The 129042-nt window shown below is 37.1% G+C and overlaps 1 protein-coding gene and 1 long non-coding RNA gene across 6 annotated transcripts; both read left to right on the top strand.

The window, feature by feature from the left end:
• The first annotated feature begins 8326 nt into the window (after positions 1 to 8326).
• On the top strand, positions 8327 to 9737 carry LOC149270691 (uncharacterized). Its single transcript, XR_016271257.1, has 3 exons — positions 8327 to 8980; positions 9517 to 9625; positions 9702 to 9737. It is a non-coding gene; the product is annotated as an uncharacterized LOC149270691 (long non-coding RNA).
• A 1443-nt stretch (positions 9738 to 11180) lies between these two features.
• Nlg3 (Neuroligin 3) lies at positions 11181 to 107830 on the top strand. 5 transcript variants are annotated; one of them, XM_089463153.1, is made up of 14 exons: positions 11181 to 11833; positions 33722 to 33755; positions 59047 to 59394; positions 61226 to 62180; positions 72027 to 72190; positions 94060 to 94320; positions 95394 to 95591; positions 95654 to 96046; positions 97007 to 97043; positions 100024 to 100236; positions 102279 to 102417; positions 102497 to 102648; positions 102782 to 102894; positions 104602 to 107830. In XM_089463153.1, exons 4-14 carry the CDS (start codon positions 61441 to 61443, stop codon positions 105747 to 105749), a joined length of 3558 nt encoding a protein of 1185 aa, XP_089319279.1. In that variant the 5' UTR covers positions 11181 to 11833; positions 33722 to 33755; positions 59047 to 59394; positions 61226 to 61440; the 3' UTR covers positions 105750 to 107830. The 5 variants fall into 5 exon arrangements, with proteins under 5 accessions (XP_089319279.1, XP_089319278.1, XP_089319281.1 ...); XM_089463152.1 differs by lacking the exon at positions 33722 to 33755; XM_089463154.1 differs by lacking the exons at positions 11181 to 11833; positions 33722 to 33755 and adding an exon at positions 33762 to 34294.
• Positions 107831 to 129042: the final 21212 nt, after the last annotated feature.

Here is a 129042-nt window from a genome sequence, read left to right on the forward strand (position 1 = left end):
CACAGCCGGAGCAGCCGCAGCAACACCCAACCGCAAGTGAAACAATTTTGCCAGAAGGGGAACTTGCGTAATGATGATGATAAATATTTTGTTAGGTGAGTCTGTGGCCATAACGGAACGAAAATACAAACTAAATGGCAGCCCTGAGCTCCCTCTTCCATATAAATTTTACGTATTCACAGAGACTGAATGACTTAACCAGCTCTGTACCCAGCTAATGGCCATAAAGGGGCGAGCATATATTGCAAAGCCATTTTTGCCAACACTGAATTGAATGTATTAGAACAGGTAACTTGCTGCTCGAAGAGATGCGTATGTGCTACCCTAATGGCCTCGGGCCATTTACAAATCTACTCTGCTTCCACATCATGTCAATTAGCTGATGAGTTCACTCACTCGCCCGTATTTATGTTTATTCAATATATTCATTGCTGGCACTAGGAAACCGCGCTAGCCAACACTACATGGAAATCAATTAATTCAGCAGCCGAAACGGTTTCGCATGAAATGTGATATTAATTGCATTTCCTCTTGGCTTGCGGCGTGGCCAGGATACTCAGCACCGCAATACCAAACAGATGCATTCCGTTACGTATCGCAAACGACAAATTAACAATAACTAATTGGAGGCTAATGACCAATAGAAGCTGTCGCCAACAGCTAGCCAAAATATGTATATGACTGAAACATACCCACATACATATATACATACATATATAGGCACGCCTATACAGACACACATTTGCATGCATAAAGCAGCACATAATATGTGATGGTAGAGCAGCAGCAGCAGCAAGCGCAAAGAAACTGTTGGCAGGGCGCCCAAGAGGCGGTCATTTGCCTTGCCAAATTTTGGCCAAATATGGATTTAACACATACTCGCACACATACATATTTCGGCGTAATTAGCAGCACAGCTGTAGGCGCCTAAGTGCAAACAAGTCAAAGCTTAAACCGAAAAGAAAACAAACTTCAATTGAGTGACTTTCGAATACCCTGTCTTGGAAAGTTTATACACTATTTCTAAGGCTTCGTATAAGGCATTATGTGTGCAATTTAATTTTAAAATATATAAAATAATATTCAGCTTATGTCAAATGATCTGAATTTCGAAGTTTAAAGTATTTAAATTGAATATCCATATGTCATGTATGTAAAAAAAAAAAAAAAAAAAAAAAAAAAAAGAACTTAGCAGAAAAGGACTATGTATTAGCCTAAACTCTTCAAACATTGTAAAATACCATTCACAACATCATGTAGTAATAACATAGAGTGAAATAAATTGAAATTGAAAAAAAATAAATAAATTGAATATCCGTTGACTAAAGCTTCTCTTTGGATGGCCTAAAAGGGCGGAAATTAAATGATGTACGGCTCTAAGTAATTTGGGTGGAATCTAGCAGGAGTAAAGGCCTAAGGAATTGGGTTCAATATAAAAGCTCTATGTCATTTCAGCCTAAGCTAAATGCGTAGAATAAATATTTTTTAATTTAAAACATTTCATTTGACTTATGTTGATTAAGAACTTCTTCAAATAGCATAAACGTTTTTGTAGAAAGCTTTGAGGTATTTGAATACAATACAAAATCTCTCTATGCATTATTAATTATTATTTAAAAATAAATAAAATAAAATAAAAAAAAAAATAAAAAACATTTTTTTTTTTATAATATATATAATTATAATTTAATTTAATTGTGTAATATAGTAAATTCTTTTCTACTTTCATTTATTTATTATTTTAAATGTATATAAAAATAATAATAAATATAAATAAATTAAAAAAAAATTTTTATTAATATATTTATTTTTATTTTTTTATATTTATTATAATTTTTATATATATATTTTTTTTTTTTTTTTCGTTAATGTCAAAAGTCCTCAATTTCGCATAATACAAGTTTCATATTTTCTACAAAAAAGGCCCTAATTTCATAGCCGTATGACAAGCTGTATGCTATAACAACGATACCCCCGCTCTCTCTCTATCTCTCTCTCTCTCACTCACTCTCTCGGTCTGATAGGTCATGAAATGTACTCCGCATCTGTCTTGGCATATTGATGTGAACAGTGTGCGGATGTGTCTGCTGTGCAGACGAGTTCCGGCCGGCATAGAGATTCGGCGACACGTCCTCAGGCAGCCGTAAACATGCTCGGCGCAAATGTGCGAACTCATTTAAGAGCAAAGGATGTCTCGCAGCGCGTGCTGAGGTGACAATTAGAAAATGATTTAGCGCAATTTGCGTGTGATTAAAAATGTTGTTTAGTTGACAGCCCAGCGCCAAAATGCTCGCATAATTGTCACTGCCAAGCAGCTGGCAAATTAATAATCATATGTAAATAATGAGTGAATGCCAGGCAGACAAATCTATTGCCTACTCTGTGGCACAGACTCGCTCCGCACCACTTAAGACTCGTCGCATAACTCAAGAGGCGGCGGCAGTCGCTGATGCACAGCGCAGTTTGCATACAGTTAGTTACACAAGGCGCTCAGCCTTTTTACTGTTATGCTGACATGCACATAGATATGTCTGTGTGTCTGTGTGTGCGTGTGAGTGTCGTCTGTGTCTGTGAGTCTCAGTGTGCGCGCCATTTTGTCGAGTGACAGCCATTGGCGTTGCCATCGCATCAGTCGTCGTTGCCTAATGGCTGCTTTGCGGCTTCAGAGGGGGCGCCCCAGCCAGACAGCCCTGAGGTATTTAGGGAGCTGCTGCAAATTTTCCTTGCAAATATTTTATGCAGTCTCGACAGTAAATGCTGGTCAATATTTAAAGATGACACTGCGGCTGGCCTGCTGTAAGCCTCAAATACTCTTTAGTTCCACTTCAATTTAAGTTTTTATCTACTGATAGTTGGCTTTGCATAGCGCAAATATGTTTCTAGCAACTAGCACGAACGTGTAACATCGATGCATCTACGTTTTCCTTCTCAATAATTCACGCCGGTTGACATGTTTTGATTTGCAACAGCAATCAGCATAAATATAGCAAGCTATTTGTGTGTTCCCTCGAAACATTGAGCTCATGGGGTAGGCTCTTCTCTATGGTGAACTTAAATAAGTTGACTTGAATTCATAGAAAAAATAATAAAGACAGATTTGGAATGGAATACTTACTTTTGATACTTCTTTTTCGATTTATTATTATAAAAATACTTAATTTCTAAAAAATGCATACGAATAAATCACTTTATAGCTTACAGAGTAAAACAATTTATTTTAATTTTAACGTATGAAATGCATGAATTTAATACGTTAAAATTCATAATAAAATTTATGTAATTAAGTATAAAATTAAAAAAATTAGTAATATTTTTTAAAGTTTAGATAAAAATAATATAACAGAATAAAAATGTAATAAAATAATATTATTAAAATTTTTATTAACAAATAATTCATAAAAATATAAAATGTTTTTATATAATAAGCAACAAGTTCATAAAATTAAAAATTATAATCATATTAAAGCATTTAATTTTATTCATATTTTAATTTATTTTGTATAATAATAACTATGTTCTTTCATTTCAATATACCAAGCCTGATTTTTTTTGGTATAAAATATTTATATTAATAACTATATTAATTCATTCCCTTCAATGTAATTTATTTTGCATAAAATAAACTTTTTAATAATTATATTAATTCATTTGCTTTTGCAAACTTGAATGTGTTTGGTATCAAAAAATGTAATTAATAATTATATTAATTAATTTCCCTGAACGTAATTTCTGTTGTATAAAATAAATTTATTAATAATTATATTAATGCATTTCCTTTTAAATTTCATTTACATAGATATTCATTTATTAAAAGGCACAACTCAAACTGTAAATACAGATGAATTAAATAAGCTTTATATATATATATATATATGGATAATGCTCAAATAGAGACATCAAATATGAGATATCGACTCGTCAACCACTCCCTGCTGCTATGCGTGACTCCTATTTGGTTGCTTTATATGTTGATTGCTCAAACAGGGCAAACGCAGCGCATCCTGTGTGGCATTTACTCCGGCAACGGCACCGCGAGCCCAGCACCCCAGAACGTTTACATATGCATTTGGCATGAATGCTCTGGCAGAACAATAAACAGAAATCAAATTGAATCGCTCGCGGCACTGTGGAGGCAACGCTCGACTTTGAATTTATGGCCATTGTTGCATTTTGGCCAACAAATTGAGTTGTTAATAAATTTTCGCACCGCATTCGCGGCTGCTTTTTGGGGGGCAGAAGCGCTCCGATTGTTGACTCAACTCTTGTAGCTTTTGCCGAAATCAATTTAAGTTGCACGCCCGCCCATGTGGTGGGGCGTGGCCTTGATGCAGTTCTAAATCAATCACTTAACTTTTTTCCAATGCAACTCAAGCATAAAACTCACCAAAAATTGAAACAACATTCAACTGGATTAAAACAAAACATTCGAAAATAAATGCAACAACTAAAAGGCGAAATGGAAACTCACATAAAGTTTTCATCCAGAGATTCAGCACGTTTTACGCCCCCGCCCCCGCACCCGCACTCGGCTTGCCCCGCCCCACCTCCAGCGGCTGTTTTGAGTGGTTTCTGCTCCCATTGCCAGCAATTTATTCTTTATTCCGCACGTTTTGTTATTGTTGCCAAATTTATTTTTTATGCAATTTTTCCTGTTTGTTTCGGCCACCGTTTTCCTTATATTTCCCTTTATTTTGCAGCTAGATTTTGTTAAGCTTTAAAATGAACACCAAACATTTTGTTAACAATAACGACGACGGGTCAGCCAAAACTGTTTGCCCAGCGACTTAGTCTGGCTGACAGATGCTCTTTGTCCAAGGTCTTTGAATACCAAACATATTGTATACATCTGAATGTGTGTTTTTAAATTGTTTTACATACTGCTCTGTTGTGCTATGCATTTGGAATTATGTTTAAACTCGCACACAAATAGCTATTAAATATTTATTTTGAATGCTGCATCGATTATAATACATATTTAAAAGTCAATAAAAAAAAGACTTACTGGAAAGTATTTCTATTGAATCAGCATACGCATATGCATATTTGGCTTTCACTCTGAGTAATTGCTTCAGGCATGCATTTTTAATTTAATTCCAGTTTAACATTCTTTTGAATATAATATTACAACTGCTTCATATATGAGCTATTACTATACAATATACAAAAACGAATATCCGCTTCTTGTGTGTAATATATTATTATTAATTATTAATATAAATATGATAATTTACTGCGTGATTTACAGCTTATTAATTTTGAAAGTTTTGCTCTAAGCCAGAGGTTTTTTTTGTGTTTTCTAGATTTCTTTCAGGTATTAATAGGTGTTTTTAATGTTATTTCCAAATAAAAATAGCTAACTTTTGCCTTATAGTCTGAAATGTCTAACCTGCACTAATCAGTCTCAACCAATCAATCAGAGTGTCTATTCCCTAAGTCAGTCTATCAGTCAGTCGATCAGTTTTGGTTAGCTTAGCATTTTGTTATTGATTGTATTATCAACCTTGCAGTAAATCACTGTCTAATTGGTTAAATATTTGGAGTTGGTTTAATTAGTTTGATTAGCCCAACATATAGATTCTCAATCAATCTGTCGATTACATAAACCAACTGACTGTCAGTTACTCTACTGCTTGTTTACTACACGCTATCAGCTTTCAATCATTCCGTCAAGCAAGAATGATAAGTCAGTCAGTCTAAGTCTTCATTAAGTTTTCAATTGGCCCAACGATTAACCATGCAATTAGAGAATTCTACAATCAATAATGAAGCGCTCATAGCCCGTTTAGTCTCACTGTCAATCAATCAGCTTATCTATAATTACACATACTTACTTATAATCTCTCAGTTCCTAGTTAGACTTAATGAACTAACTCTCAATCCATTTTATCAATCATAATTCAGTCAGTCAACCTCACACTTTCTCAATTAGTCATTCGGATAGTCTACATGATTGTCAGTCAAGTACATATATAATTTCTATAATTAGCCTTCAAGCTGTTTTCCTAAACTAACAGTCGAATAAATATGTTTCCAATTTTCTACGATTCCATTTGCTTCTGGCTTTTACCATAAAATTTGCAATGTTAAATTGCACACATTTCAAATGTTCGACTTTATGCGCGGAAATAATGCTAATTTCTATCGTTCGATTCGTTATTGCAGCTCAAAATTTGTATTCGACGCGCAATTTTCGCGAATTTTGCAATTATTAAAAATCATTGGGAATTCATTAGGAATAAATTGCAAGCTAAAAATAATGAAGCAAAAGCCAAAAGGGGTGAAAATCCACAAATTAAAATGTATGCGAATTAGCTACACCCTAACCAAGCAGCAAAATGTTAATAAACTATGAGCAGAGTAAAGACTTTACTTTGTGCATGAGATTATGTTAATAGAAAAGCAGAGACGTGAGAGAGGGACAGAGAGAGAGAGAGGGAGATAGGGTGACTGTGTGTAGGCAAGCTGCATGCCTAAGTGCTGATGCCACAGGCAAGAAAAAGAGAGAAAAGGAACAGAAACTGTAAGGGAAAATATATGAAACGAAGGGAGGAGATATAAAAAAAGGAAAAAAAAAAAAAAATGTTGTTTACCTTTTAGCGGCATTCGCGGCGACAAAATGAAATCAAAACACGAGCTGTTCGCCTAGTTCAAACACCTCGGGCCAGAGCCCAGCACCCCAAGTTCTTGTTATGACCTTATAGCATAGACTGCCAGCCTGCCACGCCCCCGAGGCTGGCTCATTGCCTGGTGTTATGCTAAATTTAAAGCATGTTGCGGCTTAGATTAGAATAAAGATGCGGCGCGTGTTGCGACTGGCAGTGCGACATGTTCGCAGTTGCGACCGAGCAGTGGGCCCCTTGCTACACGCACACACACACACACACACACATTGGCATATATACGTATATCTATATGTAGGGCCAACATCTGGCGTGGCACATCACACGCGTGCGCGCTTTAATTAGCTACTAGGAGCAGGCCGTGCGAGAGAGGGGATTTTGCTTAGACGCTGTTGCATGCTGATGTCAAATGCATTTCGTGGACAAGTAATGTGCCAACTACACACACACGCACACACTCAAACATACTGCATATAGAGAGAGAGAGAGGGAGAAAGAGAGAGCGAGTGTGTTTACTTAAGTTGTCCGCCCAGAAAATCTGTTGTTGTTGTTGTTTCTGTTGTGGCACTGTTTAGATTGCGCCATTTGAAATTGTCGAGATGCTAAACCAAATGTTGATAATCCCAAATTGCAGATACGCATGCAAATCGAATGACCGCACGAACCTCACGAACCACTCGGACCACACCACAAATCAAACACAATTGCCCAAAATGACAAGTTCAAAATTAAGCAAACACTCGCCTCGATTTAAGCAACTGCCGAGCTTGAGTAACTAGCTGCAGTTGTTTACCCAATAAATCTTGAGTTTTACTTCTATAATCAATACACTCTCTGCATATTTTTGGATAGACGGAAATCTTAGGCCAAACAGCAAAATCAGTAATAATTATGTCAATGTTAGTTTACTTAATAATATGTTTTTAGCAAAAATCAATAAGTTTAACATTTAAAATTGTATTCATTTTCAATTTCTAACTTACTTAAATGAGATGTAGAATTTGTTCTCATTTAAGTTAGTTTAATTTTTTTTTTTTATAGGTAAACAGCTTTTGCATCGTAATGCAAACTAATATTGTAACAAATGGTATTTAAATATATTTTAGGCATAAAACCCTTCACATTAAATACTTATCGAATCAAGAGGGTAAATGTTTAAATAACAGATTTCACAAAATATATTTTTAAAATGTATAAGTTAAACACAAAAGAACATTTTCTTTTATTTTATTTATTTATTTACTTTTTATTATGTTCTTATATGTTTTAATATCAGCAACAAAAAAATAATATTTTAAGAAATTAACGTAAAATGAAAATGATGGTAAATCAAATAAAAAATAAAATAAAATAAAAATTAAAAATAAACAAATAAATAAATCAAAAATAAAATTAAATAAATAAATGAATATAAATACGTTTTATAATTTATAAAACATGCCTTAATTTCTATTTTATTATATGTATTTGCTCTAACTTGTTAATAAATAAATAAATAAGTATATGTGGTATATATTTATTTATCTATCAAATTAGGCAAGTATAATCAAATATAGGCTGAGCTCGAAGCTGTGCTTATATAAGTTGTATATGTAGTTCAACCAGTATCATATCATATCTATTCTATATTTCCACCTATTGCTTTTCAACTCAACTAATCAACTAGATGTCTTTCTTACAGCACTCATAGTTAAGTCAAATAATGAAACTAAGGGTTAAATTTGATTGCTTTCCTAAAAGCGAAAATACCCATCAGAACAGTTTCGCACACAGAATTTTCCAATTGAAACCCAATTAAGCTTTATATGATGTCCCAATAAATCACTCGCACTTTCAACCCGGACTATCGATTACTACCAGTCTGCCAGCTCTGCTCTGGATGGCATCGATATCTGCTCATCAGATTGTCACAATGATGGAAGATTCAGCCGCAAATGAAATTTTTGTTGGGCCAAGAGCTGCAGCACAGAATGCTTGGACCACACACTCAAACTCAACTTGGTTCAACGAAATAGAAGCAAGACTTAGCCTGGTCAGGAGGTGGTTAACTGCATTTCACTTTTTGGACTGAGGGAAATTGCAATGAGCTGCCACCCAAAAAGCGAATGCATTAATCAAACTCACAAGAGGTGTGGCACGTGCATATATGCTCAAGCATTGATTGGCATCAAATTAATAACCATTTCATTATCATCAAAACTTGCCGTTGAGTGGCCAACACTTCATCTATTGTAGACAAATGGAAACCAGGCTCGCTTGCAGCTTTGCTAATGCATTTCAATCATTGTTGGGCCAAGAGAAATTTCAGTCCCTCAATGCTAGTGCATTAATCAAAATATCCTTTCAATGCAGCCAAAAAGGTGTGGAATATGCATATCTCATGCCTTGATTGGTATAAAATTAATATAATTTCAAATGCTTGGTTCATGCAGACAATCAGCTGGCTCACACACACACAGACACACACACTCACACAGTGCCAAGTGCCATTCCAGCATCCTTTTTTTTAATGGCATTGCGTCCTTGGCAGACAGCGAACAATAAAAATGGAGGCCAGGCTTATTGTAAAGCAGCCAAAATCAGAAACAGAATAGGAATCAGAAACAGAATTAGGATTGCAGCCGGATTCGAGTTGCGACTGTTGCAATTTTGACTTCGCCACAGCCTAGGTTTAATTGTCCGTGAAGGATTTATTTGCTGGAAATTATGATTTATAAGTTCAGCAGCCAGTTGCACTTACAGCTAAAACACACACACACACACCCAACGTATCAGTTGATTCCCAGTTTGTCTATGCCCATCTCTCTCACTATCTCCCTCTCTCTCTCTCTCTTTTTGGCTTTGCCTGTGGGCCAATTCCTTTTATTGTTTCTGGGCATTGACCTCGTTTCAACAGTGGGTCATAGGTTAGTGCGGCTGCTCTTCCTGTTCGCCTGAATGGCTCAAGAAAAATGACTGGCATAAAACAAAAATTGAATTGAATTACGTTATGCTTTTAGCCACAGGTGAGGATAGTTCCATTGCAGATTCGAATAGTGAACACTAAGCAAAAACTAACTAGTTACCCATTTGCAGCTGCAGCTTCATCTGGCACCGTCATAAATACCAAACACAAATAACTTTGCGGCAGAGGAAAAGTGCTGCTAACGAGTATTCTGAAATTTATGTTGTGGAAATGGGGAAGTAAACTTCTTTAGGTGATATATTTTCACAATTATTTTAGGGTAAGTCTCAAAATCGCATTGAAGAAACTAAAAACCTACAATGCATAGAATATTAACCATAATTAAATTTAAATTCAATGTTGCCATCTGTTGTTAAACAATGGAACTATTGACTATTCAAAGCTTTTTTCTTAACTTGAAACCAAAGGGATTTTTTTGTAGCTTTTGTGTAATACTTATTAAATATTTAGAAATTGCCTTAGTCAGCATTCAGTTATAGTCAGTTCCAAAAATTCTGTTCATGAACCTTGGATAGCTTTTAAAAGACTTTCATTAAAACTTTTTTATGCAAATTTATCCGCAATTTTTAATAGAAACTTTTATCCAACTTTAGATTCTATCAAGCTTAAGAGATATTCAAGTTTCTGGTTTGTGTCACGGATTCTGACAAGCTGTCCTTAAATTATTAAAGCAATCAGTTGTGTAAGTTAGCCACTTAGCAAATACTCGAACCTTTTTTTTTTAGTGGTTCACAAAGTGAAATAATACATTTTTGGACTATTATTCTTAATGTCCCTCGGCATGTACTTCTCTCCGTACGAAAGCAAGCCATTGCGTTGTGAATACTCTAGTCTGATAAAATAATACTACTAATCTAGGGCTGTACATGACCTGGTACAACATTTTGTTCCGCTGCTATCATGCAAAAAACCTCAAAGAATTGGATAGCTAAATTTTCGTAGAATTTTCCTATTGGTTTGGAAAAATAGATTCTAGAGACCAAAGGTATTATGAAGATTTACTGTAACTCTAACTTATTTTTAAATTACATTAGGAATATTAGAAATACATTTTCCCTAACTTTTTTTACGTTTCGTTTATTTATTTATTGACTAATTAGAGCTAATATGAAATGAAAGCAAACTTCTTATTATTGTTATTATTATTATTATTATTATTATTATTATTATTATTATTATTATTATTATTATTATTAATATTATTATTTTTATTCTATATTTAAATTATAATCAATATTTGTTGCTATTGCTTCACAATTTTCCCAACGTCATAAAAGAATTTCGAAAATTGTCAGTTGGGGAAATCAAAGCTGCAAATATCCCAGTTTTCAAGCATACAAAAGTACCTTGCCCACACACATTTCCCCTGCAACAGCAACCGGCAGGGAATTTCTCTCGCTCCCTCTCAACCGCCCAGTTGGTGCTCTTCACAATAGACAGTGCGCTCTCAGGCAACGCAATGCTGTAGTTCGGGAAACGGCCGTTTGGCGCTGCTGTGTGCCTATTTCGAAATTGACAGCTTCGTGTGCAATTCGTAGCTAACGGTACATGTCCGAAACGGGCTGCAACGAAGCGCTCAATTGTGGCAGCGCCCGTTTTAGGCGAATTTTCGTGTCAGTTCACGTTCGATATTTGTGTTGTTTGGTCGCGGCTAACGGGGCGCACGAAAACAAAACCGAATCGAAGCAGCGCAACGGAACGGAACGAGCGACGCGTCGCGCTTTCTCCATTAATGAAACATCCGCAACAATGACTCCGCGCGTATGTGAGTGTGCCAGTGTGTGAGTGTGCACATATAGATGAGGCGTAGGCACTTCCAGTTGTTGCACTAAACATAAACAGCAGCAACAATTCAAATTTGACCACAGCAAAAACAACAACAATAACAACAACGGCGAACGGAAGTCAACGGCAGCCGCAGCCAAGTTTAAGTGTTTGCCAAGATTGCGATTTGCGTGTGTGTCTGTGTATGAGTGTGAGTGTATGCGTGTGTGTTCGCGTGTGTTTTTTTGTGTAGCATACGTCACGGGCGCCATCAAGTCGCAACTTGCTAAGAGACGCTGCCTACGGCCAGGCAGCCGCCAATAAATAAATAAAAAGAAGTTAAAGGCAAAAATATATAAAAAGAAATTTGAGCTAAATACAAAAAGCCTGCCGAAAGTTTTCAAGTTTCAAGTGCGCTAGATTCCATGTGTTGTGCAAGCGAAATACAGAACTAGCTAAAAAGCCGGGATTCTTCTCCGAAACGGTAATTGAGTCATAAATCATATATAATTAAATTAAGAAACACTTCAATTTCTGGGAATGATTTGGCAGAGACTAACAATTGGATTCTTGCCTTGAATTCTGGATAGAAATTATGACCAGCCTATGGGTCACACTGATTGACACCTGCTGCGGCGCGAGACCCTTTAATACATTTGCCAAATTGGCAAGTTCTAGCTAGCTGGTTGGCTGTCATGTTTTGGGCCATTTGCCACATTGTTGACAGCAGCAACAGCACAATTAGCCCACAAGTCGCCCTTTGACCCCATCTGACTGCGGGCTCTGCCAATCTGTGCTTGGCCTCAAGTGTTTTGTGTGCGTGCTTTTTGGGAGCTGCATTGTTCTCTGGCCTCCATGATGCGGCTTGACATGATAAACATTTTTCGAGCTGTATTTGGGCTATTTCCAACCACAAAATTGGCATCTGTTTTGAAAATCAACATTCTTCTCAGAACGGTTATGAATTGAACCAGAAAAGTAAATGGAAATACAAGTAAATAAATACAGCTGGAGGAAGGTATATCCAATATCAAAAACTGTGACCTCGCTCGCCACTCGAGACTAGGAACTCATGTTTTGCATAAATGCCTTAAAATTTATGTTGTGTGTGGTAAAAAAAAAAACAAACGAAATTTTCCAGGAATTCGAAAAGCAAATTGCTGTCATGATGCCGATATTACTGAGCAGCCATTGTAAATAAAGATAAGCTTAGCTCTCTGCACTTTTTTTTTTTTTTATTTATTTATTTTTTTTATTTTTGAATCAGTTTGTTGTAGTTATTTAATGATGAATATTTCTCAAAATTACTGAGTAGAAATTTCTGTAAAGTTAAAGAGTGTGGAACCATTTTTTATGCCAACTAAGCTTAAAAATAATATCAATATAAACACACAAATATAATTCATATATGTCGTATAAATAAATAAATATTTGTTTTATTTATTTTACTTCACATATGTTTTATATATATATATATATATATATATATATTTTTTTTTTTTTTTTTTAAATAACAAACATAATAATATTAGGAATATAAATTTATACAGAGCAGTATTTTGAATGGAATTGTGCCGTTTACCTTATTAATTATGCCTGATTTTATTCTATTCATTTCATAGAGAACAAAAATGCATTTATATAAAATGTAAATATATTATAATATTACAATTATATATATTTTTTTTTAGTTAGGGAGTAAGTGATTAATTGTTTCGTTCGCTTGACAAAGAATTTTAATTCATTTTTTTTTTACAAATTTATATAAATTCTAAATTAAAAAATATATATATATTTTTAGCCACACACCATATCAATCATATTGCATGTAACTTGATGTTGAGGGGGAAAACTGTATATGAAAACACCAATATTTCAAAAATTTAAATATATATAAACTCTTTTTTTTTTTTTTTTTTTTGCTAAAATTTAACCACTTTTAGCCTTCTTTTATCCACAAATACGTAGATTTGTTTTCAAAATGACTCTCTATACACAAGAAATGACAAAATGATATTGAACTTACTATATTTAAGTCTACATGGAAATACAACAATGAAGCTTATAAATGCGCAAATTATGAAACATTGTTAGCTGCTCTGCATTTGTTTACATGCCAAATATTGTGAATTGTTTACTATTTACTATTTCCAATTAATTTTCGGGCCACCCTCTTACACGCATATCAACCGAGAGCATCAATTGAGTGCTCTTAATTTTCTTGTAGGCTCGTCCCATCAGTCGACGTGACGCACTCGACTTTTAATTAAATATTTATTTTTATGTGGAGACATTAGCAGGTCGAGCAGGGCTGCCGCAGGGCAGGTGCTGGCATCGAGGGCAGGGGGAGAGGAACCCCCGGGCGATGACTATTGTAATTACTTGCCAGGACGGAAGTGCTCAGCTCGTGGGCGAGAGCGAGAGGGAGAGACTGCTGCCCGCCTGTTTAGTCGCTGTGATTAATAATGCTTAATTACATGTATTTGCGCCGTGGACCAAGAAGCGGGCAAGCGGAATTCACAGAGGGGCTTTACTGTACGGGCTGCCCCGAGTGCCGAGTGCCCGATGCCTGGAGCTGTGCGCTGTACGTTTGATTGATTACAACATTTTGTCGCACTAATGCCGAACGCAACAAGAGTCTTCCACTAAGCCTCTTGATAAGTTTTGCGTATACTTAAGTTAACACTAAAGATTAGTAGCGCTTAACGATTGACGGGGCAAGGGGTGACAGGGCAGGTGGGGGCAGGGGCGGGGCGAGTGCGCTGAGTGCTGAGATTGGCACTCAGCGTGCCTTTTTCAAGCCGCCTTCCCCTACTTGAGGGCTAATCAACAATTAATGAGCAATTAATATGCAATTTAGGGGCGTTGCTTTGTTGCCCAGTGTGTGTGTGTGTGTGAGTGTAATCAAGCGTGCCTTCAATGCATAAACGAGTACACGCACACAACGGTGTGCTGCCCTACGTGCGCTTGTCACGCATTACGTATACGCCGCGGAAGCGTTCAATAGAGGAAAAAAAACCTGTTAGCGAATTAAGCATCGATCATTCGATCAGCGCTATACATTGAATAACACTTTTAATTACTATTTATCCAAGCGCATCGCCACAAATGCAATGAAAACAAATGCCTGTAATTGAATTACGACAATTCGAGACTGAAAATTCTATGAATTAATATAAACATATAAATTGTAAAAATTAAGTTGTATCAATTTAAACTGTTTATTGGTTTATTTTGCATTTGCATAAATACAATTTAGGTATAAATATATAAAAAATATATAATATATATATTTATATATATGTGCTTTTCATTTAAATAAATATAAATTATTTGTTGGCCCTCGGAAAATTACAAAATGAACGAAATGAATATATATTTTAATGTTTTATTCTCAAAAATAAATTCTGTCATCTCTCAAAAAAAAAAAAAAAAAAAATTAATTTGAAGCGAACGCAAACACCAAATTAACCTTTCCGCTCTTTGGTCAACTTGCAAACAAATTAAAACAACATTTGCAGCTGCTATTTTCTTTTTTCGTTCTTTTTTTCAAATAATTATTATTTCAGCTGTGGTTAAGTTAAGTTTTGTGTGCGCCGCCTCCATGATAGATTAAGGCAGCAAAGCACGTGCCTCTAAGCTCTAAATAATGGCAATCATAAATCACGGCAATTGGCCTTGTCAAAAGCCGAATATAATAGCTAATGCTAAAGCCACACGCAGCACTTGTCGTTCAGCCCGAGAAGCTTCATATTACCTTTAAAAAAGACGGTAGAAAAAAATTGGGAGCAATATTTTCTACTTGTTGTGGCCCACATCATAAAGTCCTTAGAAAAAATGTCACGAAGAAAATATATATTCGCTAAAAAATATAGTATATACATACAGCAGAAACTGATTTTATGATGTAACAGATAAAACACATATAGTTTTTGTTGTTTTTATTATATATCTATATATAGTAAGATGTATTTATTGTTTTTACTTTCACGAACTGAGCCAACAATCTCAATCAAATATGAAAAACATGAGAATTAATCTGCTTAAACATAATACATAATCCAGATATCTCTGCACAAAGAGAAAAGCCGAGATTAGAGTGAACTAAATTGAATGCATATGCATGTCCGAAAAACAGAATAGCTTTGAAGGATTATTGTCCAAGAGTTTTTCATACAGAAATAAATACTTTTTTACGAAGGAAGTCAAACTTAATGAATGGAAATAGAGATAAACTTTAATTTCATTTGTAGGAAAAGTGCGATTAAAATATTCCGAGTGTATCTATATATAATATTTAAATACACTTTGAAATGTTTTCTAGTCAAATTCATAAATACAATATAAACTTTTTCTCATTAGCCAAATTTGGTTTAGAAATAGAAATGAAAACAAAATTTGTGCTCAAACGTGGCTTATTCTGGAGCAACTTTCTTGCTCGCATTCGCATCCAGAACAATTTAAAGTCCTTCATAAGCTGATCAAATAGTTAACTGAATACTCACACACATTCGTGCAACACTTCGATGCAATTTTTGCAGTTGAATAAAATCAAACCAAAGCACGTAGACCCATTAAGCCACTCTCTCTCTCTCTCTCTCACTCAGTTGGCTCCATCCAGAGCCAACAAAGCCAACAGTTGTGCATAATTAAATGAAAAGAAAAATGCATATTTGTGGCTCGCTACTGCAGGCTGTGCATTAATTCGATTGTTTTCTTTTTGCTTCTTCTTGTATTTCTGTTTTTGTTTATGGGGCAATTAGCAAAGTTTTCTGGCTGGCTGCATGAGAAGCATAAAAAGTGTTGCCAGCCCAACTCTGCATGTGTGTGTGTGTGTGTGTGTGTAGGGTGTGCATGGACGGGTGTGTAAAGTGCATGCTGCTTGTGCCATGTAATTGAATATTAATCATACGCCAGTGACGACCATAACTCATACGACACGTTGGCCCCGGCAGGTAACGAGACTCGTTCAATGCCATAAAAAAGGGGAATTGCTGCTCAATACTTGTGTGGCTTTGTCTGTGTGTATGTGGGTGTGTGCAGTATTTATGTATGCAACAGCAAACGCTTAAAAAATATGCAACACCAACAACAACAACAACAACAACAATAAAGACAACTGCTCGTGTCACTGTAAGGCACGGAGCGAGAGCCATAAATAAATTTGCTCATATTTCAGCACATGAACAATAATTAAATTCGTTCATATATCGCGCACATGGGAGATGCTAACCATGCCCCTGCTCCCTGCCCCTTGCTCGCCTCCATTTAACTCCTTCAAATTCCTTTTTTCACGCTGTTGACATTCATAATGGAAATGAATGCTGATGCTGCAGCTGCAGCTGCCACGCCCACCAACACCACCCACGCACCCAATTAATTGTAGTTTTTATTTTCTTATTTCAAAAAAGCGTTTTGCAGTTAAGGCAAAAATTATTGCCACAGAGCCGCGAGCTGAGATTGTCAAGTTTATGGCATCAGCTCGAATATTTTTTATATTTACCATTTTACAGTATTGGAAATTAATTGAGGTTCCATTTGCTGTTGTGCACAAACAAATGCAACTATAAATAAATATAAATGTGGCAGATAAATTTAATGAGTGTGCGGCAAACTTCATTGAGAATCCGCTTTAACGAACTGCATTCAATTTATGTAGATAGATACTTACACACATACATACATACATACATATATTATTGAGTTTGTGCGAAATACAAAATATTTGCCTTGGCTCTGGATATATTTGATCATTTACATATAAATAACAGTATTTCAAGTTCACATAAATATAATTTTGAATAAATATTTATTTTACTTTTTCGTTTCAATTTAATTAAATTTTTTTTTTTTTTTTGTATTGTTTGTTCATTTATTTGATAAAATTTTTGTATATATGATTTTATATTATTTGTGTCCTCGTCAATTTAATTAAAGTCAAATTGGATCGATAAACTTTGAGTCATTTTATTGTATTTGCTTTTTAAATTAAACTTTTATTCCTTTAATTTATTTTCACTTCTTCTTTTGCAAGTATATCCTCGCTGATTAATGGTTTGAATTTGGCAGCTGAAATCAGTGAAGCCAACTTTACAGCACTGCATTAAGGACGCATTGAATGGCTTGTAATGGAGTCTTTGGCCCGCAGCAGAGCCGGCCAGGACATGTGGTCATAAATTTCATTGCGGCTGCCATTAAATGAGCAGCGCTTCTTCTTCTGCTGCTCGTTTGATTAAATTAAAAAACCGCGCAAACACATGATAAATGTTTGATTGTAAATTGTAAATATTAAACCGACTGCGAGCTGGGTGTGGCAATTATCATCCTTTTCTTTTCTCTCCTTTTTTCTGCACATTTTCAATTATAATATAACAAACAAAGTGACATCTGCATATTGATTTAAATGCAGCTGCAAATTTAATGTACATGCGAAACGCATACGCCACATGTGCCGCTTCAAGGCGATATTACGCATACGTCGCGGCTGCCTCCTCGTCAGAATTTAACATTTTTCCATTTTGCTTTGCTGTTTGACAAACGGCGCTTAGCGACAAAAAGCCGCCAGGCTCTCTACAGCCAGGCTAAAGTCACCAAGGAATCATAAAATATCAATGCCAAAGCTTTGTCAGCTTCAATTCATGGCGTACCACCATACAGCATGTTAAATATTCTTGACAACTGTAAATAATAAGGGTGACAGCTCCCCAAGCAGTAAAAGCTTTGAAGCCTATTTCTAGCAATAGAAGCTTCAAATTAAAGACAGAAATTTTGAAAAATAATGAATGAATAAAATGTATGAGTGCAAATTGATAGGAACTCACATAAATTGATTAAGCAAATCGCACAAAGATTTCCTTGGCAATGGTTATATCTAATTGAATCAAACCACTTTGCATTCCATCTACAATTTTCGTCGCCTATCAATGGAAAGTCCATGCTAAATTTAAACATGTATTATTTAAATACAAAACCCACATTGTTCAGCTTTCGAAAGTACTTACCTTTGCCTTTTTCAATTGTAATCAGATGTGGGCGAATCCTTCATTTGTTCTTCAACTTTATTTTCTTTGCTCGCTTTCAAATATATGTATTTGCTCTGCTTGACTGTAACAATTTCTTAAGACGTAACATTTGGTTTTACATGCTCTTAGCTGATTTGATACACACCCACACACACGCTCACGCACATATATACTAGTAGCTTGTCGCGTCCTTTGACACTCATAAAGCCTTTAACCGTGCAACACTTGTCGCCACGCCAAAGGAACAAACAGTATAGCACGCTTGTGTGCCCGCCAAGTATTTTACTTTTCCTAGCCCCTCACCCCTTCAGCACTCCATCCGCAGGTCTGTTTAGGAATTTTAATTTTAGAAATGTCTTCAAGTGCTTAAGCCCCTTCGCGCCATCGAAAGTCTAGCATCTCCGCACGACTCTAGGTGATTTTGGGACGAGTTAATATAAGAATATACAAAATCCGCCGGAGTAAAAGACTGCTTCGGGAGTTGCTCTGATTATGCAAGCTCTTGCTGATGAACTGTTTTTCTTGCAAACAAATTAGTTAATTAAGTTGAACTTTGCTGAAGATTCTAAAAATTCAATTTGATTGAGAGAATAATGAGACCTATATATAAGATGAGTGTACGCCACTGACTTTCCCATTATATTCAATAAGCCAAATGTGTATAAAATATTTTCTCTTCGTGCAAGAAAGACAAATATTTAGTCAATAGAAGTTTGCAAAAAGAAATTAAATGACTTCAGACTTGTTTTTACTTGAGTAAAGCCCAACATTTGCTGACCCGCTCATGCAAGGCTCAGGGACTGTGACTAAAATAGGAAGCACCCTTGATGTGAGGCCACGCCCATGGCGCCCATCAAGTGGCGCGTCAAGTCGAACAGGAAGAGCTTTCTCTCGGCTTATTTATGGGCCAAGTCAAGTAGGAGACAGTGCCGCATTTTCGCTTTCTGCTGCCAGCAGCAACAGAAGCAGCAACAGCAACAATAAAGGCGATGACGACTGATGATATGCAGCCAGGCGATTGCTCAAGATAAATAGCCAAAGGATGGCGGATAGTGCGAGGGGAGCTCTGCTCAATAGCCCTGGCATAAATGGGCAGCACAATGGAAACACTTGATTTATGTTTATTATGCTGGCCTGTCAATATTACGGGGCCCAGCTCGAGCCGGGCTGTATTATAAGACAATGGCGTTGACAGCAAAGAAATATATGGCCATGCTGTGGCAATTAAAACCAAGTCCAAAGTGTGCTTCAGCTATTTAAGCTAGTGAGCCTTTATCCGGCATTCATTTGTGCATGCATTCACTCATTCATTCATTCATTCGCTTTGCATATTCGAGAACTGTGCGACAACCTTGAAACGAGCCTCGCCTTGACTGTGATTAATTGAAAATATACTCAGTCGGCAACAATAAGCAAATAACTCGTCGTCATCATCGTGATCATTTACTGAAAAATGTAACAAAAACTGTTGCCAACTATTAATATCCATTTGCGTAATGCCAAACAATGCGACTGCACACAGGAAATAAAACTTTGCTGTCGCATGCAGCAGGCAGCAGAGACAGAGAGCTCATGTGTGTGGCAATGATTTTCAGTTTGAATGGTTTCGCTTGCATTGTTGCATTGTTGCAATACGAATTTCCATAATTACTAAAAAAAAAAAAAAAAAATAAAAATAAAAAAAACAGAAAAATGGACTGAAAGCAAAGGCAAACAAAGAAATTTTTTGAACAGACTCTCAAATATAAGTTGAACCTTGAATAGAAACTCGAGGACCACAAATTTAAAGCCGTCAACACGGCGTATGTGGAATTTTTATGCAAATACGCAAACAATACGTACACAAACGCACGGAGAACGGCTCACCGAACAAAACCAAACCATATCCGTATTCCGATGTGCTTTTTTTTTTTTTTTTGTACAATGCCCGTGATTTTTCTTATTTTTTACATTTTTTGTGTGGGCTTTCGCTTCATTGTCGACGGCGTCAGAGTGTGAAAATGCGAGCTTTAAATAAATTAAATGTTCTACGTACGGCAAAGGGGGCAAATTTCGACAAAAGCTGGGCGAAAGGCGTGATTTTTCGCCTATCCGGGGAGTGAATCAAATCAGATTTCAGCGCAAAATATGTGCGAATTTCAGTGGAGCAGTTCGCAAGGCTCTCAATAAACATCTTCCTTTAGGCAGTTTCAATTTACAATAATTAATTTGAAATTAATAGCAAATATATGTTATATATATAAAGATATACATATAAATATATCTATTATTGTCACTTTAAGGTGCAGATAAATATAAATAAATAGTTGTATAAATATTTCATTAAACTAAAAATACTCTTTTTTGCCAAACATTTAACCTAAATCAAATTGAAATCTACAATAATTTTCATTCCCGATGTTTGTTAATTTTTTTTGAATAAAAAATAACATATTTCAGCTAAAAAAATTTTAAAAATTTTAATTAAAAATTATAAAAACTACAAATTTGAGTATAGCATGTTTCTCAAAATATTCATACCCAAAAAAAAAAAAAAAAAAAAAAAAAAAACTGTTAACGCTTTGAAAGTGCAGGCTTTGCGTCCGAGATGAACAGAAGAAAGCATACACATTCCCTCTCTGAGCAAGAGCATTCGTACTTTATCCGATTTTGTCTTCGTGCTAGTAATTTACGTTGAGCTGTGTTCGTAAAGCTCTAAAAGAGAGTCGTTTCTTGAGTGATATGATTTACTATGCACTTGCACACATACACACACACGCGGTTTATGTGCTTGCAATCACAACTGTCGCAGTCATGGAACAAGGGAAAATCGAAGTATTTGTGTCAGCATAATTTGCCTGCACATATTTTGAATATATTCGAAAAATGTATAAATTAAAAGAAAAAACCATTAAGGCATAGCAATACGAACAACAAATATGAAATAAACTCAGCACGTTTCTTAAATTACGCTTGTTTATTGTGAGAGTTATGTGCGAGTTGCTGCGCATCAGAGGCAGCCAACTGACAGCCAGCTGATGTTCATTGTCAAAAACGCATCAACAGCCAAAGGATTAAAGAGTCGCAGAGAGAGAGAAAGAGGGAGAGAGGGGCAGAGACAGAGAGGGGCTAATTTGTTTTTGCACTTGTTGTCCTTTGTGCTTGTATGTGTATGTGTGTGTGTGTGTGTGTCACGGTCAGCAGAAGCAAACAGCAAAGGACATGCGAGCCTGCAGGAGCCACAGAAAGCAGACGGCATGTCAATCAAGCTAACGCTATGCCCAAAAAGAAACACTCGCAAAAACCATCAAAAAACAACGAGTAAATAGGAAAGGCAGCAAAAAACTGTGCAGCTGAATGTCTTCATTTGACACACACACAAAGAGCGTGGCAGAGAGAGAGAAACGAAAGAGAAAACGACAAAGAGACAGACATATGTGAAAGAGGTTGCAGAACAAGAATTGTCAGGCGCGCGCTATGAAAACAAAATTAATGTCAGCTGGCGACCCGCAGCCCACTGCTTCGCCCGCCCTCCTCCTAGCAGCCCATGCACTGCTGCCACTTGACAGGCAGCGTGTAACAGCTTTCTTTCATCAAAGCGAGTTTAGTATTTTTTGTTGGTATTTTTCCTTATTTTTTTTCTCTGCCCGACCTTGTTAATGACAAACAATATGCATAGTTTTTGCAGCTGCCGCTGTTTCATCTGCCATTTTGTCTCACAAAATGGCCGCGCCGTGGGGCACAGCAGCAGCAGCAGCCGCACCCGCCACTCCACAGCCTCTGCCCATTTAATGGTGCGCAATAAAAAAAAAAATGAAGCCAAGTGCTGCACAGGCGGCGGCAACTCTAGCGACGGCTACGGCAACGACAACTCTGGCAACAGCAGCTACATAAATGGGAAAACATTATAAACAAAATACGTCCGAGTGCGAGTCCGAGCAAGTTAGGCGCTCTGCTGCTGCTCGTAACCCCATTGCCTAGTTTGCCTACCCGAAACGGAAATGTCAACAAAGGCATGAAGAAGCACCAGGAGAAGAGAGCAAGAAAAGAGAGGAGCAAGAGTAAGAGCTGGCATCGGGCTCTTGCTTTCAGTTCTTTTTATTTTATGTTTTGAGTCCATTCAAGCAATGTAAATGGGGTATAACAGGATTTTATTGAAGCGTATTGAGAAATATTTACATGTATATACAAATATACAAAATATATATAAATTTTTATATAACTTTTGAGACCTATATAAATAATTTTAGCTGTCCTTGGATATAGTTGAATGAATTTTATTTATATATAATACAATATTTATACATAACTGAGGTAAAGTCTTTCACTAATTAAAATGTTGCAAATATTTATTTTGTATATAAGATTATTTAATTCGCAGTAAAGGGTATTTCGCAGTCGTGTAGGCTCTTTCATTTTTTTCCATAGCACACATTATGCAAAATTTGCGTTGTGAGTTTTTATTGGCGTAACAAAAATGTTTTTAATACGCAATGGTCTGGAACCGTCGTGATAAGCTTGAATAATATATAAGCCTCTCGCTCACATACTCCCTCTCTCTCTCTCTCTTTCTCTCCGTCTCTGCCTTTCTCTTGTTGGCTCGGTGTCTGTTTCTGTTTTATAGGCTGATGCTGTGCACTATTTGATGTCGGCAAATTTATCGTTAAATGTGGGTCAGCCCGAGCTGTTGATTGAGTTCTGCCTGTCCACTTCAGACGGGGGGAATTAAGTTGTTGGCAGGGTGCAAAGCTGTGGAAAGAAGAAGAGAATACAAGTAAAAATTGTAAACAAGCCGAAGCATACACCGTGTGCACATGCCTGTGTGTGTGTGTGAGTGTGTATGAGTGAGTGTGTAGCATGTGTTTGCCCCCAGTTGTTTTCATTTGTGCTGCAAAGCAAAAGGAAATAAAATACGCAAATGTGCGGAACATTTTGGTAAAATAGAAAAACAAGCACAGCACAAGCTTGTTGACTGGCAAATGCTGTAAAATGAAGTGTGCAGCAAATGCCTATAAGCGAGAGAATACGACAAAAGGTCAGCATCAGCTGCTTATAATATCTATCACAATTTAGTTGGGGTACAACACATAAAAAAATATTGAATTTCATTGACGAAAGCGAAACAGAAAAAATGTCTACTCAATATTTAAAGCAAACATTGTTCAATACGTATATCTTGGAATCTTAACGAGCCTTCAGCCAATATAATGAAATATTATTTCCATTTCAAAAATGAATTGAAAACGTTTTGAAAACAACGCCATAAATAAATAGTTTTATGAATAGTTTCATTCGAATAGTTTCATTCAAGCAGTGTCTCACAGAGATAAGCAAGAGTTTGCCTCGAATACCTTTGCAGTCCAACAGCAATTCCAATTCCAGGCACAGGACACACACACACACACAATACACGCAATTAAATGCGGCACAGAAACGTAGTCGTTCTGCTGCTCCGGCTTCGGTTGTTAGTGCGTTGTGCCTTAGCCGTAATTTCATTGCATTCAATTACATTTTGTGCAACAATAGAATCCTTGAACCTTCGCTTTGCCACTGCTGCCGCTCTGTGGGCTCGTGCTGACCCACTTGAGAAATTGTTCCAAACGGCCCAGCACTTGAAAATGAGTCTCCAAGGAGCGCGAATGGCGTCACGAGTCCTTGCCAGCTGCGCGTCCTTGCTCAGCGCCATTTTATAATAATTGCAAGCGAAACCACCGAAAAAAGCGAAATACATATTTATATATACATATACCCACACACATACATACTCATACATACATATAATATAAATGCGACCCTTAACAACAATATTTAAGGCCAACACAACTTTTTGCCTTTTGTATCTTTGAGCGCAGCGGGTGGCAACTTGATAAACGTGGGCGTACCCCAGAGAGGCGTGCTTATGCCACATAGTAATTATGTAAGTGGTAAATTGAATGGAGGCAAGACTTTCGCCATTTGCTTCCTTTCAAAATGTGCTCAGAGCCTTTGCAGCTGGGTCAAGCATGAGCATTAAAAATGTAACTTTAATAAAATAAAATACCATTCTTTGTGCGAATAATTACTTGAAAGTATTTATAAATATGAAAATATGTATTTTTGTAAAATAAAAATATAAGGAAAATATGATTGAAAATTAAATAATGTATATTTAATATTCACATATTTATAAAAAAAATATATAAATATTATTTATACATATATTATATACTAAACAATAATAATAATAATATTAATAAAAAAAATATATATATATTACAGATACTAAAAAATGCTCTAAAATATATTTATTTCAAAAATAAAATATTCACTGATAAATTAGTAATTATTATATATATCTATTAAGTATATTTCTTTTAATTATATATATTTATTATAAAAAAAAAAAAACACTAATATATTAAACTTTAAAAAATAAATAAACAGTTTTTTATAAACATTAATTTTCAGCAAATATAAAAAAGAAAAAAATTATATTAATCAATGTTTTGGATCAATGTAATTTAAATAGGAATTTTTGATCCTATATAAATATCGAAAATAAATCATTTCATCGCCTTTGCTCACATCGTAGGCCTCGTTGTCTATTAATCTTTAATATATATTGAAATTCTATTTGGCTTTAAAGTCTCTGCATAATGAACCAGAAATAAGATAAATATCCCATAAGTCCTTTAGGATATCAATGTGTATTAAAAGCACAGCTCTGGCCCCCTGCCTAGTCCAGGCTTCATTAATTCTGAATGTGTTTGCGGTCAGTGCGTGCAGGCATCTGCCGATAGCAAGTACCAGCTAAAACATGCCAGGGCATGTGTAGGTGTGCGAGTGAGTGGATGTGGGTTTGAGTGTGGGTGGTGTTACGAATGCCCTAGGGATAACAGCAGGATATAGAGCAGAGACTCACCGACCGCAAAAGCAGCACTACGGACGTTCTTTGGTTAGCACATGTAAAATGCCAAAAACTTTGAAAAGGAGCCCAAAGTGCGATAGAAATCAGCTGGAAAAAAAATGGAAGCGAGCAAAGCGTACAAAGCAAACAATGAGCGGTAGCCAAACACAACACACACCCACACACACCCCCATAGACAAGCCCACATCCATCCACGCCCACACTTTGTGGCGCACGGGACGAATACTTGATGTTAGTTTTGCACGAGCTCCAACATTTTACAGCATAAATTTTGACAGGCCGTCAGACATGGCAATTGCTTTGGGCCAACAACAGGAAACAGGTAATAAAAGGCAAAAGAAAAGCAGTTGAGACATAGAGCGATAGATCGTGAGCCATAACAAATGTTGGGCCATGCGTCACTCATACGCCGTGTGGCACCCGCTGTGCGGCATGTCATGTCTGCACTCGAAACGAATGTCCCCTGTTCGCATTGACAATATGCTGGTGCGAATGAGTGTTGTTCGTTCGCAAGCAGAAAATTTCAATAAAAACAAATTGATTGCTCCGTAGGATCTGCGCTGGCTAAAAAGGTAAACAGCAGCAGCCGGAGCCGAAAGATTCGTCGTGGATAACCGCAGACGGAAAGGACACGCACGTAGTAGCTGAGCTCTGGCTGCCTGGAGTTTGGCAAATGGGCAGGACGCGTCGGTTTGTTAGTAGCCATGATAAATGCCAGCTCATTTGACTGTGCCCTTGACAGCTAGATATCGACATGCAATGAAAAGATGGTAGATGGTGGAAGGTGGAAGGTGGAAGGTGGATGGGGGACGGAAAATGGCAAGATGTTCGCAGTCAGCTGCCTTTCACTTAGCCAGCCCACGCACTTCCTGCCCACATTTGCTGGCCACTCACGCATATTTCCGGTTTGGCCGAGCGCTACTTTTGGCTTTTTGCGTGGATTTATGTTTCCATTCGCTTGGGGGCATGGGGACTTGTGGTCAAGCGTGCGGCTGGCTTGTTGACTTTGGCGCTGAGCATAAAACGCATTAAAATCCTTTTTATAGCCAACATAAAAGTCAATGCCGCTTCTATTCCGGTTGACCCAAAAGGTGAACGCAACACGAGCACAAATTATTTTTCGCCAGCCCATTAAAAAATCATGTGCAGAGCATTTCTGCTTTTACAGCGCACATTTCCAATCACTTTCGGCTGTTGCGACGGCCTTAAAAATGAATTTTTAACAACGATTGAGGGCAGCCAAGAGACTGGGAAGTCTATAAAGAGCGTGTGATTTAAGTTTAACAAGATTTTATAAGAGATTTTTCAAGCAACTAGCATGTTAACTCTATATTATAAACAGATATATCTTCACAAACAACTTTTCAAGTCTAAGCCCGAAATCTACCAGCCAAGCCAGACGTGTTTTCTTCTCCACGAATCCTGCTTACTTTATATATTCAAATATACGCATCCCATCTATACCTTCTTTATGTATACGCATATCTTTTACATAATCTCCCAATCGTGAGCCTATATATATTTATTTTTTATTTTTCTATTCTCTTCTCCCATTTTTTTTTCGTGATGCTGCCAGCTCAACGCTTCAGGGCTTTTCTAGCCTATTTTCGACATTCGTTGTGGCGATAAGTATGCTAAGAGCTTTTACTCGTCCTTGGCACGCTTCCAAAATCCCTCGCAAAGCATTGCCCAGGCCACACAATTAGAAATCCCGGCGACACTTTAACCCAAAAATAAACCCAATTCACACACAGATACACACACTCATGCACACAGTAACAAATACAGCCAAAGGCAGCCATAAAAATCCAAGCAAACATTATTTAAATGCGCCCAAAAATATGCTGCAAAAATGAAAAACAAAAAGTCGAGAAAAGAAACAAGAAGCGAACAACAAAAATCAAATAAATGGCAATTTAATATACTCAACATGCCGTTTTATTGTGCTTGTATCTGTGTGCAATTGTTGTTGTTGCTGTTGCTGTTGCTGATGTTGTTGCTCTCTGTTGTTGTTTCAGTTGTTATTCAGCTCAAATTGTTATTGAAACAACATAAATTTGCTGCTCGACGTGTGCTCGTCGTTACTTATTTGAATACAGCATGAACACAGACCCACACACACGCATAAGCACACATGCACACTCCCACACATTTAATACATAAACAAAATAAAAAAACACACACACATACATACACATAAAAAAAAACAATTGCTCTGGATTTGGTAGCTCATACCAAAGGGTTTTGCTCAAATATCAGAAAATTAAATAAAATGAAATACAAATACGCAAAAATTTGTAGCCCCTTGTGCGCACACTGTGTGCGTGTATGTGTGAGCATGTGTATGTGGGTGTTAGGGGTGTTAGGCTTTGCATCGGATGTACTCTATTCGCAATTGAAAGAAGGCATATATTGGTTTAAGCCAATGTGTCGTTTGAGTGGGACTATAGAAAAATAAATTAATATATATATATATCAGATTATTGTGAATAAGGTCCTCCCTAGCTAACCACCCCAAGCCGAGATTTTCAATGTGTTTCAAAATCTCAGTTAATATATTGTCTTCCAAAACTTAGAGAATAACATGTCAAGTCCAGGCTTTCATAAATATTTTTATGTGACATTGCCTTGATGTCTTATCTATAGTTTCAAAAGCACAATCTAATATTATTATTTTCTTGTTTATTTTTTGATGAATTGATTAGTTTTTGTCTGGCTTTTAGACAACTCAATCTAAAAGTAAAATAATTAAATTATTTGCTAAGTCATACAAAATTACGAGCACACAAAACATATAGCATAGGCTAAGTAAAATACAGTAGAATCCGGTTATAACGACTCCGCTTATAGCGTCCTGACGGATTTTGAGTCGAAAAATCTGCTCCCTAATCAAATAATTTATGAGATAACTTATATGGCTATAGCGTCTTCCGGGTATAACGACAGACCCTTGTGAGTCATTATAATCGGACTCTACTTTATTTGATGAACTTAAAATCCTATCTTGTTGTTTACTAGAAGTCAGCTATAAGGTACAGAGCAACAAGGATCTATTGATCCCAAAAGAAGTCACCAAATTCAATAAAAAATATATTTTATAATTATATAAGTTAATTGACAATGATTTCCCATCTTTAATGTGTTCAAGGTATTAAAATAATAATTTAAGAGTCTACCGATATTCTTTGCAATAAATATAGAATACAATTCTCACCTCACAAAAAGAACTAGACTCAATACTGCATTAATTAAAAAGTCTAAAAAATTAGTTTTCAAAATATTTTGGCTTAAAACTTTTAAAATTTCTGCTTCCAATAAAACAACTAAGAAATTCTAGACGAGAGCCACGTTTCCGACCTACATATCACAGAGCATTGGTCAGTCAGTATGGCCCGACCATTATTGTGCATGTGCTCTGTGTGCGTGTAAAATGTTTTCGTGGAAAATGAAATACAAAAAAAAATGTGAATCTGAATAGCAGCAGCGTAAATCCGATAAGAGCGCTCAACAAAACCAACAGTCACACCCAGGCTCGGCTTCATTTTGTGCAGCATAATTCGGAGCGCTGCTTCAGCGAGCAACCAATTAGGTTTATTTAATTTTGGTCAGTCGTAAATCTGAACAATCAGCGCAGGACGAGCATGCAGAAATGGCACGCACACGCCCGCACACCTGTGCCCGCCGTACACCTGCCTCGTGCCCGGTGCCGCACACAAACAATTAACATCAATTAAGAAACGCAATGATGCGTTTGAAGCACTTCCACTTGCAGCTGCGGGCAGCAGCAGCAGCAACTAGTTGACCCGCACCTTGTATCTGTTGCCACACAAGCAAACAAACACACACACACAGTCAGACACTCGCACACAGTCACACTTGTGCAGTTATGAGTGTGGCGCGTGGAAGTTGCAATTCCGTTATGTCAAAGTTGGCTGCCAACTTGTCAGCTGCGCGTTGGCCTGCCTGAGACCAAGTTTATGGCTGTCAAGTGGTAATGCAAATGATGTCTAATTAATTGCAAATTAGCAAATGTTGTGTGTGCCACTGTATATCTGTCTCTCTCTCTCTCTCTCTCTCTCGCTCTCCCTCTCTGCATTTCTCAACAGCTAGCACAGTCGTAGGCAAAAGTTGCCGAGGCGTTGTGTCAAGTTTTTGCACAGTTAATGAGTTAAGCGAAACTAATTAGTTTCGTCTGCGAACTGTTGCTGATTTTAGTTATCAAACTACATATGAATTTCCCTGATTTAAATATTAAAGCTAATTAAAGCGAGCAGCAAGACGAATGCGTGCCTTTGCCTTCAGAGAATGTCGTTTCAGACATCAACTTTGATTTTAATTGGGAAAATTTGTTGTCAACTATGCGAGTATTTCGCTGTGCATTCAGCTCTGTTTTCAGTTCAAATGAGAAATGAACATTACATCAATTTATTATTTATGAGTATGAGCTTTGCAACTTTTAAAAGTATCCTTCCTATACACAATTTTAATTTTAATTCGATTGCCACATCAGTTGAAATTTAAGTTATGCCCCTTCAGTTTCCATACAAATTTAACGGCAAAACAATAACAGTAATATACTGAGAAACTTATGATTATTATGATACGGGAAAAATATATAAATTAATGGAAATTTACATACAGATGTAGTTAAAGCTAAAGAAATGGAATAATTAGACTGTAACTCATATAAAGCTCGTTATTAGCCCTCTTCTCCTTTCTCGCTTCAGCAACTGTCATAAATCTATGAAATAATAAAAAACATATATATGTGTATATATACTTTCTAGTTTCCGTTTATACGTCGTACGTCGTGCTGCAGCCCGGCTGCCCGTAATAAAACATTGAAGCGCAGCTGTCAGGGCTGCTGCCAAAACAAATATGGCTCAATGCGAGCTTAGTCTCAACCAGCATAAAGTCATAAAAACAACAATAACTAACAACAAAGGATATACAAAAGGATATGTATGTGTATGGTACATTGGGCAACGCGCCTAAAATTGCGACATGCGTGCAGCTAAGCGGGCCATGGCCATGGCACACACGCACACACTCGCACTCGCACACACACTCGGCCATCGATATCGACATAAAATATTTGCGCTTCAATGTGAACAATAATTTTGGAAATTTATTGCACAACTTGTGCATATCGCAATGAAATTTTACGCACTACTTGCTGCAGAAACGGAAACTTTCGCAATAAGCCCCTTAGCCCGGTCCAACAAAAAAGCAAAGGGGACCTCCAATAAAACAAAGCAGACAGGGCCCAAACAGAAGTGGGTCCCATTTTATGATACAATCCATTCGCCATCTCGCAGCAGCACTAAACCGCAACAAAGTTATGTCCTTCGTGCCGCTCAAGAACCCAATTCCTTAATCAGCACTGCGAATTTAGTTTTATGCGCTCACTTTTCACTAATTTCATTTCATATGAAACGCCCGACACACATTTTAATTAAGAACGTGCTTAGCTGGGCCATAAATATGGCTCGTATCAGTGCCTGTTGAGCGCCATTTAATTGATAAATAAACTGTGTTATATTAAATTCATTTGCCTTTCTGAAACTATTTTTAATAAAGCTTCATTGATTTTGTGAGCGCAGCGCAAGTTTTGCTTTAATTAAAATCAAACATTTTTCATTAGATGCACTTTTCGCATCACTTGACTGAAGGCCAAAAGCAACAACGAGCTGAGAATATGAAAACTCATAGATTTGATTTAATAAATTTATGAGAACAAATTGGTTTTTGTAATATTATAAAGGGGAGCAAAATCATCTTTCCAGATATATTTGATTTAAGATTTCAGTATTTGTAAAAAGAAAATTTGTAAGAAGTGGGATTTAATTAAGGAATAAACTCAAGCCGTGGTTGAGTTGATATTTATTAATTCATTCATATATTGTAGGAGGCTTTTATTTCTTAATTTTATTTCGTTTTAATTTTTTCCACACGTTTTATCTTTTCGAATCTAAACTCAGCTCTGCCGATATTTTTCTTTTTTTTTTTTCATCTGTCATTACTCATTATGGCACTCACGACAAGTACCGACAGAAATATTATTAACTTTCGATAGATGTGTATCTATCGATGTTTAACCAAAGTGCTAGTCCGTGAAATCTTATAATGGCCTGCAACAATCTGTATTTTTTTGTGAGTTTTTATTCATTTTTCTAACTTAAATAATTCTGTATCCCTTTTTATTTTATTTATTATTTTTTATTTATTTATATTTATTACTTTTATCTTTTCAATAATTATGAAAAGCTTTTTTGAGTCTTTTTTTCTTATTTAAATATAAATCGAAATCTATCTAAATACAAATTATCGGAATATATAGGTTAGACTATAGAAGCCGCCCACAGAATATTTTTATATGTAGTTTTTGGAAACATAGAATTTCATAGATGATTAAATTAGATTAGATAGATTAGTGTAATCTGAAATTTTAGTAGATTTCAAGCAAGATTTTTCTTCTATCCGTTATTATTATTATTATTTTTATACCCTGAACCCATTGAAAATGGGAAATCAGGGTATAATGGTTTTGTTAAAAGTATGTAACAGGCAGAAGGAGGCGTGGCAGACCCCACAAAGTATATATATTCTTGATCAGGGCGACGAGCTGAGTTGATTTGGCCCTGTCCGTCTGTCTGTCCGTCCGTCCGTCCGTCTGTCCGTCCGTCCGTCCGTCCGTCCGTCCGTATGTATGAACGCGTCGATTTCAGAAGATATAAGAGCTAGAGACTTCAAATTTTTTTTAAAATGTCCGTAATTACAGCGCGCATATCAAGTTTATCATTAAAAATCGATAACTCATCCCGATCTTTTTTTATCGATAAAAAACCTTATCGAAAACCAGTTATAAAATTATATCTTCTACACCCTTATTGCTAGAGTCTCCAAATTTTTAATGTATGCTTATATGCAATTTATACAATTTCGGTTTTTGTTAAAATTTACCCCCCACCCTTAAATTCACCCCCTCACCCTCACTTTTGTAAAAAGCGTATTTCAAATACTAGAGACTTGAGCTTTGGAATATACACACATATTCACCATATGATTACGCTCTAAAAGTTTCATTAAGATCGTATGTCTACAAAAGAAATTATTTAACAAATAAATTCTCATAATATTGCCCACACTGCAGCGCAGCCCAAGCGCAGTCGCTGCTTACTGCGCAGTTAGCAGAGCGCAGGCTTATGCGTGCGTGTGGATGCATCTGTATGTATGTGTGCATAAAAGAAGTGCAGAATGATTAGAATATCAGCTTGGAGGGTTCAGGGTATCTCCTAGTCGAGCAGTCTCGACTGGAGCTTTCTTACTTGTTTTTTTTTTTTTTTGGTATTCATATTCATTTTTTTTTTTTTTATATATTAATTATTATATTTATAGTCCATCGAAATAAAAAGCAATTGTATTCAATATGAATTTAATTTTCTTGTTAAGTACATAATACTTCTGTGTTTAAATTGTTACTCACGAAAATATTTCTATAGACTTCTTGAATTGTATTCGATTATTGAAGACTCAATAGCTTAGATAGCATATTAATATTCTGCATTTGACGTTTGTAATAATATTATTTTTGTTCTTTCTCTTTAAATTGTTCATTGGCTGATTTTCATATAATTAGGTTTGCCAGATAACTTAATTGCTATTCGGAAAATATTTGACTTTTTTTTCATAATTTTCACACTGTAACCGTCGCCAAAAGCTGTAAAGATTTAACGGTCCGATCTAAACGATGGGCCTGGCTCTGAGTACGGGAAGCGTTTCATGTGTTTATGTTATGCGCGCTTAATGAAGCCGCAGGCATTTCAACATATCACGCCCACAACTGCTGCCCGCCTGCTAAGCAGCCCAGTAGCCCAGCAACCCAGCAGCGGCAGCTGTCAGGTTTATTAGCCAATTTAAGAAACAGACTGCCACACACACTTACACACTTACACACACACACAAATACTTGGTTACTTTAGCTGTGGTGCGTTTTATGTGCTGCGATGAATTCTGGCGGCGCTTTTTCGGGCTTCCCATTCGCTTAATGACTCAACCAACAGAGTGCGACCGAGCCAGATAGACTGACTGCCACGCCCACAAAACTGCAACTATTTAGAGAGAGAGAGATGGGGGGGAGGGGTAAATGTGTGTGTGTGTGTGTGCGTAACGCGCTAGCTGTGCAGTTAAAACAAGTGACAAGCGCCATTTTGACTTTGGTTTCAGTTTTTGCCTTTGTGTCTGGCTGGCAGCACATTAATTATACGACTCGTTGACCGCGCTATTAGTGCTGCAAAATGTACAAAAGTTTGTCATACTTAGCGTTTGCTTTATGTGGCAACACTTGACTACAGATTTGCGGTTCGCCATGCCCCGTAAAGACAGAGATTGTGTGTAAAGTTATTATTCGTATTAAACTCAAAATTTAATTTATTATTTCTTCTATTTCTTCTTCTATTTGCAGGTACGTTTGATGAATAGCTGCAGGTATATTAAAGGTACTTTTGATTCCGGCACATGCATTTAATTAATTCGAAGAGACGGAAGAAGTAGTGTGCCGGCACTGTTGGCCACAAGAACTTATCAGCTGCATAGATACTGCTGCCAGCAGCTGCAGTAGCCAAATGCAAATTAGTCGGTCAACATAAAATGCATCCAGCAGCAGCCACATTTCATGCATGCATGGCATTTGATGCCCGCTCCACTAACCATTCAAAAGCAAATTCACAAAAGGACTTTGCCAAGAATATTCGCATTAGATAATGCAAAATTTCAAAACCACAAATACTGCTTTTGCTACTGCTACTACTACTAGTGCTGCTGCTGCTGCTCCTACTGCTGCTGCTGCTGCCAGCGTTCTGTGGTTTGCTGGCGCCTTTTGTTTGGCTCTGGAAATGCTACGCACTTGGTGCGTATCAAGTGTGTACACACACACTTATTTACACTCTAGGCGACTTGGCATTCTTCCTGCCATAGAAGTTCGTTACATTCCTTGGAAATTGCTCGCTTCTTTCCAATCACTCATAGCAAGCCGAAGGTGAGTGGTTAATTACACTTAAGTACTTCAGTTATGCTTAGCTAAGAGCATTCTCAACAATAAATCTTAAGATTTCACTTGAAAGTTTATTGGCTGAGAAACGAAACTCAATGAAAACTAAATATTGTTACTTTCAAAGCAAAATTAGACAATACAGCAAAATATTAATTTAATTGTTGGCCCGGTAATAAATTAAATTAAAATTGAAACACTATTTTTAGACGCAAAATTTAATATAAACTAAATATAATATATTAATATTTAATATAATCTATTTATTATTAAATAATTTTTTAAAATATCATTTAAATTATTTTTTAATATCATTTACAAAATTTATTAATATTATTTAATGTTAAATAATACATATTTAAATTAAGTTAAAATAAAATTTCGCTATGAGAACAAATTTAGAACAAATTTGGACAATAAATATTATTTTAACTATATTATTCTGCAAAATTTAAAACTGGTGTTTCTAAAAAGAGTTACCAAAAATAGAGAAGGAGATATAGAGGCAGAAATTCTATAAGGTTATTATTGTATCATCAATACTTTCATAATTATTTATAAATACTTTTATTATTTTATATAGCATCAAATTAATATTAAGAATTTTAATATTAAATTTAATGAAAGTTACAAAAAAAAGAAGAAAAAAAACTGCGAAAATATTTAATTCAATTTAATTCAATTATAATTACAATTTTAGTAGCTCAAATTGATGCTATACAATTTATATAATAACGAATTGAAATGTTATCAGTTATAGTGTATTTATATTCCCTGATAGGCATCATTGTTCATATATGCTTTACACACACTCAGGCAATGAGTGCTAAATCTATACACATTTTGATGTGCACATATATAGATATACATATATGCATATGCATACACTTATATATTTCGCATGTTAATAGAACTTACTCAATATTTGCTTTGCTGATTGGGTGAGGAGAAAGAAAGCTTTTTGCACTTGGGACCACATAGACACTTGGTTATTCCATTATATAGATACGTTATATCATTTATTATTATTGAATAATTGAATAAGCGAGACAACGGCTTCTGCACACACACACACACACACAGACACATCTAAGCCCATCTCTCTTTGTATGTGTGTGTGCTGAAGCAGCTAAATTTATAATGCATTGCGGTTGCTTCGCCTGCTATTTCAGTTGCGGCTAATGAGGCCGCCCGCCTGTGGTTCGCCCGGCCACGCCCCGAAGAGCACCTGTGCTCCGAAGGACATACAACGAACAGCAGCGCTTGGGCATTGCTTATGCAGCTTCTGACCATGTTACCTTTGTAGAAGATTCATTTCCATTACACTGCAGCTTTTTCGCCACTAACCAACATCACGCAGATGACTTCAAGTCCTTGCATATAGCCATTGTAATAATTCATCCACGTGCATACATACATCCTTAAGTATTTATGAACACACAATCACACACACACATACTCATATGTACATATTGCCTCACATAATTGAATATTTAAGTTGCATGTAAATGTGTTTGGCTTGCGCTATCCTTTGTTATCACCATTTGATGTACTCAGCTGCGATTAGTTATTTTGATTGCATTTGGATACCAATTAATGAACCACATTTTATGCTAATCCGAACAGCTCATAAACTGGCAATATCTGAGCAAACATTTTATGCCATTTGATCTATTTAACTGACTGAAAATTAAGCAACTTTCGCCCCAATCTGCACTTGCCTGCCAGCAATATGTCACGCGAGATCGATAAGCAGCTTACAAACTTTTACTGCTCTTCAAGTTGTGGCAAAGAACAGCTATAGTATGCGTGTAGATATATGTATGTATGAAATATTAATGCACTATGAGAGCTGATTGATAGGGGAGTCAAGTATTAAGCACCACAAAAAAAAAAAAAAAAAAAAAAAAAAAAAAATTAGATACGAAACTCAAACAGTTACGAATTTTCAGATTAATTGTTACTAAAAACATTTATTCTTGGACAGCGCTGAGTTTTCAGCTAAAATGGAACTAATAGTCTATTGATATATTTTTCATAATTATTTATGACCGTTATATAGGAAATTAACTTTGTATGTCTGAGTATTACTCTCATCGAGTAAGGCTAATAAAGTTTCAGTTCGGTTAAAATTGAATTACAATTAAAAGTACTTACTTAAAAAATCATCAAACATCAGATTTTATATATATTATTTGGCTACTAAGTCTTCAAATTGAATATCAGCTGAATATGAAAACCCGACATAAAAAGCAGCATCATCTTAACCACATTTATGATAAGGCAAACAGCAACAAAATGATGATATGTGGGTAGATCTTCCATATCCAGCTGTATGTAATTCAAATCCTACTAGAATACCGCAGCAAAAGGAATTTTTTAAATATGGATTAGACAACATTTTTATTCTAATGGCTCCGTCAGGCACAACTGCTGCCCTGAGAATTTGCATTCGAGCTTTGATTCTCATATATGTCACGTATATAAGCAAAGCAGCTGCTAAGCTCATGCGAAACTCGCAGATAATTAAATATTTATACACTTATTTACGCTTACACCTAAATATGCGGCAGCTGAGGCTAATATTTAAATTTTGGCTGCTGATTGAAATGCGCAGCGACAACAGCTTTGGTTGGTTGATTAAATGACTAAGTGGAGGCTGCACCACCAGCACCACCTGCTCCACATTGTCAACTCGGTCGTTGGTCAGGTAATGTCCTTTGCAAGAGCCAATGATGTTGTTGTTGTTGTTGTTGGGGCTGCTGTTGCCATGCGTGCCACACATGCAAATGCTATTAGGCATCCAGCCTGGGGGCGTTTCGAGTCTTAATTATGCTGCAAACTTGCGACGATGAGACATACTCAGTGCTTTTTGCTTGCTTCGAGTCCTGCCTGCGGACTGAGTCCATTCTGTGGCAATATCTGTTATCAACGTATGCCGCACAATTAGCAGAACTTGCTGCAGGTATTTCATGCACAACTAAGCAGCTCCTCAATACACACACTCCTATCGTCTCTCTCCCGCACTCTATCATGTCTCTCTCACACTCTCTCTGTCTCTCACTCGGTCTAAGTTTGTGTGCTTTTATCTACCCCCCTCCTAGCAGCAACCCCTGCTGTGTGGCACATTATGAAACTTGATTTAGCTGACAGCAAAAAGTCACGTACAATGGTGCGTATTAGTAATCTTGTGCTAACTTTGTTAGCAAGCACTTGAGTATGCCATAGCAAAAAATAGAGGAAAACAAAGAAATACAATCTCACTGGGTTAATGGAATACTACAAAAAAAAGGACAAAAAATATAATGGAAACTAAGAAAAACACATGACTTTAGTCCGACGTATGTTTAAATCAAAGTGAAAATATGAAAGAAAGTTGCCATTTTTTATTAAAGCTAGCGTGAACAAAAAAAAAAAAAAAAAAAAAGAAAACAAGAAACAAAAAAAAAATCTCATATTACAATGTTTCTTTTCTGTTAAAACAGAATTGAGTTATGATGCAAGTAAAAAAAAAAAAAAACAAAGATGCAAATTTTCCAACTTAGCTTAGCAATTTTAAACTCACAAATATTTTATTTGCCATTTCAGAAAGTTTCATATATTTTTGAAAATTTATTTCATATATCAAATTGCAAAGCAATGAAACTTTTCTGCCAATTGTTTTTAATCTTCATTTCTTGATAGCAGCGAGATTAAAACCATGCAATTCAGTTTAGCTTCGCTCCTAAATAGCTATTCCGCTTTTATAAATTGGTCTTCATCCCAGGGGAACTTAGTTCAATTCAACTTAAGCTCAAATTTCCCTTTGCTGTGCACTTTTTATCAATTTACTTGTGGAAGCGCACAAATTTTATTGAACTTAATAACGCTGGACTTGGCCATAAAACGTTGAGCCGCATTGACCGGGTTTATGTTTAAGAATAACGCTATTTATGTATACATATATGAGCCATGTCACGTGAATTAAATCCACATGGATGCGTGAGTGTTTGTAACTGTCACTTGTTTTTGTTGTTGTTGCTGCTGTTGTCTGGCGTAATTGCTACACGGTTTTCGAGCTAATAGAATTAGAACATAAACCGCTTTATTGTCTGAGCACATACACACACACACACACTTACTCTAGCATACACACAAACACGCGAACTCATAACAAAGCGTTTTTATGACAGCTCAGCGGATGGGACGTCATGAAAATGCGACGCTCTTGCGAGTGCTCGCTATTAAGCTCCACAATTATTTTGCATGTGTGTGTGTATGTGTGTGCGTGTGTGGCTAGGGGCGTGGATATGCTGCTTAAACGTTGACCACATCATAGAAATCGCCACGCACACACACATGAACACACACACATTGCCAAGCCGAGCAAATTATGGGCTCAGTTGACGCAGTGCAGGTGCTGCCATTTCGCTCGAATTTTTGCGGAAAGTCGCTTTTTATGTGGTTTGGTTCATCTCCTTCTTCTTCATCATGCTTGACCATTTATTGCGAGTGCGCCCACATTTGCTGGAAATCAGTTTAATAGCCGCATTATCCAGCTCGGACAGGCCACGCCAATTTAAAATATAAAAAATTATATGCTTGCTGACTTGAAAATAAATATATGAGCACAGTAAATTCAAGACTTCATTAATGATAAAAAAAAAAAAAAAAAAAAAATATTATGACTCATGCGGAGCTAAAAATAATAAAGTTTATTCAACTGCTCCTAGAATGCGTATGTGCGCTGACCGAATGACTGATTGAATGATTGAGTGAGACAAACAAAGAACTGAAGGTTTTAAAGATTCGGATTGATTGATTGACAGGTTTATTTTATGATTTTTCGACTGACTAACTGACTGACTTTATGTCTGATTGACTGACTGACTATCAATTAATTTTCTTAATTCATTTGAGTGGAAAGCCAAGGTGATTGCTTAGCCGATTGACAGACAAAGCAAACTGAATGACTTACTGACAGGTTGATTATAAGACTTACTGAAAAAGTGATCGCCAATCAGTTCAATCAATCCTGACTGAGAGACTGAGCTTGAAGGCTCACAGAACAACTGGTGAAAGAAAAGCTTTCATAGTGAAGAGAGTGGCTAAATGAGTGACCGGTAAGTAAATTGATTGTCTAACTGATTATGACCAGATAGCGGAGAGTGAAGTCTGACTGGCTGATTGACTGAGAGACTGACTGCAGCTGCTGAGTAAGAAACTTATTAAACAGCTGACTGGTTGATTGTGTGACTGAATAAAATATCCAATGATTGATATACCGACAGAGAGACTTATTGATGTACTGATAAAGAGACTGCCCGATTGACTAACTGATTGGCGTATTGGCTGGTTAAATACAAAATTCAAAGAATAACTAATTGGCGGACCGAGTGAGTTACCGCCTACACATAGATTGAGATGCTTATAGAGGCACTAAATGAGGCATTCATTGACATCTAAGGTCTAGGTGATAGATTGAACAACTGATTAACTGACATAATCATTAAACGAGTGTGCTGACTATTTGAATAATGAAGACAGTTTTACTAATTAGTAATTAAAGTGATTATGACTGAATAGTTGACGACTGCCGGCTGATTGACCGCCTAAATACCTTGCTGACTGAGTGACTCATCAAAGGACTAGGATACTGAGTGATTAATTGATCAATTTACCTGTGGGCACTTACACAATTGACTGATTGAATGGCCTACCAACTGACAGTCAGACTGAATGGCAGACTTAATGAAAAGCCGACTGACTTTTTGATTACTGAATCTTTTAACGGATTAATGCACTGTATGTCTAACAGAGCGGCTGAATTGAGCCCCAGCTTAAATGACACTCCCATTTATAAAATATTCTTTTATATCTTAACATTATACGAGGCATACCAAAAATGTTCATAAATAAATATATACATATACATATATGTAAGATAAAAATATTGACGTTGCTTCTCCTGTTGGCATTGCATACGACTGAGCGCTGCGAAACAAATGTCAATAATTAAAGCAAAAGGAATTTTTTTTAATGCCTGCCAGAGGATACAAAAAGTGAATTTTATTATTTAAAATTATTCAAGCGTTGCACCGCAAAAACAGAGCTATTCATTTAACATGCAAAATGTGCCCATTTTTATATGCACTTCCTATGTGATGTGCTTTAACAGCAAAATAAACAAGGCAGACACAAATTCACTGTGCAGCGTAACATTTCAATTCGAGTTAAAAAGAAGAACAATTGCTTCTCATATGTTGTTAACCACATATCATATTTTTTCAACCGGTCTCTATTGTTATCGCTGCTGTTTTCTGAATCACAATGCGAACTCCGAAAAATGCTGTTTATAAAATAAAAAATAAAGCAAGAAACAAGGTAACAACAATAGTCATTGGAGTCTTAGTCCTTTGAGAGCACTTGGCTATGTAATCCCCGTCAATGGCATTGCGAAAATTAAGCAAAGGCAACAAAAATTGCGACATAAAGAACTCGAGGACGACTCTCAGCACTAATAAAATGAAGGGAGCAACAAAGCAGCCGGAAAAAGTACAAAATTAGGTGAATACAGTAAAAAGTAGAGAGAAGAAACTGTGGCCCAATGCCTCTGTACCTAGCAGCAGCCTGCGCCGCCTGTTGCCCCCCGGGGAATTAGGGGATCCACGGCGGGGGCCAGGCTGCGTCTAATTATCGGCCCAGCAGCAGACAATATACCGAACATTTGGAGCACTTTGAAAATGGAGCAGTTGGCAGTGGCAGCTGGCTGGCAATTTCACTTTAAAATTTATACAAACTTCCGGCTATGCAGGCAGGCAGGCGTATACATATGTATAAAACACCTAACAACATAAACGGACTCTTAAGTCCAGTTTATATTGAGAGTAGAGCCTCATGTGAGTTACCTATAATAAAATTAAAGCTGAGATTGTTTAACAGAATTATTGTTTATTAATATAAAAGAGAATCGAATTGAGCACTAATGACTGCAAATTATATCTTTCATTTTTCATATATTGCAGAATATTTAATCAATAATTGAAAATTATAATTCATTAAATATTCCTTTTTGAGCATAAACTCATGCGTCATAGCCAGAGCTGGAACACAACTTTTTAATAATGAATGTATGCCGTTCACAACTTTGTAGCAGAGTGTCACAGTTTATACCAAGCCATACCTAAACTGTATCCAGAGCGTGAAAAATCACCGACGGCTGTGCTCCTTTGGCTTGTTAGCCGGCAAAACGGCAAAGCGGCAACAGCTGCTGCCAGTGCTTGATAAACCTCTAGGCAATGCCAGCCCACAATTGAGCCACGTTTTGTGGCCATCGAGTCGATGCTGGCAACTGCACTAACAAGATTCGACATCTCAACGAGAGTAATCCATCAGCGGGCGAGCGTCAGAATGGATTAAGAAGAAATGTGTGTTTTTACTTTGCCATCAGTTTCAGATCGGCAGACATTTGATGCTCTTGAAAAGTTGATGTCCAAAGTGGGGTATACAGAATGTGTGAGAATATTCTAGGAACTAAAATTCTATAAATTATAAAAATCATTACCACATAAAAATTAAAATATATATTTCCAGTTTACAATTTTACTCTCTAAGATAAAAATCAATTGGCATAAAAGGGTATCTCCAAGTCTATCATACTTCGCAGCACTTCAGCTCTGTTTTTTTTTTAATCGCAAATAATGTGCGGCATTTGCGTTTGGAACGCGGATGTGTTTCATTTTTCACAATGGAATGAAAGTTCAATTATTTGATTTGACAGCCGTTGCCAGAGGGAGGGAGGCAGGCAGCCACTCAGCTGCTGTGTGGGCATGGCACTTGCCCAGATTTAAGCACAAACAACAACTGCCAGAGCATGTTTTATACACAAAATGACGTTGAGTGCACAATTGAAGTGTAATTTATTAACTTTCCCATGCGAAATGAGTTCTTTTTCTGCGGCTGCTGCTGTCCGTGAGGCAAGGCACACAAAGAGACCAGGTTAAGCCCGGGGAATCCAGTACTTTGTTGCTTAAGCTTTTATGTACGCCTCTTGTACTCTGCAAGTGCTTTACATTGTACGCAGTTTTTGAAAAGCCTCAGCTCGTTTAATAGATTTGTCAAATTATTTCACTAACCAATAAATTGCTTGTGTAGTCAATCACAGAATTCAAGCCTCCATTTTACCAAGAATACTTCAACCTAATTATTTTATATGGGAGACAATTGGGTGCCTTTACTTCCTTAGAATTTGATATCTTACAATTGCAGATTTGGTGCTCGACAAGAAATAGTGATTTAAGTTTAAACTGATATGGGACACTTTATTTTTAATAAAATTGTTCAAATAAACAAACTTCATCGTCATTTTTCTTTTTATATTTTCCTTCATTGATAATAATTGTAAATCAGTTTCCCATCTTAATTTATGACATGCTCAGGCCTGTATAAAACAAAGCTGGACTGAATTTAATTTCAATTACAACTTTTAGGTGATAAACTTAATGTATTCATTTTAAGCTGATCAAATTATTATACATATTTAATATATTACTATTATAATATTATTACTATTTACAACTTGTCACATCCAGAAAAAAATCATGATCCAGCCCAGCAAGTGTTCCACATATTGAATATATAGTCGGGTAAGGGATGATCCGCACAATCCTCAATTAGACATTTCAGACTCTGTTTTATATTGTCTGACTCAGCCAGACTTAGAATGCAAATTTCTTAGCGAGCTCTTCTGTTTTTATATGATCCACTTCTCACTCAAGCCGTCGCTCGTTCGGTTCTTCTCACGACGATCGTAGCGATTCTCTCGCTGTGACCCTCGTTGCTTTTGCGAGTTATAAAATCACAAGAAGACTTATTCTCTATTATTTCTCTTATGCATATTCTCTATAACAATAGTCTTGCATTGTGTATGGCTACTTAAGAGACATATGTATGTTTATATATTACGTATACGCCATGTTCACTAAAAAACTATTGTAATAAAATCAATGGTAAATTAAAATGTTTTTTATCTTTTGCCTATAGTACCTTTAATATGAACATGAGACAGGATCATACACACACATACATACAGCCATACCCACACACATGCATACATTTAAGCCGAATGATTAAGCCAAACCCAAGGATGTGATTACTTTTGCTCGAGTGCTGTACGCAAATGTCGCAGTCAAATGGGTTTCGATAGCTTTGGTTTTGGTTTGGCATTGCGATAAACCCCATAAACAACATGCTCAGCCGGCTTATATATCGTCCAAAATACATTGACAAATACGCACGTATGCACACATACATCAATCTGAGAGCCAACCGCACATTGAAACCACCTTTTACTGAGCGTGGGTTGATGGTTGGCTGAATAGGTGGGGTTGGGTGAGGCTGGGTGGGGCTGGGTGATGTGATGCCACTCTTACAGTTTGCAACACATTTTAATGAGTTCTTCTATTTGCTGGCTGTGGCTGGCATTAAAGGGGCAACCCATCTGTGGGTGCTATAGCCGACCATAATTTGCTTTTGTTTGGCTTTCGAGTTGTTTGAATCTCGCATTTAGTTGTTGCTGTGTGTGTGTGTGTGTGTTTTTTTTTTTTTTTTTTTTTTTTGTGGCTTTTGGGACTTTTCGATTTTGTTTGTTCTGCGGGCGATAAGTGGTCGTGCCCATTGTCTGTGCATGTATATAAACCTAATAAAAGGCAACACTAAAAACTGAAAACAACACTCGAATTGGCAGGCTAAATGGTCTGAAATATTGTCAATGCGACACGGAAAATGAGGCGAGTGGAATTAACTGAAATTGAATCGTATATGTATATACTGGTATGTGTGTGCGTCTCTGTGTGTGTGTGGCATAAACTTCAAAGAGCTGCCACAATACGAGCCCTGTCAAAAGACTCGACTGCAGCCGCAGGCTCACCGACTGTGTGCAATTGCCATTACTTAGTCATATGGCATATATATACTTGTACGTACACACATACATACGTACCGAATCTCAGCCAATTGGTTGGCGTGAGAACCAATTTGCAACTATTAAATGCGCGCCAGCAACAGAAGCAGAAGCAGGAGCAGAAACAGAAACAGCACAAACAAAGGCAATGCTGAAATGTTGCCAACTTTTGTGATTTCGCCTGTGAATGTGCCAATCTTAGACACTCGAGCCTCCAACTCTCAGTCGCTCAGAGGCCAGAATGTGAATACGAATGTGAATCTAAAACTGAGCCATCGTCAAGTTACCGTAAGAGGAGAGGAGGTGAAAACTGAGCTACAAATTGCAGCACTTGTATCAAGATAAAGTCAAAAACAGGCAAAAAGTCAACGGCTGGCAGTTCGTGCGGCATGTTTGAAAGGAGCACAGGGCACACTCACACACACACAAAGACACTTGTACTCACATATGTATATAGCATATGTATACAGCCAACCCCTGCTCATTCCCAGTAAAACATTTGCATAGCTTCGGCTTCGGCTCTAGCTTTGCCGGTCTCAGGTTAAAGCTCAGTTGTACTCCCTTTCTCACTCTGCCTAAAGACCTGTTCTATGCCCCACTCCCACTCCCACTTCCTCACTCTCGCTCTCGCTCCCTCACTCCATTGTGGCTTTGTTTGGCTTTGTTACTCGTGTGCCCTCAGGTTTTCATATGCTCAGCTATATTGAAATGCTCGGATTTGAGCCGACACTCGATATGGCACGTAGTGCTTAAAGACAATAAGAGCTAAATGCTGAATTCCTGGCATAGTTAAGCCAACAGCAATGGAAGCATCAATAGCACTCGCATATTTGGGCTGTGCTTTGTCTACAGCTGCGCTGCAAGATCAACAAAATCCTTAAATACAATTAAATATATGAATTTGCAAAGTAAGTTTTTAATCTTAACGTTAGCAAACAAGATTACATCAAAATTTGGAATGATTTAAACTTAGTGAATTAAAAATATAATTTATTCTTATAACTTTCTTATACTTTTGGTCTATTAAATCTAAATAAAATAAAAATTAAAAAAAAATAACAACCACAAAAATGTAAAAATTATGTAATAATGTTTAAATTAACATATTCTACATTTAACATACATAAATTCTTACAAAAGTCTGCCAACCGCTGAAAAGTTGTTCGTTGCGTATACGCCGTGTTTCCCTTTGGCTTGTTTGGGTTAAAATGTTTGTTGGCTATGAAACTAATTAAAATATGCACAACTTGCCAAAATACTTAAAAGCAACACATGCGGGTGCACACACAACTCAGCCTCACTCTCTCGCTCTCTTTCCCTATCTCTCTCTCTCTCTCTCTCTCTCTCTCTCTCACTTTCTGTATTGTGCTGTTCAGCTGTTTGTTTGCGGACCAGGTAAACGCAGCTCATGCAGTTTTTTGCAATTTTCCACTTAGTAGGTTTTTGCGCTGTGCCTTGCTTCGCGTTCTTTGTTAAATAAAAGTGTTTTATTAATGCGCTTGCCCAGCCAAACTTGCTTATATACCAAATTATTGCCCCAAAATTTAAAGAGCTTTGCTTTGGCTAAGATATAACTTATTTATTACTTACTCTTGTAGTATGTTCTTTTTAATACTGGCTCAAGCTAGAGCGAATTTACGGACAGGACTTTCAGCCAAAATGAATAATTCGCATCCACAGCGCAAGCTAAAAGTAAATATTTGAAATGTAGGTCAACAACCAAGCGCAATTCTGTATTTTATTTGGACTAAATACAAAAATTTTATTTTTGTTAAACAATATTCGTCTTTATATTCTTTTCCGTTGTCGTGCTTTATTATTTAAGAATACGTTTTCGTGAAATTTTTATCTGGCTTTTATGTACACTCGCGTGGGCAGAGTCTCTTACGCTTTATCCTTATGTAAAACATTCTGCATAAAGTTCGCATAAATTTCTTTAAGAACTAAAAAACAAATCTTTTTAATTGTTCTGCACGGCACAGCAAAAAGTTGAGCGCCAATTTGTTGCACAAGTTTTTGGCTTTTACTACTACTCGCGCTATGATCTCTGCCCTTTGTCTCTGCCTCGCCTCTCCCCCTCCCTGACTCAGGCTGCCTTTGTTTTGCCCTCTTGCTGGCTGGCACGAAGGCAAACAAGAAAATTAGTTAAAAACTTTGGCAAAAACAACGCTCAACTTTCGGCTTCGCTGTGTTTAGCAAAAAGCACGGCGCAGACCAACAAAAAAATTTTGATCAACTTTTACCTAGCAATATTATAGTAAAAGCTGTATAAAATAAATATATGTATATATGTATGTACATATATTTATATAAATGTATATGTGTTTAATTTGTCTAGCAATGTAATGGCCAAATATAATGCACGACATGGCAAACAATTAAAACAAATATTTTGGCTTTTTCTTTTTTTGTTCTTTTTTTTGCCTTTTTTGCCTCAATGAGATTGGAACAAAATAAAATTTCAATGCCAATGGCAACGCAGTTAAGTTAAGTTAAAGTAAAATACATTTATAAAAATATTAAATTCGCAGAAACTTTTATTACATAAAAAAAAAAAAAAAAAAAAAAAAAAAAAAAAAAAAAAAAAAGATATATTAAAGTTGTTAAAGTATAATAAATTAAAATATTTAAAGAAAAAAACACTATTCTGTCTGCTTAGCTAGTAGATGCCCTTCACGCCGTCTGAACAATGTTTTGAAATATACTGCAATAATTCTCAAGTGAACTGATAGAAATGCTCTAATTCAACCTTTCATAATCAAATAGCAAGTAAGATATAATACAAATAAATAATGAAAAAGCAAAATAAATAAATAATAATAATAATAATTAATGAAATCAAATTTTTTGCGCTAGGAATTAGAGCAACCTTTTAATAGTGAGTAGCTGTAAAACAAACTTGATCTGGGCTGATCTAAAACAGCACCCAAAAGTAATACATGCGTATAGACAGACAGAAAAGAATATATTTCCTTTCTCTGATATGCATTTCCTTTATAGGGCATGGGGCGCCCAGCAGTTATATACATATATTATATGCAACTTAGCAAAATGAATAATTTTTGTTTTCCGAGCACGAATATGAAAACTAAGTAAATCAATTTAAATATTTTAAGGAGTTAAGTATTACCATTTATAGTTTCTAATGCTAATTGCATAATGCCTGTTAGGTTGTGCATATGCACATACGCTCATTTAACTTTCTATTTATTCTTCGTACAATTAAACTCTTATAATAATTTATTATTATTGCTGGGAGGACACGCGCTTAGTTCGTGTTGCCCTCAGCTGTTTTGTATAAGCTCTGGCTTAATCCGTTTAGTTTGAGCTGTCGTGTCACGCACGCAAAAACACACACCACACGCAGCCATTTCAGTTAAGTCTTTTGTATATGAGCAGCCGGAAATGGGAAGTAATTAAATTTTAAACGCAGCTGCCAACTGCCAATAATTTAATTGAATGTGGCAATTGAGCTGCCGCGCCGCTGGTTATTGGGCAGCCAGTAATTAAAGTCAAGCCAACAGCTACAGAGAGACTAATGCTACTCGACGAGATGGGCAGGCGCAGATCGGTGGGCGCGCAGGGGGATGGTAGGCAGCAATTGTTTGGGGAGGCTGCTCAAATTAAGCCAAAACATTTGAGCCAACTTCAGTCTATGCGTTTGCCCGCATCGCCCGCTGCCTGTCAAAGCAGCATGCCACTTGACGCCTAATGACCAGTTTAATGGGGGTGCTTGATGCCAGGGGATGCCCAAAGCCAGCCACCCGTCCGCTATGCCCCCTACTTCGCCACCCCGTTAATGTCCAGAACATTTTCCAGTGAAATGGCCCAAACAAAAGGCGGCCGGCTGTCGATTACCTTTGTTTGGGGCCCGTTAATTAAGTTTTGGGGGCGAGCGCAACGCTGGCAAAATGTTATGGCCAAGTTTTCTATTACCGACTCGAGCACACGCACCTTAATGAGCCACGTAGGCGTATGAGTAACGCACAAATTGCCTGCCCCAAGTGCGCTGCGCTGCGCTCTGCTCTGCTTTGCTCTGCTGCGCTGACTATCCCAACAACGTATGCGTAATTGCCAGAGAAATGAAACTCGAGCAAACGTAAGAAACAGGCCGCATCCGTATCCGACTTCAAATGTTGGCTGAGACAATGCGCGAGCATGCGACAAATTTGCTGGCAATCAGTTTGGCCTCCCATTAATTTATATATGTATGTATATATAAATATGTACGTGCGTGTGTTCTTTTCTCGCTCTGCTCAACTTTCACTTGGGGGTAAAACTTTTTGCACACGAGCTTCAAAAACTGAAATCGAAAATTGTTTACCAAGCGAATGCTTAGCTAAATGTCTTCCGTGCCAGTTCTCCAATTCTGCAGCTCACCTCCGCTGGGAGGAAGTACTTGACATGCGAATGTGTCTGCGTAAGTGGGTGTATGTGTGTGTGTGTGTGTATGTGTTGTCCTGAACCAGGGCAGGTGCAGTGGTTGTTTGGCCATAAAAAGCAACGACAAGTGCAAATGCTACAAGCAACAAGACACAGCAATGCCAGGCCCCCAATGCTAAAACTCAACTCCCCAAATTCAATCCCAGCCTCGACTCCGCATCCGAGCCAGTCCCAGTCCCAGTCCCAGCTGCCGTTGCTGGTATTTACATGCAGACAATATGAAGCAGCTAGTATATGTTTATAACATCCGCAAATTGTTGAAGATAACAATTATTGTGCATTGAGAGCAAAGGCAAACACAGCAGAGCCAGCTGCCACAGAGCGTATCGAGTCGTGTACTCGACTGTTGCCGGCTTGTTAGACTTGTGGTACAGTCGGAAATGGTAGTTTACGGAAACACACACACCCACACACACACACACACACACGCGCGTACAGCAAAGAAGAGTGGGAGACTTACGGAAAAGCCAAGTCCAAATAGGATCGAGATGTGCCATTAGATTCCTGCTTTAGTTTTGTGGTGTAGCACTTAAAAAAAGTTGTAAATTGACATGGCTCGGGGCATTAACAAAGCTTTTCAGAACATCACATTTCGTGTGTTTGTGAAAGGAGCACAGGTGTCGCTCATTAAGGCAATCAATTAAGTTGTCAGAGCTAAAGTTTGCGTGAATATTAAAGCACCTGAAATAATGGAGAAATTGTGGCAAATTTAATTAGGTTTATTTGAAACAAATTTAATCAACTTAAAGATATATAAAAATTATACAAGAATATCTTCAAAATATACAAGAATTGCGAATCATTATTTTCTTTTAAATATATGCGCCCTAAATAACAACACAAGGCACCAGGCAGTGCAGATTAAATCAATTTTTACATACATTTTACTACATAATATACAATATATTATAATAATGATAATATAAAACAAAACTTTAATTATAATTAGCATCTGTCATTGCTTTTCTAGTCTTCATTTTAGCGGCTTGTATAAAACTGGATAAAACAAGTTAATGTTAAAACAATGTTTAAATGATTCGGAAAGTTTTTTTTTACATCTTCTCAGACCATTTCTTTTTCTGCAACTTAGTCAATGTTAATACTAAAATTACGTGTGAATTTTAAGCTAATTTAGTATTGCATATTTGGCATTCAATTCATAAATAGAAATCGTATAATCAAGCCAAAGTCTAATAAGATGTACCATTTATTTTTATATTTTTGTTGGTATTATATACCAATTATTTTATCTAAACAAATCTATACGTAAATCCTATCTTTTCAAACACAAACCTTTTAGTTTTAATTGAAATGTAAAAGTGCTTAAAAGGTTTTATTTTAACAAATTTATTGCCAACTTTTCTAATATAAACTGGGCACGTAAGTGTTTGCCTATAATTTCAATAAGCCATAAATAAGAGGGCCGTCGAAGCCTTTATGATTATTGTTGTGTGTGCCAACTACTTAGCTGGCTGGCCTTGGCTTAAGTATTACATAACTCTGTCGAGCCTTGACCCTTTATGGCTCTTCTGGCTATTGTTCAAGCATTTCGTAAGTCTTCATTTGCTTTTGCATATTTATAAGGCCACAATGGCATCCTTCGCAAAGGACACGCACAAAAAGTAAACGTTGTAGCATTTGTATTAGCCAAGCGAGCAAAAGCAAAGCCAAAAGCGAAACTCGTACGCCCAAATGACAGTCGGAATAGACTTAAGCATATATATATACACACACACATATACACACATACACACACACAGACACAGACACACATCGCATATCGCAGCAACGCCCTCATTGAGTAAACATTGAGTCAACACTTCCGCTACGATAACATCAACATGGCGCCAACATTATATAGGGCCAACAACGACGGCCAAAATAGATAAACCGGCCAAGATAAGGACCGAGAGATGGCGGATGAGACGGCGAGCGCGCATCGAAATGCTTAACTCTTGGCCAGCAATTTTTACTCAATAAATTATTTTATCTATCCAGACAGAATATACCCGTAGCAGGAGTAGCAGAAGCAGCAGGAGCAGCAGGAGCAGCGGCAGCAGACGTTGAATGCCACGTGGCATAAAATGAAATTAGAAGCACATCAGCATGCCGCGGCGACTGTTTATGAAAATGTCATTAAAATGGTCGGCAATAATAATACCCGATCCCCTTGCACCTCTCCCCCACGAATCTCTAAAACCCACTAAAAGCAAAAACTAAAATAAAACAAAGCCCGCACAAAGGAAAATTAATTAAGAGAGCTAAAGGAATGCTCGCATGTGGGTGTGTGCGGGTATCTTGTGTGTGTGGGTGTGAATGTATATGCCTGTGTGTGTTTATTTCGGAAATTGATATTCATTTGCAATTGTCATAGTATTTGTTTTGCCTCATATTATGTAGATATGCCCCGCAGACATGAGCCAAAGTATCAGATAGTGAGATTTGTAGTGTGCTTGAAGCGATTCGCTCACAAAGATTTCTAGGAAATTTGGCTTAATTTAGTTTTCTTGAGTAGCAAAATATCATAAAAAGTAGACAGCTTAAACTTCTGTATAGAATAATAAAATATCTAATTTATAAATCCTGAATGAGATAACCTTACAAATAGCGTATGCGGTATATGTTTAGTTCAGCTTAAAATGAAAATAGCATCAAAATATTGAATATAATTATTATAAGATAATAATAAAAATATGTATGTAATAATGTTAGAATTAATACGTAAATATATTGAATACATTTTTTTTTTTTTTCAAATAATATAATATATATATTTAATAAAAATATATATGTGTAACATATGTTAAAAAAAAATATGTATATACATTTCTTAGATATTTGTAAATTGTTATTCCGTTATGTATATACGTTTTTATTATAAATTTCGTATTTTTTAATTTTTAGAGAAAGAGAGAGCTGCTCGATTCGAATATAAATATATATGCTATACATATGCAAATATACATATGTATGTAAATATTTCTGCTTTGATCTTTTGTTATTATAAAACTCAGATTAATTTGATATTAATAGAGAAGTAGAAGTTCGTTTCTTATATTAGACTTTAGCATACAAACGAATATCTATACGATAATCTGACATCCGCAAGCTTAAATCACTGCCGTAAATGTCATCAGCTATTGTCTAGGGTATTCTCACTGCGACACAGATTTCCATCATTGATTTCTATTTCTATTTCTATTTCAATTTCTATTTCTTTTCCTTTGTGCGATGGCTGCAAATGTATCTGGTGCTTGTGTGTGTGCTCGTGTCCTGTTTGCTCTGGTGCTCGTCGTGTCGCTTTTCGATGCCGTTCGACATTCTAATTTGAGTTTCTCTTATCTACTTGGCAGCCATTCGCCTTTTATGTATTGTTGTAATGAGGCTTTAATATCATTATTTGAGCATTCGCTGGCGACAGCCGGAGGCAAATGATTCTCTGTCATTCGTGTGTGTATGTGTGTGTGTGTGTGTATAGGACTGCTCCACATAATGAATTCAATTTGTGCGCTGCCAAAAATTGCAAGAAAAGGCAGAGATAGAGGCAGTGTGGGAGCGAGAGAGCGGGGGCGCAACTCAATATAAAAACTGTTGTTGGTGTTGGGCAAATTATTTGCCAATATTAAGCGATAATTTATTTCAGCATTCGCTTTTAAAATTTGTTAGCCGCGAGCGCACAATTTATGCCGGGCTGTCTGGTATGCGCACAGACACACACACACACACCCACTAACACACACATGCTTTCGAATGCACACACATGCAAAATCACAGGAAAATTAATTTTCGTTACATTCGCTTTCGCACAATCACAGGCTCAATTGTGCGCGAAATTTATTGCTCAGCTAATGTTTGGCCCAAGGATAAAATTGTGAGCGCCTATCGAATTGAAGTTTTGCATAAATTATGCCCAGATACACGAGTCTGATTAAATTTGAATTGCGTTTAACACATACACACACATACACACACCCACACATACACAGAGTCGAAATTTGTATGCAAAATGTAAAATTTGAAGCAAAACTAATGAGTGCCAATTAAATTTAGTTGACCAAGAAATTGCCGCAGTGCAGTTGAGTTAACAAGAAAATTGTTCAATTTACTCTAAGCGCGCTCTGCTAGAAGGAATCTAATTCACTTTAACTTAATCTAATCAAATGATTTACTGATGGACTTCGCTTGTGGGTCATTCAACTAAATCATATTACATTTTATGGATTAAAATCCAAATCATTTTAATTTGTAAATTATTTTTGAAGGTAATTAAGGCAAAGGCCTATTATAATTGAATTTTATGTAAAATTTAGACTAAGCAAAGTATTACAATATTTAAAAAATACTACCTAAATTCTTAATTCTTGGCAACATAATCTCTTTAAAAAAAAAGTCCGTTTTTGTTTAATATTTATATCTGAGATGAATATTATACTTACAAATATCCCACTCATTATTGATTTATTTTTGTGATTTATTTCTTTTTAACATTTTTAACAATCGTTAACGATATATATTAATTTTTTTTATTAAATAGCTCAACATAACACGAATGTAATATTCCTTTGAATTGATATCATTTTGCTTTCATTTACTCCATATATTTTATATACGACTTTAGAGTATTATACTTTCCACGCTCATGCTTTTAGCAGATATTACACTTAAACACGATGGTTAAATAATTGGTAAAATCGCTCAGAGCCCTCGCCTGTCAGACTCGCGTTTCCTCCTGCTGCCAAGGGTTGGGCAGCTTCAGTTTGTGTTGCTGATGATTTTAATGCCTTGACTGCTATTGTGGGGATCCATTGTTTTGTTTTGCTGACTACTTAAAAAATGAAATGATGGCAACTTGCAGCATGCTGCAGGCAGATGCAAATGCCGCAGAGCGCAGCCTTTTATTGCGCTCGCATAAATAATACATATACTCGTATATGTTTAACTGAAAGGCAGTAAGCTGCTGAAGACTTAAAACAAAGGAAAATAAAGAATATGAAAAAATAATGCAAAAATTAAGAAAAGCATGCGGAAAAAAACGGGCGAAAAGGGCAAAGCATAATAATTATAAGCCATTGTTGGCAGGCACTGAATGAGGGAGTGGAGCCGAGAGCCGAGAGCCGAGAGCAGAGCAGAGCAAAGCATGCATGGTGCGGGGGTGTAGCGGGGTGAGCCCTTGAGCTGAAGTCAAGCAGCAGACGCCATAAAGAGCGAAAAATGTTTAAATAATTTTATCAAGCGTCTGCGACATGCAAAGTGCATTTAAACTAGTTATAAAGTCGCATTATTTGCCATCAAATTCAATGCTCGATGCGAAAGTTTTCCCTCAATCTCTTTGTGCCCCACTCGCTCGCTCGCTGTTGGGGCGCGTTTTTCCACTGCATTTTTCTTAACGCACAAATTTCAGAAATTTTTACATAAATCTGCATGAAAAATGACATGCTCCGGGGATGCGATGCAATAAGAAAGTATACTCTGCTGTTATCAAAGCATTTCTTGACTCCCTGGCAAAACTATAATTTTCCGGCATTTGTTTTATGGCATTTAAATGCTGAACGAAAATTATATAGTTTTTGTTGCATCTGGTGGTGGGTGAGGGAGGGGAAAGCGAATGGAGTAAGACTTTTATTTACTTGGCAAAGTTATGCATTCATTTTGTGGTAAAATAAATAAGTAAATAAAATAGGATTCTGGAAAACGAATTTTAGCCAGAAATTCTATGAAATATGTAAAATCAACAAGAAAAATATGTTATCTAAGAAGAAGATAGAAAAGCAAATAGATTACGGCTATATGTGTATCCAGAGTATTTACCAAATTTTATGAAGACATTTTGCAAAGTGAGTTACTTGCATGGAAAAACAAATTGGCCACGCATGAATATAAATTCACATATGTATAAACAGAACTTAAGATGTGAGGGATTCATTCTACGAAGCCATGACCGAAGCATGCTTGGTGAGCAGATGTGAGGGTTATGCTTAAATTAGTATTTATACTTGTCTTTTTAAATCTCAAATATCATGCATGGATTTAATAAATTATACAAAATAATTATAAAATACTAAAAATATAAAAATACCACAAATTGTACCAAACATAAGATGTTAATTTTATTGAAATACATTTTAAATTTTTTAGCATTATATAAATTTAATTTATTTAATTATTATATATTATGACTAGGTAACTTTAGAGCAATATAATAAAATACAAAAATTGGATTTTATAAATAAATTGTATTTATAAAACTACAAATATACAATATAAAAATAAATAATTCCAACTAAATTTAACTAAATTTTTAGTAATCAATATGTTATTATATTGTTAGAATAGTTGTGTTTAAGCAATATTAATATTTATATATTTGACAAGCCGTTTTCAACATTCTCTTTCTCTGCTCTTATAAAGTGTGCAATCAATAGTCTTCAACACAAACAACATATTAATTTACTTTTTGCTCATTTCTATATTCATATCCACATCCAATTTTGCTCATACACTGCACAATTTATTCCATTCAAAGATTTCTGCGCAAGGCAAAGAAACTTGCTTATGCATGAAAACTGATTAAATTTTTCGGCAAATAATAATGTATACACATGTACATATGTATATATGAATGTGTGTTTGGATGTGTGTCTGTGTTTCCCAGATGCCTATCCATCGATATGAAGCAATTCAATTCAAGCTTTTGTGCTCGCCTTTGCTGCAAGAGATTGAGAAGAAATATATGAAATATTACGTATACGCAGCATGCGCGCCAAGGCAACAACATGTTAAGTTTATCATGCTTTGCTTTTAGCAGCCAACATTAATATCTATGCATGTTCTGTCTGTATGCATGCCTGTGTGCGTATGTATTCTGTGTGTATTTCGTCTATGATAAATGTGCATTGTGTTCGTTTGTATTCGCATTTGTTGTTGTTGCTGGTGTTGTATCTGCTGTTGCCGCTGGCAAAGTTGCTTTTTTCGTATGCTCTACATATTTTCAACGTTTATTTGGTTGCGGTTGCAACATTTCCTCGGCTGTTGGGCGTGGCACATTACAGCTGCATGCCAAACAATTCGTAGCTGCCTGTTTGACGCTGCCTCTGCCTCTGCCGCTGCAATGAATTATGCTCATGCAACGCATTCATTATGCTGCGTTGCTCTATGCATCCTGGACCTGTTTATATCTCTGTATTCGTTTTTGCTGAGCGTTTTGCAACACCGTTTTATAATGTAACCACGAGTCGCAGTGAGCTGTAAGTGTGTGCGCGCTATCTGGTCTTGGTACAAATCCACTTTGAACTTTATCAACAGACGATGCTCGACATCCTTGAGCGCCCCTCACCTACTAATTGCCTTTTTGGCTTTGCTGGCGCGCACTTTTCTTAATTTAGTTGTGCTACTTAAGCAGTTTAATGCCACGTCGGCGTTCGGCGGCCTCTAAAGACAAATTAATGACCCACGGTCGCACAATTGCGACCGCGCTGCGAATCCTGTCTGCGATCCTGGCGCCTGAATTTATGGCGGCAAAGGCTTCGCGGCCAAGCACGGAAATTGCCAAGGAATAGCGAGCCACAATTAAACGTCTTTAGCTAATGTTGTTGTTTTTGTTGTTGTTGTTGCTGCAACTTTCATCTTGTCGCATCGCGTTCGGTGTGCTTATCGCGTTTTGATTTTTAATTAAAGCCCAAGCCAAATGTATTTCACGAAATGGAATTTGCTTTATACGCCCTTAAATTGGGCGCACAAACAAATGCTAAATCCAATTATCTTTTTGGCCCGGCGCACAAATTACACGGCCAAAACACAACGACTAACCAATTGATAAAAATCAGTCTGAATGCGAATTCGAACGCGAATGTTGAATGCGAATACCTTGTTTATTTCCCAAGTTGTTTTCTAACTTGAACTTTCTGACAATTTTCTGTTACGTTTCCTCGTTACGCTCCATACTAAGCAGCAGCAGCAAATCGCCTAAATAGAATCAAATAAATGCAAAAAAAAAAACTTTTTAAATATGTAATTTGGCAAAGTTAACAAAAACCTAAAGATAAACAAATAAATGAAAAGCGGGTCGCTTTAGTGTAAACACAATTTATAACGACAAATTGCATTTATTAATCAGGTAATTTAGCCCTAAATAAAAATATATAAATATTTATTTTTAAGTAAATATAAAAGAAATATAAAATAAGGTGTTAACTTGTTACAAAAAAAAATAAAATAAAAACAAGTAAGAAAGCTCTAGTCGAGACTACTCGACTACGAGATCCCCTGAACCCTTGGAGTAATAGCTATTTCAATAATTTTTCGCGACTTTCAGCTTACACAAGAAACACGCACACACACACACACACACACACACACACACACACGCACGCACACACGGGCATACATACACACACATACATACACACACATACACACACACACACATACACAAACAATTACATACATATACACACACAAGCATATACACGCATGGGCGGCAGTGAGCGCTTACTATGAGAACTTAATTGCTTAATAACTTTTTTTGTGGACGTACGATCGTCATGAAACTTTCCGATTATGAATATAACATGGATATGCACGTAATTGCTAAAGCACAAGTCTCTAGTATTTGAAATACGCTTTTTACAAAAGTGAGGGTGAGGGGGTGAATTTAAGGGTGGGGGGTTAATTTTAACAAAAACCGAAATTGTATAAATTGCATATAAGCATACATTAAAAATTTGGAGACTCTAGCAATAAAGGTGTAGAAGATATAATTTTATAACTGGGTTTCGATAAGGGTTTTTATCGATAAAAAAAAGATCGGGATGAGTTATCGATTTTTAATGATAAACTTGATATACGCGCTGTAATTACGGACATTTAAAAAAAAATTTGAAGTCTCTAGCTCTTATATCTTCTGAAATCGACGCGTTCATACATACGGACAGACGGACAGACGGACAGACGGACGGACGGACAGACGGACAGACGGACAGACAGACGGACAGGGCCAAATCAACTCAGCTCGTCGCCCTGATCAAGAATATATATACTTTGTGGGGTCTGCCACGCCTCCTTCTGCCTGTTACATACATTTCAACAAAACCATTATACCCTGATTTCCCATTGAAAATGGGTTCAGGGTATAATAAAAATAAATAAATAATAAAAAAAACTGGTTGCTTCAATGTAAACTCAATTTCGTAACGATCAATTTAATTAATTTATCAGGAAATGATTCATGAATAAAATTATATAATTATTTAACCTTAAATAAAAATAAATAAAATTTGAAGTCAACAAATTCAAACAAAAACTTCAAAGTATAAAAATTCCAATGTGAGTTTCATAAGCCGCGTCAGTTTACTAAAAACAGCCACAGAATTGTCGTCGTAACTCATTTACAATAAACAAATAAGCCAACAACAGCTAACCCCACCTTTAGAAGGGGCTAACAGTGCGTATGACTTACTTGAAGGATAGAGAGGGAAACAGAGAGAGGGAGAGGGAGACAGACAGACAGACTGTTGCTGTGATGTAATCTGCCCCCAACTAAGCCACGCACTTCATGATTCCTCCGCTGTTGTTGTTCTTTAAAGAAAAGTATTCAATGGAAGAGCGAGAGCGAGAGAGAGTGGCGTGATATTTCTTTACTTATGCGACTACGCATTTAAATGCCAAGCTACTTGGCCCGCTGTAGCGAACATTCATTCGTTATTTGCATAAATAAATTAAAAAGCAACTCGCGCATTTGCACCGCCCACTGTTTGGCTAACAGCTCAATTTCCACGAAAACAATTAATTCAACTAACTGGGACTCTGACTCTGCCTATTAAAGACGCTGCTAATGATGTGCAGAATGATTTGCGTACTTGAAAAGTTTACGCAACGACTTGAGATGACTCGCAATTGAGAGCTATTTTGAGTGGAGCTTACATAAGGACTTACTAGACTTACCTCAATTACTTTTTTGAAATTCCATTATATTGGAAAAATAAATATTACTAATTTAGTTCAGGGCAATAGAAATTAAATGGTGCTCTATCGTTGCTTATGCAATCCGTCTGCTTTAATCTCGTTCACTTTTCCTCCTTACTTATCCTTTTCAGCATGTACTCCCTCTCCCTTTTTCTCTCACCATGGCTAATCGCTCTCGCTCTGGGTGTCGATGCACCCTAGAATAGTATATATTTGTAATCAAATTTGCAAATTCCTTGAAATCATTAGCAAGTTGAGTAAATTGTTTGCGCACGGGTCGGCTACTTAATATGCATTTAAATAGAGCGTGCTTTATACGCGCCACTTAATTAATCATAGCTCAAGTATCATAAGCAAGCACTCACACTCTCCCCCCTTGTGTCTATCTCTTTTGCAGGCATGGGAGGCGCCATCTGCTCGAGAAGCCAGCGTCGGAGGCGTTGAGCACGTGAGAGCCTTGAAAAAATGTCCGCTTGCATGACAATTGTAGCGTGGAGGCATTCAGACAACGCAGCAGACAGCAGCGCCGTTGAGCGCAGCGTACGTGAAGTGTGTGCCAAGAACTTGGGGCAAGCAGCAGAATATAAGCAGCCACAGAGAGAGCAACAACAACAACAACAATAGCAACAGCAACAAGAACAACAGACGTGGCAAGGACGCTAAGCCACATGCAGCGCACAGAGCAGGAGGCTTAGCACCTGCAGCAGCTCAACGCAGACAGAAGAGCAACGCACGGAATAACTAAGTGAGTAGCCGAAAGCTATACCTAAAAGTATTTCCAAGCCCAAAAATAACAGACAGGCCAGGGCATGTCGAGCTCGGCTATGAAAGGACATCAAGTGCATTACTCAGCCACAGCATCTGAACAATGTTGAAAACTAACTGACTCAGGCACGGTGTATGAGAAAATGTTGCACGAAAAGAAAATTCTAAGCATAACCTCTTCACGTAGAAGCGCACAATTTGCCAAGAGCAATTGGGAATACATACATATATTTGACATACATTCAAAAATGGGCAAATAGCTGAACATCAAAATTGGTTGACTAAAATATGCAAGGCAAAAATTTATAGAGAGAATAGGAAAGCATAGACAACGAAGCTCAGAATATAAAAAGTGGAATATCAAAAACCAATTATAGTTTAATAAGATTATAGTACGGCAAAAGAGCAAGTGGCTGCTCCTTGAGTAATTCAGCATCAATTTATTTCCAAACAATTAAAACTGCTCAATGTCGAATGGAAGCTTTTCGCAATCTTCACTTGCAAATCCCAGCTTCGAGCTCAAATGTTTGAGCCATTAACCTAATGACCTTCTCTAGATGATGATGTTAGCCATGCTTAAAGCCCCGCCTACAGCCCACAAGCAGCTGCATCGGCCTCGTTGAGCTGCCTGACATGTCTGGCATATGTGAAATGCCAACTGTATTGTTGTTGTTCTTGTTGATGTTGTTGTTGTTGAGGACGCAGAGAACAACAAGAAGGGCAAGGACACTACAGCAAGTACAAACAAGGTGGCCACACACAAAAATAGAACAAGAAAAAAGACAATAAAAAAGAGATAGCATGAATTGAATGGGAAAGGAATCACGCCTGCAAGAAGACCGAGACAAGAGATAAGAGGGAGTGAGAGAGAGAGCTGCAAAGGACAGCACCGCCAGAAGCCAAGCTGAAGCTGATTGGGGCTTGTGCAAAGAGCTACTTCAATGAGGACTTTCAAATGCCATTGCAAACTCTTCTTTTCTCTATCTCTCGTTTTTTTTTTTTTTTTGTGATGGGCGGGCAAACCACGCCCAACAGGCAGCAGGCTGCAGGGCTCACTTTGCATAGATTTAAAGAGTAAAGTCGAAACGGGTTGCATGAGCTCTAGAATTTGCACATTTTAAATTGTAAACAGAATATTACATTTTCAGACTGAGTTGAATATGAAAAGCTGAATATGAGAAAATATTTTTCAACTTTTTATGGAATATTTATAAACAAGACACATTAAATGTTTTAATTTTTTTTTTTTTTTTTTTTTTTTTTTTTTTTTTTTTTTTTTTTTTTTGCTAGGCTTATTAAATAGTTGAGAGAAAAACTAACTTTTTATCAAAAAACACTAAAATGTTTAATTTTTTTTTTTTTTTTTTTTTGAATAAAAGCATTAATATCAAATTCCATTTGGCTTTACATAAAAATTTCATTAAAAAAAAATGGTTAATTAAATTTAATGAAAATATATTTAAAAATTAATTTTAGCTTTCAATTTTTATCAAAAACTAAATTATTGAATTTTAATTAATTTCTTCATAACTATTTAATTTATTTATCATTATTAAAATGATTAAATCTAAATATATATTCTTGTACGAACGTTAGAATGATTCAATAATTTAATGATTCTAAACAATATTAATTATATCGAAAATTAAACTCTTAAGTAATTAGGAAAAAGTAGATGTATTTTAATTAAAGTCAGAGACACCGGCCCTATTTATAATCCTTTTATGTTTCTATGCCCTACAATATACGTATGCCCTATATGTATTTATTCAACTCGATATATGAATTACATTCTTCTTTGCACTTTACAGTTCGCTTCAGCTGGCAATTTAAAACAGGAAAACAGCAAAATAAAAAATTAAAAAAACACATTCAAAAAAAAAAAAAAAAAAAAATTAAAACAAACAAAGAATTAAGGGCACGCCACAAACAGTTGTTGCTGCGGTCAATTACAGCAACAGACAGCGGCAACTACTTTAACGACAGCAGCAACATTGCAACAACGCCATTTTGACCAATATTAATAATGAAAATGTTGCTGCTCTTGAAGCGACAACTGCCGCCAGCAGCAGCAGCAACTGCAGCAAGCTCAACAACAACAACAACAAGAACAGTGGCGAGAGCGCGAAGAAAACCATTAGGAGCAGAGCCTCAGCTGATGTTGTTCCTGCTGCTGCTGCTGCTGGGCATTGCGTGTCACAGCAGCAGCGGCGCTGGCATCAGCTACAGCAACAACAACAACTCGGCCAATCGCAGCATGTCAGCTGGCGGCAGCGGCGGCCTCGTACTGATTGGCTCCAGCAGCGTTGCGAGCAGCAGCATCGGATCCACAGCTAATGCGGCCACTGCCAGCGCTGTGCCCTCATTATCGCTCACTTCGTCATCCTCGGCTGCGTCATCGTACGCCACCTCGACTAGCAGCAGCAGCAGCAGCACCAGCACTAGCAGCAGCAGCAGCAGCGGCAGCGGCAGCGGCAGCAGCAGTAGTAGTTCATCATCGGCAAACCGAAGCAGTCGACTAACAAGCAACAGTAACAGCAACAACAACAACATAAATCATGATCAATTACCCGCACAGCTCTCATCGCGCATCATCCACACACGCAATGGCGCCATCTCGGGCGTAATTGTCCAATTAGATGGGCGGCATTTGGATCCGGTTGAGGCGTATCGCGGCATACCCTACGCCTCGCCGCCCGTTGGAAATTTACGTTTCATGCCGCCCGTCTCGGCGGCCATGTGGTCGGGTGTCAAAAAGGCGGACAGGTAAGTCAAGCCCAGACTAGCTCCGGTTCCTACATTTTTAATGGCGATTTTGAGCCGACCCAAGTTGCATGTGTGTGTATGTGTGTGTGTGTGACCGTCTTTAGAAAGTTATTCGCATAAATTTCAAGTTTCAGCCAGTATGCGTGTGTGTGTGTGTGTGTGAGTAAGGAGTGTGTAAAGTTGAGGAGCTGACGCGCTTTTATGTTAATCATACGACCCGTGCGCCGGCCAAGCAACTACTTAAGCGCTAGTTAGCCAACTGTGAGACAGAGGCTGACGTGCGCTGAAACCCTTTGGGATTGGGCATAAATTTGACTAAATCAAATATTAAATAGTTGCTCGTTAGGGTAAAATAGGATTTGGAGGGTTTTTAGGCTGATTTGAACACTGTTCTTGAAATGCTCTGAATTTGTGAGACTATAAAAATTAAGGTAATCGAAGAACAAGAGCCGAGTCTTGGCTCCAATAAAAGTAAATGGATAAAAGTTAAAGAAAAAGTAGCTAAATGCAATTTTAAATGCATCTAAAAGGGAAAGTTCAGTATTAATAAGTAAAAGTTGAAGTCTCAAGAAGGAAAGAAAAATTGGAAAAAGTAAGAGAATATGAAGAATAGTAGGAAGCGAATAGAAAAATATTGATAGGAAAAACTTATGATTGAATTGACTGAATGAAAGTAACAATGAAACGAAACGCTCGAGCAAGTGGCTGACAAAAAGTAATCAAAGATAAAGTACAAAACTCAGCATAAATTATTCACGAAGTCTTCATTTTGTAGTCAAGTTTCAAGTGATTTGTCTGTAGCGGCTTTTTATGCTGTAGAATAATTACTGCTTACAGCTGTTATTAGCCTTGGCGAGAGTCTTGTCTCGCAAATCAGCCCACTTCAATTCCATTAAAACCAAAATGCAGTGAATTATTTTCCTTTTTGGTTGAATAACTCCTTAAAAAGGTTATGCGCCTGCAAACCCTTTCGCTAAAAAAAAGATCTGCCATTTAGCTGCCTCTATTTCTTGCGCAATCGCAATTTAGCTGGATTCCGCTGAACCCTCGTCTTAATAATTTAATGCGGCCCGAAGCCAACAGCTCGAACCCCTTTGCAAATCTGAGCTGTCAATTTAAATACGCTAAATCATTTCGCAGTTACTTGAGCCTGAGAGTCTGCCGCGAAGAGGAGACGCGCTGTCGCGCCTGCCAGCAAGTACATAAAATGATCAAAAACCCATTACTTGAGGCCACTCCACAGGGTCGAGAGTGACCAGACGGTCTGGAGTGCGCAGCCGTTGCCTTCGACCGGCCTCTATAGCCCCGCAATTGTCACCTCAATTAACTTGGCTCATTATTCTCAAGTGCGGCTCCAAAATGCGAAAGCACAAATACAACAAAAGTACAACAGACTTGCAATAATGATGAAAATACGCGACGACGACAAAAAAAAAAAAAAAAAAATTATGAAGGAAAGAAGGCTAAAGGTCAGTTGTGGAGACTCCATGGGGCTTCTGCTTCTGCTTGAAATGCTACACAAATTAAATATTTACGCTGCCGCCAGCCGAGCGCCAGCTGCGACACTCGAAGAGCAGCAGCAGCAACAACAATAAGAAGTCGCGGCATCTAATTTACAAACGCTCCCAAGTGGCAAATCATTATTCACAAAGATTCCCACGACAACGTTGTCCTGCAACCGTATTGTTTGCTTTGTAAAAGGGTGCCGGCATAAAGTTGCTGCTCTCTCCCCCATCTGTCTCTCTCCCTGTATATATACTCTAACAAGGGGTACTTTAAGTACATCTGAGCTTAAAAAGTGCATAAATAAATACATTATTATTTAATAAAATATTTTTGGATTTTGTGCCAAGCAACTTGAAGCTTCTTCCCCTCAAGTTTCATTAGCATCTTTCTTATTTGTTGAAGCAAATCTAAATAATGGGCTTCTATACACATTAGGGCAGCTTGAGCATGATTTCCTGAGCGTCTGAAGGCCTTAGCAAAGTTAAAAGGTAAATGTGGTCACAGAGAGTGTAAATTTATTCTGCATTTTTTTTTATTGTTTTACTCAGGTTGTAATTAAAATAAAATTAAAATCCTTTTTCAAACGAATCTTACGATCTGTTGAATTGCTTACATTTCAAATGCTTAAATGTTTCACTTTCACTTACATATTTTCTCTTCTTATATGCATCTACCATAACTTTTCTTCTAATAAATCTGATCTAATTATATTTTTGAATAAATAAATAAAATCAAAATATTGTATCTTCTGTCTGTCTGTCACTTGCTGTTCTCATCTCTGTATATACTTACTCTATTTAATTTACAAATAGCATATTGTAGAGTATTTAAGATCAGCATAGTTTTCTTTTTCGAAATTTTCCGGCAATTTATTGTTGATATTTCCTTTTTTTATGGCTTATGAAAAAGTAAAACCTCTGAAAAAGGGACCTTAAATCAGAGCTGCGTAAATAAATAAAATTGTTCCGAATTTCTACCAAGTCAAAGCTGATGAATGACGAGCGGGCTGTGTGTGGCACCTGCTGCTGCTGTTGCTACTGCCACCAAATTTTCGGCTGACATCATCGCAATTGTCAGACAATCTCTGTTTGTCTGTTTGTGTGACGGCTCCCCATCGTGAGCCGGGCATTGCCTGTGGGCCCGTTGACAGCTTGGGCCCAGCTAGCCAATAAACTCCTTGAGTAATGTTCCACTGATTTTTCAGCACTTCAGCGTAATAAAGCTATTTGGACCATCAACGGACGGCCGGACAGCCAGACAGACAAACACTCAGACTCAAGGTACAAAAGATCATTTACAAAACGCGAAACTGGATACGTTACGGCCCATTCCTGTGGCCTCCAAGCCGCAGGAATTGCCTTGGCTGGTACTTGAGGCTTATTAGCTTAGAATAAAAAATAAAACGTATTTATAGGAGAATGCTTGGACGAAGTTTATTTGCGGGCTCAAATGATATTTAAGAATTTATGGTAGACAGAAGTCAGGTAAGATTGCCAATGAAAACTCAGAGATATGCGCTATTCTTATTTCTGCAGTGTTCTTAACTCTACTTCTTATTTGTTAGAGCAGCTAACGTGTTTAGCGTTACTAGCAACTAAAAAGGAACAGAATTTCCTGGTTAATATGGCTAGCAGACTTACGTTAAATGAATACAGATACAGATACAGATACAGATACAGATACAGATACAGATACAGATACAGATACAGATACAGATACAGATACAGATACAGATACGGATACAGATACAGATACAGATACAGATACAGATACAGATACAGATACAGATACAGATACAGATACAGATACAGATACAGATACAGATACAGATACAGATACAGATACAGATACAGATACAGATACAGATACAGATACAGATACAGATACAGATACAGATACAGATACAGATACAGATACAGATACAGATACAGATACAGATACAGATACAGATACAGATACAGATACAGATACAGATACAGATACAGATACAGATACAGATACAGATACAGATACAGATACAGATACAGATACAGATACAGATACAGATACAGATACAGATACAGATACAGATACAGATACAGATACAGATACAGATACAGATACAGATACAGATACAGATCAGATACAGATACAGATACAGATACAGATACAGATACAGATACAGATACAGATACAGATACAGATACAGATACAGATACAGATACAGATACAGATACAGATACAGATACAGATACAGATACAGATACAGATACAGATACAGATACAGATACAGATACAGATACAGATACAGATACAGATACAGATACAGATACAGATACAGATACAGATACAGATACAGATACAGATACAGATACAGATACAGATACAGATACAGATACAGATACAGATACAGATACAGATACAGATACAGATACAGATACAGATACAGATACAGATACAGATACAGATACAGATACAGATACAGATACAGATACAGATACAGATACAGATTACAGATACAGATACAGATACAGATACAGATACAGATACAGATACAGATACAGATACAGATACAGATACAGATACAGATACAGATACAGATACAGATACAGATACAGATACAGATACAGATACAGATACAGATACAGATACAGATACAGATACAGATACAGATACAATACAGATACAGATACAGATAATACAGATACAGATACAGATACAGATACAGATACAGATACAGATACAGATACAGATACAGATACAGATACAGATACAGATACAGATACAGATACAGATACAGATACAGATACAGATACAGATACAGATACAGATACAGATACAGATACAGATACAGATACAGATACAGATACAGATACAGATACAGACACAGATACAGATACAGATACAGATACAAATAATCATATCAGCTTATCCTAATTGCCTTTCTATAATCCTAATACCACGCCGCTTTATTTATAAACAATATTTCTATTGTTAGCTTTGAATCATTTCGCTGGCAAGGCACACAAATGACAATGCTCGCTCACAATTCCCATTCTGAGAACCGCAGCTTATCGCTTATCGTTTTCCGGAAGCAAACAAGCGCGAAAATTTGAATATTTGGAGAACAAACAAATCGTAGTTTTCGCAGGCAACAAAAAATACGCCACGCATATAAATTAGGCGGCGAGAAGCAAACAGAGGTCAGAGGACACAGGACATAGTTCAGGGCATAGCAGGGCCGAAGCACGACAGGACACGGCCAGACACATGCAATTTGGCATTTCGTCTGTCGACAGGTAGGGGCGTGGCTGTGCCATGGCGTCGTATAATCTGCATGTGGCCTGTGGACAGAAGGTGGCAACGTGAGCGTGACTGTGGCACATACAAACTGTGTACGGAGGCTAAAGTCAAAGGACAGCGCAGGACTCTGGCCAAGACATTCGGAGCGGTTGCCTCGCTCTGGGCTTAAATACATCAAACAGAAGCATAATCTCAGCCAAGCGGAAAAATGCATGCGCCTGAGAGGACGTAGCGAAGACAAGCTAAGATATTTATATAGATATAGAGTGGCCAGGGGAGGGTTGATTGAGGGGGTGAGCTTGGGTGGTAACCGAAAACGATATGCGACAGTGCGACCACGTCAAGCAAAATAGATTAATTTTACCTGTGGGCTACGTTGCAGAAGTCTGGCAGGAGTCGCTTTTTCCCTCTCCATCTCTGCCTTTTTCACTCCCCACCTCTGCCGCGCGCTGAGCGCTGCTGGCTCACAAATTAGATTGGCAGCCGCAGCCACCGTGCCACGCCCACCGGCTTCGTCTATGGTACTCACGCATAAAGCTTTGCCGCCGCAGTCAAATTAAATAAAATCCAATTTAAAATGAATTTTCGCAATTTCATTTACAGCGCAAACACAACAACAACAACAACAGAAGCAGCAACAACACCTTGGGCAACAGCAATTTATGCAGCAACAGCAACGCTCTGGTGGTGGCGGCAGTGCCACGCCCCTTAACCCAGCATTTTAGCTTGACTTGCGCACCGCACTTGAGTCTGAAATTGGAATTAGCGTTTTTAATGATGGGCACCAAATTTCGGTTCGCTCTCCCAATTTTAATAACTTTTCTCTCTCACTCGCTCTGCCTCTCTGTCTCTCTCTGTTTTCACTCATAGCCATCAAACGGAGCAATTATTAGTGCGGTTTCTATTAGAAAAACCGTTAGGCAAAGTTTCAGCTGGCAACGTTTATACGACGGCTATTTTCCATTTAAACGCTTAAGTGTCATGCATAAACTTCATACTGCCTCGGGCTAATTTGAGGGGGTGCAGGGCCAGCACAGGTAACAGGTAGCCCAAGCGCAGGACTTGTCGTTGTTAATCCGCTTGTATTTTATAATCCTTGCGCTAAAAGCAAAAGCTTTGTGACGTCTAAAGTGCCAAGTGCTTTCAAAATTTATTTTAAAACAACAACTGCATTCGGTTTGGCTTTATGAGGCAGCGGGGGACTTAACAGAGAAGTGCGAAACGGAGTGAGGAGTGGAGGGAAGTGAAGTAGGGGGAGGCCGGTTACGTGTGCTTTGTGTTGTTTATGTATATTGCCTTTGGCGGCTTGTCAAAGCTGATGCTGTGGTTATAGCCTTTGATACTAGTTGCAGCGGGTGCGGCGGCAGGCGAGAGTAATACGTATAACTAAATAAAATTAATAATATAAAAGCTTCTAAGCACTCTTTGAAGGGAATCATCTGTATAAAATACATAGTAATGTCGAAATATAAGTAATAAAAACGGCTTTTGAACTGTGATTTCAAAGATCCTTTCGCATTAGATTAGACGCTGAATTAGTAAGCTCGTTCCACTGCTCGTCCGTCTGCTCGTCCCAGCTGAGCTAATGAAGAATGGAGGCTTTCTTAAATATGAACTAAAAGTGAGCAACTTTTCAATGCGTTGGTGATTCCGCGAATAAATTATTTATAACTTGCAACGATTATATCGTGCGGACACCATATATCAGCATATTATCTTAAGGTTTTATTCCCACAGAATTTCTTAGAGCTGCAAAAAAAAAACGTATTCAATCGATAGATCCTCCCATCGATAGTTCCATTTATTGACTTAACTGTCTTCCTTGTGGGCTTATGTAAAACATTTTTATTATTTATTAAACAATTTAAATTAAATAAAAATCGAGGATGCAATAAAAACTTAAAATAAAAATAATTAAATAATATTCTTATCACAATTCAAAAAATAAAAAATAAATAAGTAAATGGAAATCAACTATAACAAAATTTAAAAACATATTAAACTTATTTAAAATTTTCAGTTTTTAAGGAATATTTTTGCTGCCCTATAACTATAACTAACTATAACTATAACAAAAGTTTGTGTGCACATTTAAAAGAAATTTTTTGTAATCTATTAAAAATTATAGCAGTGGGAGAACAAGCTATCTAATATTACTTTCCAAGAGACTAGCGTACACAGAGCCAAAAAGCCTTTTAAGTAAACAGTACTTACAAGACCTTTTCGCTCAGTGCACGGTATATGAACATAGAACGGATCCAATAACCCGATATATCGCTAAAAAGAATATTAATCGATACTATCGATGTCGGCATTAACGCTCTAAGCTCTAACAGCTCTGTCATCAGCATAGATATGTACACACTTGCTCTGGCTCTTCCTAATTTGATAAGTCTAACTATTTTCTATTTCCCTCTGAAGAAGATAAAGTTAGTTTAGTATTACTTTCAAGAATTTTTGACTCTTTCAGAGCACTGCATACGCCATACTCTTATTAGCCCAGCCAACTGCTGACCTTCGAGTCGTAAAAACATTGTTTCTTTATTATATGTCAAATGATTGCCGAATAAGCTTCATTACAACTCAGCTTCAGTGAAAACGCTGCAGCCGGAAGTAGTTTATGTGACAAAAGCTCTGGCAAGCGTATTAAAAACTTTACAGAGTTGTCAACTCGCATTCGGAGCCTTTATCGACTGTAGTTAAAATCTGTACAAGCACTAGTGCCGGCCACGCCCCTTTCACTGGCATGACCCCAATTGGGCCGCCCATTTTATAAGCTTAATACCCATTTCTCTTGCTGGAGACTCGGCTTATCAGTGGCGCTCCAAGCGAATGCAAGACCATGGGCGTGGCATGGGGCGCAGGGGACGGCGAGCACACAAAACTCACATAAACAAGATCGCATCCACTTGAAAACTGAGCACATTCGCACGCAGCTGCGGGGCAGCCGTTGATGGGGTTGCGGGAGCACACATTAAAAATTCAAAATGTGGCTTTTACGAGCTGTAGCTGCTGCCGAGAGTGCTAGACCCGTTGACTGGCGACTGGCGACTGGTGAGTGTTGAGTGGTGAGTGGCGCTGCGGCACGGGGCGTGTCACCTGCCATCAGAAATGTGTATTTGCAGCGGATAAAGGCAGCAACAACAGGCGACGCTCGCAACTTCCGCCATTCAAACTTTTCACTTTCATTATTTTTAATACATATATAAATATATATATATATATTTTTTGTTATTCTGTCTTTTATCTGGACGCAGGGTTGTTGTCGCACCGCAGCTGCTCGGTTGGCCATTTAGCGGACAGCGCGCGAAATGAAGTCAAAAATTAAACTTTTATTACCTGCCTTATTGTTTAACCATTAAATTAATGATTATTATGGCAATCGCGCGGCCGCCACAAGCGACCATTAAAAGCTTGTTGGGGTCAAGGGGCCACGGACTCACTTCGTGGCCATTTCGCCAAATATAATAAAAGCACAATGAGAAGAACAAAAATTAAATATATTTCTGCACCAAAACAACAACAAAAGAGAACAAAAAATAAATAAAAATGAAATTATATAAATTCTCATTCCGCAATGCTATTAATGTTAATGCCTTTTCATGGGTTCGGGTTGGCCATAATGGATCCCCCCAGCTCACACAGATAAGTTGGCCGAAAGGGAAATTTTTAATGCCAGCATTGATTTTTGCTTTATGACAATTTGATGTGGCGCCAAAGATGCGCCACTTGATGAACCGTAGCTCAGAACAGTCCAAGACCAACGAGGAATGTGGAGATATAGGGGAATATACATCTATATGATTAATACGAAATATTTTGCTCGAGGACTTTTTCATTAATTAAATTGCAAGCTGTTTGATGCAAAATATTTTTTAAAACTATATTAAATTCATTTTCAGTTTATTTGATCTATAATTGATTTTCTATAAGACATCTCAACTCAATTAATTTATTTCAAATTTAATATTTTACCCAGCTAATCGCAATTGTGGAAATTCAGCTGCATTTTCAAAGTAATTTTACCAATGGCAAACGAATTTCAAATATTAGCAAATTGCTTTTGGGCCGATCACAGTGCGGATGGCCTCGCAATACGACTATTTGATATTTGCAGCAAATACCCACTACTCGGCCACATTTCGGGCTAAACACTTTGGAATGTGCAATTTGTTTGCGTATTGAGTGCAAACAACTAGTTTCGGTTCGTTTTTGAGTGCTTGGGGCCAGCATGGTTTGATGTCTGTCACACGGCAGATTAAAAACAAATAATACTAGAAATTTGAAGTGGGTTCAAGGCGGCAACTGACAGCAAGCAAGGGGCTGGGTCGCTGTGCGGCAGCATGGCCAATAAGCCAGTCATAAATGAGCACAAGGCCAGAATGCCATTTGCATGACATGGCCAAAAACAGCAGAGAAATGCAGCAAATGTTGCTGATGGAATCGACGAGAATAGAGTAAGAGGATAAGAGAGAGACAGAGAGAGAGAGGGGGAGAGAGAGAGCATGACAAAGTTGGCTGGCTGTAAAATCGAAAACCAATTTCACAGACGGCCCGAAATAAGCTTTTGCCCAAATAAATTAAAGCACCAAAAACTTTGTCAGCTCAAATCAAAAAGTTATTATGACCCAAGGACAGAAATTTGTGACGCGAAGGCTGAGATTGCGCACAATGCTAGCTAAATTAATCTGTTTATAAGGCCACGCATAAAAAATAGCCGGTCGAAGCCTTTTTAACAAGGGATAAGAAAAATTGTCACCAGCAACTAAAAGAGTGCTCGACTAAGAGATACTGCGTACCCAAATGTAATGTCTTCAATTAAAAAGTCGTTTAGTCTTACTGATAACGAGCAAATGAAGGAATATATTTATAAATAAATAAATATAAGTGATCCAGAGATCTACTCAACTCAAGTTGTTATTAACTCCAAGACTCCCCTCTGCCCGTTAAACGGTCATCTATAGAGATATAATGATGGCCTAACATCATTTTCAATGGGTTTAAAAAACTTTTGCCTTTTAGCCACAAATTTCTTATCCAATTTTCGATGCCTTGCAGATTCAGTCCCGTCTGTCCGCAGCGGCTGCCGGACATACACAACGAGACCGCGGCGATGGAGCGCATGCCCAAGGGTCGCTTGGAGTATCTAAAGCGCTTGCTGCCCTATCTGCAAAATCAATCAGAGGATTGTCTTTATCTAAATATTTATGTGCCCATCCAAGGTAAGTGCGAGTGTGAGTGCGAACGAGAGGCCGAGGCCCACAGGTTCGACCGAGTCTGCTCTACATGCTATCATTCTTTTTATTATTTTTTGTTTCTTTTGGTGCGCCTAAAACCAAGAAAAATGACGCACATGCTCGGGGTGTTTTGAATGTCCCGCTGCCCCCGTGTGTTGCCTAGACATTTTTCAGTCTTGTTTATTTAGCACTTTGCAAGGCATTTGAATAAATTGGCAAGCGGTAAGCGGCACGAAAATGGTTTGGGTAACTTGTTTCAATTTTTCTTCGGCTTTGCCCCACAAGCCCCGCATCAAACACTAATCCCAAAGGCCAGCGGCGAGCATGTCGGAAAAGGGTCAGCTTTTCCCAAAGTTTTCAGTTTTCCTTCTTCGCATTTTTGTTTTTTGTTATTTATATTTTTTCTGTTGGCTCTCTGGTTTTCTCCTTCCTATCCATATCGCGCAAATGGACAAATGTTTCGACATTTTTCAAACGCCAAAGAATTTGCTAAGCTGCACAAAACGAACGAGCGCAGAGAGAGATAGAGAGATAGAGCAAATGCTAAAGAACCGGCACAAAGTGGCCAAATTTATGCAATAATGTTGAGCCCATTGTCTGTCTGTCTGTGAGCATGTCCCTGTGGACATTTCATCCATTTACGCGTCTGTCTGCTGATTGTATAGAATTTTTTGTATTATGACTAGAGTGGATTGAAGGCTGGATGAGATATAAATGATATAGCGATAGGTAAAGCTGCTGAAGGACAAATGATTTATATAAGATGAGGATAAATTATTTATATAGGAGTCTCTCTTTTATTATTATTTTTGTATTTTCTATTTTCATATAATGTGTTAAAGTATTAAATGTTATTATAAAATATATTACAAAATTATAAGAATTTATTTCCGTATAGTTGATAAGAAAGATATAGTTTATTGTTATTGGTATTATTATTATTATTTATTTCTAGTAAACAAAAATTAATTTTAATAGAAAAAATATTATTATTAAATTAAAAATACACTGTTTAGTTTTTCTCCGAAAAGCAAAATATTTATAGTTTTATTTATTTATTTCTTTTCGACAACTAAATTTGTATTTTATATTTGTTTTATAGGTTTTTTTTTTTTTTTTTTTTTTTTTTTTTTTTTTTTTTTTTTGTTTAATTTTGTAAATTATAAAATATTATATCATACTTAAATTCTGTTGAATTAATCGACTACTCTCTCTCCTATATGCAATGTTTTATTTTATGCAAGTCTAATTTCACTCGTATTTCCAGTTATTTTCAACCACAGCACACTAATTATTTCTATATCATTTACCTTTAATCAACACCTCAGCCTGCGCGTCAGCTCTTCAAAATTAATGAGCCCCAAAAGCATTGATTTGCATATCTGACTCGCTGACTGAATAGCCGACTGAGTGACTGGCTGAGGGCATGTCAAGTGCCAGCAATCAGTCATAAACGAAACCAATTTGCCGAACAGCCAGCAATTAGATTATAGAACCAAAAACGGAAACATCTTTGGGGGCAACACAAAACTAAATTGGCAAGTGTATAAAAGAACTCGCTGCCAGTTGCCTAGACTCAACGTCAGTCAATCATTCGGTGCATCTGGCTGAGAGCTGCAATGGCCGACGTTCGACATGGCTGTTAATTACATTTTGATTAAAGCGCAAGGCGAGGGCAAAAATAGCAGCGCGCTGAGAGCGGCATCCCTAATGGAAGCTATCAGCGGCAGTTGCGGCGGACAAGAACAGCTGCCACGCCCCCATGCAGCACGCTGATGGTTGGGAGTGCAAAGGCTTGTTATCGCCACAGACGGAGAGCCAGCCAATTCAATTGTCTAACGAGGGGCGTTAAGAGTAAAATTTAATACACCACTCACCGGCAAAGCAAATGTCTTTTCGTCTTCTCGCGCTGTCAAGACGTCAGCCACTGAGCGCCGTCTACTTCACCGGTCTGTCCATCAGGCAACCGAGCCGAGCAGTCAGTCAGTCAGTCAATCAAGCTGGCTTTACACAATCTGACGGCGCCTTTGCAATTGACTAAGAAATCAATTAACAGCCGTGCATTTACCCACGCGTTTACCTATTATATCTGCCGAGCTAATACCCTGCTTAATGGAGTTTTAAAAGGCGTATTTGCATTTCATCCACCCACTCTCTACTGAGGCTGCTGTTGTAGTAGCTGTAAGCACTCTTATTATGCCAAGCAGTGTAAAGAGTTATAGTTATGGATGTTCTGCTTGTGATTCTATCAAGGCACACAGGGTATTTTACGTTCATCAGCTTTTCCCTACGCACTCATTCTCATTGGTAATTAATTACTCTCTGCATTTGACTTAATTTCTTTTAAATACTCGTGTTTTCTTAACACAAATTGCCTGAGCTCAAAGCCCGCAGACAGTCGACATCAAATACAATCTTTCACAGCATATAACCCCACTGCCTAATGTAGCTGAAATTAATAGAAAAATAAATGATATTCTCGGAAATCTGTCTGCCAATCTGAACAATTTAACTCTGCTCAAATCGAATTAGTTGTTGATTGAGTACAAAAAAGGAGCCAATTACGAACTTAGAGCGCCAGAGACAGATGCCAAAAAATGTAGAAAAAAAAATGATATAGGTATGTATAATAACAGTATTTGCAAAAGGTCCAATTAAACGTCTTTCACGGCGGGTCAAAAGCTAACAATGAAGGAAAAGGTGGTGGCTGACATAAAGGTTGAAACTGTAGAAAATGTCGCACGATTTGAGATGAGCATAAAAAATGTAGAGACTTCTATATATAAAAATATCTTGAATCGCTGAAGTATGACAACAATTTACATTTCTCTGTAATTTGTCTTCGATGCCAGACGCTCCCTTTTTCAGATATACATACCTACATATATGTATGTATATACATGTCTGAAGGAGGAGCGATGCCTTCCTTCCAAGAAGTGTTGTCTTGCGCTGAATTGCGAGAATTTATGTGAAATTATGATAAATTGTTCAATGACTGTCAAGCCTCCAGGCAGACGAAGGGTTCAAATTGGATTTTGTTTTTTCATCTGGTTACTCTTCCTTTCGTTTCGTGTTTTTTTACATAATATGTGCTCCAAGCACCGCTAATTGAGCCTTGCACGCAGTGTCCCCTTGAGTGAATGGGAAAATTAAATATTTGCCTAGACAATTCCATCAGAAGAGACGAAATGAAATGGTCTGCGATGTGCCTGAGTCGCTGCGTATGTATACAAGTTGAGCAGCTCGAAAGGGTCAAGTGACGATCCTTCAGACGCTTTTATCAGCTCTTCAGATTATAAATCTTATAATTGGAGGCAATTTATAAAATTTTGACAGCTTAAGGCCATTTTGGTGGTGGGCCGCAACAAAGCCAAAGCACTTAATGAGCCCGAGTCGGGAGTCGTTAAGGTGGGCGTGGCTGCGTCCCATGTCGGGGCTTACCTTTAGTCGGGCACAAATAAATCATTATTTATTTGGCTGTCATGTCAAAATGAATTGCCAGATAAATTTACAAAAGAACAAAAAAGTGAAACACGAAAAGAAACGAAAGGCAAGAGAAAAATCCCAACGCTTAATGTCAAAATTAATGAAACTTTTTACAGACGACGGTATATTTGTGCTACATACATACATGAATGTATACATACATATATTTTCACAAATATGCTATGCAAAGGAGAAGAATGTACATATGTACAGGAGGAGGACACCCTCACTCACACCCACACACCCACACACACACACAGAGCTTTCTTACCCGTCAAGTTCTTAATAAATCTCTTGTGCCTTTTACGTAGCATACTTTGCCGGGCTAAGCGCTCGAGCCTTTGGGTCTGGTATGTGCAGCTAGTTTAATCTACTCGGACATGACAATAAAATTTATATCATCTTTCCTTTTCGCCTGCTTAGTGAAGTCCTTTCTCGCCTCTGCGGTTTCTATTTGACTTTTGCCATTTGCCACTTCTCATTTTCATTTTATTCGCTCGCCTTTTTATGCTTCTGTTTGTGTGCTCTGTTTCTTCCCTCCTTTATTTGTTTATTTTTATTTTTTTGTGAAATCTTGAGCTTGTTCGCGCTTTGAGCTCAAAATAAAAATAAATAAATAAAGCATAATAACAATAAAAAGCAGAAAATGCCACATTAAGCATGATTTGCCGCTTTTCAAGCCAAGCATCCACCGTGGCTGTGCCTGTGCCTGTGCCTGGACCTGAGCCTGGCCTCGCCGAGCTTCGTCCTTCGGGTGCTCTGCATTTTGGTCAGTCTGCCGTCCCGTTTGCATTGTTCGCTGTGCCGTGTTCAGATTTCAAGTTTATCAGCTGCTTTCATTTCGCTCATATTTCGCGCTTAACTGACTTTTTGCGCCGACCCAAGCCGAAATAAATGAGCTGCCATTTGAGCGAGAGATTAATGTAATGTCATAATTTCTAATCTACAGCATTTCAATGCGATTAACATCTGTTGGCATCACTTAATGGCGCTATATTAAAAACCATTGCGGCCATTGCCCAATAGACGCCCCAATCCAGATTTATGACCCTATGTCTAGCATACGTGACCCGCGCGACTTTCTTCACGGCAATTGCAGCAAAATACATATCTCTCACTCTCACTCCCTCTCACCTCCTCTCTCTCTCTCTCTCCTATTATATATACATAAAAATGTAATGCAATATTGTCAGCTCAACGGGCTCGCAACATATAAATCAATAAGCCAATCAAGTGCTCGCAATCAGTAAACTTTCGGCGCGTGCCTACATGAAGCAAACAAATATTTATCATACGCACTGTGTGCAGTGGGGAGTAAAATAAAATGTATATAAAGTGCTGCTGCAAAATATTAAAGTTAAGCATTCCACTAAGCCTCAATAAGTAGGAAATTTAATAGGCTGACCAATAACATTTGATATTTGCAGATGCGAGTACTATCGATTGTTTGTACAATCGAATAAGCTGAGACTAAGCCAGTTTTCTTTAGAGATACTGAAGCCAAAGTTTCTGCCTGTTATCAATTTATATTATAGTGGCAGTTCGATAGTTATTGATAGCTGCAGTAATTGAATAGAAGTAGATTCAATTTACAGAAAGGAGCTGCATTTAATTGCCTGTAAGAAATTATTGATTATAATAAATAAAATAAATAAATTACATGTGAAGTTGGTTTAACTTTTAAAAACAAGATTTTTTCCTTAACTAAAAAAAAAATTTATGTATGCATTTATATGTGTATAAATAAGTGAACTCAGTCTAATAAAAGTTAAACCTATCTAAGCCCGATGTTACTTCAATACACGTGCGTGCTAGCTAAACTATAGACTTTGAGCAATGATTTAGCTGAAGGAATTCTAGGAGGTGTTACATATTTTATGAACCATTTAAAGCACCCTGCTGGGCGAGCAATAAAAAGTTAGAGGGAAAAACCAATAAATATCAAATGGCAACAGAATACAATATGAAAGAATGTGCCAATATATGTGTGTGTGTGTGTGTTTGATATGTGTGATAGACAACACGCAATACAACCCGATGACACTGCCGGAAACGGAAATGAATGCGCAGTCTGCGTGTTGCATGCGGAAATGAAAATGCTGGTCAAGAATCCACTACCTCCAAAAAAAAAAACAAACGTAGCAAATATACGACGAAAGAAAAAAAAACTATATAAAAGTATGACAAAAAATAAGTCACAAAATGCAAAACGAATAGGAACCAAACTTTTTACTTTGCTTGCAAACGAAACTTTGCAGTCAGAAGATATTTCAGTCAGGATTTCACAATTGGGCGGAGTTTTCATTCGCTTCGCTCAGAGTTCATGCTCATTTGCCTGTGCGCAGACAATTGGCAAAGAAATGCTAAGAAGCAAGCAGCAAGAAAAGAAGCGAAAAAAAAACACACACACACACACAAAATAAGAGAATTGTAGTAAAATTACATTTATTACATTTTCGCTTTCCTCCAAACTTTTGCCAGGCAAAGCAAACTTTTTGGGCCAGATTAAAGCAGAAAGCAGTTCGACATGAATATACATGAAGGAAATACAGTCTTTAAGCATTGCAATGTTTTTGTTTGTTAAATGCCCAGAAATAACTGTCAAGCCAATTGTTTATAAATATTTAATTCTCATTAATGCAAAATTTTCAGTGGTATTTCCAGTTGTACTAAGTAAGTAATCAATATTTAAGCCGCGACGCGCAGAGCTTTTAATAAATTTCTAAGCAAAAATGCTGGTACGGCCCCGCAGCATTCATAAACAGAAAAGTTTTTAATTCTTGGCTAATTAAAAAGGCAATTTAAATGCAAACTAAATGAAAAGCGCGTCCGAAAATTTTCCAACTTAATTAATAAATCGCCACGCTATGTGGCCGCTGAATGCGTTTGGGGCATGTGGGCGTCGTACAGTAGGCCTCGGTTGGCAAAATGTGGTCAAAATTCAAGCTATGACGGAACCGATTGACCAGATGTCATAATGAGAGAATGCTGGAGAACTCACCAGAATAAAATAGAGCTTTGAGCTTTGATCAGGCTATATATATATGAGCATTTCAAGTTGTGAAAAGTCGCAAGAAAAATATGTGGAAAATATTCAATATTCACCTAGATAGGTGCTTTATATTAGCAATCTTTTAAACTGAAATTTAATTTTTAGAGAAATGTTAAGAATTGGGTTTTCTGTACAATTTTCGGCATTCTTACTTTACGATAATAAAGATTATTTAATAAATAATTTTTATTGACAACAGCAGGAATTATTTGCTGTATAAACGTATTATTTTCTTTAATTAGTTGTAAGTTGAGCGACCGTTTGGTTCCTCACGCTCTCTCCACGAAATTATCGTACCCCTCGCTCTCACTCTGAGCATGTGACTTCGGTTCACATCGCCTTGACTTTATGTTGGGCGGCTTCAAGCCAACTATTCGTGTGATGCTCTTTAAAGGAACATCATTTATGGAGAGGAATAATTGACGTTCGCACAGCGAAACTTCGTGCGTAAAGTCATAAAGGCAAGGCAATCGGTCTTTACATTCACATACCCACACACTTCTATTAAGTAATTGATATAATTAGCGAGCACAACACCTGCTTAAATACGGAATCATGTTTGTACATGTACCAAAAGAAAGGTTTCTTTTCGATCATGCACGAACTCGTTAGAGTACCGATACAATCGGTTGATCTCTGTGTTTTTTCTCAGAGCGTGAATAAAAAACACATATTTCTTTTTATTGCGAAACGTTCAACAGATCAATGCGCAGCAATTGATTGATTTTTGCATTGAGATATGAACAAAAGCCCCAGTGTGCGTCAGCTCTAGCTCAACACATTCTCCCCACTAGGCTCCCCTCCGGTCACTGGCTGCTTCTCGTTATTATGCCCACAACTATGCGAATTGTTTGAGCAGCACAATAAAGCTATGCTAAAAGCTGGCTTTGTTTTTTTTTAAAGACTTAAATATATGCATACATCTACAGAGTAGCTGCTAGACAAGCATACTCACTTCCAACTTTGGCTAATCCTTAGCCTTGTCGCAAATATGCACATCATCTCAATCTAACAGAGAGACTCGTGAGCCAATGCATAAAACAATCAAGCATATATTGAGTTGTTCCACAGCTTAATTTCGCATATTCTGCCACAATATCCGCAGCTGGCAACAAGTCGCATAACATTCGAGTAAATCTTTTTAAGCTGCTCGCTCAGCGCGAGTCGGTCTCTCTCTCTCTCGGCCCGCTGCTGATTGTGTTTGCTGCTTGAGATTGCATATTTCTATCAACAATGACAACAACAGCTACGAATATTGTAGCAATCCGAAAAAATACCGTCAAGTGCTGATGGAAACCCATAAATACTCAACGTACATACAACAGCATCAGCAACAATAACAACAACAATAACAGCAAGGAAAATGCTGGGTAAAACTTTGTCAACTTTGTGTAACAAACGAAGCACTTGCATACATATTGACTTTAACTGTAAGCGTTTATTGTTGATTGAGTGTGTGTGTGTGTGTGTGGGTGTGTGTATGCGTGAGCGTATAAATATGTACCTCGGCTATCAATAAATCCACTATATATATGTATAAAATTGTATTTGCTAAGCCTTCGTTGGCGAACTACGGCGAGCATTTGCTGCCATCGATTTGTAGTCGTAAATGGGATTGATTTACTTTTCCTTTCGCTCTTTACTATTATTTCGTAACCCTCTCTTACTCACTCTATTCTCATATTATCACTATATTGCTTTAAAATTATTTACAGATAACCATAAAAGGTGAATTATTTTCTTGATTTTTTTTTTTATGAAAGGGATATTTTAAAAATATCAAGAAAATAATTCAGCATATATTTTATTTTTTTATTTATTTTTTTTTTTTTTATTGTTAATCTATAAGCACAGAGTTTTTACGGCAAACAGGATAGCAGTTCTTTGTGATTTCTTTTCATATTCTTAAAACTCATAATTAAAATTTTCATTGCATTTAAAGTTCAATTTGAATACCTCAAAACTGGATATTTTTAATGCACTGCGTAGGCAATTATAGGGATAATATTGTTTTTCATATTTTAAAAAATCTATTTCATATTTTTTGTTGTGTCCACTAGAGACAACTGCATGTCATTATTATGCTTTGATATTTTAATGAAGTACATCCTCAAGAAAATTTATTCAACAAAAACTTTCGCATGGCAAAACCTTAAAGAGAAGCTCCAAAATACAATCTCTATATGCATCAGAAGCGTAGAGCTTACTTGTGTGGATGTATATTTATATAAATAAAAAAAAATAATAATATTTCCGATATGAGCATAAAGTTGAGGTTATCTCCCAGTCGCTCACTCCTGCTAAGCTAAAATACAATTTATTTCCATTCATGATGGCATGGATACAAATATTTTAAGCTATGAATTAAAGACAAAGCCACAAAAAAAAAAAAAAACAAAAAAAAAAAACTTAAAATTGCTTACCTTCACAGCATTTGCAGAGTATTCAACGTATAAGCCCATGCCATAACTCTTATTTATGGCACATCTATAAAGAGACGGAAGCTTCTTTATTTTACTTTTAAAAAATATATACATATATCGTTTATTTTTTGTTTTTGTGTAAATTTCCATATTCAATATTTGCACAGCAAATTGCGTTTTGAAGCGGATGTTTATATATTTTCGAGTGCGGCCCATTTTATAATATTTTTTGCACAGCCCACACACACATACACATTTGTCTTAGATACACACTTGTGCAATGCCATGCCATAAAATATGCATCAAAAATTTGTCACACTCCAACAAAATGGTCGAAAAGTTCACCTTCTTAATGGTCACTTGACCCAGAAAAGTGTGGCCCGCACACACACAGAGAGATATATATGTGTGTAGGTGAGCATGTGTGTGTGTGTGTATAGAGAAGGCATTGAATTTAAATTGCGCATTAAATGCGAACCAGGAGGCATGTCCTTTCAGCCAACGATGACGCAGCTCTGTGGCCCTTTTCCAAGAAATTGATAAGTCAAAGTTCATAATTGGACGTGCCTGAAGGGTCCACTCAGCACACAATGTGGACATTCCGCACAGCTCAATTTGGCAGCTGAGAATTTATTCGCAGCAGCAAGAAAAAAAAAAAAATCTAAATGAAGCAAAAGCAGCTCTTAGCCTTACGTATACCAGGCCAACCCCTTCACTAAACCGCAATTAGGAGACGAGGCATAGAAATGTGCGCAAATTGAAATGGAAAACGGCAAAAAGAATGCCACAACAAATGGCTGGAAAACTATTTCCAACTCTTTTCAGGCAGTCGTCAGGTGAACCACTTTCTTCGCCCATTATGGAGCAGCAGCGGTGCCAGCTCTTCTGCACTTAGCATGTCTCGGTCTAATTACGGGGCGTTGCTGACTGCCATTTTGCATGCCTTGTGTGCATTAAGCATACGCCCCGTGGCACGAACAAAGGCATGTTTACACAAACCCTAAGAAATCAACAAAAACAAAAAAAAAAAAAAAAAAAAAAGCACCGCAAAAGTGAGCAGTTAGGAAGTTATATTTCTCACTGAAACCCAGCGGAATTGCATAGATTGTTGCCAGCTCGTTTTTTATGCGGAATTGAAGTTGCTGCAACACGCAGTTTTGTATCCCAGGTGCCTTATCTTGTGTGAAAACCTAAACAAATCTCAAACTAAATGGCTGCAGCGCACGGTGCGATAAGCCATAAAAGCCAAGCATATATTACGCCTTCAGAAATTTCGATCGTGACATTATATGTAATTAATCGGGCATAAACTAATAATTAAGTAACATTACAGGAAGAGGCTAATTTATTATACAAATTGATTGATGAATGTAATATGAGATTAAACTGTAATCATTTAATCAAAAATTTAAGAACTTCTTCAGTTAGGAGAGATATGAATGAATATACAACAAAAATTAATAAAATAATTTTTAAATACGGTTTGTTTATTATTTGAAATGCTTAGTGTTTGATCTAAAAGTAACACCAAGTATTGAACAAAGAAGTATCCCATACTTACTCTTGAATGGATAAAATAATTTTTTCTCTGTAAAAAAATCGTTTCTTTTCTTTTTTGCTGGCATAAACGAATACTGATTATATTTTTAATGGATGTATTATAAGTGTTAAAAGCCTCGTTGATTCAATATATTTTAGCCCAAATTCATTCCTTTATTACTCACAGTTCAAAAGTAAACTCTATCATTTTTGTATTCAATAAGCGCGAGCCATAACTATTCGCATATGAGCGAGCAGCCACACACTCGTTTGCACACCATTAGCTAGACTCGAGTAGAACACACACACACACACACACACACATAGTTTAGGGACAAAACAGTGTCATTTATTACCTTCCGTATACTTGGCTGCCAAACTGCCAAGCGGCGTATACAATATTTCATTATAAATTACACACGACTTACGTCAATTTGTTTGGGGCGGCCGTCAGAAGTTGGTTGAAGTTGGTGGGAAGCACAAGAACAAGAAAAAGGGAAGAGAGAACATAAAAAAAAGAATTACAGGAATCTCATAAGTAAGCCATAACACACAGCCACACACATAAGAAGAGTTTATTAGACAGCGGCAGCAAAAACGGAAGTGGCCATAATTTACTAACGAAGCCATAACAAAAATGCCCAAACAGCCGGCACAATGCGAAGCCAAACAAAAACCAGCCAAAAGGAAGACGGCAAAGGAGACGGCCTGATGGAGATAGAGCGAGTTGTTGGTAGTAAATTTATCAATCAAACTAGCGCAAAAAGAAACAACTTTCGAATAGTTGTAGCAATAGATAACAGCAACAGCAATAACAGCAGCAACAACAACAACAGAGACAACAAAAACAACAACAGAATACACACTATACTTGACGTCCATTTATATTTGACAATTTCCTGTTTGTGTGGATTGATGATGGGGCCACGTGGCATATGATTTGATTTTGCCCATTTGCGTATATTACGTATACGTCATGTTTGTTATTGATGAGTCCGACATGTGCCTGCCATCAATTATGTTTACGAAAAATACTTAAGCTGACTAAAGCCCAGTCGAATGAGTGAGTGAGTGGGTCGAGTGCCACTCCCCTCCACACCACTCCACACCACTCCACACCACTCAAAGCGAGTGTCATTCAAGTGCAGCGAACAAAAGATATACTACATTCTATGTAGTTCTGTTATCGATTATTATCGATTGCAATCATTACACATAAAGCATAAGCTTGATTTATGTTTCTCATTCATCAGAATGAGGGTCGCTCAACTCTATCCTCCTCGCCTTTTATCGATATAATAAAACTGAGTTGTTAAGAAACTGACATGAACTGACATGAACGCTCATATGTTTTTACCTTCAGCGTATTGAATGGTGCTCTTACCTCTTTACCACAGACGACCTCCATAAACGTTTCCCTTATGTTTAATCGATACATATCGATAGCGAATGTTGTCATTTCGCTTATTTATGTGTAACAAGGGCGAAAGAATATCTGCTGTGGCCCTCTTATAGACACTTTCGCAACATCTTAAATCCCTACTGGCCCATTTGAAATGATTACAGGGTATTAAATTGGGAAATATTATGCATACGCCCTGGTACCTGCAGCACATTGTAAGCGCATTTATCGCCCGCTCCCTGAAATCGTAACGAATGCAGGAATTGTGCTCAAAATGTAACTGGAACGCAATTATGTGGCACATTTTGCCGCACATAAACTGCCACATCATGATGGATGAGTCTGAATGGGAGGCTTCGCTGTGAAGGCGACAAAAATGGGGAGAAGCGAAGAACTAGGAAAAACTATTAAGCGCCAAGAGCTGGCAAGGTGCTAAAGCACTTGCTAAAGTCTTCGATTGCTGTCGGGAACTTGGTACTTTAGAATCCTGACTCTGCCAACCGATTGCGACCTTTTCTTGGTTCTTTTTATTTCTATTCTCCAGCTGCAATTTTCTTAAGCAGTTTTACGCCTGAACGCTGACATAATGTTGTTAACCGATAATACGTTGAAATTGAAAAGTGCACTCGATGGGATGGGGGAGTGATAAGAGAGAGAGAGAGAGAGAGCGCGAGAGAGAGTGGGTGGAGAGAAGAGGAGAGGAGGCAACTCCACTGCCTGCCTGCCACACAAAATCTCTTACGACAAATTGCATATTTCAATTTGCAACAACTTTGCAGGCTGTCTGTGGTGGGCTGCGAGTGTAACTGGGCTTCCGCTTCTGGACTAGACATTTCTTTCATATTGGTTTTTTCTTCCAACGCTGCTCCCTATCGTCTTCCTTCTCGTTTTAGTCTGCTTTATGCCAGTTAAGGGTTTTTAGAGTCAGGTGTCTGCCGCATATTGGTTTGCTTAAAATGTGCCACACACAGACACACACACACATGGAGACACACACTGAGCGAGTCTTATGTGTATGCAAAAAGCCACCCGAGCAGCTTTGCCTTGCGGTAAGTTAAGCCACAGTTAAGCTGATGCATGGGTTAAACTGTAAAATGTATTAAGATTAAGTGGCATTCAGTGCCAGCTGCCTCCCAGCTGTGCCCAGTTGTGCCAGCTTCAGTACTATCAGCATTTCACACACACACTCTCTCTCTCTCTGTCTTTCTCTCTTACTCTCATTCCATTTACCTATTTCTTTTTCTCCCACGGCCGTGGCTTGCCTCCTAAAATGTATGCATTATGTATACGCAGCGTAGTGCACCTGGCTTAAACTTGATTATTGTGTTGGCAAATGTGTTCAACTAGCAAGAAAACGATGTTTGACCTACTGAATGACGTTTTTCTCTTCTAAATGAACTGTTGTTTTAACTGTGAAACGATAGAGAATACTCTAAGTTGAATAATGATAAAATATTGTATGAAACTTTATTTCTTCAAGGTGTTCAGGTTAGATTCTATAATGAATATATTTGAGGTTAAGTATATAAAATTAAAATACTGTTAAGAGCTCCATAAAAATCTGTTAAGATAAGGCTTGTTCTCATATATCTTAATGATTGTAACCCAATATTAATTATCCTATTCTGAACTTAAAATTATGAATATAAATAAAATTTTAAGCCCTTTCTTTTCTTGACATCTAAAGGCAATTAGGTGCGAATTTGTGGATTTCTCAGCTCGGATCTGCGATTTACTGGCAATCAATTATGTTAAGAAAGTAAATAACAATTTTCCCGTGTCCATCAACATTTTGGTTAAGTGAAGTTAAGAATCAAAGTTAACTTTATTATCCGTGTATTTCTCCAGAGCTAAAACTAGATATTTTCTTTTAGTAAATTTTTTTTTAAAGAAGATTCAACAATTTTTTTGTGAACTTTTCTTTATACATGTTGTCTAATATTTAATGAAATTTAATGAAATACGTAGCCCAATTTAATTACATAAATATTAATTAAATATGCAATTGAAAAGAACTCTTGGAACATTTACGGATAAATGAAGAGTGCTCCAACCTGATGGCAAGCAGTGCATATAGAGTTTTAAAATATATAGCTTCAGTAGCTATCAAATTTCCCTAGAAGGTTTTTAAAGAGTATAAAATGCACTTATCAAAGATTAGAATTTAAAAAAATATTATTTCAAAATATATACTTAAGCTAAATTTAATTTATGTAAATTCTTAAATATTTCTCTTCTAAAGGCTGCTCGCCAATCTTTTGAAGCATGCCATGATATAGATATTTGCCAGGCAATTGCCATTCAACGCATCGTTTGCAGCACAGTCAGCGTTAAATGAGCGTGCAGAATACCAAAATAATATTCATAAATAAATACACACACCCACGCGCATACACATACTTATAAATATAAGATATATACATTTATTTATATGCATATATCATACAAAAGGTTCTGGGCCCATTTGAAAGGTGCAAATTTACAGACTTTATGATTTTTGGCAATTCGAGCCACAGGCACAATTCATAGAGCATGTATGTGTGTGTGTGTTTGAGTACGTGTGCGTGTGTGTGTGTGGGCAATATGTTGAGTACGTGTCTGTTAGTCATCATCATATTTTACATTTTTATGAAGTGCGAGACGCCGCTAAGGCATCGCAATAAAAATCTTATTTTGTGGGTTATAAAAGTGCAAAAGAATCGAGTGGAACAAAAGGGGGAGGAGAAGGGAAGGTGAGCAGCAGAGCTAAAGCTGGTTAACATTTGCAGAAGTTGCCATTTGCGCTACGCACTTTTAATGTGCCAACAGAGCTGCCCTTTCATATTATTTTTATTATTTTTATTATTATTTCTCTTTTTTTTTTAATGATTTATCGGCATTTAAGTGTGGCGAAAGGCAGGGGCAACAAGCGCATCGTAAATTTTTTGTGCGCCTAATTTAATGCAACAATTTCGGTCTGTACTTTTTTCCTTACTCTCTTTACAGTTATTTTGACTTGCATATGACTGTCTCACTCGCACACATATACCATATACACTTATCAGTGTGAGCGCAAGTGTTGTGTGTGTGTTTTGCATGTTTGTATGCATGTGTGTGTGTGTACATAAATGTAAATTGAGTTTGGCGTCTAAAGTACTTTGTAATTTATGGCATGCAATGTGCGTAAGAAAGTCACGTGATAACTTCATCTCCTCTCTCGTTCACTCTGCCTTTCCTCCCTTCCTCTTTCACTCTCTCTCTCTCTCTCTCTCTCTCTCTCTGTCTCTCTTTCCTTTATTCTGTTTTTCTTCCTGAAACACTCTCATTATTTCGCTATGCTTGTGTGTGTGTCTGCTGCGTGTTTATTTATGACTGTTTAGCCACATTTTGCATGACGAAATCATAATTTTCAGCACTCAACTCGACTCGACTCGACTCTCAACTCAACTCAACTCAACTCTCGACCCTGGCAGCCATTTTGACATTTTGTTTGTTTCCTGTGGCTGCCGCGTAACATATATGATAAGTACGTGCAATATATTAGACGAAAAGGAATTCTCATGTTGAGCTTATTAACATTATCAGACTTGGCATTTGTTATTCCGATTACACACAGATTAGGTGGTTCATTTAGGGCTTAACGTTTTTAGACTTTCCAAATAAATAACAGAGCACGCGTAAAACATTGCATCAACACGAGCTCAATATGGAAAATGAAAAATCTAGATTTTAGATGAAAAAATAAAATATTTAGATTATAAAACATACTTAGCGTTAACTTGAGCATTCACTTAATTTATTCTGAATTGTATGAATACAACAAAATATCAGTTAGGATGAAACGAAAAATAAATAATAAATTACCAATTAAGCCTCTCTGCCGCAATGATAACTATATAAATATAAATTAAATTAAAAATAATTTACAATCTGAAAATATTATTCTATTATCTTCAGCAAACTTAATTCCTTCTGCATATTCTAGCCTGCAAGCTTGTTAACCGTATTAAACATTAAATTTAACCAGCACTTAATTCATTCACAATGATTTAACCAAAATTTACCAGCTTATCCAAGTCGGGTAAAAGCAATTCAGGCATTACAAACTTTAGCAAATTCGTTGCGGGTACTTTTGGCCAACAGGAACGCATGTTCTATATGACATAGGCAAACTTTTCCATTAAATTTGTTCAAAACTTCCAAGTTAACTGTAACTTTCAATGACTTTTTGCATTCAACAGTCCATTTACCTAGCCATACTCCCACACACACACACACACACGTAAACGCACAAGCACACACACTAACCCATAAGCACAGTTGTTCAAATAAGTTACACGCCAGGCAACGAAAATTTGTTTGCTCTGCCTTTGACCAAAGTTAGTTTAACCAACTTGAGGGCATTTTATTTACTTTAAAGTATTTATACTTTGCATTATAATAGTACTGGGGATTATATTCAAGTTCTTGCAGATGGCTTCAGTGACAGTGTATTTTACCTTTTACATTCTAAATATGCATGACATTTTGCAAAACAGATTTATTTTAAACTAAAATAGATTATGATTAAGATATTCTTTTTTTTTTTTTTCAATATTATATTTATTGCAAAGTTGTTTTTTTTTTTTTCATTATTTTGTGCTCAGACATATTACTATTATTATGGGCGCAACTGCATATACAGATAATATCTGTCAGATATATGTGTATAACTGATAACTAATCTCTTTCCATCTATATCTCTCTTTTTGCCACCTTCCCTGAATTTTAAAGTCTCAAACGTTCCCCGCAATTAAAAATTTGTTAAAATATTTTTAGAATCACAGACAAAAAACTATTCTCAAATATATTAGCTCAATTTTGAGACTAGTTACTAACTTTACTTTAAGAAACAACTATATGTATTTCACTTACACCCAACACCCTTTTAGATTGTGAATTGATTTCTGTAAAGGTTTAAGCCCTCCAGCTTCAACATAAAAGTTCGGAAAAACGCATCCTGAAAATTGAAATGCATTAAAAATGGCAAAAACATAAGCGCAGGTAATAAACAACCGAACTGCAAATGCGCATTGGCGAGTCCCACAGCAAAAAAACTAAATCCAAGAATACAGAAAAAAATAACATTGCCGTGAGCGTGACTGTGTCAGCTGTAAAAGCGTCGAACCGAAAATCAAAGACATAAAAAAGAGAAGCGCGCTGAAAACTCGCAATTTATTAAATCGATAAAAGTAAAAAATATTTTTAGCTCTGGTTTTTTTTTTTTTTTTTTTTTTTTTTGTGCAGTCAACAAATATGTTGTACCAGCACTTAATGTCAACCTGTGGCGCCCATATAAAATATGGCTCCAACTTCAAATGGGTGCTACAGTAGAGCATAAGTAAGAAAAAAACATTAGCAATAGAAATAAAAATAATATATGATGAGCTGTACTCCAGATTTTTTAATTTCATTCCAAGCTCTAGTATTTAATTTGTGATTTTACCATTAGTGGACCCACTGCTGTCCACTCGCTGCCACAGTTTACTGTAGCTACAGCAAACGTGCAGCAGAACAAAATGAGATTTCGGCCAAATACCATAAAAAGAAATGAGCTAGATTTCAGTAAGGCCGTGGCAGCATCTCGCCGAATGGGTTTTAAGTTCTTTCTATGGAATTCAAGGACCTCGCCCAGACGGCGATGACAAAGCACAAGCTGGAGCAAGGCAAGACAATGAGCGAAATATATTGATTTCACCTAGTTTCGGATTGCAGATGCCTCCCAGGCAGCCTTTGACTCAGTTACACAGCCTTGTTTTTTCTTTTCTTGTCCATCTGAGTGCGAGTGCCTCAGCCTGGGCCTGGGCATGGACATGGGCATGGGCATGGGTGTGTCTATTGCAAATAGTAAAGCACACAATTGAAAGTTTTAGCTAAATGAAAATACCAGAAAAATAAAAGTTCTTTTCTAAGAGAAATTCGGTAATTCTTTAAATATTTTCATTTCAATGAAATTCTAAATGCTTTGTTGGAAATTCCTTAAAGTTAAGTTACGACTCGATGTAACTGTAGCATATTATAAGATAATCTTTTAATTGTCAAGTATATTTCAAAATTTATAAAAACAACTCAAATAGAGAAATAAATATAAAAGTAAAAAATTATGTGAATATAACAAATTTAAATTTAAATAAATAAATAAATAGGTAAATAAATAATATAAATAAATAAATAATATAATAACAAAAATATGAATCAAATACTTTTTACGACCATTTCGTTTATTTTCAGCATTATTACGAATTTAATTATTATTATTATTTAAAAAAATACATGTGATAATTTTTCTTTCAAGCTCAATAAAAATAATTATATGTATTATAATTTTAATGCAATTGTAGTTATTTCCGTTTCGTGCAAATTGCTTCGTTTTTATACATATTTATATTTATATTTATATTTATATTTATTTAGGTTTTCCCAGAATTATTTTCTCACACACACGCACGCACTTTTCCATCCCATCAAAAAAGTGCCGTTAGGCCTATTTGGCTGCGCCTTTTGCCAGATGCGTAGATGGCTCAAAATATGATTAAATTTATGCGAATGCGGGACGCAACATGGAAACTGTTGACTGTTGCTAGAAGACGACATGCCCCAGGAGGCACGCACCGCAAAAAGCATGCAGGCTTAGAGGCAACAGAAACTTGCCTCCTGCCTCCCGCTTTCTGCCTTCTGCCTTCTGCCTCATGCCGTTTGCCACATGCCACGTGCCTAGATTTCGACATTCACAGCTGAGATTGGGGGCAAGTGAGGCCTGTCGGAGGCCAAGTTGGGTCCCCGGCATGTCACTGGGACTGGGGGCGTGGCATGTGAATTAAAACATGTTCGAGTTATTAACAAGCCCCGAAAGTCGCATTAGTTTTTGCCAGCTACAGCGCTTGTCTTCGCATTTGTTATGCTACAAGTCCTCGCTCTTTTCTTGCTACATGCAGCTTGCAGCACGTACATAAAACTTGCTTCTATTTATTTGCACAAAATATTTACATTTGCTCAAAATTATGCGGCAAACGGGGCGTGGCGCAACTATTTTACAAGTTTTTAGGCAACATAAAAGACAGTTGTCGTCGTCGTCGTCGTCGTATTTGCGACCAAGATACGGGGGCATGGTCGGAACTTTTTGTACGTCTGCTGACTTTTCGGTGGGTGCCATAAAGTTGGCCGGGTTAAGCAGCACCCGCGGGTGCAACACGAACAGACGTCGCCATAGCTGCCATGCCCCGCCATGTTGAAAGGCCATCAGAAAAGTTTCTACCCCGGGTATTTGGAGAACTAGGTTTATTTATTTCATTCTGCTTTCGTACTACTACGACTTCTTCTTCTTCTTTTTAATGGCATACAAGACAAGTTTTAAATGCTGTTTGCATGTCACGCAGTTGCTTAGCTTCACAAATTAGCCGAATTTAGCGCCTCATTTGTGGAAAGGCATCAGATTATGTACGTGAAATGTTAAAACAACTTTATAGTTGTTGCTTATGCAAATGACAAGAAATTTTCAATTATATTTTATATAAAGTTTTTGGAGCATTTTTAAATGATTTTCAATATAAGCGGGTCATATATTCCTTGTAAATTATGAATATAAATGAATTATAAATATGACTTTGGATGTTAACTAGTAAATGGGGAATTACTGACCGCAAAATTTTCATTCATGCTTCAAACTTTTCCTTATATCTTATATTTTATACCAATTTAAAAGTATTGAAAAGATAATTCTTATAATTAGTAAATAAATAGTTTTGAATATTTACATTCAATAACAATTCAATATAAATATTCAATATTATTATTTTCTCTTTTTTATATATATATGTATATATATTTCCAATACTATAATGAATTCTGTTTGCTTGAGTAATAGACATTCGCCGCAGAACGTCAAGGAAGTGTCTTTAAATTTTAATTTATTTATTTTGTAAATTTAAGGCCAACTTTTGTTGGATACATTTTCAATTTTAATTTCAACTGTCAATTAATGTCTAAATTTTTAAAAGCTCGAGTGTGACAGTGTGTGATCTGAGTGAGATGAGTTAGTGTGTGTGTGTGGCTTGAACTTGGCTTTAGCTTTATACCTGGCTAGAGCCGACAGCAACAAGAAACAAGAGAAAACGCTGAAACAGAAGCCGCAGCAGCTCATGAATGAAGTTCATCGAATTAGCGTGTTGCGAGGTGTGAATGTGACTTTGTGCGATGAGCAGACTTTAAATAGATATTGACAGTGCACAGATATAAAAGAGTAAATAGAGAGAGAGAGAGAGAGAGACAGTGAGAGAAAGCTAGAGTGAGAGACCACTAAGCAAAGTTCGCCTGTCGTTTCCATTGTCTCTGGCTCGTGTCATGCCTCTGACGCTATTTATAAAAGTCAGTGACACAGTAACTTGTTTTTGCCAGCCTCTAAGCGGAGTATGGTGCTCGTTTTGCCACTTCTAGCACACACAGAGAACTCTTTTTCCGCTTTGATAAGCAAGTTCTTTTGTTCCAGCGCTCATACTAGATATATGTATAGAAAAAATGGGCTGAATATACAGCAAGAATTCATGGTTCCTTTTGTTATATTTGTTGCTGTGGCTTTTGTTCGGGCGAGGCTCGAGCTGCTGCTGCTGCTGCTGCTGCTGACTGGACCAGACACATGCGATATGGATATATGTATATCTGCCAAAGATTTAACACTGCACTAGATACTGATCCCTCTCTGTATGTATGAATGTGTATGTGTGTGTGTGTGTGTTTAGCATGAATACATTTTGCGTGCAATTTTGTATTTTTAGTTGCATTAAATTTACGAGAAAGTAGAACGGATTTTAAATGTAGCTGCATAGAGTATGAAACCTTATAGAAATTTTAGCTATTCTTATCATAGCTGTTGCTGATATATTGAAGCTACTTCTTTGGCATAATCATATAAAAGTAATATTCAATACAAATAATATGAATATTATTCATTAGAATTTACTTTTGGCAGAGGACCATATCAAGAGTTGTATAAGAAATTTTTATTTCTTAATTCAAGTATTTCTGTTCAAAGTTTCATAAATATAATATTTTTGATAATAGTCAATAATAGGATTATGATATACAGACTTAAATAAATAAAGAATTCACCCATAGCCAGTATTGCTTTACTTGAATACAACCTTTAAAAATACTTAATAAATTTCTTTTACAATTGTTTATTAAACAATTAAAAAAATATGTTTTATTTTTAAGCTGCTTCTCATTGTAGAGATTTGGCAAACAGTCTTGCAATACTTTGTGCAAAAAAAATTCTTGTTTTAAGCTCTGCAAACAATAAATTATTATAACGCCCAGACCACTTAAGCCTTTTCGCATAGATAGCTGTCGAACTCTGAGCAGTTGAGTCCCAGCTTTTGCTCACACATCAAGTGAACCTTTCCACACTTTTGACAGGGTTGCCAGCATTGATTTTGTCCTTCAGCTGAGCTCCGACACGTGCCCACGGGGATCGAGCTGCGTTGACTTTTTCGGTTCGGCACTCAAACAGAGTTGTTTTCCGGTAATTTGCCTATTTGGGGCTAAGACGCTCATTTGTCTTGCGCAAATCCATTCTGGGACCTTGTTCACCTATGCTCCACAGACACTTGACAGGCCAAGGCTCCCCCAGATATTCATGTCAATGCTGATTAATAGGCATGGGGCAGAACGCTTGAATTGATGCCAAATACTTGCAGATTGAGCATTTAAATGCAAATTATCGAGCTTGAAAACTTGGCCAAAATCAAAGTTGAACACTCGGAACGTCGAGAAAGGCTATAAAACGCAGCCATCATTACGAACAGAGCTGTCTGGCTCCATTTATTTTATACATTTTTCCGCTCTCGCTCTTTGACTAACCGAAAAACAATTGAACTGAATTTCAGCAATTGAAAACACATTCTACAATTATTTTTCTTTTATTATAATTATTTTGCAGTTGGCTCGCGGGACTCAACGAGCAGCAGCGGCAGCTCCTCTGGCGGTAGTTCTGGCAGCTCTTCCTCCTCTTCATCATCGTCATCGTCATCATCGTCTTCTTCTTCCTCATCGGGTGGCGGTGCAAGCAAGTATCCGGTACTGGTGTTTGTCCACGGCGAATCGTACGAGTGGAACAGCGGCAATCCCTATGACGGCTCGGTGCTGGCCAGCTACGGACAAATATTGGTGGTGACCATAAATTATCGCCTCGGAGTGCTCGGTAAGTGCACAAGAACACAAACGCGCTCACACACACACACGTGTATGCACTTCGATGCTAATGCTAATGCTAATTGATATGCTGCCTTCATCGGTCCACCGAAACGAGCCAAACGCTTGCAACGTGTCCATTGGCTGAATCGCTTTTAAGCTACTGCAGCAGCAACTGCACTTCCGCTCCGCAGCAGCAGCAGCGGCAGCAACTGCATCAACAACAACAACTGTTGCAACAGCAGCGAATGCCCATTCCATAATCTAACTAATTTAGTTAGCATCTAGTGGAAAAACTATATACAATACTGTGGAACAAAACTCACAGAAAATTCAATTCAATATATTTCAATATACTTCGTTGATCTTTTACATTCATTTATTTTCTTTAACAATAGAAATAAATACATTTCATAGTGAAGAAACAAATATGAAATTATGAAAAATATAAAAAATTATTTGAAAAAATAATTCATAGTATAAACTACGCATGTTTCATTTCAATTATAAGTTAAATATTTGAATTTTAATGTGCAATACTTTTATTAATATTCAATTATTGTTTATTCGTTTTTATTTAATTATTTTATTTTAATGTATAAATATATGTTTATTCCTTCTTATATGAAATATTAATAAAATCAATTAATTATATATTATATATATATATTAATATTTGATATTTCATTTATAATATTTTCATTAAAATTTTATTGTCGGCAGTGAAACTTTCGTAGCAATTTTAATATACTTTCTGCCCACTGTAAAAATTCAAATGCAGAGCAAATTAGTGTGACCTCATTTGAAAGCACTGCCTGCACCACTTCGACCCTCCCCAATTGTGGCCACCATCCCGGGCAGTTTTCCACTGGTACGGCTGCTGCGGAAACGGAAGTGCTGACATCATGATTTGCACGCGTGACTGTACACGTTTTCGCAAGTGTTGCGCCGATGTGTCTGACATTTTAAATAGTCGCTAGACTTCATTAAATTTCCATCTACTGCTGTTGTTGCTCCTGCTGCTGCTGTAGCGATTAATCGATGTGGAAGAAAATGCTGATGAATTCTGCGGTAATTTTGCAGGATTTTTAAATGCCAACACGGATCGCTATTCTAAGCTGCCAGCAAATTACGGCCTGATGGACATCATTGCCGCCCTGCATTGGCTAAAAGAGAATATTGCGGCATTTGGCGGCGATCCGAACAGCATAACCCTAGCGGGACATGGCACTGGTGCGGCCTGTGTGCACTTTCTGATATCATCGATGGCGGTACCGGAGGGTAAGCAAAGCGCTATAGACTTGAATGTTTATGCCTCCCTCACATCCCACCTTCGTTTGCAGGTCTGCTCTTCAACCGGGCCATGCTCATGTCCGGCTCGGGCCTGGCACCGTGGTCTCTGGTCAGCAATCCCGCCAAGTATGCGGCCATCGTGGCGCATCACGTCAACTGCGCCTCGGACCTGCCGCACGCCCATCTGATGAAGTGCCTTCGCGAGAAGACGCTCGAGCAGCTACTCAGCGTGCCCATACGACCGCCCGAGTTCGGTTTTGCCTTTGGCCCCAGCATCGATGGCGTCGTCATCGATGGTGGCGACTATGTCCCACCCCCGCCCGGCTCACCGGCCGCTCAGGCACAGGCTCAGGCCTCAACGGCAGCTGGCAATGGTCTGGGCGGAGAGGCGGGCATCGCAGCTGCAGGAGGCTGGGGCACGCCCGGCCAACTGGAGAATATAGGTGAGTGAGAATTCTTGAAGAGCCTCCCAGTATAGTGAGTGGGCATATTGAAATTGTGATTGTGTTTGTTGCATTAATATACATATATTTATATCTTTAAGCACGCAGTTGTTTTAGCCAGGTTTCTGTTTGGGTTTAGGCCAGAATTCGAAAATAAATTAAAGTCCTAACATACAGAGATCATAGAATCTTCAACTAAAATATATCGATGCGGGCTTTACTAAGAACAATTTGAAAACAATGCAAATATATTTAAAATTTATATAGTGTATTACTAGGAGAAGTAAAATAGAAGATAGATTTTGTATAAATAAACTGTAGAATCCATATATGTTTATATAAATATATAAATGATAGCAGAGTCTGTTTTCTAAGTGTCTCAATTCATAATTGTCGCCTACTACTACAGTAGTATTGGTGAGAGTGGGTTTGTGTCTTGGCTGCACGCTTCACAGCCTTAGAGAAAGAGAGTGAGAAGGATAGCTGCTGCGTAGCCCCGTGCGTTGCTGAGTAAGAGTGGCACAGCTATTGAAGCCAATAGGTCTGGGTCGTTAGTGGTGTCAGTGGAGGAGAGAGGCAACTAGAAATCGGATGTACATATGTACGTAGTTCTATACTGTATTTCCTTTGGAATATAAGATATATAGAACATATTGCACAATTTGATATGTATATAATATTGTGTAAATGACATTTATATTTTTATAAGCTCATTTATTCTTCGGCTCGCCGAAGATAGACAATTTGCTTGTTGCTAGCATTACCACAAATATATTTAATGCGATGCATTGCTGTCAATTTCTTTCTCCCCAACTTGCCGCTGCGGCTGCTGATGTCAACTGACGACGACGGCGATGACGACTTGCACTTGTGAACTGCCATGTTCGCTGACGCCATTAACCCATACTCACTCACACTCGCACACACTCGCACGTGTGTTGGCGTTTTTAATTAATGCAGTATTAATGAGAAAAACAGCCATTAACAAGTTGTCAAGGTAAGTTTTTTTGAGGCTCCGCTCGAACAGCCGCTGCTTAATTATTTTTGCCTTAACCCGCACATTGACGTGCCCAGACACACACACATATACACACACACAGCTTAAAAGTATGCAATGTAATTAATTTAAAGTTTCGACTTTGCCGACTTTTGCGTGCTGCTCAAAGATTTTATCTCGCCGCAGCGAACACTCAAAATGGCGCCAGCTTAGGCGCCGATAAGCTTTGGCGCTTACACCGCACAGCTGCTATGTTGACCATACAATAACACTCACACCCACACATACACATACACACGCAGCCGCTTCCTTATTAATTTATGCACATTAACCACGCAAATGCGCGACTCCATTTTGCAATACAATTACAAATTTCGTAGGGACTGGGAAATGGGTTAGTAAGGGTTGATGTGTGAGCTGTGAGCTGTGGGTTGCGGGCTGGGGGCGTGGCCTATTGTTCTTGGCACCGTCACTTGATTTATGCACTTTGTGCTTTGCCATTTGGCATTGTTAATATATATTATTAACAGCTAATTAGCTGCGATTTCGTAATTTATGTGCAATTTGCGCCACTTTGATGAAAAATTAACAATTTCAAAAGGGTTAGAAAAACGACTACGAAATAATACAATAAATAATAAATTGTAATGAGTTATTTTAAAGAAATATAAAACAACCTTGTCATTGTCATTGTCATTGTCATTGTCATTGTCATTGTCATTGTCATTGTCATTGTCATTGTCATTGTCATTGTCATTGTCATTGTCATTGTCATTGTCATTGTCATTGTCATTGTCATTGTCATTGTCATTGTCATTGTCATTGTCATTGTCATTGTCATTGTCATTGTCATTGTCATTGTCATTGTCATTGTCATTGTCATTGTCATTGTCATTGTCATTGTCATTGTCATTGTCATTGTCATCGTCATTGTCACTGTCATTGTCATTGTCATTGTCATTGTCATTGTCATTGTCATTGTCATTGTCATTGTCATTGTCATTGTCATTGTCATTGTCATTGTCATTGTCATTGTCATTGTCATTGTCATTGTCATTGTCATTGTCATTGTCATTGTCATCGTCATTGTCATTGTCATTGTCATTGTCATTGTCATTGTCATCGTCATTGTCACTGTCATTGTCATCGTCATTGTCATTGTCATTGTCATTGTCATTGTCATTGTCATTGTCATTGTCATTGTCATTGTCATTGTCATTGTCATTGTCATTGTCATTGTCATTGTCATCGTCATTGTCATTGTCATTGTCATTGTCATTGTCATTCTCATCCTCATTGTCATTGACATTGTCAGTAATACTTTGAATTTCAAAAATTTTACACAATCATTAATTAATATATAAGAAGATACATATATGTAATACAGAGGGAATAAGTTCAAGTGCCTGCAAATTTAGCAAAGCACGAAATGAAATGCGAATGAAATGCGAAGATAAAGCAGTTTACATTTTAAAACGAGGCACTTGATGGGAATTGATGGCAGGGCTTATCCTGCGAATGAAAAAAGGCAGCTAGTTAAAAGCATATAGCTCTTGTACATGTATATACGAGAGACGTACACATATATAGATAGATATGTAGGTGAACTGATAAAGCAACACTTAGGAATTGCTTCGAGCTGCAGTTTTGCAACTGATGAGTCTGGCAGCTATTATTACTGCTAATACAACTGCAAGCGCAACTGCTGAATCGTTGCAGTTGTTGCTGACCGCTATGTGGATAACTTTTTCATTCTTTCGGCCGGGCTCAGCGCTTTGTAAACTGTCAGTGCCCAAGAGGCTATTAGTCACAAGCTCCGCAAGGAGCATAAATATTGCTTTGTGCACATTTAAAAGCAATTTGCTTTGAGTGCAAGACACACACACTCACACAGATATATACATATTGAGCATCACATACAAGCATTGGTATGCTTGCTCAATATTTTGCAAAAGAATTCCATTAAACACATGCAATAAGAGCAAATAAAAGAAATTTTTGGCACAGTATAAAATGCAGGCCACACCAAAAAATACAGCAAAATGCCAAATGGAAATAAAAGCGCCCTCAAAAAAAAATATATGTATATATGTATATTGTACAACAAGCAGCAGGCATAGCACAAAAACTACTTTATCTATGCAAATAAGCAAAGATAAATTTTTAAGTGCAGCTCGGCAGCTGTGAAGTGCAGCGCAAGTAACTCAAAGATGCTTTTTCTTTTTCTACTGTTTGCTGTTCAGCCAGCAAACTAGCAAATTTCTGACTAGCACTCGAGTTATCATGTTTAGCCAGAGTTTTGGGCTTGAAGCACAGACAAAGTTTAAGAAGGCCGCAAAATTTGAGTTGTTGGACAGTTAACTCTTAACTGATGAATTAGTTTGGCAAACTCTTTTGACATCATTTCTTAATCAGATTTATATTAAAATTAGCAAAGCACTGAGGGACTTTTATGAATATACTTGGAATTTGCTGGAATGAACTAAATATAGTAAAATATTATATAAAGGCGAATATTATAAATGAAAATTGTATTTGAATTGGATTATTTAAAATTTTTGTGAATACAATACTTTGAAACATTATACCATAAAATGAGATCAGTGAGAGACTATAGGAATATATAGAATATCTGAACAACTGTAAATCTAAAATCTTATATTATGTATTATATAATATATAATAAATTTATATCATCTATATATACATATTAGCTTTTTATATCCATGGCTATAGTTAGACTGTCACACTTAATCAACAAAACCTAACTAACGCACACATAAATCAGTTACACAACACTTAACAAATATCTGGGATAAGCCGCAAAGCCCAGAGACAGCTGATTATTTAAAGATCTCGTTAGGGTGCGTAACACCCAAGCGGAACGGCTTTAGTTTGTGCGCAGCAGGATACGCAGATGACAATGTTGTATCCATGAAATGCAGATACACGTACTTACGCACTTATTGCTCATTTACAGATACGACCTGATGGCTGGCGTGACACGTGCCGAATCCTTTTTCAGCTTCAATTCCGGCGACGTGCAATATGGCATCGAGGCGGATCGGCGTTCCCGTATTTTAAAGGCCTACGTACGGAACACGTACACATTCCATTTGAACGAGATATTCGCCACGATTGTCAATGAATACACAGACTGGGAGAGGCCGGTGCAGCATCCAATTAATATCCGGTGAGTAATTGCGTTTGTTCCACGTGAATCCCGAATTCTTGTTCATCTTCTTATCGCTGCTCCCGCGGCACGACCTGCGGCTGTGATTGTGCGCCATACCCAAGCAAATATTTCGTTCTTAATTAAATGCGAGCTGCTACGTTTCTTTCCTTCGCTGCCAGCTCGGGAAGGGAGTTTTCAATTAAAGCGACTTAAATGAATCTTGATTTGTATCTTTTGCCAAGCGAAATACCAATATTTTCGGCTCTCTGTTTCATAAATAATGACTAAAGTTTCATATTCAATATTCGATTCAATTCAATGGAACCCTCTCCTCCCAACTCCAACTCTTTGATGTCACAACCATAATTGAATAGCTTTTGATTTCCATCAAACCAACAACAACAACAACAACAAGAATTGCAATATTTGTATTGCATTTGCATTTACTATTTCGATTTTTTGTTGATGTTTGTTGAATTTTTGATAACATCACGAGTCTCTTTATTGAATGCATAATTTGATCAGCATACCATTTTGCCAAATACAATAAAAATGAAAAATATTGTGTATACGCTACGGCGCCCTCGTCGTATACTTAATATGTAGTCTTTCTGCCCCAGTTATGCAAAAGCTCTGTTCAGCTTTTGTGCAAACGTGCGTTAAGTTGCCTGCAATGAAGCAGCAAACGGTTCATGCTTGATCTCTACCAGGATGCGAGTGGGCGTAGCAATTGGGGGTGGTCGCCCGGCCTGCTATCGACGAGAGACTCGTGCGCATATTTCAAATGGATTTGATAGAAAGTCAACGATAAATACAATCAAAATAAATATTTATACAGAGTCTTGCCTGGGCTATTCAATATGCGCTGCGCATGTCCAGATTAGGACATTGAATTTTAATGCCATATCTATACTGACTTTTTATTCTGCATAAACAACAACTACCTCGTTGAGTTGCTGGAAAATTCATAATAATTAAATTTTAAATTAAAATAAATTAAAATTATTTTTTTAAATATGAGAGAAATTGTCCAAATAAAAACCATATGATTAGGAATTCAATATTCTATTTTATAAAATCTAAATAAAACTCTGTTATAAATCTGGCTTCGAGTTTTTACATACAATTTTAGAATATGCATTTTATATTTACTTAGAAGAAAATTTGGACTTATTTGCAATCATAGGAGCTGAATAAAAATGTTTTATAAGAATAAAATTATTATTTTAAAGCAAGAGAACGGGGTCTTCACAATATATAAACCCCTTAGTTAGAAATCTATGGGACGAACTACCATTCTTAAATTGAAATTCCAAGCATATTGTTGCTATTCCCTACACCTGCCTATATATCAATGAGAGTCAGTCAATAAATAATCATCTCGCTATAATTTATCGCTAGCTATTTGAGAAAAAGAAAACACAAGGAAAACCACTCCACGCAGATTTCCCATTTTCATAATAATAAAAAGAAAAGTTAACTTTCCCATCCACTTCGTGCCAAAGTTGGATGCACTTCCAGATCCAGGCGCAACAACAGGGCAAACAAAATATTGCTGCCGCTGACAAAGAAAAATGCTTGCACTTTAAATATAGTTTCATGCAGCCACATAAAAATTATGTGCAGCACTGTGGAGCACCTTTTGCTTGGGAGCGTGAGATACGTATGCAAATGTGGCGAATGGTTTTATTCAAATTCAGCGTCAGTGCATCTCGAATGCATAAAGCGACACAAGAAAATGCACAAGGAAAATGCGAAAGCCTTGCGAGCGAAAAATGACAGCAAATCAGACGCAAAAAGAATATTTTGCCAAATAGGCTTAGCGAGCCCAGAGGCAGAGCACTTCACCTGGGCAGGTAAACAGTTTGTGGAGTGCAGCCAGAGTGGAGCTCCAAGTGGCCTGTTAGCTGCACACTTGAGCGCAAATAGCCGGAAAATTGCTATTTGATTTTAACACTTGCTCAGTCGCAGTCGCAGTTGCAGTCGCAGTCGGGTTGCAGTCTCAGCCACTCACTCACTCAGTCACTGACCCATGGCTTCCTTTCTCCATTTCCTTGCAGCGATGAGACTTTGGAGGCCTTGAGTGATGCTCAAGTTGTGGCTCCAGCGGCTCAAACTGTGGACCTGCACTCGGCAGATCATCGCAACTCGTACCTCTATGTGTTCGACTACCAGACACGTTTCGGCGACTATCCACAGGTGAGTTTGTCAGCTCGACCCGAACTGTGCCACTGCAAGCACTCAACTAAATTGTTGCCTTTATTTATCAATTTGACAGCGCCAGGGCTGCATTCATGGCGAGGACTTACCCTACATTTTTGGTGCACCGCTCGTCGGCGGTTTGAACCACTTCACTCGCAACTATACGAAAACCGAAATCAGTCTATCGGAAATCGTAATGTTTTACTGGTCCAACTTTGTGCGCACTGGGTGAGTATTGATTGGGTCTGCGGTCGCATTGACCACAACTCTGTGTGCGTGCGTGTGTGTGTGTGTGTGTGTGTGTGTGTTTGTGTATTTTCCTGCTAACCAATCGACAATTTACGTCCATCAAACAACACAGCAATCCCAACGAACAAATGGAAACCGAACATGGCAGCCGGCAGGAACGCAGTCGCTACAAAACCATCGAATGGACGGCCTACGAGAGTGTGCACAAAAAGTATCTGAATTTCGGTGAGTGTTGCCAAATGTAACGCAATAATAGGCTATTGGGAACCAGCTGCATTATCGGTCTATGACAGTGCACCATTAGAGTATCTAAATGTCCAAGTGAAGAAGGACTCTTGTTTTGTTTTGTCAACTATAAGCCTTTATCTGGGCTATTTTCATTGTATATTAACTTCATTCTATATTATTTAGAATATAAGACTAAGTTAGAGCGGGCAATTAATTGCAATTAACTCAGGAAAAATAGTTGCTTCATTGCAGAACCAAGACTAAAATTTGGAGTGTTTTTCCACATGGGTTGATTTTTTATACTACATTAAATTTATTATTAAACTTAAAGAAAAAACAAGTAAGAAAGCTCTAGTCGAGACTGCTCGACTACGAGATCCCCTGAACCCTTGGAGCAATAGATATTTCAATAATTTTTCGCGTCTTTCAGCTTACACAAGAAACACGCACACACACACGCACGTACGCATACACAGGCATACATACACACACACACGCATACAGACAGAAACGCATACACACACTCACATACACACACACATACACAAACACATACATACACATACACAAACACATACACAAACACATACACACACATACACAAACACATACACATACAAGCACCCACGCATAAACGCATGGGCTGCAGTGTGCGCTTACTATGAGAACTTAATTGTTTAATAACTTTTTTTATGGACGTACGATCTTCATGAAACTTTCAGATTATGATTATAACATAGATATGCATGTAATTGCCAAAGCACAAGTCTCTAGTATTTGAAATACGCTTTTTACAAAAGTGAGGGTGAGGGGGTGAATTTAAGGGTGGGGGGTAAATTTTAACAAAAACCGAAATTGTATAAATTGCATGTAAGCATACATTAAAAATTTGGAGACTCTAGCAATAAAGGTGTAGAAGATATAATTTTATAACTGGTTTTCGATAAGGTTTTTTATCGATAAAAAAAGATCGGGATGAGTTATCGAATTTTAATGGTAAACTTGATATGCGCGCTGTAATTACGGACATTTTAAAAAAATTTGAAGTCTCTAGCTCTTATATCTTCTGAAATCGACGCGTTCATACATACGGACAGACGGACAGACGGACAGACGGACAGACAGACGGACAGGGCCAAATCAACTCAGCTCGTCACCCTGATCAAGAATATATATACTTTGTGGGGTCTGCCACGCCTCCTTCTCCCTGTTACATACATTTCAACAAAACCATTATACCCTGATTTCCCATTTTCAATGGGTTCAGGGTATAATAAAATAAAATAAAGTAGAATAAAATAAAATATAATAAAATAAAACGAAGACAAGTAAAATCACATAATAAAAAAAAAAAATAAGTATATATAAAAAATATAATAGTATAAATATAAATCAAATAGTATAAATGAAATAAAGAAATATAAAATAAAAATTAAATTAAATTATTTAAAACAAAATGAAAAACTTTAAAAAATTAAACGAAATAAAATAAGTGTTCCGTCCGAAATTAAATTCAAATGAATTAGTTCTTATTCTATAAATTCTTTAATATTTCACATATATCAAAACTAAAATATTTTTATTAGATATTTATATAGATAAGTCCTTTTAATTGCTAAAAAAAAATTAAAAGCTCACAAATAATGCTCAACTAACAACAAGTTTGACAAATCGAACCCTGCTCGATCTTCATTTCTTCCACAGACACCAAGCCAAAGCTGAAGAATCATTATCGCGCTCATCGGCTCTCCTTCTGGCTGAACCTCATTCCCGATCTGCACAAGCCGGGCGGCGACAATGTGCCCGCTGCCCATCACCAGCTGCACGACGACGACGATGAGCTGGACAACAACATTGCCAGCGATGCCTCGGTGAAGCCCCTGAATCCCTCGTACACGTCGAGGGGTGCGAATGCCGCGGCCATGGGCAACTATACGATATTCACGAATCAGGTCTTCTCGCTGCTGAATCTCAGTTCGCCGTCGTCCTCGCTGCAGCGCAACGGGACGCGTTACGGCGGCGGCAAGATCTATCCGGACGACATTCTGGATGCGGATCATGCGGCGGGTGGGGCGGCCAGTGCTTCGCAGGATAGCGATGGCTTTGCAGCCTACTCAACGGCGCTGAGCGTGACCATTGCGATTGGCTGCTCTCTGCTGATACTCAACGTGCTGATCTTCGCGGGCGTCTACTATCAGCGGGACAAGACGCGGCTGAGCGAGCCACGCAGCCAGACGAAGCTGAAGCGGCAGGAGAATGGCCAAATACCCAACAACATCTGCGGCGACCTGGAGACCCTGACCATCCATGCAAAGAGCGATCCGGCCACCATACTGTCGCATCATCATGCCATGCAGCATCATCAGCTGCCGCCGCCGGAGTTCGCTGACATTCCGCATCGCGCGCCGCCGCCGCCGAAGCACATGAAGTCGTCGCTGCAGGACGCCGGGCAGGTGGGCGGCGGCGGAGGCATGATGCCGCCGCCCCATGCGCTGCAAGTGCTGGGCAACCAGTGCGGCACGCTGACCAAAAAGAGCTGCATGAAGCAAACGCAGGCCACACAGCAGCAGCAGCAGCAACAACAGCAGCACTCACCCGCACAGCAGCAACACGTGGTAACGCATCAGCAGCATATGCAGAATCATCATAATCAAAGCATGACCACGGTGCTAACCACTGCCGGCGGCCTGATACCCGTGCCCCAGCCACCCACAGTGCCCGTAATTGTGGCAACCACAACGCAACAGCACGCACAGCAGCAACAGTCGCAGCAGCAGCAGCAACAGCAGCAGCAGCAGCAACAACAACAGCAGCAACAACAACATCCGCTGATGGATGAGCTGCGTGTGTGACATTAATTGACGGTGCGTTTCAAATGTGATCTCTAAGCCTAGATCATCTAAGCGCACAGTCCGAACGGCCGTTTCAAACTGAGTGTGTATGAATGTCTGTGTGTGTGTGTATTTGTGTGTTTTTATTTGTGTGTTTGTATTTGTGTGTCTGTTGTGTTAGTTGACTCAACTGTGCTGCATTCGCTAATAGAGTTTGTTTATGTTAGCTGCCTGCTGTGAATGTTAAGCTGCATATGTTAAGTAGTTCATTTTAACATCAGTTTTATTGTATATAAAAAGAATTTAAAAATATTAGTGGTGTTAAGTTTAGTTGTTGTCATTCCCCAAGCAATTAGATAAACAATTTTATAGTTTCAATTTTCCCAATAAATTATACTTTATTTATATAAAAAAAAAAAAAAAAGTTCCATCTAGGACCAATTCACAGTTCGGCAAAACTATTTCAAATGAGAAATCCATTTTAGTTTGAATACATAAAAACGATTCACAAAATATTAAACAATTATATATTCCAAAATATATATGTATATGTATAAAACCAATATAAATGTTATTCTTCCAAAGACTGAATTCATATTGTGTATGTGTGTAAATAATATAAAGGTCTAGCTTATAAGCTGTACAACATCAACAACACCTAATCCAAAAATATATTTCATTCAAATAGCATTAAAAAATTTGCAAAATACAGTTAAAAGACAATTAAGTAAATAAATAAACAGGAAATTACATTTTATTAATTTTGCGGTTCCATGTAAAAAAAAAAAAAGCGTTATTATTTTAATTTTTATTGTGTTTTCTAATTCGCTCGATTTGGATATAAAACCGCTTAAACACCTTTTGTAGCCCAATTCCAATAGTAACCAATTTAAGCCTTTAATGAAAATCACAACTCTTTGACAAAGAGGACAAAAAATTGGTATTGTTAATTATAAGCCTGCAGCTACTTTGTTATGCGACTAACTAAACCACATAAATATTTATAAAGCTATTAACATTAAATGCATAAAAAAGAAGAACAAACCGAAACAAACGAGGTAAGAACGCGCTCGACTAGCAGATGCCCTGTACTCAGATATAAATTGGATTTCAGTTATGATGCTTCTGCATTAAAATATTGCAAATTTTCAGCTAGTTCGCAAAGAAATTGTTAGACAAACATCAGCATTTTATACTTGCATCAGATGCCGGGTACAGGGTATAGCAAAAACAAATTTGTAAACATAAAAAGAAGAGAAACAGAAACACACTGCTAGTAGTTAAAAATTCAATTAGACAGTGAGTGTTAAGCGCGCATAATATATAAATAAACAATATAAAATGTTCAGTTTTTAATTTTAAGTAATAGTGAAAATGTCGAAAATGTAATTAAAAATGAAATTGAGTTGCGAAAATGCGCTATAAAGCAGCTCATTAAAATGAAGTAGCGCGAAAATTACAACAATTAAATTTGCGTGCATGTGGAAAATAATTGTAAATTAAATAAAAACAAACAGAACAGAGAAAAAGAAAAGCAAAAGAAAAAAAAAACGAAAGACAAACATATTTAGACACAGTAAAAACAAATGATATAGTAAATGAAATGAATATGTAAAACTCTATAGCTCTATAGCTTATGTGTATGCGTATATATAGTATATATAGTGTAACTGTAATGATGTAAAACTAGCAAATATATATTAAATATATGTAAACATAGAAAACCAAAAGGAAATAAAATAAATAAATAAATAAACAAAATATATATGCATATTTATAGTGTGCTGCATAATTAAACAGGAGAAGAAACAAAAAAACAAAAACAAAAAAAAAGAAAATGAAATATTTAATACATAAATTAATTCAAATTTATTGCATTAGAAATGTGTACGAGTGAAAAAGTACGAAAAAGTTCACTAAAGTCTCAAAAACAAAACAAAATAAAAAATAGAACAAATTTAAAACTAAATGAAACAAACTGTTAAAAAACTGTTCAAACAGTTTTTGATAAAAAAAAAAAAATAAAATAAAAAAAAAGAACATTTCAAATGGAAACCAAAACAATTTGAGTACTAATAAAGTTATAAAAATGTAAAAAACAAATTATAGAAATTATTTTTTTATTTAGCAAACTCTATTGAATGCGCTTTAAAGCATTGAGGGAAAGTGCTTTAAGATATTTCGGGAAATGTGCTTGCAATGCGGAAATGGCTGCGTAAATAAATGGCTATAACGAGGACTTTAAGAGGCAGTTAAGGCGCCGGATCAATGGCTGACGATGGATGCGTATGAGTGTGCTTATATGTACATATATAGCAAATATAGCCTCACACACACACATAGAGACACTCGCATGCAGCTGTTAACCAAATATGCTGATGGTCTGGCAACTACATAAAAGAGCTTCAAGTCTTATAATGCTTCCATTGATACGTAAAGGCAGCGAACGATAGATAAAAGCTGAACACACACACAAACACCACATACACACATATCACACACGCTATACACATACCGAAAAAAAACGAAGAGAAACCATTGAAAATAGATTTATTATGCAAATTTGCCAAAGCATAAGTGAATACATGCCAGACGACTCGCTTAAATATACCCTGTAATCAATAAAAATACGTGCGGAGAGTGTGGTATAGACTAGCTGGTAGCTAAGGCGCAGATGGAAACTGATAAGGCAGCAAATGAATTAGATTTATTTTCAATTTATAAACAAATAATTTATTATTATTTTTATTAACTATTTATTTATTCACTCCTTATCAAATTATTATTATTTTTTATTTTTACTTTGATTTTTTTTTTTTTAATAATGTTTATTAAGTCATACGGCGTAAAATTATAATTCATCGTGCATAAAGTAAACAATTTTCATGTCGGTAGACTAGCCAACAATTCGCTAGCTTACAGGGTATTTCTATTGCCACTATTATTCTATGCGAGGATTGTTTTATAGCTTGCATGGTGCAAGGCTTAACTGCTTAATTTGTGAAAACAAAAAAAGAAGAAATATATATGTACATATATTGAAGGAGGGCGTGGCTTTGGTCTATTCTAAATGTTTGCCCTTGCCAAACTGAGAGCCGTGGCAAAGGGAATGGCTCGGAGCTGGCTCAGATAGAAAGTATGGACTATGTAAAGCTTGCATAATTCACATGCGTAATTGAATAAAAACATTTTGGCTAAATTGCTGCCAACATCGTTAGCCGCTTTCTAACCATTTTCTTTTTAGCTCAAGATTTGCGTGATTTTTATTAGTTGCGATTCGCAGCTAGGATAAATCCAATAAGGAAAGTACGCACACACACATACGTAGGGAAATGTCAAGGAAGCATGGAGCAGGCACTGGGCCAAAGAACTTGGCACATAATCCCTTTAAATGTCTACTTCGAGCTGGAGCTGGAGCTGAAGCTGCAGCTGGAGCTGGAGCATGGGGAAGGGTTTTGATTTCAACAAAAGTTTCGCATTTTATTTTTGTAGTTTTTGCATGTGTTGTGCTTCGCTATTACTGCAGAGCAGCTGGAGCAGAGGCAGCAGCCAGAGCAGGAGCCGGTGCCGAGTAAGGAACATGCTCGCAATGGGCGTGGCATGCTGTGAGTGGGCGGCTGACTGCCACATGCTGTGCTTAATTTATTAGCACAAGCTTGAAAATTAAATAATAAAAGCCCCTGCAAGTGGCTCTGTGTGAATAGAAATTATCACTTTTAATGTTGCCAAAAAGGTCACGACTCAACAGTGCCTCGCCCGGCCGAGGGCGGGCCAGGGGCAGTTCAGCTGGGCGTGGCGCCAAGGACTGGGTAACGCTCAGTGCTAAAAGTTGGTAATTTATGTTGCCAAATCTGCTGGAAATTGCTTTATACGCTAATAAAAGTATTTGCAAAACAAACAAGTCCATTTAAGGTGAGCGAGCGTGAGGCACAGCCAAAATAAATAACATGCTGCCCCCTGCTCTAGTATATAAGCTGAAGTAATCTATTTAAGCACTTACAAGAGCATAAATCCCATTAGAAATAATGTGAATGTGAATTTGATACATTACCTAAGAGTTTCAAATTGAATTAAAATGCACCGACAAGAAGCTATTCAAGGAACCAATTGAGAATTTTATGTGCATCATTCAGTTTTAAATAGATCTACAAATTCATAAGAAAGAGACTTGATTTTAGTACTGACCATAGTGTCAGTGATTTTAGTCTATATAAATGTGAATAGGAATAAAAGGAGCTAGTATTGTTATTAACTATCGATACCTAACTGTAAGGCTTTCGTTAGCCTTTACCTAAAGACAATCGACACTCAAGTAGAATGCCATCATTTACTATTATTGGAAAAATTGGATCAACATACATCAACATACATTCAATATATTATAATGGACCTAACAATTTTTTTCAGTTATAAGGAACTATAAAAAAGTCCGTACAAAGGCCAATGCAGTACTGAGTTGGGATACAATCTGACTTACTCTTAAATACTTGCAGTGAACCTTAAAATATTACTTATAGTATATTACTTATAGTGTGCCAATTTCTAGGCTCTTTTGCATCATTTAGTAAATAAAATTAAAATATTCTATATCTATCATATACACAACACAATGCTCCTAGAATTTTAGTCCATAATCCACCAAATATCTTGACTTTACCCTACTTAAGCTTAGCATTACTTTCTTTGTTGTTAGCAAAAACAAAAACCAAAAAAAAAAAAATAAAATAATAAAAAAAAAAAACAGAAAGCAAAATGAGAAGTGCAGAAAAAGTATATCAAGCTAAACTCCATTGCAACGAGTTTTGTCCAGTTAAAAAGTTTTTAGCACATTCCGTTTTATTGCACATCAGCGATAATCCAAACCAAAATTGAGTGCACAGTTCCGCAGAAGAAATCCAATTTGAAGCCAGAGTACGAAAAAATATAAAACACGCCCGAAAATTCCACGCAGAAAATTTGATGCTGCAAAAACGTAGCACAAATTTAAAAATTCCGCACAATTTGCACAACTTTCCGGTTGGGTGGGGGAGGTGCTGGTGGGGAGTTTTATGCTGCATAAAAAAAAAAAACTAGATGTAACATATAAAAAAGTTTAATAGAACTCCTAGCGTTGAATCGTAAGCGGAATAAAAAAAAAAGAGCGTTTTACACATTAAACCACTTTGACCGGCAAACTTTATTTCCAGCAATTAGTTTGTATTATTTTTTCCAGCTCACTTTTGCCAATACATTTACTTTTTATCTCCGTTAGATTTATTTGCTTTTGTTGTTGTAGCGTTTTGCAACTTTTTAAATATTTATATATACGCTTTTTGCTAGAGGTCACTCAGGTGTTCTTCGCTTCGCCAAGAGCTGAAAGCGATTCGAGTTCGTGCTCTGCGCTCTCTACATGCCACGCAAAGTTTTATTAGTTGTTGACCAATATCTATCTCCCGCTGCTCAATAGAAGGAATTATAAAGTAAAACCGAGTCGCTTGCAAAAACAAACTTCGTGAATTGTCTTGTCTCACTTTTGCAATACTTTTGCCATACAACAGCTGCATGTTTATGACTCTGATCCGCCCACAGCACATCCACAAATAGTTGCAAGGAAGTTTTCTATATGCATCGAGTATATGTACGTATTACAAATGCAAAAAGCTTACACAGCCAATTACCAGACAGACAAAAACAAGCGTTTCAGACTTGTAGTAAATCATTTAATATGCCCTATTAGATGTATCGATGTAAATGGAAACTTTCTATTAAAACACTTGGTGCAAAAACTACTCAAATTTATAAAAATATTATTGTCATGAATTTAAAAACGCGCCAAAAGTTTTTATAATAGCGACTAGCTTGAAATGTTATATGTAATGCATTTTGCTAATGGAGCTGAGGCGTCGAGATAATTAAAAAAAAAACTTTGTAGAACTCGACTTTTTAGGTAAGTGGAATTTATTAATTCCTGCTTGTTTTACACCGCAACAAATGACTGGCTCCTAGCTTTGGTTTCCTAAGGTAGAAGGGGAACCTATGTTATTAACAGTGGATAGCGCTGTTAATAGTAGAATCTGTTAATGTTAATGTTTCTGTTAATATATTCTGGCAATTCTTATAGGAGGATTGTCATCCCTTCCATCTCTTATATGTATATGTAGAGTATCGCTTAGCTCTACTCTTTGAAATCTTCCCAATGTACTACCTCTAATTAACCAATATGAACAAGTCTTAGCAAGTTATTGAGCAAAATATGATGCCAGAATTGAAATGGGAGCTGAGTGCAGTCAAAAATATTCCAATAATCTCTCAAAGTAGAAAAGCGGCAACTTAATCAATATTTTCAAGTTATTCTTTGACAGCAATACAACTGGCAGCCATAACCGAACCCATTTATTTGGACATGGCAAACGCATTACAGAGCCATACAAAGCTTTAGAGCAGAGGACATGGCCATAATCCAAGCAAGCAAAACCGAATTATAAATGAGAGCCGGATGGCATCCACTCGTAACTCTCAGGAATGTGAGTTGATTGCGCAAAATGTGAAATTCTGTCATGACTGGGTCATTGAGATGAACCTGGGTGCTGCATTCGATTGCTGTCATTGGCTTTGACTGCCCCGACAAGTGTCGCATGTTGTGCTATCTAATGTTAAGCTACTTTTCATGTACCAGCCATAATACAAGCCACCCCACACAGAACCCCCGCCCACTTCGACCCACAACCCACAAGCAAAGCGAAATCAGGCGACTGCTGTGCAGCAGCAGCAGCAGCAGCTCGACTCAGTTCTCCAGAGCTTTCAACGACCGTTAAGCAACGCAATTATTCATGTTTTTGATGCGATGAAGTTGTGCATAAGCTTAGCCCCCATCCTGTCCTCTATGACCCCTGCCAGCCTCACACACTCTTACCTTTGGCCGGTGCACTTTCCCCTCGACTTGATTTGCTCGATAATCAGGCACCGCACAGATTGGCAGCGCTTGAAGCTTGGCATCTGTGACCGCTGAGCCAACTGTTTGCATTCGGTTACCGTATTGAACGGGTTTAAATTATAATCAGTGCCCGAATACAAATAGCTTTGTGTCATTGCAGCTGCAGACCCTTGCGGTTGCTATGATTAAAAACCAAAAAGAAATTTGAAAATGTTCCACTGAATGAGACACGTACTTAAAGTACTGCAAGATTATCGATTTAATGCTGAGAGTATATCAATTACTGCATGGCTGACGATAACCAATAGGTCAAACGATAGATAGCTCACTTTTATCTGTCATATTGAGCTACATTGTCACCAGCTCTTGCATTTCACGACTCTAATCGCAATCGATGCAGCAATAATACATCTAGCTATACTTTACAATCAGCACAAAAGCTGCATTCCTTTTTGCAATTTCTATTAGATGTTTATGCATTTTAGTATAGGTCCACTAAATTTTTATGCAACGCACAAAGTTCTGACACAATATTCAAAATTAAGAGCTTTTCCAAATAGAACCCAGATCCAAAAAGAACCCAGAGTTTTTGCTCTGTATGCACACGATATTTTTTAAATTATCAAGCTCAACAAGTTTAATTGTGAAACTCAACTTTAAAGATGTTTATTGCCAATGCCATCAATGTGATGTCTACAAATGATATTATAATCACTTACAAGAGACAAAAACACACATCAACATGTGATTATGGAACTAGGCGCATCTTTGGGTTGTTAGAGCATTAGGGGCATACCACAGGAAACGTAACATGCGATAACAAGAAACTGCAATTAGTGCCAAACATTTTAATTAGCTCAATAACTAGTTGATAGGCGAAGGACATAAAAGGGGAGAGGGGCTCAAATTCAGCTGACCAAATGCAGGCAACTACACAAGAATATTTGTATGCATACATACAGATATATATATCAAAATCATAGAAATAGACACAAAGATATACATATACATATATAATATTCAATATAGACTAAAAGTTGCCTCTATCTGTTGAGAATATAATACAAACTATTTATTTTTAAATTTGTAAACAATTATATAAAAAACAATTTGAAGATATACATAATTATCTGCCGATAGCAAATTTTTTTGGAATAAACTGTTGCTTATATAAGTAATCAAACTAAATATAAGACACATACATCCATATACCTTATCTCGAAATAGATCATAAAAATACTTATGAACAAATTTGCAGGCTTAATGGAAAAAGTTTTGATGCGTGGCAAAGGCGGCTAATTCTATTGTCATTAGCCAAAGTATGGCTATCCAAATCGTGCATACTATATAGCATCAGTATATGTACATACATATATATATATAATGCCAAAGTAAGGTAATGCACATAATTGAATTTTCATGCAACTAAAATGCCTACACAGAGGAAGCGCGAGAGCCAAACGCTTTGTTACTAGATAAAAAAAGAAGGAAAAATGAAAGGAAAGAAAAGCGAGCGCGGCTCGGTAAAATTAAAGTGAAATTGAAAAAGTTTTATGAGCTTTTCCGGGGCGCCAAGCGTGGAGCAGCGAGCGGCATGCGGCATGTGGCAGGCAATGAAAGAAAAATATTACACAGCCGCCACCGACGCGTAAAGAAGACAAAGGCGTCGCCTGACGATTTGCCGCTGTTCCAATCCTTGTACTTTATGTTTTTTTTTTTTTTTTCTTTTTTGTGGCTCAGATTGTTGTTGTTGGTGGTGTTGTTGCTGTTGTCTCCTTTGTTAGCGCCGCCGCCACTAAATTGCCTTCCCGTGCCAGGACCTGCCGCCGCCTCGAAACTTCGTGCAGCAGGTTGCTTAGGTAACACAGTTTTATGTAGTTATCCTTGACGCCAGCGTCATCAGCTCCTGTAATTGCATAATAATTGCAGCGACTGCAACGGCAACGGCGTCGGCGACGGCGACGGCAACAGGGGACCCCCGAACGGCAGCGGCACTCGCTTAAACTAATTTTCCCATAGAATTACTTTGGATGAGTTTGGTAATTAATGGCAGCAAGCAGCAAGCAGCAGGAGACAGCAACAGCACCGCCCCACCAACTTCTCTTAATGAGTAACTCCCGAATTGATGAGAGGACAGTACAAGCTTTCTTCAGAACAGATAATTTAAATATAAATAAAAATATATCTAATAAAAAAAAATAAAAATAAAAAAAAAACCATATAAATATAAATTAATAAATAAACAAACAAAATATTATTTTTTTGTAATTCAAGCAGTGTATTATTTGGCTAAACATAAAAATAGCAAAACTTTCCCAATATCACTGCCAATATTTAATATTTAAGAAATGATTAGTGTTGAGTTGCTCATGAGTGAGTGAACAAAAAAAGAGTTGTTCACTAAACCAGTGACTAAACTGAGCAACTGAACATGTTCCTCTCGAATTGTTCTTTATTACTCACTTGCTCTTTTTTGCTCATTTGTTCTTTATTGCTCACTTGTTCTTTTTTGCTCTCTTGTTCTTTATTGCTCTCTTGCTCTTTTTTGCTCACTTGCTCTTTTGCTCAGCTGTTTTTTAACACTCACTTTTGTTGGCTTTGCTCATTTCGCATTCTTCCGTTTTTTATTGTCTTCAAACTCACATTTTCGTGTTAGCGCCAATTTTTGTTTCGCTTTTAAAAATTCATTATTTTGCTAGTCCGGAAACACAGTGAGATTTGGAATCATTTTGAGGACATAGGGAGTCAACAGGCCAAATGCAAATATTGCAAATGCACCCTTAGCTGGAAATCGCAGAGCAATTTGAGCCGGCACCTTAAAAGCAAACACCCTACAGCTATGGAGCCCGTTGTTCGACAGAGCGAGGAGATAACAACCAAAAATTACAAATTTTTTACATTTACATTTTTTAAAAAAAGAACAAGTGAACATGTTCACCAAATTGAGCAACGTTTACCCAACATTTCAAATGATAAATTATAATTTAAAACTGTATCTCGAAACACTTAATACTTTATATTTTTTGTTAAGTTAATTTTTAAAGTAAAGAACAAAAAACATTGCAAAATTTGTCATTATATTTACATTAAAAAAAAATCAGCTTGAAATTAAAGCACTTAAATTTATTTTGCTTTCATTAAATAAATAAAAATATTAATAAAATTTAGTTAGTAAAAGATGCATTTTTATATTTATTTTATATATTTTCTTTAAAATTTTAGGCGCTAAATGTGTTTGCAATTATACCGTATGTATTTCTAATTTTAGTCGAGTCGATATTAATTTCTTAATTTTTGAGTTTTTGGCTTGCATCGTCAAAAAGTGTTTCTGAGCATTAAAATTTTATTAAGACATTTTTAGGCATTTAATTAATGTGTTATATTTATTTATTTATTATTAACGAAAAATCTCTATTTTCCTACATAAATATTCATTATATAAGCAACATGCATACCTCAAACTGCTATAGCTCATAGTTCTTCAGTTCAGATTTTACTATTTATGCACTCTTCCTCTGTAGACAAATGTTGTGCAAATTTAATTGCGAAAATTCTGCTTGTTCAAGAAATATTTGCATACTTTATTTGGGGGTGGGGCGAGTCGCTTTCGAAATAGTACATTACTTTTTATATTTCGGTTGCAACTTGCTTGTTGCTGTTGTGCGTGTTGTTGCATGTTGGTTGTGTCATATGCAGCCAAATTATTTGCGCAGCATTGCAAAGCAATTTTTCTTGTAAATGTAAATTCTTGCAGCTGGAATTCGGTTCGCTCTGAATTGTGTTGCATTTGCAATTTAAAGTTTTCGCACGAGCAGCGCGGCAGCGGACGGTCAACGGGGCGTGGCGACGGGGGCGGCTTGTCTGAAAAAGTCCCTTTGAGTTGGCGCAAAATTGGGCGAGTGCAGCGAGAGTTTTGTTTGGTTTTATCTGCTTACAGTAGCTGGCCACGCCCACACGCCTCTGACGACAACTAAAATACATTTAGGGTAGCCATATACACATATATATATATATATCAATGTGTATATAAATCTACATTTCTTCTGCCACTGGCAAAACTGTCCAAAAAGTGTCAAATCCTTTTGCATACATCCTTTTGGCCTACAGCCACAGAGCTGGGGCTGGGGCTGGTCATGTGCCCAGCTGTTGTCCTTACTGGCAAACTGAAGATCAACTAGAAACTATTGAGTCGCTGCCCGAGTGTCCTTGCCAGGACTGCTGCTGCAGCTGCTGCTGCGGTTTATTTGCATCAAGTCGCTGCTCCACGTGGCAGCTCTCCTTAAGCCCATGCCGCCGCTCCGCGTCTCTACGTGTCCCTCAAGTATTTTCCAAGCAAATACTGCACGAAATTGCTTTATTTGCCTGTTAGCTGCAAGTTGGCCCAAGTGGCTAAGGCACGAAAAAGAAAAGGAAAGGAAAACATAAAATAAAATAAAAGGACGAACTAAGCGTGCTAAATGTCAAGCAAGCAGCTTTTTTGTGTGTTCTTTCTGTCGAGGCGAGATTGACACTGCTTTAAGTCCAAATAAATCTTTATTCCGTTCCCACATCCATTCAGACAGGCTCACAAATTATTAAACCAAAAATGCGCTCACAGTTCAAATGTTGTTGGGCTTAACTAAAAATATTAAGAGAGAAGGAATTTTGAATAAATATTTATAAAGGTAGCAATACAAATCTCAACTATTTTTACGATATAGTTAGGTGCTTTATGTACCGGTATTTGGGCTACCACTCCTTTCCCCAGAGGGTTGTAAACACTATGAGTTCTTATATACTCGCTTACTCGCAGCTCTGCGTCAGTTAAACCCGGGAAAAGGAAGTTTTTAGCTTTAAATCTCAGCAGTCAGCAAGTCTTTGAGATATCATCTGCATATCCGATTCCAACTGAGCAGATCCTCCTCCTCCAAAATAGCTTCAAGCTGTAGTCAAATCAAGCATAATATGTATTAACCCAAATAAAATAATAATAATAATAATGATAATGAAAAATTCAAAACGAATGCCAAAGACTATAAATGCATACATATACATACATATATATACAATGATAATGAAATATTGATTCAATTCATACTCTTACAAATGCATTTGAAAATGAGGCTATCAAGTTTACAATTAATATTAATTTGCATAATCATATTTAATGCTCTTAAAGGCGATATTGATATTGCAAATACCAATGATATCAATTAATCAGTCCATGGCCATTGCTTGGTTCCTTTGGAGTTGACATCAGATTAAAGCCAACATCATTTACTGCATGTATAGACTGGCTTACTATACAAAGACCAAAGCTCAGTCTATAGATGCAATAAATATTGTATAACCATTTAAAGCGACTCTATTCACGGGCACTCTCACACACTCACATCGTTCACTAAATATTGCGGCAGTTTGAATGCTGCCTGCTGGGCATTTGTAGATTTAAGCGTTCGTTGGGTTTAATCAACTGCACGGACCAAAGCAAACACCAACAGACGCTTAAACCTGCAAAGGCAACACAAAAAATTCAAATTACAAATTGACGACGTGTTTCCAAATATTAAATATTTATATTGGATGTGCGCTTCGCCTTTTTTGGTTTTATTAATATCAATTACACTAGTCAACAAACCTGGATTTAGTTTAATAATGTGAAACATATGTAGATGCCTACGATTTCTTCTTGATGGATTATTAAGTATTTCTAAAGTTACAGATTCAATATTATTTCAATTATATTATTTTATAATTTGTCTCTTGAAGAAAAAGATCGAGATGTTATCTTGAGCTGTCCTGGACTTTCATCTATAAGACTATCAAATTAATTTTGAGTATCCGAATGTTCGACTCTAATCAACCTTCTGAACTCCCTCACTTTCCCTTACATCTTTTACGCGCTTCATACTATCTGACACTCAATTCCGTTGTCCAGTGCTCACTCACACAACTTTTTCTAAGCGCTTTTAGAAAAAAGTTTGATATGTTTGCCATGTGATTATTATTATGGTATGTGTGCATTGTTTATCGTAGTGATTTTTTTCTGTCAGCGCTTTTACAGTCGAATACACAAATTAAATTGCTCTGGAAGCGGGTTGGGGCTCGCTCGAATTTCAATGTTTATCTTTCCTTTTTAATTATAGTTTGTTGTGTTTGCTTAATGTTAATATAAAACAATCAATTATAATACCTGAAGTTTTTGCTATTGTTATGTTTTTTACATATGCATTCTCTTTTTTTTTCCAACAATGCAATTTATTGCGTATAATGCGATTTAAGCTGACGCGGCGTATGAGTAATATTTACTTTCTATTGAAAATGTGGTTTGCAACGCGTTGAAAACGTGTTTATCGCTATGGTATACGAATGAAACAAATAAATGAGATTCATGCCAGACATTTCACATAGTTGTGGTGAAATAAAAAATAAATAAAATACTACTTAACACAATTTAAGGTATATATTTGAATGCCACATTAAGTTTTATGAAATCCATAATTTATGCAGCACAACAATCAAATGCAATTCATCAGCTGTATTAAATATTTTGAAGCTTAGCCCACCTCAATTTGCAGTAAAAAACTATCAAATGTATCATTAAAATGTCAATTAATTTTTATTGAACAGTGATAAAACTACACTATAAGCACAACCCTCTGCCCAGCGCTGTCGCTTATTTTTATGGCATTCGATTAAAGCTGGTAACTGGCGACATTTGTGCATTACAATTTGCTAGCGATATGCATTTAACTGTCGGCAACAGGCGAAGTTAAAGCGCCATTACAATATTAATACGGACGCCAGTTGACGCGCGGGTCAATTTGCTTTTTTGTTTTGCATAAATTTTAATGCGTCGCACGCAAAATATTTATATGCACATATTTGCACAACGCCCCATTGCACATTCGACCAGCCAGCCAGCCCAACAACAGGCAGGACATAAGCTGGGTGGAGCAGGCAGCTCTGAGCTTTATTGGCTACGCTTGCCCGGGCGCAGAGACACGGCTCAGCTCCAAAAAGTGCACAGCGCGAACTCTATTTATTAAATTATGCCACCATTTTATTTGCTGAACCGCCGAGGGCGACGCGTGCCTGAGCTACTTTTAGACCCAACTGCCTCTCTATGCGATTCTCACACAGTACAGTTTACAATAGTAGCCGCTCTAACCAACTGATATCTACAGAATACACTTTGGCAACTATTTATAGCTCATGTTAGTTACTTAAACATCCAACACGCGTGCATGAGCTACTTTTAGACCCAACCCCCTCTCTATGCGATTCTCACACAGTACAGCTCACAATAGCAACTGATGTCTACTGAAAGCAACTCCATATTATTTATTTAACATCCAGCACTTCAAATTCATCTTTGCTGCCTCTTTTTACATACATGATTCACACATCGCACTGAACAGAGCATTCGTACACAAATCTGTTCAGTGTAACGTACGAATTATGTCATATAAAATTTATTTCATATAGATTATTGTTATTTTTTTTTTTTTTTTGTCAATCAATTTTCAATTTGTGTGCTAATAGTAAAATCGTTCCATTGATACATTGAATGGCACTTTTCTAGTCACTTTACTACCAGTCAAAGGCTCAATGAGACGATGGAAGGAAAAGCAAATTGAACTCGATTTGACAATAGTTGTTGAGTTTCCATGGATGATGTTTAATTCTGTATATTTGTAAAATCAACGTGTAATTCCAATCGGAATCTAATGGAATAGCAGAAGACTTTACAAAAACACAAAGCTAACAATGCTGATTTCATTAAAGACCAAGCACAATCAAGTTTTTAACTGATTTAAAGTACTTTCTGATACGATGCTTTTGGTTTTCAGTCTTAATTGTGTACCACCATCAACTTTCGCACATCAAACTGCGAAAATTGACGCGGTTCACTCTTAAGGCTGACCAACACTGAACACTGAACACCGACATCGTTGCACAACACTGAACTCTCGTACGTTCTTCTCTCATTGCCTCAGCACAATCAATGGACAATATGATTTCGAGCAATCATAATTGTCAAATGGTTATGCATATGCAAAAAGTAAGTGAGCCGGCCCGACGTCCGATACCCTACGTTTGCTGCAAAAACAAAAAAGTATGCATTATTTAGATGCGTGTTTGCTCTACATATTTAAAGGTAATGCTATTAAATGATTATACTCACACAGCTCTGCCATATATAGGCGACACAGCAACAAACCCACCCAGGCAGGCAGGCCGTTCCAGTATCCTGGGCAAAAGTCCATTTACGCTCATATTTGTGCACACAATTTGCTCGGCTTAAATTATTTATGGACATTTGTGAATAGTTACAAATGCTGGCGAGTGCATTCATATTAAGTGTGCACTGTGAAATAGCAGAAATAAATTAAAATTTACTATGCCACGAACCAATTCTCATTTAAATTGTTCCATTTCACAAATCTTGGCCGTAATGAGAAACAGCACAGCTAAGCAGCATAAATAATAATCAAATAAACGTTTGAATATTTCAATTTCTTAATTTGGACACGCGAGCCATGAGATAATGCCAACAAAAAAAAATGTGAATAACTAAATAAACAAAAACCTCCATAAAAATCACAAAACAAATTGCATATTTTGCGGGCTCGTCTCGTGTGTGTCCTGTTTTATCCTGCTGCCCGGCTCAAATAAGCAACAAAGCACCATTTGCATAATGAGCCTATTATAATTTCAATTAAAATTCTTTCCCTCCCCCCTCTCTCTCTTCCACACTCTACGGCCATGCATGACTAACGGCACACGATAGCAACAACAAACAGAGAGTTCACATTTCTACAACAAAATTCATGCATGCCACTTTAATTACATAAATAAATAGAACTGTAAACAGGAAGTAAAAAAAAATACAAAAATAAAACTCCTCTTTTGGAACCAAAATTTGCTGTTAATGAGGTTGCTTTCGGCCATGTTCGATACTAAAACGCAAAGCTGCTGCTGTTGTTGCTGCAAATTATGGCTTATTGGCGTATACGTGCATAGTAAAATTGCGACTAGAAATCGACTAATATATACAAATAAATAGTTGCTAGCAAATAAAACTAATGCGCATTGGCTACAATTTGGAAACAACAAAATATTGGCAATGAAAGATATACAACAATTAAAATAAACGAAGCTATGTAAATACAAATATATAAATGTTATATGTTTAGCAAATACAAATTTCATACAGTGAAACTTAATTAAAAATGTGTGCAATAACAATTAATTATGAAGTCACCTATTGACCTATCAAAACTTTTAATAAGAGTGATAGATTGAGTTAAGAGTTGTTTTTATTCATATCCAAATCGATACATAAAATCCAAACAAAAACCATTAAGAGCGTTGTACTATGGAATTACCGACTGCAAAAAGCAAATTCACAACTCACATTGTTTAAATAACTCAAATTAATTAATTAAACTCAAATTAATTGTCCATCTCAAAATTAGATTAAACTCATAAAACACTAAAAACTGCAAATGAAAACTTAAAAAAAAATGCAAAAACAAAGTATCTATTCATTTATATAGATATAAAAAATCTTGTTGCTTATCAATTGAGCTGCGAGTTATTCTGACTGATCTCATCCATTCAAGCAGAACGATATCTAAGATGAGACAACAGCAAGAATAACTCGCAGCCCAATCGTGGGGGGGCTGGGTTCGTCTCCTTGCGTCCAGGTTGTGCAATTACTCCGCATAATCTTAACTAAGCCAAGATAACTCTGAGATGGCATATATATACCTTTAATTTCAACCATTAGATTTACATGTATCGAAATTAAATAATCGAATTCACTGTGATATAATTATCGATATTTATCGATTGCATTGCACGTTATTCTAGCTGATGTCATCTAACTAAACACATAGAGGACAATAAGCAAGAATATCATGTAAAGCGACCAATTTATGGTATATAGGTATATATAAGTACAATCTATGAACTCATATAGTTCATACATCAGTTTACAAAAAATTTTTTTTTATTTTTAATTTTCAAGAGTTCATTTTGAAATAAGTTTAAGTTTACTAACAAATGTAATAGTGTTTTTTTATTAATTAAAATAAAATGGATTCGCGAGTCTTGTTTATCTGGAAATGGAAATGAAACTGGTGTCACGCGCTTCGCTATATTTACATAATCCCATACGCTCTGGAAACGGGGAATATGTCCAGTGCTTCGCCTGGCTCAAACGAGTAGCGGGATAAAGAAAAAGGGAAATGGTCGCCATATATTCCAGCTGCCAGTGTCAATGCAACCGAATGTAATAAATTCTTGCAACAGAGCCACAGCCAACAACAGTCGCCCCGCATCACTGCCCCAGACCCCCCCACCCCCCGCAGCCACTTCCCCCTGCTGCGAGCGTTGCACATGCATCCAAAACTGAGGAGCAAATTTAATGCCAATAAATTTAAATTAGCAGAACGTCGTCTGACATCGGGGCTGCAGGACAACATGTCTGGGCGGGCGCACGCAGTATTTATGATGGCACATAGCATAGTCAAGTGAGAAAAAGAGAAAGCAACGAAGAGAGAGAGAGAGAGAGAGAGAGAGAGAGAGAGAGAGGCAGGCACACACAATCAGATAAACAGCTAGTAGGAACAGGACACGGCCAGCAGGTGTCTAACACCAAAGCCCGTTATGCTGTGTTGTTGCTAATTAGTGTTGTGTTCGTGTGGTTGGGCCTTCAAGATGCAGCTAATTGAAGCAGAAAAAATGTGACCGAAGCGCATTATGGAAATTAACTGGGGGCTCAAGATATGCATCTCTCTCACAGCAAAGTCCACACAAAGTGGAGCAAATGGGAATGTAACCAGTGTTAAGTGTCGGAAAATTGATTGCACTAAAGTGTTTGCCTGAAGAGAGAATATTAACTGGATGAAATCAATGAGAGCAGAGCCTTTAACAAGGCGATCATTGGGTGAGATTTACGGGATTGAAACAAAGTGAGCGGAACAATTTTAAGCCTGGCATCGAATATGGAACGAAATAAATCTGAAATGAAACAATCTGAAGTCGGATAACTTTGTAAGTCAAGTGATATGGAATAACCTAAAATAATATATTATATTATATGAAATGAAACATAACAGAACACGCAGTATTAAGAACTCAGATATAATAAAAATTATATGACATGCAAAATAAAACATGCAATATTAGAAATTATTCACCTGTAAAGAAATCCGTAATATAGGATGATTTTAATTATTGTAAACACAAAAGAATTTTGAAACAAAAATCTTTTGATCGGGCGTCATCTCAGTCTTAGTGCTACCACAGACAAAACTCAACCTTATATAAGTTTTTAAATTTTAATTATTCAATTGTCTAACTGTGGAAGATATATCCGCCATATCTTAATGAACTTGTGTTGTCAAAAGTCCATCATTCCATTTGAACTCTCTTGCACTGAAACTAACATTGTTTCAGAGATACTTCATTTGCCCATTTGCCACGCTTCAATGGACGGCTCGGGAAAGCCTTGACACTAAATAAATCGAGGGTGTATATGTATATGAATATAACGATAGCAGCGTAATGGGTTGCGTTCAATTGGACCTACGAACAACAAATCAGACAATGCAAATAGTTCAAAAATTGTAGTAAAAAAGTATTAAAGGCGATATGAAATATTTGGTAACAGGTTTCCAAATGATAGCAGTACTAGGAAGTTATGTTCATAAGCAATACTTCCTACACATGTTTGGTATTATTCCCTTGTGCTAGACCGTTTAGCGACTCGAAGACTATTGCATTGCACTCTTGTAATGCACATACTTTTCTTCCCTTATGCTGAGGTAAAATAGCAATGAAACGGAGACTATTACAAACTTAGCTCCATCGTAAGAAATTCCCTTGTCAAAGCGAATTCGTAATCGGAACACGACATCCACTATGCGCAGCTAATATAAGGCAGCGCTCAAAAATCCTACACATTGACATGGAGTGGAATGCAACTGGACTGGCCAAAAGGGCGCAAATGCTCAGCGGGAAATTAAATGAGTTTTTACTGATTGGCTTTGTGCTGCGGCATCTGCACGCCACAAGAAGGCCAGGAATTACGAGGATACAGCTCAGCCAGCTAACGTGGCGCATTTCTCAGCTGCTATTGGGCCAGGGAATGGAAACAAAGGACTCGGCCAGACCACAGATAAAAGCGGCTGTGCCCCAATTTACTGTGAAAAGTGAGACGTGTCTGCTGCATAACATTTTAAATAACTCGGGACGCCTTTAAATATATGGCGTGCAATGCAGATAGAGTTGGAGAGGGACAGGAAGAGTGGGCGAGGGAGGGCATGTAAATGAAGCGTCTCAACGCGAGCTAAAGACCGCCAGGGACTCATCAATATAAGCAACTTGAGCAGACACATCTAATGACAGCATAAAATGTAAAATGAACTCACAGTTCAAATGCACAACAGCGCCGAGCCATGGGTGTGGGGGTGTGGGGGCGTGGCAGCTGAAGGATACAGTTTATCATTGTGCTGAACAAGCCTAGCGAAGAGGATGCCGAATCAGCGAGAACGACGGATGACCGTTCGCTCGCAAAGGCAGGCAACCTCCTAAAGACCACACCACTGCCCCCATTCTGTGGCTGGGCGTGTTGCTTGCTTGTCTGCTTCATTTATAACCACCAACGAGACGGCAAAGGACCACAAGGACGACGCTCAAATGCAAGACCGCAAAACTGTTTGGGTTTTTCCTTCATCCTTGCATTCGCACTGACCTCCTCCCAGCCAGCCCAACAACACAGCAGTAGCCAGAGCAGGAGCCAGGAGTCAGGACAGCTGTCATCATGAACAACGAGCAGCGAGTCCTACCACAGAGCGTGTGAGAGAGACAGAAAGACCAAGGGAAATTCGCTGCCAAGTGAAGCCAAGCAAAAATAGCAGTTCAGAGAAGTCCACAGAAAGCAAAAGTTTGTCAGTCAATTTTGTGTTTGACATTTTGGCACGCCCACCAAAGACGACACCGCACTCAACGCCCCCACATGGCGAACCCCAGCCGCTGCCCGTCGCAAATTTGACTCTAAATGTGGGAATAACTGATGCATTAATGCCAAATTCAATTACACTAGAAACTAAGTAAAAAATAACTATGCGAAACTTTTTTATCAAATTAGTTTTACAATTGCTGTTAAGGAATATCAAAAACTTACAAGTGTTTGACATGCATAGTGAGGAGGGCGATAGCAGCGAATAGTTTTTATAAAAGCTAGACAAAATGGAGCTGAAAAAGGAAAAACAAAGTTCGAATATTGATGCACGATTACGGTTATAAAGGAGCCGAAATCGTTTCTGATCCTCTAAGCATCAGTGGAGATTTACTATTCGATGTGTAAAGATGTTGGAAGCTCCAAATATAAGATGAAAGATCTTCAATATATAGTTGTATCTCGATTTTTGACGAAGGCTAACGATATCCTGATGACGCGCTGACATACTATATATTATATATAATTGAGCATATTCTAATAGAAATTCTCTGGTGTTAATAACGAAGGAACCAAGTGAAAACATTGCGTAATGAGTAAAAATTATATATATGATAAGAATTAATAAAAATAAAAATAATTTAATAAAAAAAATAATAATAAAATTTGGTTAATAATTTAAATAAATAAATTTAAATAATAAAGTTTACTCGTAATTATGTAAAATATATATAATTAAATAAATATTAATAAATATATAATACAAATGCAAATCTAGATGAGCACACAAAACTGTTAAAGCACATTGTGGCAAATAATAATATAGTAGAATCGCGATAATTCGAAATGGCAAGATCAGTTTCTTTTTTTTTTTCGATTTACACAAATATTTAAATAAACAAGAATTATTGAGAACGAATTTCTTTCAAGGGGATAGAATTTTTTTTCGATTTAGTGGGGTACGAATTATCGAGACTCGACTGTATGATAAAATTTTTAAAAATGTTTACACACATATACGTACATACATATGTATATCTTATTCACTCACTCGTCGTGAGATGGAGCTTGGCTCCTTCAATCTGTAAGAATCCAAACTACTTTACCACTCTTGAATGCAGATTTGCAGTCTTGAAATTTGTCTCGTTGATATTCACATCTGATTACCGAGATATATATACATATATATATATATATATATATATAGATATATATATATATATATATATAGATATATATATTATTATATATATATATATATATATATATATATATATATATATATATATAGATATAGGAAAAAAACCAAATATTGTATTCGCATATAACACAAAGCTCTATTATTTAAAGTGCTAGAAAAAAAATATTAAATATTATTATTATATATATATATATATATATATATATATATATATATCTATATAGATAGATATATATATAGATATATATATCTATATATATATATATATATATTATATATATATAGTATATATATTATAGGAAAAAACAAAATATTGTATTCGCATATAACACAAAGCTCTATTATTTAAAGTGCTAGAAAAAAAATATTAATATTCGCTCGTTTAGACAATCCTTCGTCTAGCATTTTGTTTGGAAGGATTTTGATCGGTAGTTGCTGAAGAAATCTTGCTTTAGCATATATTTTCAATACGTCTCTCTCAAGTTGAATATTTATATTTCAGCAATATGTAAGTTAGACCCATGCATTTTGTATAGACCTACAAGAGAGGGCTTGTTGCTTCAGCTTAAATATTTATTTAAGGTAAATAAAGGAATTATTAAACTGGAATGGAATTTGAATGCTTTTCTTATGGCTCACCAAATGCAACGCTGACGTATTTTCCAAAATCCCAAAAATTCTTCAGTGAATCGTACCGTAAGCTTACCTCAGCTCAGCATATCCCTGCTGCCAATTGCAAAAATAGCAAAGCAAATTGTTTCGATGGCTACCATAGCCGATGCTTATCCTTTCAACTGTCGGGGTTCGTTGTGCCGAAGAATGTCTGAAAATAGTTTGAAGGCCAATTAATTAAGTGCCATGGAGTATAAATCAAATTGCAAACCACATGAGCTGCAGCGCCACTTGCACAAGCGAAAGGCGGTGGCGGCACACAAAAACTAGACGTCAGTCCTTGGACGTTCGGCAACAAAGCGTGAAATTTCAATTTGCCATATTAATATACCCGATGCAGGCGGCAGGCAGCTGAAAAACAGAGAATAGTCAAACGGTAGACGGCAGACGAGCGAGTCCTGTGTTGTGGTATCTCCCAGGAGCAGAGTGGGACAGCATTTGGACTACAATTCACAACAGACACAAGGAGAACTGGCATAGCAGCTGCAATTCGTTACGCCCCCCATTGGTGGCGCGGGGGTGTGGCTGGCAGCAACACTTCCGTTTCCGCTAGCTTGCGCTGATTGTTTTATATCCTGCCAGAGGACACGCTGCAGTTGCCGAAAATTCGCCAACTTGTTTTGCGCTTTCTTGTCCAACTCTCGCTATTTGACTTGTCTAAGGATACGGCAAAGCGACAGCCACTTGCAGTTGTCCCTGCTGCCGCATTGTTGCGGCATTTTAATGCGCTGCTCCACAAAATCCACTCCCCATCCACTCTCTTTCGCTCTCTTTCGCTCCACTGTCTGTCTGTGTGTCTTTCTCTTTGTCTGTGGTGTGCATATTTAATCAAAGTGAATTACAAACGCCACAGACGACATTTAAGTCCCCTCGTCCCCAAAGGCAGCGAAGAGTGTTATATGGCCCGCGCTGCACTGCATCAAGTCCGTTTGCAGTGTTGTACAACGCCGCGTTGTAGCGTGTAATTTGCCTGGGCAGATCAAAAAGCGTTTCAGTTAATAATAAGAAGAGTCCATTATTTGCCAATTGACGGGGCAGCTAGGAGGCTAGCTCCCGCCCCTCCCACAACTTAATTTATGTAATTCTTTTTTTATTCCTTCGCCCATTGTAAATTTATTAAAAATGCTGCTCAAGTTTCACTTTGCTTTTGGCTTCATTTTGCCTTTGTCTTGGCCAACTTTTGGTTTCTTACCTTTTTTTTTTTTGCAGACCCCGGACTTGACTTCAGCTGTTTAATAATTACTCATTTGCTTTTAACCAAATTGTTTTTTGGGAAATATGACAAAAGCATAGAATAAACAGAATGAGAACAGTCAGTCGTGGATGACTGACTGCACAACACCCGTTCACGATTAAAAATCAGTCCTATAATATTTAAAGCGAATATCAATATTTTCAAGAAAATCACAGTGAAATATCATTATAGCTTGTAGATCTACTTGTAGTGAAGACGTGGATTTGTCATTTATAGCATTCGCTACATTCACCTTAATTAACCAATTTTAATTTTCTAGCTTCAAATCCATAAATTATCTATCATATCTATCGGACGCTAATAATATTAAGCATCATATAT

This window comes from Drosophila arizonae, chromosome 2 (genome assembly GCF_054131065.1).
Source record: "Drosophila arizonae isolate 15081-1271.41 chromosome 2, UAZ_ARI_1.0, whole genome shotgun sequence".
NCBI classification, from domain to species: Eukaryota; Metazoa; Arthropoda; class Insecta; order Diptera; family Drosophilidae; genus Drosophila; species Drosophila arizonae.

Bases quoted from the DNA above. Each gene is read 5' to 3' on its own strand.
- Nlg3 (XM_089463153.1), top strand. From the start codon at position 61,441: ATGAAAATGTTGCTGCTCTTGAAGCGACAACTGCCGCCAGCAGCAGCA. The intron at 96,047-97,006 runs GTGAGTGAGAAT...TAATTAATGCAG, and splicing joins CGGCCAACTGGAGAATATAG to TATTAATGAGAAAAACAGCC. The intron at 102,895-104,601 runs GTGAGTGTTGCC...TTTCTTCCACAG, and splicing joins CAAAAAGTATCTGAATTTCG to ACACCAAGCCAAAGCTGAAG.